Here is a 110,910-nt window from a genome sequence, read left to right on the forward strand (position 1 = left end):
AGCAGAAAGAAAACAAGAAAATCCCCCAAACATTTGAAAACTAAACAACACATTTCTACATGGTTCTTTTCAAAATGGAAGCCTCAAGGAAATTTTTTAAAATGCACTGAATTGAAAGAAAATGAAAATATGTCAGAGTATGGGGTATAGCTAAAGGGAACTTATAACATTAAATGGATACATTAGAAAAGAAATAAAGTCTCAAATCAATATGCTCTCACCTGGATAAAGAAGAGCAGAGTAAATTCAAAGCAAGTGAATGGAAAAAAATTAAAAGTAAGAGCAGGAAATTAATGAAATAAAAAAGAATAATACAGAAATCAGGGGAACAGGAGGAGGGGCAGGATGGCGGAAGAGCAGGGTCCCCAAGTCACTTGTCCCCACCAAATTGCCTAGATAACCTTCAAATCATCCTGAAAATCTACGAATTCGGCCTAAGATTTAAAGAGAGACCAGATGGAACGCTACAGTGAGAAGAGTTTACGCTTCTATCGAGGTAGGAGGACGGGGGGAAAAAGAAATAAAGAAACAAAAGGCCTCCAAGGGGGAGGGACCCCGCGAGGAGCCGGGCTGAGGCCGGGGCGAGTGTCCCCAGGACAGGAGAGCCCCGTCCCGGAGGAGCAGGAGCTGCACCGACCTTCCCGGGGGGAAAGGGGCTCGCAGGGAGGTGGAGCAGGACCCAGGAGGGCGGGGATGCGCTCAGGCTCCCGGGGACAGTAACAGACACCTGCGCCCCGGGAGAGTGCGCCGAGCTCCCTAAGGGCTGCAGCGTGCACGGGGGACCCGGAGCAGCTCGGGGGGCCTCGGGGGTGGCTCCGCGGAGGGGGCTGCCGGGCGGGAGCAGCTCGGGGGGCTCGGGGGCGGCTCCGCGGAGGGGGCTGCGGGGCGGGAGCGCGAATCCACCAGCGCAGGCCCCGGAGCACAGGGCGCCGGGACACAGCCCAGGATCCGGCCTCCCCGGGACAGGCAGAGGCCGGGAGGGCCCAGGACAGCAAGGACAGCTGAGCAGATCAGCGGCCCCGCCCCGGAGCCTCCAGGCCCTGCAGACTGAGAGCTCCGGAGTTACTGGGGGACCCATCTATTTGTTGTCTACAAGAGACTCATTTTAGACAGAAGGACACCTACAGCCTGAAAATAAAAGGTTGGAGAACCATTTACCTTCAAATGGTCCTCAAAAGAAAGCCGGGGTCGCCATCCTCATATCTGATAAACTAAAATTTACCCCGAAGTCTGTAGTGAGAGATGAAGAGGGACACTATATCATACTTGAAGGATCTATCCAACAAGAGGACTTAACAATCCTCAATATATATGCCCCAAATGTGGGAGCTGCCAAATATATCAATCAATTAATAACCAAAGTGAAGAAATACTTAGATAATAATACACTGATACGTGGTGACTTCAATCTAGTGCTTTCTACACTCAATAGGTCTTCTAAGCACAACATCTCCAAAGAAACGAGAGCTTTAAATGATACACTGGACCAGATGGATTTCACAGATACCTACAGAACTTTACATCCAAACTCAACTGAATACACATTCTTCTCAAGCGCACATGGAACTTTCTCCAGAATAGACCACATACTGGGTCACAAATCGGGTCTGAACCGATACCAAAAGATTGGGATCATCCCCTGCATATTCTCAGACCATAATGCCTTGAAATTAGAACTAAGTCACAACAAGAAGTTTGGAAGGACCTCAAACACGTGGAGGTTAAGGACCATCCTGCTAAAAGATGAAAGGATCAACCAGGAAATTAAGGAAGAATTAAAAGATTCATGGAAACTAATGAGAATGAAGATACAACCGTTCAAAATCTTTGGGATGCAGCAAAAGCAGTCCAAAGGGGGAAATACATCGCAATACAAGCATCCATTCAAAAACTGGAAAGAACTCAAATACAAAAGCTAACCTTACACATAAAGGAGCTAGAGAAAAAACAGCAAATAGATCCTACACCCAGCAGAAGAAGAGAGTTAATAATGATTCGAGCAGAACTCAACGAAATCGAAACCAGAAGAACTGTGGAACAGATCAACAGAACCAGGAGTTGGTTCTTTGAAAGAATTAATAAGATAGATAAACAAACCATTAGCCAGCCTTATTAAAAAGAAGAGAGAGGAGACTCAAATTAATAAAATCATGAATGAGAAAGGAGAGATCACTACCTAACACCAAGGATATACAAACGATTTTAAAAACATATTATGAACAGCTATACACCAATAAATTAGGCAATCTAGAAGAAATGGACGCATTCCTGGAAAGCCACAAACTACCAAAACTGGAACAGGAAGAAATAGAAAATCTGAACAGGCCAATAACCAGGGAGAAAGTTGAAGCAGTCATCAAAAACCTCCCAAGACACAAGAGTCCAGGGCCAGATGGCTTCCCATGGGAATTCTATCAAACGTTTAAAGAAGAAACCATACCTATTCTACTAAAGCTGTTTGCAAAGATAGAAAGAGGTGGAGTACTTCCAAATTCGTTCTATGAGGCCAGCATCACCTTAATTCCAAAACCAGAGAAAGACCCCACCAAAAAGGAGAATTACAGACCAATATCCCTGATGAACATGGATGCAAAAATTCTCAACAAGATACTAGCCAATAGGATCCAACAATACATTAAGAAAATTATTCACCATGACCATGTAGGATTTATTCCCTGGACACAAGGCTGGTTCAACACTCATAAAACAAACAATGTGATTCATCATATTAGCAAGAGAAAAACCAAGAACCATATGATCCTCTCATTAGATGCAGAGAAAGCATTTGACAAAATACAGCATCCATTCCTGATCAAAACTCTTCAGAGTGTAGGGATAGAGGGAACATTCCTCAACATCTTAAAAGCCATCTACGAAAAGCCCACAGCAAATATCATTCTCAATGGGGAAGCACTGGGAGCCTTTCCCCTAAGATCAGGAACAAGACAGGGATGTCCACTCTCACCACTGCTATTCAACATAGTACTGGAAGTCCTAGCCTCAGCAATCAGACAACAAAAAGACATTAAAGGCATTCAAATTGGCAAAGAAGAAGTCAAACTCTCCCTCTTCGCCGATGACATGATACTCTACCTACAAAACCCAAAAGCCTCCACCCCAAGATTGCTAGAACTCATACAGCAATTCGGTAGCGTGGCAGGATACAAAATCAATGCCCAGAAGTCAGTGGCATTTCTATACACTAACAATGAGACTGAAGAAAGAGAAATTAAGGAGTCAATCCCATTTACAATTGCACCCAAAAGCATAAGATACCTAGGAATAAACCTCACCAAAGAGGTAAAGGATCTATACCCTAAAAACTATAGAACACTTCTGAAAGAAATTGAGGAAGACATAAAGAGATGGAAAAATATTCCATGCTCATGAATTGACATATTTAAAAATGTGAAAATGTCAATGTTACCCAGGGCAATATACACGTTTAATGCAATCCCTATCAAAATACCATGGACTTTCTTCAGAGAGTTAGAACAAATTATTTTAAGATTTGTGTGGAATCAGAAAAGACCCCGAATAGCCAGGGGAATTTTAAAAAAGAAAGCCATAGCTGGGGGCATCACAATGCCAGATTTCAGGTTGTACTACAAAGCTATGGTCATCAAGACAGTGTGGTACTGGCACAAAAACAGACACATAGATCAGTGGAACAGAATAGAGAATCCAGAAGTGGACCCTGAACTTTATGGGCAACTAATATTCAATAACGGAGGAAAGACTATCCACTGGAAGAAAGACAGTCTCTTCAATAAATGGTGCTGGGAAAATTGGACATCCACATGCAGAAGAATGAAACTAGACCACTCTCTTGCACCATACACAAAGATAAACTCAAAATGGATGAAAGATCTAAATGTGAGACAAGATTCCATCAAAATCCTAGAGAAGAACACAGGCAACACCCTTTTTGAACTCAGCCACAGTAACTTCTTGCAAGATACACCCACGAAAGCAAAGGAAACAAAAGCAAAAATGAACTATTGGGACTTCATCAAGATAAGAAGCTTTTGCACAGCAAAGGATACAGTCAACAAAACTGAAAGACAACCTACAGAATGGGAGAAGATATTTACAAATGACATATCAGATAAAGGGCTAGTTTCCAAGATCTATAAAGAACTTCTTAAACTCAACAGCAAAGAAACAAACAATCCAATCATGAAATGGGCAAAAGACATGAAGAGAAATCTCACAGAGGAAGACATCGACACGGCCAACAAGCACATGAGAAAATGCTCTGCATCACTTGCCATCAGGGAAATACAAATCAAAACCACAATGAGATACCACCTCACACCACTGAGAATGGGGAAAATTAATAAGGCAGGAAACCACAAATGTTGGAGAGGATGCGGAGAAAGGGGAACCCTCTTACACTGTTGGTGGGAATGTGAACTGGTGCAGCCACTCTGGAAAACTGTGTGGAGGTTCCTCAAACAGTTAAAAATATACCTGCCCTACGACCCAGCAATTGCACTGCTGGGGATTTACCCCAAATATTCAGATGCAATGAAACGCCGGGACACCTGCACCCCGATGTTTCTAGCAGCAATGTCCACAATAGCCAAACTGTGGAAGGAGCCTCGGTGTCCATCGAAAGATGAATGGATAAAGAAGATGTGGTCTATGTATACAATGGAATATTCCTCAGCCATTAGAAACGACAAATACCCACCATTTGCTTCAACGTGGATGGAACTGGAGGGTATTAGGCTGAGTGACGTAAGTCAGTCGGAGAAGGACAAACATTATATGGTCTCTCATTTATTTGGGGAATATAAATAATAGTGAAAGGGAATATAAGAGGAGGGAGAAGAAATGTGTGGGAAATATCAGAAAGGGAGACAGAACATAAAGACTCTTAATTCTGGGAAACGAACTAGGGGTGGTGGAAGGGGAGGCGGGAGGGGGTGGGGATGAATGGGTGACGGGCACTGAGGGGGGCACTTGACGGGATGAGCACTGGGTGTTATTCTGTATGTTGGCACATTGAACACCAATAAAAAATAAATTTATTGTAAAAAAAAAAGAAATCAGGGGAACAATGATTTTTTGAAAAGATCAATAAAATTGATAAACCTCTAGCAAGAGGCGATCCCTGGGTGGCTCAGTGGTTTGGCACCTGCCTTTGGCCCAGGGCCCCGATCCTGGAGTCCCGGAATCGAGTCCCACGTCAGGCTCCCGGCATGGAGCCTGCTTCTCCCTCCTCCTGTGTCTCTGCCTCTCTCTCTCTATGTCTATCATAAATAAATAAATAAATAAATAAATAAATAAATAAATAAATCTTTAAAAAAACAACTCTAGCAAGACTTATAAAGAAAGACACAAATTACTGTATCAAGAATGAAATAGGGAATAACACTTCAGATTCTGCACACACTACAAGAAGAATAAGGAAACCAACTCCCCACACATAAATTTGATCTTGGATGAAATGGACCACTTCATCAAAAAAGTACAAACTACCACAGATCATCCAAAATAAAATAGATAATTCTGATAGGCTTATAGCCAAAAAGGAAATTGAATACATGATTTTAAACACTCCCCAAAATCGTATCACTCTAAGATCAAATGAAACCATTTGTAATTTTAAAACCATCTATAATCAAGAGTTATATCAAACATTAAAAGAAGAATTAACACCAATTCTACACAATCTCTTCCAGAAAAATAGAAGAGAATACTTTTAATTCATTTTATAAACCTGATACTATCCTGATATCAAAACCCCAAAGGCTGTACAAAAGAAGAAGGAGAAGGAAGAAAACTACAGACTAATATTACAAAAATCTGCATTTCTATATACCAGTTATGGGTACATGGACACCAAAATTTAAAATACTGTTTATAACTCAAAAATGGAAATACTAGGACATAAATCTAACAAAGCACACATATTACTTGTATGCTGAAAACTATAGAACTCTAATGAAAGAAATCAAGTAAGATCTAAATAAATGGAGAGACATATCATGTTCATGGACTGGAAAATGCAATATATTAAAAGAGCCATTTCTCCTCAAACTAATAAATGGGCTTGGTGCAATTTCTATCAAAATACTAGCAAGATTTTTTGAAGACACAAACAATATTACTTTAAAATTTATGTGGAAAAAATTTATGTGGAAAGACAAAGGAACTATGGTAGCTAAAACAATTTACAAAAAAAGAGCAAAAGGTAAGGAAGAGTCTATACAATTTTAAGATTTATTATGTAAGAATAGTCATCAAGAACTGTCAAATGCAGAAGTATAAATCCATACATCACTACAACCAGAGAACCCAGAAATTAACCTACACAAATACGAATTTTGGCAAGAATGTAAAAGGAATACAATAGAGGAAAGATAACCTTTTCAACAAATGGTACAGGAGCAATTGGACAATCATAGGCAAATGAATGAATGAATGAATGAATATCATGGCCCTCTGTCTCCCTCTCACTTATAAAAATTTAACTGAAAATGGATCATAGACTTAAGAATAAATTTAAAACTGTAAAACTACTTTAAAAACATAAGAGAAAATCTTCAGGATCTGCAGGTAGGCAAGGAGATCTGACACTCGACACAGTAAGTATTATCTACAAAAGGAAAATTCCAGAAGTCAGATTTAATCAAAATTAAAACTTTTTTTTCTATGAAAGATCCTTTTAAAGAGGATGAAAAGAAAAGCTGCATCATCATCAGAAAGGGAGACAGAACATGAAAGACTCCTAACTCTGGGAAATGAACTAGGGGTGGTGGAAGGGGAGTTGGGGGAGGGTGGGGGTGACTGGGTGACGGGCACTGGGGTGGGCTGGGATGAGCACTGGGTGATATTCTATATGTTGGCAAATTGAACACCAATAAAAAATAAATTTATAAAAAATAAAAATAAATTTAAAAAAAGAAAAGCTACAGACTGGGGAAAATGTTTGCAAACCACATATTTGACAGGGGAGTGGTATAATAAAATAAATGAAGAACCCTCAAAATTCAACAATAAAGTTATTGACAACACAGTTAGATCCTGGGCAAAAGACATGAACAGACACTTCACCAAAGAAGATATGCAAATGGCAAATGTACACATAAAAATATGTTCAAGGGCAGCCCCAGTGGCGCAGCGGTTTAGCGCCGCCTGCAGCCCAGGGTGTGATCCTGGAGACCGGGGATCGAGTTCCGCCATCAGGCTCCTGGCATGGATCCTGCTTCTCCCTCTGCCTGTGTCTCTGCCTCTCTCTCTCTCTCTCTCTCTCTCTAAATAAATAAATAAATAAATAAATAAATAAATAAATAAATCTTTAAAAAAAAAAGATGTTCAATATCAGTAGCTATTGGGGAGACAAAAGTTAAAGTCACCACGATCTATTACTACACACCAGTTAGAATAGCTAATACTAAAAAAAGTGACAGCACTAAATGCAGGTGAGGATGCAGAGAAATTGGAGCACTGTTATATCATTGATGGGACTGAGAAATGGCACAGCCACTCTAGAAACAGCTTGGCATAAGAAATTGCAAACTAAATATGAAATGGCCATGCTACCCAGCAGTTATACTATTGACATTTATCCCAGAGAATGGAGAGTTATAGCCACACAAAAGCCTATTATTTGTAATAGTCTAAGGTGGAGCAATCCAAATTCTTTAAATAGATGAATAGTTAAACTATGGTAAATCTTTGCAATATGAAAAAATAAACTACTAATGTACACAATGACTGGAGGAATCTCCAGAGAACGATGCTGAGTGGGGAAAAAAAATCCCCAAAGCTTATATACTGTATATTTCCACTTATATAACATTCTTGAGATAACTATATATATATATATATAACAAATATATAAAAATTGAGAACATATTAGTGGTTACTAAAGATTTTCATGGGTTGGAGGTGAGGTGGCAGGAGGAAAGTGGGTATGTCTATAAAAGGGCACCTAAAGGGATCCTTGATGTGATAGAAATGTTTTGTATTTTGACTGCATCAAGATAAATGTCCTGATTGTGATATTGTACAGTTTTACAAGATGTTGCCATTGGGTAAACTGGGTAAAGTGGGCCATGAGATCTCTCTATATTATTTCTTACAATTGCATTAAATCTTCAATTATCTCAAAATAAAAAACTCTAATTTTTTAAAATAAGAGTGATTTAAGAAAATGTTCCAAATTAATAGTACCCCTAAGATACTGAAGCAAATGCAAAATGATACCTGGGCTAACACACATTACATAATAGACCTCAAAGGAGTTTCAGACACAAATTTTCCCCCAAAAAATTAGATACCAGTAGAAAACCAGTAACCACACACAAAAACATAAACCACATAAGCAAGCATCAGAAGAAACAAATGGCAGAATCAGGCCACAGAATTTCCAGATATTGAATTTAGCAGTTACAGAACATGCAATAAGAGAATTTATTATGCTTAAAGTAATAAAAGAGGGGTTTGAAAACATGATAAAGATAAAATAAGCTACCAAAACTAATTTAGTAAGTTAGGGGGGAAAAGCTAAAATTCAGAGAAATTAAAAATAGAGCTCCTAAATTTAAACTCTTGACAGATTAAGCAAGTCTTTGGCATAGCTGAAAAAAGATTTGGAGAGCTAGAAAATGAATCTGAAAAAATTACTCAGAATGCAGCACAGATATGGGAAAATAAAACAACATGAAAGCAGTATTAAGAACCTACAGAAACTAAAATAAGAAGGTATACTCTAATAGAACTTGAAAAAAGAAAGAATAGGGGCAGCCCGGGTGGCTCAGCGGTTTAGCACCTGCCTTCGGCCCAGGGAGTGATCCTGGAGTCCTGGGATTGAGTCCTGTGCCGGGCTCCTGCGTGGAGCCTGCTTCTCCCTCTGCTTGTGTCTCTGCCTCTCTCTTTCTCTCTCTGTATGTCTCTCAAGAATAAATAAATAAAATCTTTAAAAACAATAAAAAGGAAAGAATAGAGAGGATGAGAATTTTGAAGGGCTACTAGTTAGCATTATCCAGGAATGATCAAAGAAACCAGTCCTCATAATCAGGATTATCAGTGAATCCCAAATAGAAAAATAAAACGAAATAACTTAGAACTTTGTGGTAGAACTACAGAAACCAAAAGACAAAAGGATGATTTTTAAAAAACCTTTAGGGAGAAAATAAAAAAGAATCATGTTTAGGGACCTTGGGTGGCTCAGTTGGTTGGGATCTGACTCTTGGTTTTGACTCAGGTTCTGGGATCTGGAATTGAGCCCCATGCATGGCTCCCCACTCACGAGGAGTCTGTTGGAGATTCTCTCCTTCTCCATCCTTCTCTGCTTCTCCCTCTGCTTGTGCGCACTGTCTCTCTCTTTCTTTTTCTCTCTCTCAAATAAATTAAATAATTAAATTAAATTAAATTATTAAATTAAATTAAATTAAATTAAAAAGAATCATGATTAGATGACTTCCCGACAAGATCAATGGAACCTGACAGCAGACTGTCTTCAAAGTTCTGTCACTTTAAATTGTATAGCTGATGAAAATTGTCTTTAAATTTCTAAAAAGATTCTTAACTCTTAATAAGAGCAATGTGATTAGAACTCTACTGAAATATAACCTCTCACCTATTAACCCAAAGTCTAAAAGTTCAACAACAGATTCTGTATGAGGGACTGTGAAGAACCAAGTACTGTCACACATGTGGGATTGCCTCACATGAAAGGCCAAGTTAGGTAATCTAGCAAAATCCACTAAAACTATAGCTTGCATTTACTCTTTGGCCTAAATATCTCTCTTCTCGGAATGTATTTTTCATAAGCACTTCTACAACTATACGATAATATGTATAAGGTATTCCTTGTAGCAGTATTTTTAATAGCCAAAGATGGAGAAAATCCATATTCCTAATATAAGATACTGCCTCTTATAATATAAATGAAAAATCTACAGGATGAAATACTGTGCAGCTATTTTTTAAAAAAAGAAAGAAGATCTCTATGTATAGATATGGAAATACTTCTAGGATTTTTACCATTAAGTGATGTCAGTAGATAAGAAAGAAGGTTAAATAGGAAAAAAAAAATATATATATATATTATCTGTATATATATATTATCTGTATATATATACAGATAATCATCTGTGCATTTAAAAACCTACAATGATTAAAGTAAAATTAATAAAAATTATGTAATGTGGATGGAACAGAATAGAGGACAATGATTAAAATGAAGTAATATAAATAATTTTTATATTTCATTGCTTGTTTCTTATCGATATATAGATGTTTCATGGTAATCCGCACATGTTAATCCTTTGGCAGTTACCCATAGTACAGTTATTTCTCTTAGTTGTATTTTCACTCTCTTTAGAGTGTACTTGTTGAGTAGAAGTTCTTAATTCTAATGCAGGAGGAAAAAACTAGCTTTCCACATGTGATTTTCACATTTTTGTGTTTGTTTTACAAAGCACAACTCTCTGTAAACATTTAAAACAGATCATTTTAGTCTTACACAAACCCTTTCAAAGAATAAAAAGAGAAATAATATACTTCAACTCATGTTATGAGGTTCATACAACTTTGACAGCTCAAACCAGACAAAAATAGTCCTTTCTCATATTATGAAGGTATATTACAGACCAATATCACTCAAGACATAGCTGCAAAAGTCCAAGTAAAATATTAGCAAACCAAATCTTGCAATGTATAAACAAGGAAATAAATATCTCATGACCAAGTGGGATATATTTCAGGAATCAAATATTGCAGGAACAGTTCAGCATGATAAAATATGCTGATACAATTTTCCAATTAAAAAATAAAGGTAGAAAAAAGCATTTGATCATCTCAATAGATGCAGAAACAATATAATTAAGTATTGTTTTATTATTAAAAACTTAGAAAACTTGAAATAGAAGGAAATATTACGGGGATCCCTGGGTGGCTCAGCGGTTTCGCGCCTGCCTTCGGCCCAGGGCATGATCATGGAGTCCCGGATGGAGTCCTGCATCAGGCTCTCTGAATGGAGCCTGCTTCTCCCTCTGCCTGTCTCTCTCTCTCTCTCTCTCTTTCTCTCTCTCTCTCTCTCTCTGTGTCTCGTGAATAAATGAATAAAATCTTTTTAAAAAAAGGAAATATCACTAACATGATAAAAGAATCTAAACAAAATAACATCAATACTAAATCTTTAGAGTGATCATCACATTTAATGGTGAAATGTTAAAAAGCATTATCTTTAAAATAAGAAACATAGCAAGATGTATACTGTTGGGTGAAAACAGGAAATAAAAAGGAAGGGGAAATAATATAAAAACTGTCTTATCTTCCCACACAGGGAAACTAAAATGCACAGTCTCCCTACTTCTTTTTAAAACAACAGAAAAAAAGGAAAAAGAAAAATATCATTTAGTAAGCGACGTTTTCATATACAGAAAACTTATTTTATCTACTACATAATTAGGATGTAATAAAAGAATATAGCAAGGTTGTCAGATACAAGATCAGTATAAAAACCTTTTAATTTCTATCCACAAAATTTTTATTCACAGATTTTTAAAAAGATTTTATTTATTAATTCATGAGAGACACAGAGAGAGAGGCAGAGACACAGGCAGAGGGAGAAGCAGGCTCCATGCAGGGAGCCTGACGTGGGACTCGATCCTGGGACTCTAGGATCACGCCCTGGGCTGAAGGCAGGCGCTAAACTGCTGAGCCACCCAGGGATCCCTACAGATTTAAATATAACTTGCAGTTTACTTACAATAGCAAATATATAGGAGTTATGAATAATTCTTATAAATACTGTATATTATTCTTATGTATATAATCATAAAACTTCATTTAGATACATCAATAAAGATGTAAATAAAAGGACAGACTTACCGTGTTCTTGAATAAGAAGTCTCATTATAGTAAAGATTTCAAATATCCCCAAGTTTATCATATTCATAGTTTTTAACCTTTACACTATCCCCTAAAGACACTAAGGAAGAAAAAATAATTTTTTTACAAGTAAAGAGATTTATATTAAGTGTCTTTCTGGCTTCTTCATCTGTATCCTAAAAATATTTTGCACTTCACCCAAGTGTAATAATGAGAAGGGGAAAATAGAAGAATACAAGTTTCTTATTTGTTTGGAGACGATATTAAAGTTCGATTGTAATCATATTTAGAAATGGGAAGTAATTATCAGGAGATTATAGTCATCAGGAAATTAATATTGAAAACTATAATAAACCATCTTTATAAGGCTTTGTACTTCTCAAATTACTACCAAATCTACCTTTTTAATTCCTCAAGGTCCTTTTAAAAATCTACTTACTCAATAAATATTTATCGAATTTTGACTACATTTTTTGAGGAGATGGAGATACAGAAATGAGTAAGGCAGTTTAATTCCTTGAATTAGTAGAGTTTAAATTCTAATGGGGGAGGCAAGTTAATTAAGAAGATAGTATTAAATAATGATAACTTTTATAAAGAAAACAAAGCAAGTTAATATAATAGAGAATGACTAGGGGAAAGAGATGTTTTTTAAACTGAATAATCAAAAGAAATGCCTCTAGGAAGTGCCATTTGGGCTGAAATCTGGTAAGAGTAAGGATACCACCTTGTGGAGAACTGCAGGCAGAAGGAGCAGCTAATGCAAATACCTATAAATGGGTGGAACTTTCTAACCAAGGCAGAAAGTGATAGATGAGACCTGCAATGTTGCAAGATGATTGTCATGTAGAGCAGTGGTTCTCAAAGTCTGGTGCATTTGGGTAAGGGTCCACAAGACCCTTTAAGGAGTCAACAAAGACAAAGCTATTTTCATAAGAATACTAAAATGATATTTGCCTCTTCTTTTTTTCTCTTTTGTTGACACTAGTGTTAATAGCTCAAAAGCAGTGGTAGGTAACACTACTGTAACCTCAACACAAATCCCTAAACTACTGGTAGCCATTGTACTCTTCACTTACCACATATCATTTGTATGATTGAGTTGCAAGCTGAACTAGTCACCTTTTTGTGGAAACCATTTTTACTTGAAAGAAAAATTATGTTTTTTTCAGACTTGGGGATTTGGCAGACATTTTCTCAAAAAGTAAATCCAGTGAGCTGGTCACCTCAAGAACACACTGACAGTATTTGTTACAATGATGAAATTTGAGGACACAAGTGATTTCAGACAACTTGGATCAGCTACTATGAGCTTGACATCTTCCTGATACTGAAAGACTTTTTTAAAAAAAGATTTTATTTATTTATTCATGATAGACACAGAGAGAGAGAGAGAGGCAGAGACACAGGCAGAGGGAGAAGCAGGCTCCATGCAGGGAACCCAATGCGGGACTCGATCCGGGTCTCCAGGATCACGCCCTAGGCCAAACGCAGGCACCAAACCAATGAGCCACCCAGGGATTCCCCTGAAAAACTTAAAAAAAAAAAAAGATTTTGTTTATTTATTTGAGAGAGAGCACAATTGGAGGGAAGCAGCAGAGGAAGAGGGAGAAGCCAACTCCCTGCTGAGGAGGGGACCCAATGTGGGCTCAATCCCAGGACTCTGGGATCATGACCTAAGCCAAAGACAGATACTTAACTGACTGATCCATTTAGGCACTCCACTGAAAGACTGATATAACAAATGTGATATTTTGATATTATATAATGAAATGTGTTAACATTTGGAAGATCTGCATAACTGAAGACAATATTTTCCAAATTGACCAGTGCATGATGTGTGCAAGATAGCCCAGTAGATTTTAATATATCAGGGTATGAAAGTTCCTTGGTATGGTTCCAAATTTCAAACTGCAATAAACATTTAAGAAACTAACACTTGTCAGGGGCACCTGGATGGTTCAGTCCGTTGAGTGTCCAACTCTTGGTTTCAGCCTAGGTCATGATCTCAGAGTCATGAAATGGAGTCCTATGTTGGGCTTCATGCTCAGCAGATAGTTGGCTTTAGATTTTCTTTCTCACTCTCCCGTTTTCCCCCCTCATGCTCTCTCTCTCTCTTTCTCAATAAATAAATAAATCTCAAAAAAAAAAAGAAAGAAAGAAAAGAAACTACCACTTGTCAACTTTCAGTATAGAAACAGACTATATGCAAATATCTGAAAAGGCAATTAAAATATTCTTCCCATTTTTTAGCTATGTATCTATGTGAGGCCAGGTTTTCTTCAAGTACTTCAGCCAAAAATAATAAAACAATTGAATGCAGAAGTAGATATAAGAATCCAGCTGTCTAAGACAAAATCAGAGAGGGAGGCAAACCATAAGAGAGACTCAACTGTAGGAAACAAATTGAGGGTTGCTGGAGGGGAGAGGGGTGGCAGGATAGAGTGGGTGATGGGCATTAAGGAGGGCACTTGATATAATGAGCACTGTTATATGCAACTAATGAATCACTATTTACCACATCTTATTTATCCATGTATCTATCAATGGATACTTTGGCTGCATCCATAATTTGGCTAAATTCTAAATTCTTTCTTTGTTATTTGAGTTGGTCTAATTTCCTTGCCCTGCAACTAGCTCCCAACCCCTAGTCTCTGTTAATGAGCTCAGAGGAGAAAGATCTTTGCTTCCGGACGGTGGCAAAATCCATCAAAATTCTGGCTCTATCATTTAGTACATATGTGATCTTGGACCCAGAGAGCTTCCTTCCTCCATAAAATAGAGATAATAAACTCTCCAAAATATGGTTAGGAAGTCAATTAAATAATGCCTATAAACAGGACAGTTGGAATAGCAAATGCCCAGCAGGTGCTCAATGAAAGGCAGATGTTAATTCTTATGGCATTTAAGCTTCCTCTTACCTGCACTTCAGTGACATTTCCATGATTTTTCAGGCTCTTTTCTTCAAGCCCAATGATTTCTATGCTAAACATAGATATGTTATTTGTTTGTTGTCTGCCTCACATATAGAAATCTTTAAGTGGTCACTTATCAACAAAGGAGGCAAAGCTGGTTTGATAAAGTCCAACTCTGTCCCATGCTCAGACCTCCATATTTTCATCCTTTCTTCTCTTTGACTTTCCTGAGCTTCCATCCTAGGTCCTCAACCCTCTTCTTATTTAACATGCTTTTCACATGTTCCAATTTGGGAATTTCTTGCTCTTCATAGTATACCATTTCAGGAACCCTTCAACTTGAACAGGGAGAATTTGAAATTTGTATCTCAAATGCTGTCATCTCTTACTCTCTTTTTATTTTATTTTTATTTTTTTTCTATTCAAAGAAATTATTTTTTTTAGGATTTTATTTATGTGAGAGAGAGCAAGCATGGGGGGAGGGGCAGAGGGAGAAGAAGATGCAGACTCCCCTCCAAGCTCCTTGCAGGACTGGATCCCAGGACCCCGAGTTCATGACCGGAACCAAATGCAGACACTCAACCAACTGAGCCACCCAGGCACCTTGATAGAAGCGTGAACTCTTCTCACCATAGCATTCCAGCTGTTCTCTCTTTAAATCTCAGGCTGAATTCGTAGATTTTCAGGATGATTTGAAGGTTATCTAGGTAATTTGGTGGGGACAGGTGACTTGAAGACTCTACTCTCCCGCCATCTTGCCCCTCCTCTCTCTTACTCTCTTTTTATTTTTTTTTTATTTTTTTATTTTTAAAGATTTTTATTTATTTATTCATGATAGTCACAGAGAGAGAGAGAGAGGCACAGACACAGGCAGAGGGAGAAGCAGGCTCCATGCACCGGGAGCCCGACGTGGGATTCGATCCCGGGTCTCCAGGATCGCGCCCTGGGCCAAAGGCAGGCGCCAAACCGCTGCGCCACCCAGGGATCCCTCTTACTCTCTTTTTAAAGTTAAACTCAAGAGCACCACTACACATCCAGAGTGTCAGTTAGATAGCAATAAATAACCACCATGAAGACTGACACCAGAAACTTGATCTGACTTCCTCCATTTTCTCATGATAAAATCCAAACCTTTTGCATCATTATCATTCCTGCTAATTTCATGTTTATGTTTCAACCTACCCTTAAAGCCTTCTCTCTAAATTTTTGCCAGGAATTCTCACTAGCTCCCATATTCGCATCATCAGTGTGATTATATTTTCTTTCCAGACAAACATACAGCTTTGTACTTTGTTTTGTTGACTCAGTTTCTGGTTCTCTGGTAAACACCTTAAACACTCTTGCTTTTTATTTCACTGGAATGTTGTGGGTGCCAGCAGTAAACGGGCTTGGCTTCTTTCTCACTGTCTATTTTACACCCTTATTATCAGGGTCATTTAATCACTGCCTAGATCTCTGAGAATTTAAAAGCCTATAAAGATGTTTGAGACTTGAAAGAAAAGAATCTTGGCTCTGAAATACAAACATAATAATAATGATAATAGTAACTGTAAAGTTAAAACGTGTATTTAATAAAACTATGAAAGTTCTTACAGGTTTTAAAAGATAAATGGTACATGTGCAATATGGTTCCATTTAATCCATTTAATACACTTGATACGTTGTGTTTTGGGGCAACTAATTTTTGCACTCTTGAAGGATTAAGAAGACTTTTTTCCCCCTTGGTCTTCTTATCACTTTAAATCCAATCCTATTCCATGAGGCATTTGTTCATCCTTCAAATAATTTTGCCAAAATTTAAGCATTTGAAAAATTAATTTTTCCTCATGTATAATACAAAAAGGAATATCTACCACTCTACATTGCAGAACTTCTGTTTCTTTCTTTCAATATATCCTGGTTCACTATAAATATACTTCAGGGAATAAGGAAGTATATCTAAATAAATGTAGTTTAAATTTTTGTTCCTGTGGTAGATTTCTAAATATTTGTTTTGCTGATAATTTCTAAATCACATCTAACCATATCATCATTTCTTGACTACAACTGAAATTTCTTCCCACTAACATTCTTTTCTAATATAGTAAAATTGGCATATGCTTAGATTTTTCAATTAACTTCAATTAAATGCAATTTTAATTGAAGCCAGAGAAGTACCTACTGTGCACAGAAGTGGCACAAAGGAAGGATCAATCAATTCTGCTATTTAGAGAATGGCATTTGGAATAACAACAACTAACAGCTGTTGAGGATGGAGTGTGTGATAAGAACTTTATAATACCATTTTCTAACTTAATTAACCCAAACTTCTCCACACTGGAATCTACAAAGTTCACAGCAACAGGAGTAACTTAATTTTTATTTGTTGCTGTTGTTCCTGTGTTTCTAAAAATTGCTAAGCATGTCTTGCACACTGTCCCAAAGCTGACTTGTGCTGCATACTGCTACAGGCCCACCATGCACGAGGGTTTCCAGTACGTTCTGCCCCCTGGTAGGTGCAATTTGCTGATACATACAAGTCCCCTCTGGGTGCTGATACAACCATGTGGGATCCTCAGAGGGCCAGAGCACTGTGTCAATCTGACCAAGCAGGGAATGGCATCTCTCTCTTTTATGTGATGGAGTCTACTAGAGGGCCTCTAGGAAATGGTATCTGTGACTAAATATTCTACTAAGTGCTTTGTCACACTGTTCTTTCAATTTTTTCATTCTGGGCCTTTTTCTCCCTTGAACTAAAACATGCATTTATGGGCTGGTCCAGAAAGAGATTTGAGAAATATGGCAACTAAGCTCTATGGCTCAATGCTTGGCAGTGTCCCTAGGAATGAATGACCTCCAATGTGGCTCTTGAACACCAGGTAAATGGATATTGTTTGGACAAACCCCACCGATTATCTGGTGCATCTATCCATGTCCAAATTCCAACAAAGTCGCAGCTCAGGCTTATTGGCTAGAAGAGAAATTAAATTTATTTTAGAAATTAGAAAAACAAAGATCAACAAATTTAGATAATTTGCCCAAGTTCATATGCTTGGCAAATAACCAAAACAAGATTCAAAATTCAGCCCCAACTTTGTGGGTTTTTTGATTTTGGTTAACAATATCAGACTAGGGCACCAGGGTGGCTCAGTGGTTGAGTGTCTGCCTTTGGTTCAGGGCATGATCTTGTGGTCCTAGATCGAGAGCCTGCTTCTCCCTCCTCTTATGTCTCTTCCTTTCTCTCCATGTGTGTCTCATGAATAAATAAATAAAATCTTAAAAAAAATAAGAATATTAAACTACTTCCTGGAACTCAGAGAGGCTCTTCTTTATTGTTCTTCTGTTCTTTAAGTGCTTTGCCTGCCTTTCTAACTATCTGCTCAGGAGGCATCAGTAAATAAAACCGGCAATCTCTGTTCGTGAGGAGTTTATACTTCAGGGAACTGGCCACTGTCTTTTTTCCTTCTTTCCCAAGCTGTTATATTAACCCATATAACAATGAGGAAGTAATCCTTTAGACATCTCAGGGAGGAAAAACAAGAGTAATATCTGACATCTCTATAGGAAAACACAGAATTCCTTTTTCAGGATTGAAACATCAGCTCAACAAACCCATCTTCAGCAGCCTAGGTAACGTGTTTTTCTTGTGTTGGTTTGAGGTAAGAGAAGACAAATCAAGCTATTTCCAGAATACAGACAATGTTACACTACTGATTCCAACAGCTACTTCCCCTAATATACAAACACAGCCACCTGGACAGAGGAGCTAATCCAAGAGTCATTAGGAAATCTAACAGATTTCTAGCTACTCCTGGCAAGTATATAACAATCACCTACTCCAGCCTTTCCTGAGCATAGAGGAATACTGTACAAGATGGGCTTGGGAAGGTGGGAGAGGAAGACATTGCTCAAGGATTAAACAGAGTTTCTCTCAGAATGGGGAGGAGGGAACACTTCAGGAAAAGAGTTTAATACGGAAAAGAAACAAACTTGTCAACCTGAAGCATCTCAGGCACTGGTGCTAGCTTTCGATACGTAGCCCTAGTCTGTGATAGTGATTTCAGGTATCATTAGTAGGATCACACTACCTTGTGATCTAGATAAGGTTACTTTGAATCTCATTACCTACTAGTAGAAAGTCTGAAAATCCTCCCCAATATTTCATTAAATACTAAAGTCTTGAGGTATCATGAGCAACTCTGACTTCAGCCTCCTACATCTGCAAATTGTCTAGCCATCTTATTTCTCTTCTTACGTTATCAGTCTGGATGCAGATCCAAGCACCTTTCCATAATCCCCACAAATGAAGCAAGCTGTTTATGGCACACACTTGACTGAAGGTCTGGGAAGAGTCAACCAGTTTTACCAGTTTTACATTCCCACAAGAATACAGGTGTCACAAAGGCAGACATTTGTTCATTCGTGCTCTAGTTCCAATGCTGAAAACGAGAACACTCAATGACTATAGACTGTATGGATAGAGTGAGGCATCTTTTCCTCAAGGAAAATACAAGCAACTTCTCTTTATTTTATACATCTTTGTTCTTAAAAATATTCAGCCCCATCCCCCTAGGCCTTTTTCACTTGGCCATTTCTTTCTACATCGCTTCCACCTCTTGCCATCCTGTTGGCTCCTCTTTCCATCTCTCCTCCTTACTCTCTCCTTTCTGGATTGACCCTAAGGACTTCAGATTTTCCTCATTTTATTATATAAAAGCAATCTGTATTTCCCTATGCCTGACCAAAAAGTTTATATATCCAAAACCACTAGAGTACTCGGCAAAACCTCATAGCTTTTTAGCTACTTGAGTCCATCTGGCATTATGTTATCCTCTGTGAAGAGGACCAGGAAGTATTTGCTTTGCAGGGAAAAAAATCAGTGAAGGTAGGAATCAATAAAAATTATATATTTATGCTTTAAGTGTTTAATTTTAAATCAAAGCATATTCATGTTTATTTCTTCACCAATTGGTTGGTATTAGGCTAGGGAGTCCCCTGATTGGATCTCTGAAACAACTTTTCTAAGTAAACCAAATCCCTGGAGTATTTTCTACAATTTTCAATGTTTACTGTTTGAAGACAAGTGACCAATTCTCTAAGGGCAGATTATTTTTAGGTTTTTTATGTTATTCCCCAGTGTTTTATAGCAGTCTTGCCACAGCAATTTTCTGAGGAATTTGCCTTTAAGATTTCCAACATTTTTCATATGTTTTTTTTTATCAGATTACATAACATTTAATTGAGGTCATAACTTCATAAGTAAATTTGGCGAGTTTGGACACAAACACAAGGGACCCTTGGTAAGCAAACAGCTTCACTCCAGGGAGCAGAAGCATGCGTGACCACTGGCTCCCAGCATTTGGTGTGTATTTCAATTAATCTGGTGAGTCTGTTCAATCATCAGTTAAGAAAGACTTCACTGAGGCCATTTTTCCTCAATAAAGTCAGATCAGAATCTCTAACTTTGTACTTACTAAAAAAAAAAAAAAAAAAAAAAAAGTCATGGTTTAGTCCCCTTAGTTAGTAAAATTCCTTTTGAAAAACTCCTTTTTGTGTCTTTGCTGAGATAACGAGAGAGGAAGCCTTGGGCTTCAATGCAGGGCAGAGATTCAGGGCTCCTCCAGTCCCAAAAGCCAGAAGGACAGCTTAGCAGGAAGCATGCAAGAGACCCAAAGTGTTGCTAGACACAAAAGAGTGGCACTTGCAAGCAGCTTATTCAGTTACCCCTCCCCATGTTGAGTAATTTCTCTTCTTTTCTCCTATCTTTGAGAGGTTTTGTGACCTGTTGAGGAGTGTGTCTTTAACTCTGCCAACCCAAGTGTTTTATTATTTGCTTTTGACCCTTGAAACTCTCCCAGCAAACCTGCCTCCCTTTAATTATGATCTACAGGCTAGTAAGTTTTAGGATCCAGGAAGGGTTGTTATCTTGGGTCTTCACATTTGGAAATCTTTTCCTGGTTACGTGCTATAATCAGAGGATTCCCAGAACTGCATGTACCTTCTGTCTTCATATCTGAAAAGCACCGGGCAGTTATGACCTCATCTATACCCACCCCCCCCCCTTGCTGAATGGCTTTTGTTCACATTTGTAATTTCCATACCTAATTAAACAAAAGTAAAAAGTTTGTTCTTTTCTTCTACTACAGAAAGTGGCAAGAACAACAAATTAAATTAGAAAACCGCTGTTTGAGTCCAGGCTTGGCCACCAAACGTGCAACATATAAAATCATTACCTGTAGCAAAGGTTAATCACCCTGGTGGTGGCCATGTGCCTCTCTGCAGCCTGGTGTTCCGTTCTTCCCGACATCGACTAAGCCTTCAGGGAACACCCACTCCTGACCTCCTGACTTCTATCAATCACTCACTACCATCTACCCCACCCAATAAAATAATCCCAGCACCTTCCTTCTAAATCAGGGTGAAGCTCTTGAAGTCAGAGTATCTTCCATCCTATCCTCCCTCCAAGAGACACCAAGATTGAAACCCTATTCCACATCAACCATCCCATCAACATGGGCCTTTGGTGTCATATCTTCTCCAGCATTTTTCATACCCATATTGATATGCCATGATCAACAAATGCCCCAATACCTTTGATCTCTTCATGGGCTCTTCCCTATACCTCCTGACTATGCTGGGATTAGGAGGGGTGATATCATGGGGATGGGGTACACACAGATGGAAAGGCTCTAGTAATATTTTGTATCCTAAACTATAATGTAGGTACATGAGTGTTTATTTTATTATTATTTTCATTTGTATATATTCATTGCAGATATGACTCTATATGCATTATCTACTTCATAATTCAATCATTTAAATAAGAAACAACTTGTTTATTTGAGGTGAACACCATTTGCCATGATTCTCACCATCCCTTTCTATCAACAACCACTGTTGAATGCAGAAGTCCTGGTTGTTCTCCCTCATTTATTGTTACATGAATAGATCCTCCCATAACCCTACCCTCTTCTGGTTACCACTCTACTTCCTCCTTCTGCCTCTGGTAAGAGAAGCATAACTTTGGGTTGTTTTCAATAACTAAGTAGGTTTCTAGAACCAGCTTATCCTTCAGGTTCCAATCTACTATAAAATGATGAGAATCACAACTACTGTACCATTCAACTTTACTAATCCTTTCTATTAAGGTTTGTTCACTGAGTACCCAAAATGCATTTCTTATTTTACCTAAGATGAACAGTAGAACCAATGAGGCTAAGTCAGGCGAACCAGTGTTACCCCAGGCAATCATTGTCCTATCTCAGGACATGTGAAGACAGACTTCTCATAATCACAGGATCTCTCTCAAGTCATAACCTGAGGAAGTCCATTCCCCTTGTAGGCCCTGCAATCGGGGATGCAACTCCCAGTATCAAGTTATCAGCTGGACTAGAGGACAAATAAAGTTACCCGAAGATTGCTACACTTCAGATTTTGGAAAGTCACCACCACTTGGATTGAATTTATCAACAATTTGCTTATTATAATTGGTGACTTTTACACTGTGAATAGTGTTTCTTCTGGGGAAAAAGTTATGGTGCTAGTTAACACTTATTTTTCAAAACTTTAAGTTTTCCCCTCCAACTTTATTGAGGTATTATTGACAAATAAAAATTGTATGTATTTAAAATTTACAACTTCATGTTTTGATATATGCACACATTGTAAAGTAAGAAGCACCACAATCAAGCTAGTTAACATATCCATCACCACACATAATTTCTATTTTCTTTCATGTGTGTGTGTCTGAGTGTGTGAGAACACTTAAAAGATTTATCCTCTTAGCACATTTCAAGTGCACAATACAATATTGTTAACTATAGTTATGTTGTTATACTTTAGATTTTCAAGACTTGTCATGTTGTATAACTGGAACTTTGCATTCTCTGACCAAGAGCTCCTCATTTGCCTCTCCCCTCAGTCCCTGGCAAATGCTATTCTACTCCCTGCTTCTATGAGTTTGATTACTTTAGGTTCCACATATAAGTGAGTTCATATATTTGTCTTTCTGTGTCTGGCTTATTTCACTCAGCATAATGTCCTCTAAGTTCCTCCATACTGTTGCAGATGGCAGGATCTCCTTCTTTCTCATGGCTAAATAATATTCTATTATGTGTGTCTATATATATAATATATATAATATATAATATATATTATATAATATATATTATACATTTATTTATATATAAATAAATAATGTAATTATATATCAGAATTATAATATAACTATAGATTTAGATAACACATTTTCTTTATCCATTCATGCATTGATGGATGATTTTTGGAGATGATGTGAAGAGTCCAATTTCATCCTTTGCAAGTAGATATCTAGTTTTCTCAACACCACTTATTGAAGACACATCTTTTCTCCATTGTAGGTCCTTGGCACCCTTGTCAATGACCACAGTGTGTGAATTTACTTCTGGGTTGTCTGTTTTGTTCCATTGGTCTATAAGTATGGTCTTACGTGACTCTGTCACAAATATGTGGCAGTACCACACTGTTTTGATTACCAAAGCTTTGTAATATATTTTAAACTCAGGCTGTATGATGCCTCCAGCTTTGTTCTTTCTCAACATTTCTTTAGCTATTCAGAGTTCTTATGTGATTTCATACGAATTTTAGGATTGTTTTCCTATTTCTTTAAAAAATGCCATTGGGATTTTGATAGATATTGCATTTGCATTGAATCTGTAGACCACATTGGGTACCATGGACATTTTCACAATATTATTTCAATTCATGAACATGGGTTGTCTTTCCATTTATCCATGTCTCTGTAATTTCCTTCATCAATGTTTTATAATTTCATTGTATAAGTCTTTCATCTCTTTTATGTTTATTCCTAAATATTTCATTCTTTTAGTTGTTATTATGAGTAGGGTTGTTTCTTAATTTTCTTTTCGGATAATTTCTTGTTTGTGTATAAAAATGCAATTGATTTTTGTATGTTGATTTTGTATTCTGCAACTTTGCTGAATACATTTCTTGGTTCTAATGTTTGGTTTGTTTGGTTTTTCGAGTCTTTAGAGTATTCTAGAAATATGATCATGTCATCTACAGAGATCATTTTACTTCACCCTTTCTTATTTGGATGCTGTATAAAAATAATATGTAGGTAGTTAGGTAGATCGATCGATCGATCGATCGATCAATCTTTACCTTCTGGTTCTTGACACAGAGCTCCTAAATCCTTTGGCATTTCCTGGGTGATAATAATGGCTTTTGTCCTAATGAGGCAATTCTTTGTAGGCCCCTGAACAGCTTCAGGAGGAGGTCGACCACCAGACAGACTGAGCAAAGCCATAATTAGAAGCTTGGAACTTTTTTCCCCAATTTTCATCTTCTGGGAAGGGGAGAGGGACTGGAGATTGAGTAAATGCCCTTGCACTCTGGAGCCTCCATAAAAATCCCCAAACTACAAGATTAGGGGAATGCTTCTTTGGTAAGTACATCTACATGCCAACAAGGTGGTGCAACCCAACTCATCGGGCGGGAGTTTTGTGCTCAGGGCACTTCCAGACCACTCTTGTGTATCTCTTCACCTGGCTGTTCATCTGCATCCTTTATCATACTATTTATTACATTATAAATCAGTAAGTATGTTTCTCTGGGTACTATGGGTTATTCTAGTGAATTATCAAACCCAAGGGAAGTGTTGTGAGAACCTCAATTTATAGCTAGTTGGTCAGGATTACAGGTGATATCTTGAGACTTACAATTGATATCTGAACTTGGAGCATAAGTCTTGTGGGGTTAAGCTCTTAACCTGAGGGTTAAGTGCTATCTCCAGATATATAGTGCTAGGATTGAGTTAAATTGTGGGTCACCCATCTGATATCAGTTTTGCTTGATGTGTGGAAAATCCATACATCTGGTATCAGAAGTGAAGTGAAATATGGGTGTAGTGTGAGAGTAAATGAGAAATAGAAGGGAGTTTTTCTTTTATAGATGCCTTTTCTTTCTTTTTCTTGCCTAATTGCCCTGGCTAGGACTTCCAGTGCTATTTTGAAAAGAAGTGGCAAGAGTGGGCATCCTTACCTTGTTCCAGATCTTCACGTGAAAGCTTTCAGGTTTTACCTATTGGTTATTTTAGCTGTGAGATTTTCACAGATGGCTTTTATTGTGTTGAGGTAAATTTCCTTTCTACCTGTTTTATTGAGAATTTTAATCATGTACTTTTTTTTTTTTTTTTTTTTTTAAGTAAGCTCTACACCCAATGTGGAGCTATGGAATTGCGGGGCTTGAATTCACAGCCCTGAGATCAAGAGTCACATGCTCTGCTGACTGAGCCATCCCCAAAAATTGAACCCCAAGAATTATAATCATGAATTAGTGGACTTTGTCACATGCTTTTTCTAAATTTATTGAGAGGATCATATTGTTTTTCCTTTTGTTTGGTAATCTGGTATGTCACCTTTATTTTAATATATTGAGCTATCCCTGCATCTCAGAGAGGAATTTCACTTGATCATGGTGTATGATCCTTACATGTGCTGTTGAATTTAGTTTGCTAGTATTTTACAAGGATTTTTCATCTATGTTCAACAGGAATATTGGCCTATAATTTTCCTTTTCTTATCTCTTTATCTGATTTTGGTATTAGGATGATGCTGACCTAATAATATGCATTTGGAAGTGTTCCCTCTTTTTTTTTTTTTTTTGTATTTGAAACAGTTTAAATAGGATTGTATTCTTTAAATACTTTGTAGACTTTACCCATAAAGACACCTCGTCCTGGCTTTCTTTGTTGAGGTTTTCAATTACTGATTCAGTCTTCTTATTTGTTATTTGTTTCAGGCTTTTTTTCTTCATTCAGTTTGGTAGGTTGTATGTTTCCAGAAATTTATGCAATTCTTCTAGGTTACCCAGTTTATTAGTGTATAATTGCTTATGATTGTCCCTTATGATTCTTCTTTTTATTTCTGAGACATTCATTGCAATGTTCACTCTTTCACTTCTTATTTTATTTATATGAGTCTTCTTTCCTTAGCTAAGGGCTTGTCAGTTTTACCTTTTCAAAAAATCAATTCCTAGTTCTGTTGATATTCTTATTCCCTACTTGACTTAATTCTCCTCTAATCTTTATTACTTCTTTCTGTCTGCTAACTTTGGGCTTAGTTTGTACTTCTAGTTTCTTGATATATAAAATTAGATTATTTGAGATCTTTCTTAGTGTAAATATTTATTGCTATAAACATCCCCCCTTAACACCACTTCTATTCCACCCCATAAGGTTTGGTATGGATTTGATATTCTTTTTTGTTTGTCTCAAGATATTCCTTGAGTTCTCTTTTGATTTCCACTTTTACCCATGAATTGTTTAAGTGGGTTGTTTCATTTCCACATATTAATGAATTTTCCATTATTTACTTATTCTTTTTTATGTTATTGACATCTAGTTTTATTTCACTGTGGTCAGAAAAAATTCTTGGAATGGTTTAACTATTCTTAAAATTGTTAAGACTTGTTTTGTGATATAACATGATGTATCCTAGTGCACTTGAGAAACATATGTATTCTTCTGCTATTGGATGGAAAGTTCTATATATGTCTGTTAGATCCATTTTATCTGTAATATTGTTCAAATTAGCTGTTTTTTCATAGATTTTTTTTGTCTTGGTGTTCTATCCATTATCGAGGTGCCTTACTGTTATTATATTATCAGTTTGTTAATTGTTGTCAACTTTTTCCTTCACATGTGTTGGTATTTGCTTTATATATGTAAGTGCTCTTGTGTTGAATGCATATGTTTATAATTGTTATAGTTTCCTGTTGAGTTGAATTATGAGTAGAATTATGTAATGTCCTTTGTATAATTTGTTTGTTATAAGTATAGCCCTCTTCTTTCTCTTGGCTATCATTTGCATGGAATATCTTTCCCTATTTCTTCACTTTCAGCCTATCTGTGTCTTTAAATCTAAAGTGAATCTCTTGTACATAGCATGCTGATGAGTATTGTGGGTTTTCAAAATCCTTTCAGCCAGCCACTATATGCCTTTTGATTGCTGAGCTTAATGTATTTACATTTAGAGTAATTATTAAGAGGGGTGCCTTGGTGGCTCAGTCAGTTAAGCATCTGCCTTCAGCTCAGGTCAACATCTCAGGGCCCTGGGCTGGAGCCCTGCATAGGACTCCCAGCTCAGCGGAAGCCTGCTTCTCCCTCTCCCTCTGCCCGTCCCTCCAGCTTGTGCTCTCTCTCTCTCTCTCTTTGCTCTGCTCTCTCTCTCTCTCAAATAAATAAATAAAATCTTTTTAAAAATCAAGTAGTTATAAGAGAGGGAGGCAAACCATAAGATACTCTTAACTATTGATAACAAACTAAGGGTTGATAGAGGGGAGATGGGCAGGGATGGGCTAAATCGGTACTAAAGAGGACACCTGTTGTGATGAACACTGAGTGTTATATGTAAGTGATTGATTACTAAATTCTACTCCTGCAACCAATATTACACTATATGTTAACTAATAGAATTTAAATAAAAACTTGAAACAAACAAAATAAATAATTATTGATATGAGGATTTGTTATTGCATTTTGTTCATTGTTTTCTGTTGTTTTGCTCCCATTTTGTACCTCTCTTCCACTCTTTTTTTCTTCTTTGCTGTTTGATGATTTTCTGTAGTAACTTACTTTTATTTTTTCTTTTTTTGTATTTATTAATTTTAATTTCAAAAAAAATTTTGTGCTTTTACTCTCCTGTCCCTACATTTTGTGTTCTTATAATAGGTGTTTCTTTTTATATCATGTACTCATTAAAAATGGGCAGTTCTGTCAGCTAAAGTTAGCAGTGGTGAAGACTGCAAGCATCCTTGGCACCAAAACCAAAGCAGCAAGGTCTGCAGTAGTCCTGGATGGCAAAGGCTGTCAGCCTTCTCCTGCTCTACTTCTACCACACAGGGAAAGTCCTGGTCAATGAGATCCCTCTTGGAGCTCGGTTCTGGAGTACAGGCACCAAGGCACTGGGGAGGGTGGTGCAGTGGCCCCAGTCTCAAGGAGGGTGCATCAGTAGCTCCTTGTCAAAGGAGACATAGCAGCATGGACCTCAGGCAGCTCTGTCAGCTGGAGTCAGTGTTGGCAAAGACCATAGAGGTCCTTGATGGCAAAAACTGCCTATTTTCATACCGGTGGTAAGGGCTGATGGAGTCTTCTTGCTCTCCTTTCCCCGAAGGGGGAGGTCATGGCTGGGAGGAACCCTCTTGATGTGGAGCAGTGCCAGACTGGAAAACATAATGCTTATGTTTTAAACATAAGCATTATGTTTTCCTATGGCTCCACTTGATTTCTGTTGCTGCAGCTTTTTCATTGTACTCCAAAGCTTTCCCAGGGCTATTTTCATCAGTGGGCAGCTGTTAATTTGTTTTCATGGAGGAATAAAAGCTAGGGCCTCCTAGCCCTCCATCTTGGTGATGTCTTTTACTTTAAAACATAAATTTTGCCTTCAGCGGTCATCAAGTCAAGGATGTAAATAATGACATTTTTGGGTCCAAACTTTCATTTAGAGCCAGGTCATCTTCACAAAACTCCAGGCTAATCCCACATCTGCATGGGCTCCTTAAAATCAATATATCCATAAACAGAACTCGTGATCTTCTTCCTTTAAACCTGATCCTCTTCCAGAATCCTAGAGCTTAGTAAATAGCTTTTTCATCTACCCAACTGAGCATATCAGGGGCCACTCTCGACTCCTTCCTCTTTCTGATAGCCCAAATCCATTAAATATCAAGTCTCATCTATATTACCTGTTAGATATCTCTTGAACCCCTCTCTACTGCCCCTGCCCTCATCCAGGCCTCCTTTACCTCTCATTGGGACCACAGAAACACTGTCCTAATTTGCTCCATGTCCCCACTCTCTCTAGGTCATTCTTTCCATGGTAGCCTAAGAGGTCTTTACAAAATTCATCTGTTCATGTTACTTTCTTGACCTTTAGGGTGAACTTCCAAATCCTTAGTGGCTTATGGGAAACCCTATGGCCTTCTACTCCATTGGCAGCCTTTATTGCCACTAGACTCCTAGCTCTCTCTACTCCAACCATGCTGTGTTTCTTTCAGTTCCTCAAACATCCATGTCACTTCCCACTTCTGGGCCTTTGCACACACTGTGCCCCTGACTACCATACCCTCCTTCTCTTTCCATTCAGCTAACTCCTGTTCATCCTTCAGGGTTTAGCTTAAAGGACACTTTCTCAGGGAAGCTTCCTTGACTTTCTAGAATTGGTTATGTTAATCTGCCATATGTCTCACAGCACTCTGAACTTTTTGTTCACAGTTGATTTTATTCGTAATTATTTATTTAATATGTGTCTTCACCACCAGAATGCATGTCCCATAGAGGTATTAATGTATCCACACAACTTATAGCTGTATACCTAGTGCCTTGCTAACACCCAGGATCTAGTCAAGTCTCAATAAATAGTTGCTGACTGGTGATTGAAACACAGTTCTTCCTAATTAAGGATCCGGTTCCAGATTGCAGGTATAACTTAAACACCAATCGTCCATGATATTTGTGCTTTCCATAAGCCCTACGACCTTTATTTTTCATTTTACAAATCTTTTTATGTATATACTATATTTCTCTCTTCCCCTTTTCCATCTTCCCAGTGATGTGTCACAAATTGATGTATTTTTATTGGGTGAGGCCCAGGTAATCTCCCTGTTTATAACTCTGGCGTTTCTGTGAGCAAACATGCAAAGTGAACTTTGGTTTATCTCCTATCATAATGTAGCTGCTAATTGCTGGCAGGCAGGCTGTGTTCCAGGGTCCACGTGACCAGTGGGGCATGACCAGAAAGGAGCGTGGGGAAGAGTGCACCAAGGGACCCAGCTAGAGGCTGTCTAGCTGGAGTTCCTGCTTCCCTAAAGGCACAGAATAAAACAAGTGAGCACAAGGAGTATGGTTCTGAGGTAAGCAAGGTCCTGAAGATGATACTATTGGGCTTAGCTTTGTGGTCACTGCTCCTCCGTCCAGGGGTGATGTACTGGGCCTCCCAGATCAGTCAGAATTGCAATAATGGCAGTTACGAGATCAGCGTCCTGATGATGAACAACTCAGCCTTCCCAGAGTCCTTGGATAACTTGAAAGAAGCGGTGAATGAGGGAGTGGAAATAGTGAGACAACGTCTGCTTAATGCTGGTAAGAATATGGTCACAGATTTCACCTCCTACCTGTTACCACCTCTGGGGTCAAAGGGTTGCTTAGCAAAGATCTTGAGTTCTTTGCCTGATGATCTACTCTCCTCTAAGGGCTTGTCCCTTTCTATTTCAAGGCAGCAGATACGTAGAAAGATTTAAGTCCTACGGCAATGCGCTCCGTTGATTCACCCTGCTCTTGGAATGACCCCAACCCAGGGAATGCCAGATGTTCACAGTGATAAAGTTCCCCAGACAAAACTGTACAGATGGTCCAGTTTCAAGGAAGCATCATGTTCCTTCTGCAGCTGCTCAGAGGCAATATTTGGTCTGGACCTGAGATTTTGCAGGGTTACTAGTCAAGAAGATGAATTAAGAGAGTTAAATTCATACAGATACTCTTTTTTTCTAAGATTTTTAATCCATCTGTTCACTCTTTACATTTCTGCTATTATAAGACATAATAAAATAAATTTGCAACCAAATTCAGGGTTGCAGTTTTTTTACTGTATCTATTAATTATTAAAATAAACTTTGTAACATGAGATAAAATATATAAAGAGAAAAAAATCACATCTGATAATTTTCAGGCACCTGGATATTTCCAGTGTCTGTTTATATGCCTCTCAGTTTCTTGTTTTTAAGAACATGGTTGGGAGCACTATAGTACAGAAACAGGAACAATTTTCTATCCTTCTGATTTTGTTTCACATTATTCTGCAAGTGACTTTCCTATAGCTGCACAATCTTCATGTGAATCTTCACATCATGTGAGTGGATACATACTATTCCTCAAAGTAGGTATTTTTCCAAACCATCTAATTACTCCCTACTGTATGATTTTCTATTGTTTTTCATTTCTCATGATTCTTTTAAAATACTACAATACAATACTACTATATATTGTATTCATATATATTTTTTTCATTCTTGAGACTTGATCACCAAAAGTATAATTACGGAGTCAATGTCTAAATCATACAACTTAATGTTTATTCATGGTTCTAAAGAAGGTATGTCTTAATATTCTTTATTTAAAATTCTGTGGTAATCAGCTCTTTTCTAGTGCCCAAGCTTCATGGTTTCATTAGGCTCATGGTCTCCTTGCTATGTGGCTAGCACAAGGTATATATATATATGTTTGGTACCTCTGCCAATGACTGTCCATAGAATATAGAATGTATTTAGGCCTCATGGTATACATTTCTGTTCCTAGGATGTTTGTGTTTTAAGAAGTTGTCATAAATAACATAAATTGTCAAATAGTGTAATAACTTTTGCTGTGCAATAGAGATTTCTTTCAATCTTACCTGAGACAAAATCAGTTGTAAATAGATGGATCTGATCTAGATCTATCATGGAAATATAAGACCATTTAATAAAATCTCATTATTTACCAAGACTGTGGCATCACAGAAAGAACTTTTAATTTGAAATCTGAGGACCTAGATTAGAGCCTCTGTCCCAGAGCTTTCTCTCTTTGTGACTCTGGATGAGCAATTTTCCTCTCTGAGCCTTGGTTTCCTTGTTTATTGAATACCTGTCATGTCTAGGTAAGACAGTTAATCTCTTTAGTCATCACAGCTCTGTAAGATTGGCATTATTGACACAGTTTCATGGTGGAGGTTTAATAACTTTGCTGAAGTCATACAGGTTGCCTATTGGAAATGAGATTCCAACCCATATCTGTCTGGTTCCAAAAAGCATATCATATTGTCACTATAAGATCTTTACCCACCATGAACTAACTTTCTCATTAAAATAAGGCAGTGGTTAGACACTGTGGTTAATAGAAGCAGAGATTTGGAATCAGACAGATCTTGGTTCACATTCCAGCTTTTTATCTAACCATTTTCTCACCAGTGACTTGGAGCAAATTACTTAAGTTTTCTGAGCCTCAATTCCCTTACTTTATAAAATCACGATAGGGAATAGTTACCTCCTGTGGATATGGTATGAATTAAATGAGGAAATTCATATAAAATACCTAATACACAGACTGAGACATAGTAAGAATTAAATAAGTAGCAGTTGTTTTATTATTGTCACTGTTGTTTTTTTGTTTGTTTTTTGTCACTGTTGTTTTTTGTTGAGAATGTTAATGTTGTTACTGCTGTGGTGCTCTTCCTGCTGTTACTTGAACAAGTTACCAGGATATAAAATAAACAGTGTACTAGAGTGTTAAGATCTTGATCTCTGGACTCATATAATCTGAATTTGAATTCCTGATCCATCTATCACTGCTTAATTATAAACACTTTATTGAGCTGTTTATTCCAAGTTCCACTCATCTCATTTACAAAATAGAGTTATGAATGGTGAAGTAGTTGAACAGATAAAGTGAGTGGAGAATTCTGTGGAGGATGAAAGAATATACAATGATGCTCAAATTTTTGTATATGGTGATGCATCTTGTTATATGTATGTTCATGTATAGAAAATTCAAGAAGTACAGTTTGTAATGGAAAGATAGATTCATTTTCTAAACATATTGAGCATTATTATTTGGGGGAAATTCTAAGACAATCTATTTAAGGGCTAAATTGAAGAAAATGAAGAGTTCAAATGTAGGTGATGTCCAAATGGAAGAAAACAATATTTTTTTCCTAGTACTTAGGAAATCTCTGTGGATTTTGAAGAATAGATAGAATTTGGTGGAAAGCATGAAGAAAGAGATTCCTTCAACCTAAGGACATCAACATATGGTCCATGGCTAAGCACATCTAGTTCATACCCTTCAAACGATCTCATGTGCCAAGGGGGTCCCATTCCTAGACTCCAGCATGTATACTCAGATTCACTTTGGTCCAACCCCATCCTCAAAGCCCTGGTAGGAGAGAAAGGGTTCTGAGATTACTCTATATTCTATAGTATGCCACTTATCTTCCCAGGACTGAGGTATCATGGTGGGGTAGAGGTGCAGGCAGGATAAAGACAAGGAACAGCACTTGAGGGAACTGTTTATTTTAAAAGTTAAGCTTTGATTTGAAGTCATTACGTTGTCTGAATATTTTTCAGTATTTTCTTGAGAAATCACCTGGGATTTGGGGAGATAAAAGAGAAGAGATTTTCCCCTACCAGATTAAAAGACAAAAGCAAAAACAGTTCACATAACCATAAAATGTTGAGAGGCAGCAGCAGAGTACATACAATACGTTCTACAGAAGTGGCTCTCAAACTTTTTAGTCTCAAGACCTCTTTACACTCCTAAGAATAATTGCAGGCTCTGTAGAATTTTGTTTATATAGTTAAATTTATTGACATTTACTATATTGGAAATTAAGATTGAGAAATGTTTTAAAAATTTGTTTATTGATTAATTTAAAATAACTATAAGCACTTTATCTGTTCACATAAATAAAATTTCTTATTAAAGAAAACCTATATTTCTCAAGCCAAAAAATAAAAATAGGTGAGAAAAATATCAATTTTTATTTTTGTACATCTTTAATGTCAGGCTTAATAGAGAATGGCTGGATTCTCATATCTCCTGCATTTAATCTGTTGTAATAACACAATTAATATTATAAAGCCTCTGGGAAACTACTATATGCTCATGAGAGGAGAGTGGACATAACAAAGAATGTCTTAATGTACTTAGAATAGCTTTGACCTCCACGCCCTCCTGAAAGAGTCTTGAGGTACCTCTGGATTCCATGACCCACACTTTGTGAACTGCTGTTCTACAGCATATCAGTTCTAGAATCAGGTGGTCCTAGATTCAAAACTTCAGCTGTGTAACCCTAAGCAAGATAATCTACCTCTCTAGACCTCCATCTTCTCATTTTTAAGCTAGGAAGATAAAATATTAATTAACCTCATAGGATTCAGGGGAGGATTAAGGATTAAAATAATGCATGCAAAAAATTCATAGCCCAATGCTAAGCGTATAGTAAGAGAGATCATCCAGGTCTGTTCTGTCTATAAATGGATGAGGAACTGGGGCCCCAGAGCTGAAGTCACTTGCCCGAGGTCATACTTAATAGATGTTGGCTCCCCTTCTCCTAGGTCCTGTACAGGATTTATACTTGGGTTTTGTGTGCCTCTCCACCATGGGCTACCTGGACCATAGGATTTTTAAGTGGGTCATCTTCAGTGCCCTTCATGGTGGCAGAAGGGAGCAGAGCTGTCATAGGGATGAAGGAAGAGGACCTATCTTATATATTAACAGCTGCTGGTGTGGCCATCTTCCCAAAGCCCTGTTTTCATCACTCCCTGACTCCTCTTGCTGTTTTCTAAGACCATCTCCAACACTAGTCCCCACATGTACTCTCCTTTTCTTCTGGGACACCCACAGACTGACTCATACTGTTCTCTGGGCTTCATATACCCTATATTCTCCCTATTGTTATGAAAATTAAATAACAAAAAGGGTACAAAGTATTTAGTATTATGGCTGGCACAGGACTACATTCAAGTGTTCATTGTTATTAAATATATCACTGGCCCCACCTCTTCTATTAATTTTCTCTGACTAGTCTTATAAATTGGCCTCTCCTATTTGATTAGACCTATTGCCAACTCTTATTGAGATCCCTTACTGAACAAAGTATCAGAATAAGTGTTCTTTATAAAAGATTTTATTTAGTTGAGAGAGAGCATGAGAGAGAGAGAGATCACAAGCAAGAGGGAGGGGCAGAGGGAGAAGCAGACTCTTGCTGAGCAGGGAGCCCTATGCAGGACTCCATCTCAGGAGCCTGAGATCATGACCTAAGCTGAAGGAAGACTGATGGAGCCCCTGGGGGCTGAGAATAAGTGTTCTTGAATTAACCCTCCCTCCCTGAGAAGAGGCAAGAGGTAAAATGCTCCCTAATTGATAGACACATCTCTGAGGTGGCTGTAGAAGTGCAAAGACTATTTCATTCTCTGTCTTTAAAAATATTTTTATTTGGATGTTCAGAACAATAACTCCTGTTGTTGACAGGCTTTACTCTTTCAAAGGTATTAAAATTATGACATTTAATAATTATTATCTTAATCCCATCTTACATATAAGAGAACCAAGTTAGAGAAATTCAAATGGCTTGTGCAAGAACACACAGAAAGTCACTCATACTGCAACCAGCAGTGTGACTAGCAATGGAAATTTCCAGACTTCCTGTGTAAGGGCTTGGCAGGATGCCTCTGCTTAGGAATCTAAAATTTGTCCTAAATATTTTTTACTGCAGGGAGACAAAATGTAAGAGACAGAGCTTGGTCAAATGGTTGTGCTGTCTTTTTATTCCCTTCCAGAATGTAGTATCTAGCAATACTCAGGGATATTATCATCAATGCTCTTGCCTTCGTCTGAAGATGATCAATTATCCAAAGATCCTGGACTCTGATGGACACAGTTCACTGTGGCTTGGGGGCAGACCACAGGGGGGCAGCATGCATGGTGGCAGCAAACAGAATCAGCACCTTGGGAAAGTGAAAGAACAGATATCATAATGTGTGTATCTTTGCTTTCCTAACACTCTCCAGACATGTAGAAGAAATTTGCTGAGACTACAAGTGTGAAAAGAGGAGAGCCATGAACACAATAAAAATGTTGTCAAACTGGACTGTGGGATGGTTGCACAAATATATATACTTGCTAAAACTCATTGAATCATACACTTAAAATGGATGATGTTTATGGCGGATAAACTATACCTCAATAAAGCTGTTGAGAGAGAAAAAGACAGAGAGAGAAAAGAAGTGATAGGGAGTAATGTAAACTCAGAACTCAAATATTCCCAGGCCTGAAGATGAATATCCATTTTTTCCCTGCATTGACTGGCAAAAAGTAAATCTAATGACTACAAGCTACTGAAACATAACACCTCTGTTCTCTTTTTCCTCATTTCTGGATAACAGGCAAAAATGTAACTGTGAATGCTACCTTTATCTATTCAAATACTGTCATTTATAAATCAAGTGACTGCCGGAGTAGCACCTGTGAAGGCATCGACCTACTCAGGGAAATTTCAGTAAGTAAATGCTGTTTAGGTATCGCTCACACTTCTTGCTCGGCACCTGTCCGTGAACATCTCTTATGTCATCTCTAGTCACAGAGCTGAGTGTTTTGGAGAGAGGATAGTCTGACTTCATTTCCATATATTTCTCAAGTGATGAGGGGCCTCTGGGAATCAGGGAAAGTGGGGAGAAACTTCTATGTTCTATTTGTACACTATCAGTGTTTCACAGGGGAATTATTTTGTTTTAAATTGTCTTCAAAACTTGTTAAAAATGTAAATGTTGGCATTAGCTGGTCTTCTTTTATGTCCCTCAGGAAGTACATGAGATAAGGCCCTAGGCTAGAGATCTCTGTTTTGAGTCATCACCATTATATGTGGTCACAGATTAATTGCTGAAGGGCTGAATCTGCAACCTAAATTTTAAAGTAGTTAACTGTAATGGTAGAGGGTAGAAATGAGAAGGGAAAGATTCTTGCTCCTCCTTACTCCCAACTCCCAAACCCAGTCAAGGCTTTATGGAGTGAAAGAATGTTCCAGGCTCTCTAGAGGCAAGTAACTGTGCAAGAAGCCTTTTTCCCACAAAAACTCAAGACAGGGCTCTTCTAGAAGCAGAGCACTGGGTGTAGAACCATGGTTCAGAAGCTTTGATCAATAGCATCACCCTGACCAGAGGGGTCCGCTCGTGTCAGGAGGAGTGGCTGATTATAGTGATCTGTCTCAAAATTGGGGGAGCCAGGAGTGAGAATGGGGAGTTTATGCTCCCCTTTATGATGCCAGGCATGTACTTTGTCCCTTAACCTCTATAGATGGAGGTAGGCCTTGGTTTTCCAAAGCCAGGGATGGAATGTTCCTAATCACATTCCTCTTGAGAAGTAGTACCAGACACGATCTACAATCACCCACTGTTCACATTGCATTTTGTTCTCTTTAGCTCTGTTTTGTAGCTTTCCTTAAACTGCAACTTGCCCTCTTCCTCCAAAGCACCTCCAAACCTAGTCTTCCCACAATCTGGCCCACAGATACTGCTTGGGTTACAGTTTGTCAGTCCTTCTCCCTGCACCCAGAATCTTCCTCTGGACGAAGAATCTAAGTTCACTTATAGGCCAAATGTCCTTCTTCCACTCGGAGCATCATCACTTTCTCAGAATTCTTTCTCCCTTAGTGCCCGAGGCCCAGCCCAAGGCACTGTATGTTGCTCCTTTCTTGGGAGGCCCCCTTTCTTTCTTTCTTTTTTTAAAAGATTTTATTTATTTATTTATTTATTTATTTATTTATTTATTTATTTATTCATTAGAGACACAGAGAGGGGCAGAGACATAGGCAGAGGGAGAAGCAGGCTCCCTGCAGGGAGACCAATGCAGGACTCCATCCCAGGACCCCGAGATCACAACCTGAGACAAGGCTCAACCACTGAGCCACCCAGGTGGTTGAGCCTTGTCAGGAGGGCCTCTTTCAAACCTTCTGGAGTGCCTTCCCCTCTTGCCCTTCTTTCCTGTCCATTTATTCATTGTTTTCATTTTAGAGATTTGTTTTTCTTGTCTTTCTTGTTTTTTTCCTACAGAACAACAAACGAATGGGCTGTGTCCTCATGGGGCCCTCGTGTACATATTCCACCTTCCAGATGTAGTAAGTAGTTTGGTCTGTTGTTATTCTAATGCCACTGTAAGTTGAAGTCAGGGCATGATATCACTATTTAAACGATTTATCAAATAGCAGTCTAGTCGAGGCAATGCAGTCAGAGGTGTTGGAACCCTTGCATTTTGCTACTTCTCCCTAAGTGTCATTGTCTTATCCAGGTAGCTCTGCCTTTGCTTACTGTGGGGTGAATAACTGTAGCTATTCAGCTCCAGTTACTAACATCTGAGCCTGAGACGCAAGATGGTATAGGTAAAAAGTGAGATTCCTGGCAGGAGACAGGGAAGACAATGAACTTGGATAATTTGAGGAGTTTAATAAAGGAAATCTTCACTAAAGTATGAGCAGAGTGTATGGAAAGACACAGGAAAAGTATAGCACCCAGGGCACTAGCAGGGCTCTGTTCTATTCCTGAGGCCCTAGAAAAAAGGAAAATAGCAAGGTATTTCACAGCACTGATGATTATATAGTTAACATAATAAAGTACCTTCCACAGTGCCCTTATCAGCTTAGGGGAAAAAAAAAAGTTTCCAGGGTGCTTGTGTAGCTCAGTCAGGTTAAGTGACTGCCTTTAGCTCAGGTCATAATCCCAGGAGTCCTGGCATCCAGCCCACTTTAGGCTCCCCGCTCAGCAGGGAGGCTGTTTCTCCCTCTCCTTCTGCCCCTCCCCTGCTCCTTCTCTCTTTTTCTCTTTTCACTCACTCTCTTTCTCAAAATAAATAAATAAATAAATAAAATCTTTAAAAAACAAAATAAGAAATTTGTAAAGTTTCCAATATATTCCACAATAAAAATATTTCTCTGCCTTTGGGAAAATCATCCTCATCCCTTCCATTGATTTCACTCAGTGCAATTCTTATAATTCTCATCACCACAAAACATTTTGTTGTGCCAAATCACATCTTCCCCAAATCAAAATCCCTCTTCCGTGCCTTTTTTTCATCTGTTCAGTCTTCCCCTGAATCAAGGATCACCTTTGTCTAGATAGAGAAAATTATGCTGAAGGTAAAATTAAATTTCTGAAATTTCTATCGCAAAGTGTGCTTCTGACACCTCCTACCAGCTCTACAAACACACTCAGATGTTCAGACCCACTATGTGCCACAGACACATCACAGAAACACTTTCTCAGCTCATCTTCCATATCAAAGTATGGGCAGATACGGACTCTTACTCTTCCTTGTGCTCATTCCCAATTGTCATATTATCTGACCACTTATTGATTTGCTGTAGAATGTGCTCAGAAGGAAAGGAGAAGTAGGAAAATTGATTCACTATTTCTGAGGACCTTCCATGTGCAAAGACACATTTTGGCTTTGTCGCAGTGGAGATCATTAAGTAAAACACAGCCTCTACCTGATGAAATAGAGAAGGTGACGGGAGCACTGGGACCAGTACAAGGCAGAGCGTGATACCCTCCATTGAAGAAACACAGGATGATGTGGGGTGCTCAGAAGGAAGGAGCCCCAACTTGTTGGTAGAGCGAAGCTCAAGAGGGGAAGAGTTTCAAGGAGAAGATAGATAGTCTATAAGTTGAGTGTTAAAGAACAGGTGAAATTTTAAAGGGTAGCAATGAAGGGATAAGCATCCCAACCAGGCAGAGGGAGCATTATGTGTGAAAGCAAAGAAGTAGAGAAGTGTAGAGATTTTTTGCACATCAGTAGTTAACTGGTGTGCAAGAGATGAGCAGGGGAATAATAGAGATAAAACTAGAAAAAATAAGTAGGGCTATATTTGAGAGGTCATGAGTTCCAAGTGAGGGAAGTGTATTTAATTAGATTTGTATCAGAAACAAATAAGATTATGCAAGGAGGTGCCATACAAAGCAGCTCAAGTTTGGGAAGAGTAAGTTCCAACGGTATACAGGATAGGCTGAGCACACAGGAGAGACAGGTGGGGAAAGTCATTGAGGGGCTGAAGAGAAGAGGGCTGAACTAGCATATAAACAGTTGACATGGAAAGGAGGGATAGCCTTTAAAGATACTTAAGGGTAGAATCAATAACATTTGATAACTGTTGGAGTGAGGGATGGAAAGTAGTCAAAAAAAATAACTAAAATAAATAGGGTAATAAGGATAGGAGCAGTTTTGAGAAAAAAATAAAAAATAAATTTGACCATGGACACAGGGAGTCTGAGATGCAAGCAGAACACCTAGTGAAACCCTTCAGTGCAGTACTCAAGATGGAAGGGATGTGTTGCTTTGCTTCCTTTACCAAGTGCACATGAAAAGTCTTCATATGACTCCAAGGACTGGAGATACGGAGGTGAACAAGCCAAATACGACCTCTGTCTTCATGGAGATTGCAGTCTTGTGGAAAAGACAGATAGGAAACACATGCCCACTTCAGGAATCAAGGAAAAGTTCTGAAGGATAAAGAGATATTTAATTCAGGACTCAATGGATCAGTAAGATTCAGCCAGGCAAAGAGGCAAGGGGAACAGCATTTCTGGCTTATGTCCAGGCCCTAATAGAGAAGAAAGTTGACATGTTTCAGGAACCACAAGAAGATTCATGTGTTAAACGGGGAAGGAAAACTGTAAAATTATCAGGTGATGTGTATCTTAAAGTAATCCGTAGAAGAGCCAGAAGTAAGGCAATGCAAAGATGGAAAAGTATGGAGGATATCTTTCAGGCTCCCTGACATCTATGGTAGTTGTGGGGGCCATCGTCTGTTCTCTTAGCCCTACTCCCCCAAAGGCATATGTCCCAGCCTACATGTTATGACAATTCATTTTAGGATAAATCAAAGGAACCACACCACCACATAAACATGAAAATACCCAGAGTATCTTAAAGCTTAACATATGCTCAATAAATGTTGTTCTAAAATTTCCCTGTGTGGGAGGGACACCTATTTAAGTTAGAAACCCACTTGAAGGACCCTATTTCATTCTTACCATTTATAACCAACCACAGGCGGAAACAGGTTAAAGAGGAATCATATTTGTTCTACTTAAGTTAATCCTGACATTGGTTTCTTTCTCATCTTATGGTTAGCCTTGACACAGACTTGAACTATCCCATGATTTCAGCTGGGAGTTTTGGATTGTCATGTGACTACAAAGAGACTTTAACCAGGCTGATGTCTCCAGCTAGGAAGCTGATGTACTTCTTGGTTGACTTTTGGAAGGCCAATAATTTGCCATTCAAAGATTATTCCTGGAAAACTGCATATGTTTTCAAGAATAGCACCGAGTCTGAGGACTGTTTCTGGTAAGCAGGACCACTTATATGCTTCTAGCACTGGCCATGAACTCTCCACCCAAGTATGCAAAAGAGTAATGGTACCACATTTAGGGAAATGCAAGAATCAACCCTAAGACCTCTTCCTAGAAACTTTGGGGTGAACTTAGAAAGCACAATACTCCATTTCACCCAGTAAATAAAATATTCCTGTCAACTCTGAGTTTTTGTACTATAGACTCAAAGGTTTCAACTTATCTGTGATAATGAAGTTTATAGACAGAGCAGCCTTCCTTCTGCTAATAGCAGGAAACCATTATAAGGTACCTGACAAATGTCTACCATTTGTTTATATACACGAAGATTCCCTAAAACTTCTATACTTTTACTAAACTAGATATCCACCATCCAGACTATTGATACCATGGTGTGAACCATCTGTTGTGTTGATAGTGGAAATGAATCTTAGATGAACAAGTTCCAAGACAGATCTGTAAGCAATGAGCAAACAATATGGAAGGCCATGAAGAAACTAAGCTGGTTTCTTAGAGTTTCTCTTTTATCTTCTTTAGGTACCTCAATGCTCTGGAGGCTGGAGTCTCCTATTTTTCTCAGGAACTTAGCTTCAAGGAAATGTTGAGGCGAGATGACCAATTTCAGGATATCTTAATGAACCAGAATAGGAAAAGCAATGGTAAGAAGACATGGAAATAATTTTTTGTCAATTTCTTCCTTACAACTACCACATTTTTATGAGTTGTTTTGACAGATCTATTACCACAAAGCTCTCCTCATTACCTCCATATATCTTGTTCACTCGCGGAGATGCAGAGTTGCATGCAACTCCATCATATTATTCCTCTTATTGATTAAAACTCTATCCTATCAGAGAAAGGAGAAAGATAGTGTTGAATAAACACATTAAACATCATAAAAGTAATGACGAAAACCTAGCTTTTATAAACCAAAATGATATGACTCACCATTGATAAACTGCTTTTTAAGTTGATCTCAGTGCATCTATTATTGGATTTATGACTAATCTTCACACATTCTGAACCCTGGGCCTGTGATGACCAAGAGGATCTATTTACTGATATCTGACTTCAATTAAAATTACAAGGTTAGCAGACCATCTCACTTTCATCTGTCCCCGTATCTCACATGACCAGTGATCTCTCAGCTAACAGGTCAAGTATGGGATAAAATCATCCTTGCTAAGTTATGACGTGATTCGTTTCATTTTCCAATAGTTCTCTTTACAAATAAGATATATCAGGAGCAAAGGAATAACTTGTGGACCTTTCCTACAAAGGGAAGATGCTTGCTCACTAGGAATTCCTAGTATCACTCAAATCATCACCTGCTGGCATTATTAAGCATTTGTCATACTAAGAAACTTCCACGTACGAAACATTGCCAAGATGTGTGTGGGGGGGGAGTATAAATATCCCTTAAAAGAAGTATTCATGTCCCTAAGGTGTTTACAATTCAATTGAACAAATAGTATATAAAAAGATGCAATGAAATGTCCCCCAGCTCCACTTTCTCATAGTCATGCATTTGGGAAATCTGGTGGCAAAGAGGAGTAAAGCTCACAGAATGACATTGGACTCTGCCACTGAAATCCCTAAGACTGAATTCTGAGTTAAAAAGCTATAAACAGGGGATCCCTGGGTGGCTCAGTGCCTGCCTTTGGCCCAGGGCGTGATCCTGAGTCCCAGGATCAAGTCCCACATCGGGCTCCCTGCATGGAGCCTGCTTCTTCTTCTGCCTGTGTCTCTGCCTCTCTCTCTCTCTCTCTCTCTCTCTCTCGTGAATACATAAATAAAATCTTTTAAAAAAAAAGCTACAAACAAAGCTCAAGGGAAGTTGCTTAGGAGCACTACATAAATTCTCAGATTTCCTTGACTATATCTTTTTCAACCACTTTACAATTGGTGAGGTGCAGATCACTTATCAATGAAAACAGTTTTCATAACTACTCCAATCTGGTAAAAGAGAATAAACACTGAATTGATTCATAAAGTTGAAAATAAGAACTCTGCCATCTACTTGTTTTTTAACCTTTTGACATCTTGGCTTCCAGTCTCCTTAAATCAATGAAATTAAGGGAATGGACCAGAGGATTTTAAAATCTCATACAATTTTACTCTGACACTACACCTGTAACGAACGAACAAACAAACAAACAAACAAAAAAAGCAAAAGACAGTAATTGATGAATTGGTGCTAATCTTAAAACATAAATGTATCATGGACCTACTGTTTGTATATAGACTGTTGTGTATTTCCGTCCTTATCTTACCCTCTCTCCTCCAGTGATTGTTACGTGTGGTACACCAAGCACCATCAACTCCCTCAAGGGAGACCGGGCAGTGGCTGAAGACATTGTGATTATTCTAGTGGATCTATTCAAGTAGGTATAATATTGGAAAGTAATATTGGAAAGAACTCTTCTCTTTTCAGAAAGGAAAGATTCCCAGGATTTCCAAAAGATGCATTCTCTTTTCTCTTGCTTTGCAAAGACTTGAATGGGGTTCAGTCATTAAAATATGATAACATTTTAATGAATGTTTTATTCTTTCATCATGCCCTCATTTTCATTTAATTAACTGTGGCCTTAGCAGACATGCATATCTTTGACGTCATTATCATGTCTAAAACAGAAGATTTATGACCCATTAACCCCATATGTCTACTCATCTACAGAGATCCTCGTCTCCAGCCTGATTTTAAGATATTTTTCCAGGCAGTGGTAAATCAACCAATAACCCAAAAACATTATTTTTGAGAACGTGGGCCTTATCTGTGCCTTCTATTGCTAATGGCCTTTGATCCTAGATTATTTTTCCTTTGCCACCTTTGGTAAAGAAGAAAGTTTCAGTTACATGAGTTTGCTTTTCTGCCTTCTGTGATCCAGTCACAGTAGTGATTTTATCCTCTGTAATTCTCTAGAGCTAGAGAGAGAAAATTCTGGAGAATACAAACCATCTTCCTTTCCTTATATTTCAATATTTATTTTTAATTTTTTAAGGGCAGCCCGGTTGGCTCAGTGGTTTAGCACTGCCTTCAGCCCAGGGCATGATCCTGGAGACCCAGGATCGAGCCCCACGTCAGTCTCCCTGCAAGGAGCCTGCTTCTCCCTCTGCCTGTGTCTCTGCCTCTCTTGTTCTCTGTGTCTCTCATGAATAAATAAATAAAATCATAAAATAAAATAAAGGTAATTCCAGGGCTGCATTCCTCGGGGATCCCTGGGTGGCTCAGCGGTTTTGTGCCTGCCTTCCGCCTGGGGCATGATCCTGGAGTCCTGGGCTCGAGTCCCACATCGGGCTCCCTGCATGGAGCCTGCTTCTCCTCTGTCTGTGTCTCTGCCTCTCTCTATTTCTGTGTCTCTCATGAGTAAATAAATAAAATCTTTTTTAAAAAATTGGAATGTAATTAACATACAGTGTTATATTTTACCACTCATCTTCTAATATGATTGGAGACCCTACAAACTGTGTCAAGATGGTATTTGAGTCAGATTGAACTTATAGAAAGTGTCACTGGTGCACCTGTGCCCCTTGCCCCATTGGCTAGATCATATGACCTCACTTATCTGATTGCATCATTAATCATTATACCAGTCTCTACTCAGACTGGATACTGTTAATGTACTACATATTTCCCATATTTACCTAGTCACTTCACCCATACTATACGTACTTGTCATAGTGTTAAGAGGAATGAAACATAGGAACTGCAGGTCTATTTGACTACTAGTTGTTCGTTAAGGTAATCCAATCAATCAATAGCTTTTTAGCTTCAAAATACAGGAAAGAAGACAAAGCTATCAATAGTTCCTTCCTACAACCACATTGACAGCCACTTTCAATAGTTGCTTTGCCCTCTGGAAGGAGTCCTCAATGTAGCCAGGTTGGTGTAATCTTACTTTTAGCAAATCCTCAACCACCTGCCAAAGTGTTGGCATTCCTTTGTCACTGTACTCAAAGGACACCTGGCCATGTTGTGGGAAGATCATGAGATTTATTTGAAAGCTGATACTAAGTGGCTTTCAAATTGTAATTCTGACACTTCTGGTTTATTTGACTTTTGGATATTACTTAGAATCTTGAAATTAAAACTTCTCTTTTGTAAAATGAGAATAAAGATGCCTACTTCATAGGAGTACTTTTAGGATTAGGTATGATACTATAAGAAAAATACTCAGTCTAGTCCTCGGTGCATAGATGTGTTCACCTACTGTTTGAATAGTAAATTATGGCTAACCTAGTTATAACAGTTCAAACATGTTAGATTCTTTGCATATTAAAACACTCAAATGATCTGGAAGCTTGGAAACTATATGATTTGCAGCACAACCTTAGACAGTTTTGAGGATTTAAAATAGACCTACTATCCCCGAGGAGTTGAGGATATGAGATCAATACACTAAAGTCAAGGAGCTTACAGTGTTAGAGAAAATGTTTAGTCTCTTCATACTTATGTTTCGCCATAAATTTAATTTATCAAATTCCTCTGTATCCTATCCCAATATATCTAAACTATTATGAACACCTAAAGAAAAGAAAGTTTCCATATATAAACCAAAGATCAGTAAGCCCTGAAAGCGAGCACTAGCTCACATGTCCAGCTGCAAAAAAAACAAAAACAAAAACAAAAACAAAAACAAAAACAAAAACAAAAACAAAAAAAAACAAAAAAAAAAACCTCCCTCTTAGGGCACCTAGGTGGCTCTGTCAGTTAAGCATCTGCCTTTGGTTCAAGTCATGATCCCAGAGTTCTGGGATTGAGCCTTGCATCATCAGGCTTTCTGCTCAGCAGGGGAGCTTACTTCTCCCTCTCCCTCGGCCCCCTCCCCCAGCTTGTGCTCGCCCTCCCTCCCCCCCTCAAAAAGAGATAATAAAGTCTTTAAAAAAAAAAAACCTTCCTCAAAGACGTATCTGTGTTTTGATCTTCCTGTCCACTTGTGGGTGTAAACCACAGCCCTCTTACTCAACTTAGCATATTAGAAGACAATAAACCTATCTGGGAAAGTAGAAAGTTTTACAGGTTTTGGAAAAAAATGTTTATAACTATTTCAAGGCTGGCATTGTAGCTTGTGGGATTTGTAGAAGCTCCATATGATTTTTAGAAGAACCTAATTTCACTAGGAACTTGTGGTTTTTATTACAGTAACGACTACTTCGTGGACAATGTCACAGCCCCTGACTATATGAAAAATGTCCTTGTCCTCACCTTGCCTCCTGAGTATTCCATCTCCAACAGCTCTTTCTCCAAAGGCACACCACAGGTTAGTTTCATGAGTATGTTCTCTTTCCTTTATTAAGGGTAAGATATTATCATCCTATGCAAGACCCAAATTCTCAAGTAGCAATTGTTTTTTGTTTGTTTGTTTGTTTTACTCCCATTCACTTAACAAATGTAAACTGAGATAAACTCTGTGCAATAGGAAGATTACTGATACTTAAACTCGTACTAGAGGTCACTCTGCTGGGCTCTACACCAACACAACAATGCACACTCTTACACTGGAATGGAAGTGACAATGTGGGAAGATAGGAAGAAGCCCTGCTAATTTGGGGAAGTTGAAACTAAACAATGTAAAAAAAAAAAAAGTGGAGTTTCCTACATCCTAAAGCAACTTTCTGCTGTCACTGATATCAAAATTCTACCTTTAGAGATATAGATTTCTAGGTTAAGATATTGTCTTCTATTATAATTAAGTTGACCATTGTTTAAATTTGTCTAAGAGAGTCCTGCTTTATTCCTCTTACCCAGCATCTCATCTAGTTTAGCATTTATCCCAGAAAAAAAGAACCTATAATTGGACATTAAATCATGGCCACCTTGTTATAATGCAGGGGCCCCCGACTCTATAGCATATTGGGCCTTGTCAGTCCCGCACCTTACTGTGACTAAATTCATCAGATGTATTCTGTCCTCAGAGTTAGTTGAGAGCAGTTCCCTCCTGGGAAGAGGAGGAAAAGAGCAGTACTGAGGACCCTGAACAAACTTGGGATGGCAAGCCACCTGCCAGATCCAAAGAGCTATAAGGGAAGTTGGGTGCCTTGGGAAGTATCACAGTTTTTTCCTAGGTTAGCAGTTCTAAACCCTCCAAAAGACACTGAAGCCAATGAGAGGCATTTTCTTTTTATATATATTTCTAGCAAATATACTTCTGGGTGTAATATTCAGATATCATTTACACAGCTTCTAGGCTTTGGCAGAAGTATGACTCTTCACAGGTAGGAAGTACAAAATGCCCAAGTTGACAGAATTTACTTGGTCTCAGGGGGCATAAGACTTTTAATACAGTCCCAACTCTGTGAAGACCACCATGCAACTGTCGAAAACTGTCTTCAAAGCAAGTTTAATTGTACCACCCAATCAAATCTGTCCCTGGACCATTCAGGGTGCTGAGGGGCAGAGAGTATTTTTACTGTTGTTCTCTTTTATTCTTTGTGAACACATTAAACTATAAGCAACATCTTTTTCTATATAAAAGCACCCAAGAATTGTGAAAATGCTGCATGCTGTTCTTCCTAGTTGAAATGATAGATTTTGCCATCCTGAGAAGAAGATATAATTGCTTTTAGTTCCTTTCCTAAAGGCAGTGTTCCAGGTTTATTGATTCCGAAGGAAAGGCAGAATTTTGATACCAGGTTAATAAAAGACCCCTGGCTCAAGGACGTATTTTCCAAAGGGCTTCTTTAATCCCTAGGGGGATCCCTGGGTGATTTAGAGGTTTAGTGCCTGCCTTCAGCCCAGGGTGTGATCCTGGAGTCCCACATCGGGCTCCCTGCATGGAGCCTGCCCCTCCCTCTGCCTGTGTCTCTGCCTCTCTCTCTCTGTGTCTCTCATGAATAAATAAAATTAAAAAAAAAAAAAACCATACTTCTCCTTACTATCCCTTTACCTTTCCAGCTACTCTGCTGACCCCAAGAATGTTTTGCTCCAGATTCAAAACCAGAATCGCTTTGTGGGAATTCATTTTAAAGTTTTTCTTTCTCATTCAGGCAAAGAATAACTTTGCTCTTGCCTACTTGAATGGAGTCTTGCTCTTTGGACACATGCTGAAGACATTTCTTGAAAACGGAGAAGCTATTACCACCCCCAAATTTGCTCAGGGCTTCAGGAACCTCACTTTTGAAGGTACTGGTTTCCTAGGAGCAAACAACAGCAACAAAACTTAACACTTTCTACAGAAAGCTGAAGAAATTCAGGCTTCGCGGATAGACTTTGGGAAACAAAGAGGGGGTTTGGCAATAGATAGATGAACAGCTAGTTATCTTTGAACTTATTTGAAGGCAAATGCTATTGCCTAAGTTTGGGGGTTACTATTATCAATATCAGTATCCTAGTTTATGCTTTAGGATTTCAGAATCTTTTGATACCAAAGAAAGAGCATATGGCTTGGGCTTTGTACTTATGAACAAGCTCATCACAGGGTGTTTTGGGCAGTGATGTCCTGACTGTGCTTGGAGACTAGCAAGAAGAGAACTCTCTGCCATTTGATTTTGGTACTTCCATATCTCCATCCTATCCTTTAGGGACCTGGGACCCTGTGTTACCTCTCACACAACCAAACCTCTCATAACAATATCATCCCAAAGTTCCCAATACATATTCCTGACTGGGAAGTTTGGTATCTTATTGTAATTTTGATTTACATTTCCCTAATGATTAGCAATATGAAGCATCTTTTCATGTATTTATAGGCATTGGTATATGTTCTTTAGAGAATATCTCTTCAGTCCCTTGCCCCTTTTCAAACTGTTTGGTTTTCTTGTCTGGCTATTTTTTTTAAATTTTTTATTGGTGTTCAATTTACTAACATACAGAATAACCCCCAGTGCCCGTCACCCATTCACTCCCACCCCCCGCCCTCCTCCCCTTCTACCACCCCTAGTTCGTTTCCCAGAGTTAGCAGTCTTTACGTTATGTCTCCCTTTCTGATATTTCCCACACATTTCTTCTCCCTTCCCTTATATTCCCTTTCACTATTATTTATATTCCCCAAATGAATGAGAACATATAATGTTTGTCCTTCTCCGACTGACTTACTTCACTCAGCATAATACCCTCCAGTTCCATCCACGTTGAAGCAAATGGTAGGTATTTGTCATTTCTAATAGCTGAGTAATATTCCATTGTATACATAAACCACATCTTCTTTATCCATTCATCTTTCGTTGGACACCGAGGCTCCTTCCACAGTTTGGCTATCGTGGCCATTGCTGCTATAAACATTGGGGTGCAGGTGTCCCGGCGTTTCACTGCATCTGTATCTTTGGGGTAAATCCCCAATAGTGCAATTGCTGGGTCGTAGGGCAGGTCTATTTTTAACTGTTTGAGGAACCTCCACACAGTTTTCCAGAGTGGCTGCACCAGTTCACATTCCCACCAACAGTGTAAAAGGGTTCCCTTTTCTCCGCATCCCCTCCAACATTTGTTGTTTCCTGCCTTGTTAATTTGCCCCATTCTCACCGGTGTGAGGTGGTATCTCATTGTGGTTTTGATTTGTATTTCCCTGATGGCAAGTGATGCAGAGCATTTTCTCATATGCATGTTGGCCATGTCTATGTCTTCCTCTGTGAGATTTCTCTTCATGTCTTTTGCCCATTTCATGATTGGATTGTTTGTTTCTTTGGTGTTGAGTTTAATAAGTTCTTTATAGATCTTGGAAACTAGCCCTTTATCTGATATGTCATTTGCAAATATCTTCTCCCATTCTGTAGGTTGTCTTTGAGTTTTGTTGACTGTATCCTTTGCTGTGCAAAAGCTTCTTATCTTGATGAAGTCCCAATAGTTCATTTTTGCTTTTGTTTCTTTTGCCTTCGTGGGTGTATCTTGCAAGAAGTTACTGTGGCCGAGTTCAAAAAGGGTGTTGCCTGTGTTCTTCTCTAGGATTTTGATGGAATCTTGTCTCACATTTAGATCTTTCATCCATTTTGAGTTTATCTTTGCTAGGAATAAACCTAACCAAAGATGTAAAGGATCTATACCCTCAAAACTATAGAACACTTCTGAAAGAAATTGAGGAAGACACAAAGAGATGGAAAAATATTCCATGCTCATGGATTGGCAGAATTAATATTGTGAAAATGTCAATGTTACCCAGGGCAATATACACGTTTAATGCAATCCCTATCAAAATACCATGGACTTTCTTCAGAGAGTTAGAACAAATTATTTTAAGATTTGTGTGGAATCAGAAAAGACCCCGAATAGCCAGGGGAATTTTAAAAAAGAAAACCGTATCTGGGGGCATCACAATGCCAGATTTCAGGTTGTACTACAAAGCTGTGGTCATCAAGACAGTGTGGTACTGGCACAAAAACAGACACATAGATCAGTGGAACAGAATAGAGAATCCAGAAATGGACCCTGAACTTTATGGGCAACTAATATTCGATAAAGGAGGAAAGACTATCCATTGGAAGAAAGACAGTCTCTTCAATAAATGGTGCTGGGAAAATTGGACATCAACATGCAGAAGAATGAAACTAGACCACTCTCTTGCACCATACACAAAGATAAACTCAAAATGGTTGTCTGGCTATTAATGCCTAATCAGATATATGATTTGCAAATATTTCTCCTATTTTCCATGTTACCTTTTTATTCTGTTGGTAATGTCTTCATGCACATAGTTTTTAAATCTTCATGAAGCCCAATTTGCCTAATTTTTTTCTTTGGTTGCCTGTACCTTTAATATCATATCCAAGAATTCACTGCCAAATCAAATGTCATGAAGCTTTTGCTCTGTGTTTTCTTCTATAGTTTTATAATTTTAGGCCTTACATTTAGGTCGGTCATAGATGCATTTTGAGCTATGTGGATATCCAATTTTTCCAGTACCATTTGTTAAAGATTGTCTTTTCCCCCAGTGAATAGTCTTGTCAGTTTTAGAAAAATCATTTGATTGTATATGTACAGGTTTATTTCTGGACATCCTATTCTATTACATTTGCTTAAATATCTGACTTTATGTTTTGGTTACTGTTTTGATTACTGTAGCTTTGTACCAAGTTTTGAAATTAAGAAGTAAGTCCTTCAGCTTTGTTCTTCTTTTTTCAAGATTATCTTGGCTATTTAGGATTTTTTGAGATTTCAGTTGAATTTCAAGATGACTTTTCCTATTTCTTCCAAAAAAAAATCATTGAGATTTTGACAGGAATTGCATTAAATAGATAGACCGTGTGGGTAATACAGATTTCTTAAAGATATTAAGTCTTCCAATACATAAACATGGGAGGTTTCCACTTATTTATATCTTCTCTAATTTCTTGCAGAAATGTTTTATAGTTTTTTCTGCACAAGTCTTTCACCTTGGCTAAGTCGATTCTTAAGTATTTTATTCTTTCTGATGCTATCATAAATGGAATTGTATTTTTATTGAAATATAGTTGACACACAATGTTATCTGAGTTTCAGCTATATAACAGAGTGATTCCACAAGTCTGTATTTTATTCTGTGCTTGCCGTGAGTATACTTACCAACTGTCACCATACAATCCTATTGTAGTACCATTGACTATATTCCCTACACCTTTGATTATACATTGACTCTATTTCCTCTACTTTTTACCCCTATGACTTATTCAATCCATAAATGGAGACTTGTAAATGCCACTGGCATAGTGTGGTATCCTATTCTGAATGTTCATTATTATTGTATAGAAATAAAACTGATATTTGAGTGTTGACTTGGTATCACACTACTTTGTTGAACTCTCTTATAAGTTCTAACAGTTTTTTGGCAGAATCTTGAGAATTTTCAACATTGTAAAATCATACCAGCTGTGACTTTTACTTCTTCCTTTCCAATCTGGATACCTCTTATTTTTATCTTGCCTAGGTGCTCTGGCTAGGTATTCCAGTACTATGTCTAATAAAAGTGACAAGGATGGGCATCTTTGCTTTATTCCTGATCTTAGAAGGAAAGCTTTTAGTCTTTCACCATTAAGTATGATGTTTTCTATGGGTTTCTCATAGACAGATTTTATTGTGTCGAAGTAGTTTTCTTCTTTTCCTAGTTCATTGTGTTTTATCAAAAAAGCATATTGAATTTTGTAAAAGGCTTTCTCTTCATCAAATTGATAAGATCATGCATTTTTTCCTTCATTCTTTAATGTGGTATATTATATTTATCAGCTTTTATATGTTGAACTATCTTTGCATTCCAGGAATAAATCTCTCTTGGTTATGGTGTATACTTCTTTTAATATGCTGATAAATTCTGTTTGCCAGCATTTTGTTGAGGACTTTCATATCAGTGTGTAGTTTTCTGAGAGTCATTTTCTGGCTTTGGTATCAGAGTAATTCTGGCCATATAGAATGAATTAGGGAATGTTTCCTCCTTCTCGGGTTTTTTGAAAAGTTTAAGAAGGATTGGTATTAAATATTCTTGGAATGTTTGTAGATGGGAGCTTGGGTAGCATAGTCAGTTGAGCATCCAACTCTTGGTTTTGGCTCAGATTGTGATCTCAGGGTGATTAGATCAAGCCTCTTGTTAGGCTCCACACTCAGCATGGAATCTGTGAAAGTTTCTCTTTCTCCCTCTGCCCACCTCCCTCTCCCATCATGCTCTCTCTCTCTAAAATAAATAAATAAATCTTTTTAAAAAGAAATATTTGTAGAATTGACCAATAAAGCCATCAGATCCAGATTTTCTTTGTGTTTTGGTCAGGAGATTTTTGATTACTGATTCAATCTCCCTAGTAGTTATAGGTCTATTCAGATTTTCTATTTCTTCATGGTTTAATCATAACAAATCTTATGTTTTTAGAAACTTGTCTATTTCATCTTGGTTATCCAATTGTTTTGGTATGGAAATGCTCCTAATAATTTTTTAAATTTCTGTAGAATTGATTATAAAATCTCCACTTTCATTTTTTATTTTAGTAATTTGAGACTTTTTTTTCTTAGTCCACTTCCTTAAAAGTTTGCCAATTTTGTTGCTCTTTTTTGAAAAACCAACTTTCAGTTTCATTGATTTTTTTCTGTTGTTTTTCAGTTCTATATTTCCTTTACCTCTGCTCTAATCTTTATAATTTCCTTCCTTCTGCTAGCTTTAGGTTTAGTTTGTTCTTCTTCTGGTTCCTAGATTTTTGTTTTGGATTTGTTCTTATTTTTTAATGTAAACACTTCTGTAAAGTTCCCTCTTAGCACTGCTTTTGCTGTGTCCCATAAGTTTTGGTATCTTGTGTTTTCATTTTTATTTGTCTCTAGGCTTTTACCAATTTCTCTATGATTCTTCTTTGATCCTCTGGCTGTTTAAGAGTATGCTGTTTAATTTCTACAAACTGGTAAATTTTCCAGTTTTACTTCTGTTATTTAATTTTCATGTTATGGTCAGAGAAGATATTTTGTATATTATCTATTTTTTAAAATCTATTCAGACTTAATCTGTGGCTAACATATGGTATATCCTGGAAAAGGTCTTACGTGCACTTGAGAATAAAGGTCTTATGTGTATTTTGTTGTTGGGTAGAATGTTCTGTATTTGTCTGTTAGATCTAGTTGGTGTATTGTTCAAGTCCTCTGTTTACTTACTTATCTTCCATCTTATTATTTCATCCATTATTTAAAGTAAAGTATTGAAATTTTTAACTATTACTGTAGAACTGTCCATTTCTCTGTTCAATTCTGTCAATTTTTGCTTCATATATTTTGGTAGTCTATTATTAGGTGCATAAATGTTGATAATTATTATATATTCTTGCTGTGTTGAAACTTTCATTAGTATGCAGTGTCCTTTGACTCTTATAAAATTTTTTAATTTAAAGTCTATTTTGGGGGTTTCTGGGTGGTTCAATTGGTTAAGCATCCAACTCTTGTTTCTTAGTTCAGGTTGTGATCTCATGGATTGTGAGATCGAGCCCCACATTGAGCTCCATGATCAGCAGAGAATCTGCTTGAAGACTCACACACACACACACACTTATGGCTTGTGCACGTGTGTGCACTTTCTCTCTCTCACAAATAAATAAAGCTTTTTTAAAAATAAAGCCTATTTTGTCTGGTATTAGTATATGTACCCTGCTGTCTTTCAAGTTCCCATCTGCATAGAATAGTTCAACCTATTTGTGTTTTTTAATCTAAAGTGAGTCTCTTATAGATATTATATAGAATCATTTTTTTTTAAAAATGCAATCTCCTAATCTCTATCTTCTATTGGAGAATTTAATCTATGTTATATTTAAAGTAATTACTGACAGGGGAGATTTACTTTTGTCGTTTTGCTGTTTGTTCTCTATTGCCTTATAGCTTTTTGTCTCATTTTTTGTCTCATTTTGTTTCATCTTCTTTTGTGTGTAATTGGTTTATTTGTAGTCAAACATTTGAATTCCTGTCTTATTTTTTTGTTCATATTCTTTAACTATTTTCTTTGTAGTTACCATGGATATTATAGTTAAAACCCTAAGGTTATTACATTCTAATTTGACTTCACATTAGTTTAACTTTGATATCCAAAAACTCTACTCCTTTAAGACATCCATACCCACCTCTTTCAGACATTGATGTGGCAATACACCTTTATACGTGTGTGTCCAAAAACACAAACTAATGATGTTTTAAGCATTAATCTCTTAAATTATGTCAAAAGCAAAATGTAGAGTTACAAACCACAGTTACAATAATGCTAGTTTTTAGACCATTTTTAAAAACACATTCATCTCTTAAATCCTGTAGAAAACAAGTGGAATTACACATCATTTTTATATTAATGCTAGATGTTATAATTGCCCATATATTCGCCTTTCCTGAGATCTTTATTTCTTCATATGGCTTCAAGTTGTTGTCCAGTGTCCTTTTATTTCAACCTGTAGGATTACCTTAAGCATTTCTTGTGGTGCAAGTTCAGGTGGTTACACTCTCTCAGCTTTTGTTTATCTTGGAATGTCTTACTTTCCTCCTCACTTTTGACAGAAGGATTCATTGGATAAAGAAATCTTGGATGAAAGTTTTTCTTTTGGCATTTTGAATATATCATTCCACTGCCTTCAGACCTCCAAAATTTCTTTTTTTTTTTTTGATCTCCAAAACTTCTAATGAGAAGTCTGCTAAAAATCTTATTGAGTATCTCTTGCATGTGACAAAGCACTTCTCTCTTGCTTTTAAAATTGTTTTTTTTTAATTTTTTTAAAATCCAATTTAATTTAATTAACATATATTGTATTATTAGTTTCAGAGGTAGAAATCAGTGATTCATCAGTTGCATACAACACCCAGTGCTCATTACTTCAAGTGCCCTCCTTTTATTTTCAAGTGCCCTCCTTAATGCCCATCACCTAATTACCCCCATAACCCCATCCAATTCTCCCCCAGCAACCCTGTTCATTCCCTATCGTCAAAAGTCTCTTGTGGTTTGCCTCCTTTTCTATTTTCATCTCATTTTATTTTTCCTTCCCTTCCCCAGTGTTCATCTGTTTTGTTTCTTAAATTCTACATATGACTGAAATCATATGTTATTTGTCTTTCTCTGATTGACTCATTTTTCTTAGCATAATATCTTTTAGTTATGTCCATGTCATTGCAAACGGCAAAATTTAATTCTTTTTAATGTCTGGTTTTGACAGTTTGATTAAAATGTGTCTCAGTATGGCTCTCTTTGAATTTGTTTTATTGGAGTTTATTGAGCTTCTTGGATATTTATTCATGTATTTCATCAAATTTGAGAAGTTTTGGGCATTATTTCCTTAGATATTCTCTCTACTGCTTTCTCTCTTCTTATTTATTCTTCTTCTGGGACCTCCACAATGCATATGGTGGTCTGCTTATGGTGTTACACAGGTCCCTTAGGCTCCGTCCACTTCAATTTTTTTTTCTGTTCCTCAGACTTGATAACTTCCATTGTCCTATCTTCAAGTTCACTGATTCTTTCTTCAGCCTGCTCAGATCTGCCTTTGAATCTTCCTAGTGAATTTTACATTTCAGCTATTGTGTTTTTCAGTGCTAGAATTTCCTCTTGGTTTCCTTTCTAGGTTTTCTCTCTCTTTATTGATATTTCCATTTTGTTCATATATCATTTTTCTGACATTATCTATCTCTTCCTTTAGTTCTTTGAGCACCTTTAGGACAACTGTTTTAAAGCCTTTGTCTATTAGATGCACCATTAGGTATTTTTCCTGGATTGTTTCTGTTGATTTATCTATTTTTTCTTTGGCTACACTTATCTGTTTCTTTGTCTGCTCTGTGATATTTGTTGAAAACTGGATATTTGAATCTAATAATGTGATAATCCTAGAAATCACACCGTAAATGGGGAATTTTTACTAGTTTAGTAAAATTCTTAGCAAAAACTTTTCACTGATAATTAAAAGGACTCAACTGGTGATTACATTTTCATCCTAAATGCAATGCAAACATTTTCCCTTCTAACTAAATACTAAATAGCATCTCTCTTTAAAATATCCATCAGAGATTTCAAGGCCAAGAGCCAATGGGTATTTTCTCTGATTAGTTCATTGAGATAATTTTTCAGTAAAAGAGATCAATTTTAACCTATTTTGTACCCTCTGTAAACACATAACTGTTTTTTTCATCAAAAGTAAAAAATATCCTCCAACTCTTTCTGATTTTGCCCTAGGGCATGCAGGTCCTGTGACTTTGGACGACTGTGGGGATATTGACAACACTATGATGCTTCTGTATACTTCTGTGGATACCAATAAAGTATGTCTGACTTCTTATCAGGAACTTGGGGTGAAGTGATAGCAAAGGAATTAGAGAAGTTGTTTTCAAAATAGGCAAGTTATCTATTTCAGAAACACAATTATGACCTACTTAGGACTGTATTTAAGCATTTTAACCCATACCTTATTTAGAATGTCCACACTCTTTTGACTATATATAAAATACCCACCCAGAATACATTGATATAAAGACCAGACTATTGATGGGATAACAATGAGAGAATGACAGTTCTATCCTAAGGATTATTTATTCATTTCCACAGATAAAAATTTCAATGAAACATTCCCTGTTCTCTCAATCTGAGGTCATGAAAATCATTGTGTAATCTTTCTGACACATATAAACAGTCCTATAGTCTCATGCTTTTATTCACATTCTATATCTCTTTTCTCCTTACCTACCTACAGAGGTTCTTTAAAGAGAGTGGGTCTTAATTCTCTATGCCTCCAGTGCTTAGCTTCTTATATGGCATATAAGTTGATTGATAAGCATTTAATTTAAAAACAAAACATCTGTCTTTATGTCACCCAAAGTTGTGCCCATCACAAACTGTAAAAGCCACTGTTATAGCCAACCAAATGGTCTATAGAAAGTTTTTTTCTTTAATATTTTGTGTCCTGACATAACTAGAAATCTAGGAGAAAAGGTTACTCATTTTTTCATATGATTTTCCCAAGTGATTATTATGATATCTTTAAGCCATATATTCAGTGTATTTTTTAGAGACTTTATTTGTTTGTTTGTTTATTTATTTATTTATTTATTTATTTGAGACACAGAGAAAGGCAGAAACATAGAGAGAGAAGCAGGCTCCTCACAGGGAGCCTGATGCGGGACTTGATCCCCTGACTGGGCATCACACCCTGAGCCAAGGGCAGATGCTCAATCACTGAGTTACCCAGGTGCCTCATGTATTTAGTGTATATATATTGATTCACTTTCTCAAAGATATCTGTAATGGAAAATGTGGAAATCTAGAGGAAGGATTTCAGATTGAGGAAGTTAAACCAGAAATTTGGAGATAGTACCTCAGAAAAGTACTCCACAGTTTTCAGTTACTATATAAACCTTTAATATAATGATATATTTCACATAATTTTCATAGGAATACCTTTTAAAAAGTTTCATCAGTGCTCAAATTATTATAGTAACTACAAAGATAATTATACTCCTCTCTAAATTATTGGTACTTGGAATGGTGCTCTTGGAGAGAAGCAAATATATGTGGTAAGATCCTACATCAGCCTCATAATTGCTCCTCAGTATGAAAAATGTACTATGCACTATTTGGGTAGGAGTTACTGGTATGATCATAAAGTAGTGTATGATCATAAAGAAACAAAAATAATTGACCCACCTGGGGCTTAAGTCTACTTTCAGGCTGTGAACCAATAAATGGAGACTAACTAGCAAGCTCCTGGCTGCTAAATATTACCTTGTTTCACTGAGAATTGTTACTATGAAATTCAAATGTCATTGAGCAGGACAATTTCATCAGAAGTCATTCTAAAATGTCTTTTTCTTTTCATCCTTCTTCTTTTTCATGCCCTGACACAGTACAAGGTTCTCTTGACCTATGACACCCATATAAATAAGACTACCAGAGTGGATAAGAGACCCACATTCATCTGGATGAACCACAAACTCCCTAATGATATTCCAGGCCAGGGTAAGATGTCCTTTAGTGAATTTTGTTTCCCTGAAGTTGCTTTTCAGGTAAGATAAGTACATTCTGTGGTTTATGCAATTAGCCTGTGTTTTCATTTGTTTTGTTTGTTGCCTGAATTTGCCAGGTTGTAAAATGTGGACTTTACTTCCCTGCCCAGTGAACGATATTACAGTTCTGATTAAATGCTGAAGATACCTCTATTCTAATTTAGCTATACCTATCTTTAATATGTGTCTTACCTGACCACTGAGAAAAACTATCCTATAGAAAACTAGGTTTGACAATTGGCAACATGAACATAGAGAGATGTATTCTTAATGCCATGTATTCCATTTTATTGCAATAAATTCAAAATATGCATATTTCAGCAAGGAACACAAGATGCCATCAGCCATCAGTTATTAGTGAGTCAAAAGTCTCCTCCATTTCCTCATAGGATACATACTTGGGTTATATGATGGCTACTCACCTACTTACAATGAAGTCCTATCATGTTATGGAAAGCCCTAACATGACCAGGCCTTCACTCATGCAACTTCTGATGCAACCATATAGCATTGGCCATCACTGGACAGGGCCAGCCAAGTATCTCCTGAGCAACAAGGTCTCAAGACAATCTGGCTTAGCCAAGGCTTACAACAATGAATAGTAAGTTATTCCACATTATTAATCTATATCTAGAGAAAAAAGTTTAAATTTGAACAAATATTTATGCCCAAAGATGCAAAAAAAGTGGAAGTGACATTAATAAAATTATTTAGCAAATGATGATATAATCCCTAAATGGAGGATCATAAGCCAATTAAAATAATTATTTACAAAGAATCTTAAATGATGTAGGAAAACTCATGAGGTAAATTAAGAGGAAAATAAACAGCTTTTTTATTTAATGAGATTCTAACTTTGTAAAACAATATTAGAAATAGATTGTAAAGAAATATGCTAAAATGTTAACAGTGGTAGCTGCCTCTGAGTAATGATAGTAGGAGTGGGTTTTTTTGTTTAATTGGGGTTTTGTTTTGTTGCTATTTTATATTTTTTCTTAATTTTTTCCATAATGACTCTGTATTAATTTTATTTTAGTGGGTTTTTTTGTTTAATTGGGGTTTTGTTTTGTTGCTATTTTATATTTTTTCTTAATTTTTTCCATAATGACTCTGTAATAATTTACCATTTTTAAATATTAAAATATAAACTAGAAATATTTCTTTCCTTGCACTTCTATCACCAAAAACTGAGGTTGATATGACTTAAAAAGTTCTGGTTTGATGGACTTGCTTATATTAAAGCTCCTACTATGCTTTCAGTCCACTTACATTCCATAGGTCAAATATGGTTTAAAAATTATCCCATCTTTAAAAAAAAAAAGTGGGGGGACGCCTGGGTGGCTTAGCGGTTGAGCGTCTGCCTTTGGCTCAGGGTGTGACCCCGATCCCAGGATCGAATCCCATATCGGGCTCCCTGTGAGGAGCCTGCTTCTCCCTCTGTCTAATGTCTCTGCCTCTTTCTGTGTGTCTCTCATGAATAAATAAATAAATCTTAAAAAAAATAAAAAATGATCCCTGTGTTTTTACTCAATAACCATCAGCAGGTGACTAAAGCAGAGAGGGAAGTGGGAAGTGAAGTTCCCATTCTTCTAAACAATAAGAAATCTTGAACTGATTTCAGATTTACTGCTATTATTGCTTTTTAAATTTGATTTCTTTTCATTAGCAAGCTTTTTAAAGATTATCTCTAGAACCATCTGCAAGTTTTCTAGGTTTAAACCAAATTTACTTTTGAAATATACCTGTTTTCTCATGTATTTCTGTAACTCTCTACTTTTTTTTGTAACTTTTTGAATTACATTTTTTTCTTTTCCCTTAATTATAGCGCTTAGTGACAATGTTACTTTGCGTCTTTAATATATTTCTTTAAGAGTTTTTAGTTATTTTTATGCAATAAGAGTACTGTGCTTTGTAAAATGCTCAACTTCTCAAAAAGTAATTTTTGAGAGAGCTCTCATTATTTACCCAAAAGAGATCACATTAAATATTTATATTATATTATTCATATTACAGGGACGTTGTTATCATTCCGAGCAACTTCACTTCATCCTCATTTAATCAGAGAATTCAGTTAGCCAGAGCTTTTCATTACTCAACTGTTACTACATGTATTTTTTTAAGATTTTACTTATTTAATCATGAGAGACACACAGAGAGAAGCAGAGACATAGGCAGAGGGAGAAGCAGGGTCCCTGAGGGGAGCCTGATGTGGAACTCGATCCTGGACCCCAGGATCACAACCTGAGCTGAAGGCAGACACCCAATGGCTGAGCCACCCAGGCGTCCTTCAACTGTTACTACACTTAATTGTAACCTTTATAAATTAACTCAATTTTTCAGATAGCATACAAATAAGATATTCATATGGTCTTTTATCTGGGGACACAATTGCCCTCTAAGTAACAGAATGTTTCATCTGGAGATACCATCATCACTGTCCATTCATTCTACAAAGATTTACTGAATTTTAGGCAGTGTTCTAAGCACCTGGGACACAGCAATGGACAATGCACATTTGTTTCTGCTTTTATCCACACCATCATCATCTGCCTCCTGGGTTACAATAACATCCACCTGACTTCCTGCTTCAGGCCTGCTGTTCACCTCCAGTCCAACCAACATTGTCACCAGAATGAAAACATGGATCCAGTTATATTACACTATTCCTAACACTCACTTGGCAGTTCCACTTTACTCCAGTAACATCCAAATCACTTATTTTTTATTTAATTTATTTATTCATTAGAGAGGGAGCAGGGAGCCTGATGTGGGACTCGATCCCAGGACCCCAGGATCATGCTCTGAGCCAAAGGCAAATGCTCAACCTCCTGAGCCACCCAGGCATCTCCCCAAATGACTTATTATAGTACAAAATGCCTATGATCTTCCTACCTCTCCAGCCTTATCTTTCTTCTTACCTGAAATCCCTTCCCCATTCCTTCAATTTCCACCCACTTCCTTAAAAAAGAAAGAGGGAGGGTCTTGCAAATTCATGCCCCCGTGTCCTTAGTGATGATACTACCTCTGATGAAAATGTATCACTCCCCCATATGACTGGTAAACACCCACTCATCTTCAACATTTAACTTGGATTTCATTTTTCTTAACATCCCAAAAGGCTACTGATCTTGCCTACGTCCCACCAGACTTCTAGCATAGAATTTATATCATATTAAGATTTTATTTATTTAATCATGAGATTCACACAGAGAGGGGCAGAGACATAGGCAGAGGGAGAAGCACGGTCCCTGAGGGGAGCCTGATGTGGGATTCGATCCCAGGACCCCAGGATCATGCCCTGGGCCGAAGGCAGGCGCTAAACTGCTGAGCCGCCAGGGATCCCCAAATCTATTCTTTTTTTAATTTAAATTCACTTAGTCAACAGAGTACGTAATTAGTTTCAGATATAGAGTTCAATAATTCATCAGTTGCATATAACACATCTTATGTGTTAATGCCCATCATCCATTTATCCCATCTCCCCCCCCACCTCCCCTCCAGCAACCCTCAGTTGGTTTCCTATAGTTAAGAGTCTCTCAAAAAATAAAAATAAAATAAAATAAAGAGTCTCTCATGGTTTGTCTCTCTGATGTCTTCCATTTCAGTTTTCCCTCCCTTCCCCTATGATCCCTCTGTGCTGTTTCCTATGTTCCACATGAGTGAAACCATATGATAATTATCTTTCCCTGATGCACTTATTTCCCTTAGCATAATACCCTCCAGTTCCATCTATGTCGATGTAAATCGTAAGATTTCATCCTTTATGATGGCTGAGGAATATTCATCTATATACCACATCTCCTTTATCCATTCATCTGTTGATGGACATCTGGGCTCTCTCCACAGTTTGGTTATTGAGGACATTGCTGCTATAAACATTGGGGTGCAGGTGCTCCTTCAGCTCACTACATTTGTATCTTTGGGGTAAACACCTAGTAATGTAATTGCTGGGTTGTAGGGTAACTTTATTTTTAACTTCTTGAGGAACCTCCACTGTTTTCCAGAGTGGCTGTACCAGCTTGCATTTCCACCAACAGAGGCATCCTTCCCAACGTTTGTTGTTTCCTGACTTGTTAATTTTAGTCATTCTGACTTGTATGAGGTGGTATCTCATTGTGGGTTTGGGTCTATTCTTTATTCACATCTGCCCAACACAGTGCCAAGGAAGGAAGGAAGGAAGGAAGGAAGGAAGGAAGGAAGGAAGGAAGGAAGGAAAATATGAGATAACTCTAAATCCGTTTCTACTCAGCACTAATCCACACTGTGTTAACTTTAGTCAATTTACTTCTCTGAGTGTGAGTTTCTTCCTTCTTCAAATCAGGAGATTTGTTAACTGATTCCAAGATTTTTTCCAACTATTATATGATATGAACTCATTCTACCATCACTACAAATCTAATAAGTAGTATGTATAACCACAGCAGCCACCAGAAGGCAGCAGAAGCTTAACCTTTGAACCAATGTAATATTGTGACTTGATTAACTCAAGCAAAACCAAAAAGTATGTTGAATTAACAACTGCTATACTTAAATAGTATACAGTATATTTAAATATCATAAATATACTTAGTGCAGTGAGATGTGCATGCTGGGGGGGGCAGATAGGAATTGAGATGCGGGAGGACCCAGCAGCCAGAAGGTTCCCTAATCCCTCCAGTTCATGCTCTAATCTAAGGGATGTTTAATTCCAGTACACTGATGAGTAGAGTCAATAAACAGAATTGTATTTCTCATATCGACTTTGAGAGTGATGGTAATGGCAAGGGTGGTGGGGTGATAGGAGTGATGTTCACAGTAATAAACAGGATTCACACATTTGGATATGTCCATGCAAACCCAAGTACTAATCTATTTCTGCCCTGATGAGAAGAGAAATCTAGAGCTCACATTTTCACTGTTACCAGTTTCCCCATAGAAGAAAACAAGATAACAAACAGAGGCAAAGTCCTATGTTAGCAAAGCATAAATTGCTCAAAGTCATCCCCTATAGAAAGCCTGGAGACATTTTTCGTGAAGGGAATTCATACATATAATTTTAAAATCCAATAGTAAAAATATTCATAATGGAACGTGAGTGTGCCTGATCCCGTCTCTGTCAGTTCTGATCTCTCAGTCACTCTGCCTTTAGTTTGCTGCATATTTCTAAATAATATCCATATATTTCTTGATTTATAAGTTTTGGATGTTATCTGTTTATTTCTTGTATTGAAAGAAGATTTAGTTCATCTTCACCAGCCCTACTTTTTTCTAGCCTTTTCTCAATATAGTCCTATCTTTTTGTCAATACATTTATTGGGTGCTTTTGTAATTTTAATTAACATGCATAAGTTTCTAGTATTGTTCTACCAACTACATTGGAAATTTCCTGGGGCACCTGGGTGGCTCAATTGGTTAAGTGTATGCTTCCGGTTCAGGTCATGATCTCCGGGTCCTGGGATCGAGCCCTACGTTGGGCTCTCTGCTAAGCAGAGAGTCTGTTTCTCCCTCTTCCTCTGCACCTTGCCACCTCTGACTCATTCTCTCTCTCTCTTTCTCTTTAAAATCTTAAAACAAAACAATAAGCTCTTTGCTTCCCAGCTGGGTAAGATGAATATGTTACTGTCTCTATCCTTCCTACCACCTCATTTCTACCTCCCAGATTCTCCTTCATTTTTCTTTAATTTTTCATAGCTGATAATATTTATTTGGTAGCCATATGAAGCCCTGTGTTATTTACCCACAAGTTATTCTCTAAGTTGTAAATTAATAAACATTTTCATCATTATTATTTACAAAAGTGAAATAGCACTCTATTGCTTAGAATGCATTCCAGGTTCCTTCCTGAACTCACCAACTTCCTATTCTAATAGGAATCCATTGTGGCATATACAAACCATGACTTTCTTGTACAGTTCTATGATTGTGGTTGTCCTTCTCAGGCTAGGTTTGTTCCTCTGCATATTCAGTTTCTGTTTCAATGCTTCCTTAGGCTGATCTACATTTTCCTGAATTCCAGTTACCCCTCTGCGAGTCCCTTAAATCCCTCCATCTTTCCAAATCCACCTACATACTTGTACTTTAATAAATAAAATCACTTACATCTTTCATTGACTTCCCTCAATGACCTGGCAGCACTTGGAAAAGACCATCAGGCAACACCATCATTTAATATTCCACAGCGACTGACTTTTCCTCGGATTTTTGCTTGGTATTAAAAAATAGTTGACTCTGGGGCACCTGAGTGGCTTAGTTGGTTGATTGACCAACTCTTGATTTGGGCTCAGGTCATGATCTCAGGGTTGTGAGGTCGAGCCCTGCGACCGGCTCCACGCTCAGCAAGTGGAGTCTGCTCATCTTTCTCCCTCCTTCCACTTGCATTTTCTTTCTTTCTCTCTCGATCTCTCTCTCTCAAATAAATAAATTACTTAAATCTTTTTTTAAATAGTTGGCTCTTTCTTCCTCTGTGAATTATCCTTAGTTATATTGGTTTCAAGGACATCAGATGGGTTTCCCACCAAAATTATTTATGTACTTAGGTTCTTGTAATAGTTGGTGATTCCCATAAGAAATGTAGCATGCAGACTATAGCTGAAATTAAACCACTTCCCCTGGCACATTCCAGGTAGTTTTCTTCAGAGACCACAGATACTGGACCTATATTACCAATGAAGAGATTAATAAAAGATAAATGTTTTCAAAAGGTCTCTCCTTTTCCCTTCTTCAAATTAGATTATACAACTAGAATCTCTGAAATGTTTTATCTTCTTTTCAAAGATCCTTACTAATGCATTTTTCACTGTCTGTTCTGCCACAGGCCCTCAAATCCTGTTGATTGCAGTCTTCACCCTCACAGGAGCTGTGGTTCTTCTTCTGCTCATTGCTCTTCTGGTGCTGAGGTACCTACCACCACCTTTGTCTTGCTGTGCTCATCATCCAGAGAGCAGGGAGGGGAGAAGGAGAAGTCTGATGTTATCAATGATAATGTACATTCACAAGAAGTTCTTTAGATAGATCTAAGATCATGATGGCATTCTGCATCAAATACTACATCAAGGGTAGAATAGTATTGAGTGGACCAATTGGAAACAACTGAGCTCATATCTATCTCAGTTCTGTGACTGACTAGTTGTGTGGTTTTAGTGTATTATTACATGCTGCTTAATTTCAGTATCCTCTTCCAAACTGTCCTGAGAACTTGAAATAAAGTGTATATAGTGAGTACCATATAATAGGCATCCTACAGGTAGAAACAGCTATTCTGCTGTTTTATTGGTATTTTCTAGGAAATTTCAAAGTCTCTATGTTATATAGCGTTCAGGCTGGAAAAGTCTTTAGAAATCATCTACTTCAAACCTCCCATTTTAGCATGGGGAAAGAGACCCAGAAAACCAAATGGCTTGTCTGAAGTCACATCACCAGGTAGTTGTATGGACAAAACTAGCACTCAAGTCTTCTGACCATCAGTTTCATGGTTGTTCTACTCAGTTTGGACAGATAAAGTGCCCAGTACAATGTTAGAGACATAACTATATGTCTATACTCAGAAATATTTGTTGAATATATAAATGAATGAGAGAATACCATACTACCCTAATCTGTGTATGTTAAACACATACAACCTGACATTCTATTATATTGTCAGGATCACCCTCATTTCCTAACTGAACCAGACAACAATTTTTGTATCCCTTTGTATCACACACTTTGATCTGTATAGCACTTTCCTTTCTCATGAGAGAGTCCAGTTTGTTGTATGTCAGTTAAAGGTTTCTACAGGAAAGAAGTAGATTGTTCTGTTCAGTCTGAAGGCAGAACTTGACTCCTGTGACTCTTTGTTACCCCAAATTTGAGCTATATGTACACATATACAGTGTATGATAGCCATTTAGTTGAAGGTAACCAGAAACCAAAATTTGAGGAGAATAAAGCCAGTCAACAGCAAGGCCACAGATGTGGCTGTTGTCCTTCAGAAACCAAGTCCACCTTAAGATAGGGTGAAATCACAAGGTAAGAGACCATAACAGGTAGAGACAGGCAGAGACAGGCTTCTCAATGGCCAGAGCGACAGTGTGTCTGCAAGGAAACCTGGTAGACAGATGTTATTGTTATAGCTTTCTATTACAACTGCCTACACAAGAAAAGTAGTGAGTGATTTATGGTATCTTGTGATTCAATATGATTCATTTTGAATGGCACTTGCCTCTGTTGTGTCCCAAGAGTCTTTTGGAAGGCAGAGAGGAAAGCCTATAAGGCTACAGGCCTTCTTTGCCCCTGGTTTTAGGATCATAATCATTGGTCAATAATATGATATTTTAGGGATCCCTGGGTGGCTCAGCGGTTTGGCACCTGCCTTTGGCCCGGAGTGTGATCCTGGAGTCCCGGGATCGAGTCCTGCGTTGGGCTCCGGGTATGGAGCCTGCTTCTCCCTCCTCCTGTGTCTCTGCCTCTCTCTCTCTCTCTCTCTCAATCTCTCTCTCTCTCTCTCTGTCTGTCTATGATAAATAAATAAATAAATCTAAAAAATAATATGATATTTTATTTAATACAGGAATAGTCAGAGTTAGATGCAAGCATAGGAAGAAAAACAGTCATTTCTGCTTAGACGACATTAAGAAAGGCATCACAAATGACCTAAGAAGTTTGTCAAATAACCACAAGCAAAGATAAACTCAAGAAAAAATAGGTCAATGGAAACATTCAGATTCTAGAACTAGATACAGCAAGCATGAGAATTTGAAATATGCTAGAGGTGACATTTACAAGTCAATTGGGAAATGATGGTGGCACACTAGGCTTGCAGCATGGAAAAAATGAAATTAAAATCCTACCTGAAATCATACATAAATATAGAGTTCATTCTATATGGACAACAAATGGAATAAAGACTTAAATGTGAAATTCAAACTTCAAAACTTAGAAGAAATTAGTAGAAAAGGACTTTATTATCTCAAGTAGGAATATACTTCTCAGTTAATATAAAAAAATAAGTCATAGAAGAAACTAAATAAATGTGGCCATAACAAAAATGAAATGTTCTATACAACAAAGTTAAAATAAGCAATGAACTAGAAGAGAGTATTTGCAACTCAAAAGGACAAAAGATCTGTTTTACAGAATATAAAAGGAACTCATATAAATTATGACATATCGGCAAAACTATGAATGAATATATAACTATATATTCTATAAAATAGCTTGAAAGTATTTGAAAAGATATTGGATCTCTCTGTAATAAAAAGAAGAAACACAAAACAATAACTAAACACGATTTCACATACATCATAATGATAAAAAAAAAAGTTTAATAATACCAAATGTTAAGTATGGAAGAAATGAGAATTTTCATGTTGGGGAGGTTTAAGTGGTATAACCATTTTGGGAAGAGCTTGGTAGTACCTGTAAATTTTTAAGTGTTTCCTGTAACCCAAGAATTCTGCTTTATCTGTACTATCTGGAGGAAACACAAAAAAATTGACATTTTGAATGCCAAAATACCATGTTGCATTTTCTCTGTGCTTTTCTATTTTCTTTATATACATATTTCTTAAAGCCACAAATGCATAAGTAGAACTGGCTTGTTTAGGAATCTGGTGTATTCTCTGGTGGCTTAAAATTTAATATATTTTCTTTTCAAAACTATCCATTTTAAATTGTCTGTTTTTTCCTTACTCTTTCCATGTCATCAGTTGAAATTCTCTATAATAGTGAAGGGCTGCCTTAGTGAAGAACCTGAAAAAATGACATGGAAAGAAAGAAAGAAGAGAAAGAAAGGAAAAGATAAACAACCATCAGAAATCCTTAAAGCTGACCTAATGGTCAGCATTCATCAGTCTGGAAAACATGGAGTCACACCATTGGGCTAACATCTCTCACCACATACCTACCTGAGAATATCAGGGTTCTAAATTTCTCTTAGTGTTCAGAAGCTAAATGACATGAGTGTTAATAAAAATGTATTGACTGGTTCTATTCCTTTCACAGAAAATATAAAAAAGAATATGAACTTCGTCAGAAAAAATGGTCCCACATTCCTCCTGAAAATATCTTTCCTCTGGAGACCAATGAGACCAACCATATTAGCCTAAAGGTAAGGCAAACGTCACCTGTTGAAGAATGCTAGAGCTGATGCAACTTTCCAGGTATTTGACAAGACAGGTAGCATGGTTAAGAAATGGGCAGAGCAGGGATCATTTGCTTGAGAGTCTAAGACAGACATTTTCTAATTCTCTGCTTCCCATCTTTCCATTGATCCTACAGTGCCCTAAATGTCAGCTAGTTGATCAATGAACACTCCAATGGAGGCTGAGATTTGGTGCGTTACTCATTCTTTGCCTCTGACCCAGAAGGGAAATGCATATGGTGTGCATTTGTCATGAAAGCGGTGTATAAATGTGTGGAGCATTTAAGCTTACCTAAGCCTTGGCTACGACTCTGCCCATCCTAAGGATGTATGGCTTATCTTGCTCATTTCTGAAGAAAGAAGCCTCTGCTGACATTTGCATGCATTCTCCCTTAGCCAGGACATATAACGGCAGCCAGTAATAATCACTCCCCTTCAGGAGCCAAATCATCTAATCTGCAGTGCTCCTCACAAGGAATTCATGAGTTAAACTTTATCATAATTTTACTGATGAGAAAACCAAAGGATGTGGGGTTAGGGAACAGTGCAGGGTCATGCACAGCTTATGAGTAGGATTACTGCAAATAAGAAGAGCTGATACTTACTGAGCACTTCTCATGTGCCCGATGCATTGACCCGTTCCATCTTACCCCTAGCTCTGTGAGGTAACAGAGACTAGAACTTCAGGAACATGGCCAGTTTGAACCTAGTCTGTCTAACTGTGAAGTCTAGGATCCTAAAGCCTAGCACTCACTATATTCTTAAGAGTTTTTATACCAAAGAACACTAATAGAAGAGGGAGACCCAGAACCTCCACATGAAGGGATTATTGGGGTTCCTCAGCCTAGGGCCAAGTGAATAGGCTAGTGTGACTAGAGATGCCTCCCTGCCTAAAATCAGCAAAAGTAAAATTGCAGCCTGGGTCAGGTTTGTCGTTAGAGCCACGCTACCAGCTCTTGCGACTCCACCCAATTCCTGCATGTCGCACTCTAAGAGCTAGGATCCCCTCACCCTGTACTAGGGCTAGGTCTCCTTTGCCTCCAGTAATGCTCCTGCTCTAAATGACCCTCCTGTTTAACTGGGAATCTCACACATAAAACTGCTATTTGCAAAGACCACTCTATTTCAGGCAAGTGTCAGGATAAAATCCATCTTCTAGTAATTCACAGAAAGGTGCAAATGACCATAAGACTATTGGACTTCCTAAGGAAGAATGTTTGGACCTAAATGACTAATTGGCAGTACCCCAGGAAGGAGAGAGGACTCCTTCGCTCATCTCTAGAAGGAGTGAGTTCTCCTCCACCTCTGGTATGACACCAGGACGGGTTCCCATGTGGCTCACCTCTACACACATCCAGCCATGCCTCCGCTCCTCACAAACCTCCTCTACTACCTCAAATCCCACATTTCATATTCATTCTTTTTGATGAAGCCTAAAATAGTGTGTCTCTGCTTTCTTGAAATGTAAATATCCCTAGAAATGTAACCTATCCATCCTTCAACAGATAATATAGGCTGTTTACACATTATTTCATCAGATTAGCCACTCACCTGGCTAAGAAGTAAGTCTTTGGGACAATAGGCTTAAAGGAGGGGCTGTAGAGGTGATTTGGGGCATGGGGAGTCACAGTCACTCTGAGTTTCAAGGAGTCTGGGAAACAGTGGCAGGAACTGGGTATAAGGAGAGGTCTTCAGTGCTCCAATGGAGCAGGAAGAAAGCAAGGAGGTTAGCCACGGTCAGCCAGAGAGGGAGATGCTGCACCAGCCAGAGGGGGAGATGCTGCACCACCAGACAACAAGTAGTTCAAGTCTCAGATAGGAGCTGAAGGCAGAGAGATAAGGAAGCAAGCCCAAGGGACAGGATGAGAAAGAGTAGATCCCCGTACTAGAACAGAAAGGGGCAGAAGACCAAAGCAACCAGACAAGAAGAGAAATCAGGAAGGTCAGAGGGATGAGTAACAGATGAAAAAGATGATGAAGATGCAGATAACTCTTTTGAGGATAAAACACTTAAATTTGTGAGAAAATTTCACAAACTTTATGCATTTGATGCCCAGTATCTCTGTCAGTCAGAATTTCCCAGATAAAGTCCTGAGGTTCAAATGTTTAATGACCTGATTGAGGGCTCAGTAAAAAGAGAGACAAGGCAACAAGCTCAGATTTTGGCATGCCTGTATGTGACATTTAATGTCATTTAATCTGTATGTAGCCCATTTGTAAAATGAGAAGAGGGATAGAAGACACCTGACATTTATTAATCCACATAGTGCCAGGCATCATGCTTGGAATTCGATATAGTTTATTTTGCTCACATTTCAAAAGGTCCTATGAGGTAAGTTTTAACCAATATTATAATACATCACAGGTTTTTATCAGAACCAAATTAAAAGATGCAATAGTTCTCAATCTTTTTTCTGCCTTGAGACCATAACCCTGGCAGACCAAGAGCCATATGTAGCCTGCAGGGATGTGTATGTGTATGTATGTGCGAGTGTGTTGTGTTTCATTCAATATTTAACATCTTTTAAAATTAATTGCCAAATATAAACATTTGGAATGGCATAGGAAAATCCATATTACCAGCTTCTTTTGACAAATCAGATGATCTGGCAACTCTAAGCTGAACCCAGAGCTAGTGGGGCTGCCCCCTTAGAAACCCCACCCAGTGTCTTCACTTGCATTGCTAATCAGATCCTGAGGGGCGAGCTTGCAGCTCTAGAGCATAACAGGATTCCCTTGGAACACCTGTCTCTAGCTACAATGATTTCCAGCAAATGGGCCAGGAGAGAAGGAGGCAAAAGACATGCCTGGCTGATTTAGGCCATAGGAAGGGAGGAAGAGGGAGGAAGACCCAGAGGTAAGCATGAGAGGTTAGAAATCTGGAAAGAAGACCCTGGTGGAGAGAGAAGGTGAGTAGTGGTGGGGAAATACAAACCAATTGTCACAGTTTAGCCAGGAGCCTGCCCAGCATGCTGTGAGCCAACAGATATAACCCACCTGGCAGAGCGTCTCTGCGTTCGGCAGTAGATGGGACTCAATAGGAACTTTCTCTAATAATTAGCCTTTTCTTGTGCCAGATCGATGACGACAAGAGACGAGATACAATTCAGAGACTCCGACAATGCAAATACGACAAAAAGGTGACTTGTCTCCTCTGCCTCTTTGAACTCTCATTCGGGCCATGTTACAAGCCTTCTGCTCATCGTGGCCCTGGCTCTTGATGTTGACAGTGCAATGGTGCGGGCTGACCTGGGGCTGTTCTTGGAACTTTTCACAGGGATGGACAGAGGGTTATAAAACTCACAATCCTGGACATTGAAGGACAAATAGAATTTGTAAGAGGGGTAGCGGATAGGAAGGAAAAGGAGAAATAAAATAATTTGGAACAGTCCAAACTACCCAAGTATTATATTGTGGCTCACTGCAGTGGGAATACGACAATCCCGTATGGGGGTTTTGTATCTTCTTTCCTCCCTGGGCCTTCCCTTTTCATTTAGTCATTTTTCAAGAAACATTCAAACCTGAGCCTATGCCAGGCACTAGGTACCCAGGGTATAAATACCAATAAAAATAAAATAGTTTCACTCTTCTTGAGAACTTTACAGTATACAAGGAAGATAGACACACAACAAATTAAATAATTTATAATATGCATATAAGTGGTCATGCTACAGCATTCTCTCCTTAATTCAAATGATCTTTGCAGCGAGTGATTCTAAAGGATCTCAAGCACAATGATGGGAATTTCACCGAGAAACAGAAGATAGAATTGAACAAGGTATGTGTCTCTTACTTGAAATCCTTACATGAGAAATAGCTTCACTCCATTTTCCCTCAGCACTGAAGTCCCTAGTGGAGCCATATTTTATTGGGGATGGAGACCAAAAAAGCCCTCAGACCAAGAAGTGGGTGACTATACTTCTGTTTGTTGAGAATTCTACAAACGGGGGTTGAAGAGTGATGTTAGAACAAATCAGAAATCTCTTAGCATATCCTTGAAAATGGCCCTGATATTATTTGAGTGCAGTCAAAGGTTCATTTTCCAGTCTCCTTGCTGATAAAAGAAAAACTGTCAAGGAAGATGTAATGTCAGTAAGAAATGTACTGACATTTCAATGTATCAAGAACAATACATCTTCCCCAAGACCTAAAGCATGACATGTTTTATGAGCGTATTAATTTTTACTGTGGCACTTCTTTCTGCCTGACTTGCTTTATAAATAAACATGTTTTCTTAGTTGCTTCAGATTGACTATTACAACTTAACCAAGTTCTACGGCACAGTGAAGCTTGATACCATGATCTTTGGGGTGATCGAATACTGCGAGAGAGGATCCCTCCGGGTAAGGAAACATGATCATTTCCAATGTCCTAACTGGCCACCGTATGGGAAAAAAATACTTAGTAGAAATTTTAAGTGTTTATCCAGTAAAAGATCAGAGAATTATCCGGAAAAATTTGTGGATCCATATGCTTACCAACTAGATCACTTAGATTTTGTCAGTCTTATTACATCTCTACAAAAAGAAAAAAAAAAGAAAAAGCCAAAAACAGTCAGGAAGTCAAAGTATAGAATTGAAAAACCAGAGAACAGATGTGGAAAGTGAGTGATTACCTCTAATTTCATTTCATTTTACTTGCATACTTACTTTAGTATTAAGAAAATAATCGTCATTATGATAGCACCAAATAAGCATTAGAGAGTTGTCCATGAGTCCTGGTTCTGCTACATTTTAAATTCCTACCCTTTTCTCTTTTGGGAGAAATTGAGGATGGCCGAAGAGTTGCCAGATGCGGTCAGGCATTTTGGTTGAGCAAGTTCGAAGCAGAAAGAGAAAGTAAGACAGGGCTGAGCCAAGTTCTTGGAAAGAACAAAGCTTTAAGCTAGGAATATCAAATCACTGGGTAGTTCAGAAGGGCAGGTATATATAAGAACCATTTACATACAAGAAAGAAAGTCTGTTTCAAGCAGAAACAGGACTAGAATGGGGAAATGAGCAGGAGCAGGAAGGAATCCAGGATACTTGCATCGAACAGCATTGAAATATTTGCACCTCACCTTGAGCACTTTCTGGGCATATGTTTTTTTTTTTTTTTTTCTGGGCATATGTTTTGAGAGCTTTTCACCTTTTACATACCTTTGGGTAGAGTGACCATATAATTTATCAGGATACTTTGAGAAGGAAAGGGATACTATAACAATTATATTGGAACAACAGATATAATTTACAACTGGATCCAAGAAAAATGAATGTATGGTCACTGCCTTTGGGCTACTTTAGGACCTAGTTCCTTAATTTCCTTAAAAATAACCTCAATGCCCTTCCTCTAACAAAGCCAAAGTACTAAGATTGGGGGCAGCAGCAATTTCAAAGAAGTCCAAATATTCATAATACAATAAAATTTTAAAATAATAAAAAATTTAAATTAACTTCTTAGAATTTTTTTAAATAAGTTTCAATTTAAAAAAGAGAATAGTAGCTTTCAAAATATATAGCATACACTCAAATCTATCCTCAAGGAAAAAAATAATAGCCCTAAATGTTATTTTCAATTAAAAAATAATCTAAGTATTCAATGCAAAATTTAGAAGAATAACTATGGCCGAAGGAAAGGAAACTTATAAAGTTAAATTGTTATTAAAAAGATAGGATTTTAAAATGCATTCATGAGGCTTTTTTAATATAAAACATAAAAGCTTTGACATTGGCCCCAACAAATTCTTAATAGACACATCTCCAGGGGTAAGGGAAACAAAAACAAAAGTAAACTATTGGGACTTCATCAAAATAAAAAGTTTCAGCACAGTGAAGGAAACAAGGAGCAAAACTGAAAGGCAACCTACAGAATAGGAGAAGATATTTGCAAATGACATATCAGATAAAGGGCTAGTATCCAAAATCTATAAAGAACGTAGAAACCTCAACACCCAAAAGCAAATAATCCAGCTAAAAAATGGGTTAAAAACTGGGTGGCTCAGTGGTTGAGCATCTGCCTTGGGCTTGGGTTGTGATCCCAGGATCCTGAGGTTGAGTCCCCCATCAGGCTCTCTTCAGGGAGCTGATTTCTCCCTCTGCCTATGTCTCTGACTCTCTCGTGTCTCTCATGAATAAATAAATAAAATCTTTTTTAAAAACCTACAATGAGCTATCACCTCACACCAGTCAGAATGGTTAAAATGAACGACAGAAAAAACAACAGGGGCTGGCAAGGATACAGGGAAAGGGGAATCCTCTTACACTATTGGTGGGAATGCAAACTGAGGCAGCCACTCTGGAAAACAGTATGAAAGTTCCTCAAAAAGTTAAAAATAAAACTACCCTATGATCCATCGATTGCAGTACTAGGTATTTACCCAAAGGATACAAAAATACTAATTTGAAGAGATATATGCACCCTGATGTTTATAGCAGCATTACTAACAATAGCCAAATTATGGAAAAAGCCCAAATGTCCATTGACAGATGAATGGATAAAAAAGGTTTGGTACACACATGCACACACACACACACACACACACACACTGGAATATTACTCAGCCATTAAAAAGAATGAAATCTGTCATTTGCAATGACATAGATGGAACTACAGATTATTATGCTAAGTGAAATAAGTCAGTCAGAGAAAGACAAATACCATGATTTCAATCATATGTGGAATTTAAAAAACAAAACAAATGAACGTGGAAGGGACAAAAAAAAAGAGAGGAAAACCAGGAAACAGACTCTGAACTGTAGAGAACCAACTGATGGTTATCAAATGGGAGGTGGGTAGGGAATGGGTTAAACGGGTAATGGGGATTACGGAGGGTACATGTTTTGATGAACACTGGGTATTGTATGTAAATGTTGAATCAGTAAATTCCACACCTGAAACTAACATTATACTGTATGTTAACTAGCTGGAATTTAAATAAAAACTTGGAAGGAAAAAAAAATCATAAAAACCTCATACTTCTAATTAAAATTTTTAAAACAAAAATACACAGAAGTGGGAATAAAAAAGAAAGCTCTGAAAAATGTATTTTCAGTTGTGAAAGAATATTTTATGATTATTAAATTATAAAATATTAAAAGGAAAAATTTCAGAACCAATATAGTCATGAAAATTTGACTCAAAAAGTAAAAACTTAAATAGGACAATAATAATGCAAGAAATTATAATTTCCATTATAGAGAATGGCAGATTCAGTTTAATTCTTTAAAACTTCAAAAAATAATTCTCATTATCTACATAAATACTATTCGAATGTTAAATGAAAAATGAGCATCTTCTAAATTAATTTAATATTCAACAAGGCTAGCATAAAGTTGAGACTGAAATATAATTAAAGACTAACCACATTTATAAAATTAGATGAAAAAATTATAAATAAAATACTAGTAGCTCTAAGCCAGTTGTATATAAAAGGCATAATATAATCAGATATGGTTAATTCTGTGAAAGGAAAAAAATATTACTATAATGCATCATATCAAAAAGTCATAGAAAATTCATATGATCATTTTAATTGGTGTTGAAAAGTATCATTTAAATTGATGCTTATATAAAATAAATACAGTTTCCTAATAACAATTTGGGGCCTCTCAAAATTACAGAGCTTCTTTGATCTACAATGAGTTACATCCCCATAAAGCCATCATAAGTTGAAAATATCTTAAGTCAAAAGTGCATTTAGTACATCTAACCTACCAAACAGCCCAGCTTAGCCTGGCCCATGTTAAATATACTCAGAACATTTACGTTAGACTACAATTGGGAAAATCTTCTAACACAAAGCCTATTTATAACAAAGGGTTGAATATCTCATATAATATACTGACACTGTACTGAGAAACAAAAAACAGGATGGTTTTAAGTGTACTGGTTGTTTGCCCTTGTGAACGAGTGCCTGACTGGGGGCTGAGGCTCACTGCCTAGCATCATGAACTGCCAGCCCGGGAAAAGATCCAGATTCAAAATTCGAAATATTATCTCTACCAAATACATATCACTTTCACTTTCATGCCATTGTAAAGTAAAAAAACTTATAAGCTGGACCATCATAAGTCAGGCAGGGACCATCTATAGAAATGTTTTTCATATGAGAGCTAGACCAAATCTGATTAATTTGATTTCAGTGACATGAAATTTTAGAATACCAATTAACAGGGCCTACTCTAAGGGTTTCACATGGCTTTTTAATCCCTAAAATGCTCAATGTAGATAGTGTTTTGGCTCTCTGCCCTAAGGTAGGAAACCTCTATTATCAGAGTGGTCCTGGGCCCCCTTTCTGGCATTGCTTACCCATGTTGGAAGCAAACCACTCCTTTGTGTCTTGAATCGCAAAGCAAAGGCTGTGCCAGTGCAAACTTTATAGCGCTCTCCCTGACATAATCCCTTTAGGCTCCAATCCATGGTAAATCCCATTGGAACCTACTTTTGTAAGGAAACAAATGAACAAATTTTTCCCCAAATAAAAACAGTATGCTTCTCATCTTATAAATATACAAAAATGTTGGCTAACCTTATTAGGAACAATTGATTCATTTATGCAACAAATATTTATGAGCCATCTATATATGCCAGACAGTGTTCTAGATATTGCAGATAATGACAAAAACTATCATGGTTTACATTTTTATAGGAAGAAGAGATAATAAATAAAAATATAAAACATGCCAGGTGCTAAGGGAAAGAATTACTTTAGAGTCCGTCTGTTCATAATTTCCCTCTCTTAACCTGGCCTGGTACCCACAGCCAAGCGAGCCTTATGTGAAATGATTGGTGACTTTGGATCCTTCTTTGGAAATCATGATTGCAGAGCCTGAGTTAAAACCAAAGGTCAAATGGGGCTTTTTCCCAAAACAGGAAACTATTGTTAGGTTGTTACAGTTTTACTATGAAGAATAATAATTAACGGGCAGCCCAGGTGGCTCAGGGCAGCCCGGGTGGCTCAGCAGTTTAGCACCGCCTTCAGCCCAGGGCATGATTCTGGAGACCCGGAATCGAGTCCCACATCAGGCTCCTTGCATGGAGCCTGCTTCTCCCTCTGCCTGTGTCTCTGCCTCTCTCTCTTTCTCTCTCTCTCTCTCTCTGTGTGTATCTCTCATGAATAAATAAATAAAATCTTTAAAAAAAAAAGAATGATTACTAGCTTAGCTAAAACCCTGTATCTTGATAAAACCATCATCATATTAAAATGGTGAATTCAAAATTCTAGGTGATACAATTCATACAAAATATAAGAACTTGCTCTTTTGGACAGAGGACTTGGTAAACGTAAAGCAAACAGGGCTGTAAGTCAATGGATGCAACTGATCATAAAACGTAAACCTAAGGAAGGGATTCCCCAATAGCAAATTTTGGTTTAAACACACAAGTGTAATTTCTTTTGTTTTTCTAAGATTTTATTTATGAGAAAGAGAGAGAGAGAAGGAGAAAAAGGAGAAGGAGGAACAGAGGGAGAAGCAGACTCCCTGCTAAGCAGGGAGCCCAATGCAGGCTTGATCCCAGGACCCTGGAATCATGACCTGAGCTGAAGGCAGTTAACTGACTGAGCTACACAGGCACTTCCCACACTAGTGTAATTTCAATGAACTGGAATCTGCAGCCCAGCCACCTGTGAATCAGGCTGACAGCTCATGCTCCAGGCAGGTGTCTGCTCATTCCTTTACCCCTGGCTGGTGGAAGAACCGGGATTTGAGGGACTATGGGCATCTCCTGTGCATTTTTTTGCAGTGAGAGCCCCCTGATATTTCATAGGAAGGAAAAGAAATGCATGTTCAGGAAAACCAGGACAACAGAGTGTCATTTTGTTTCTGAGCCCTAGGACCTGTCATTAGATCACTATTGGCCTGTAATCATCTCTCCATAGTATCCCTCCTCGCAACAACTTCTTCCTTTTCTTTTTCTACTGTTCAGGAAGTTTTAAATGACACCATTTCCTACCCTGATGGTACATTCATGGATTGGGAGTTTAAGATCTCGGTCTTGTATGACATTGCTAAGGTAAGAGACCTGCAAACACAAAAGGCATTTATGAAAATTAAACATTGGAAAACAGATCTAGCAGGCTTTCAACTTCTCTGAGCATTGGTTTCTTCATCTGTAAAATGATAATAAAAATAGTGCCTGTTCAGAGGGTTGTTGTGAGGATTTTGTAAATAATGCATGTGCTTCATATGATGCTTGGTACAAATAAATGTTCGATATACAAACTTCATTATTATATTTTCTCTATGCTGAGTATGGGGCACACATTTTTGTAGACTTGCTGGAAAGCAAAATCATATTAACTGCAGGCAAGACAACCATCTTCAACTTTTTACAAGAAAAGATATGGCAGGCAACCCTCTGGCGCGAGGCAATAATGAATTTGAACATGTATATTCCCAGATAGGATATGAAAAGGAAGTGGATACCAGTGACCAGGACCTCATTCAATAATGAAGAAAAGTCAGTTCCAAGATTGAGCTGTTTGATACAGTCTCAAATCACCTGAAAGTCATCTAGGATTAGAATCGGTTTTATAAAAATTACGGGATTATACTATATGTTGGCAAATCGAACTCCAATAAAAAATATACAAAAAAATAAATAAAATAAAATCCAGACTCAAAAAAAAAACCTTGCTGTTCTGGGCAGGTAAAGAAAAAAAAATAAAAAGTAAAAATAAAAAATATTACAGGATACCTACCTTCTTTGCCACTTTTTACTGCTCTGATCCGGGCTGAAAACCAATTTCTGCAATGACACCTCTGGCCATCAGAGGGAAGCATAGCAGCCCAAAAACTGGTGGCGGGGGTGGAGGCCTGGGGGTGGGGGCTTCCCTTTTCATAACTGAAGGAAACATTCTCTTTCAAAAGAGAACAAGACCAATTATATTTTAGGAAATAACAAGCCTAGCTCCTCCTTTCAGAAAAGCAAGCCTGTATTGTTCATATTTTTTAAGTGAGACCGAAGACCAGAGATATACCCAAGATCACAGATGGGATAAGTGGTCAGCAGAAACACTTAAATTAGGATCACACTTTGTTTCATATTAGATATAATTATTTAAGATAATTAATTACCTTTTAAGATGCAATGTCAAGGCAAATATTATTTTAGGGCATTCACAATATTTTTAAAGTAAAATTAATGGAATTAAATTTAAAGCCTGATAGTGTGATTGATTCTATCTGCATGCTGAAATGGTTTCAAAATGTCATTTCTTTCTTAAAAACAATCAAGCAGCTGAAGAGTATCATATCTCTTTGTTTCCCTGTCATCGGAAAAAATTACAGGGCATGTCATACCTACACTCCAGTAAGACGGAAGTTCATGGCCGCCTGAAATCCACCAACTGTGTGGTGGACAGTAGGATGGTGGTGAAGATCACTGACTTTGGCTGCAATTCCATTTTGCCTCCAAAAAAAGGTCTGTAATTAAATGAAATTTTTTGTGGTTTCCCACTTTTAAAAAAAGAAAAATTCTTACTAGCCCATGAAAAGTAGTCAGGGAGTGGTGATGCTGATCAGAAAATAAACACCAGGAGCCACCAGAGGAAACAGCTGGCTCATTCGCCAGCACTTCACCCTTGTCAGTTTTCAACAAATACTTCTTGAAGGGAACAAACCTCCTCTGTGGCTTTCTATCATCTGTGTATTTTTTTTTATATCAGTGAGGAAATTGTGAAGAACTTTCTGGCTGTGGAAGCAGAACTGGGTAAAAAAGACAAGGTTAGAGTCATACGAGACCTTATAAATCATCTGCTTCAACCCTCTTCCTTTATAGAAGACAGAACTGAGGCTCTGAGAGGCTAAGAGATTTGCCTAGAAAGATAGGATACAAGGCAGAAGACCTATTTCCAAACTCTCATTCATTTATCTGTGATAATAAGAAATTATAATGATAAGAGGAAAAAACCCTCTTATTAGTAAAATATATTCTGGGTAGTGATAAGAATGAAAAAGTAACACAAAGAAGAGTGATTTGCAATGTATAAAGGGCTTTTCAGGTTGAATGTTTATCCATTTTTCATTATAACTGAGGGTCAAAGAGCCTCAGAAATCTAGCACTCATATATAATGCCTCAAAATACCATCTAGATCCAAAACTAAGTTCCATTTCTAATTCTACTTTGTAATCCTTCAGTTTTCCCATAGTAAAAGAAAAATCATGGGGCGCCTGGGTGGATCGGTTTGGTTCAGCATCCAACTCTTGATTTTAGCTCAGGTCTTGATCTCAGGGGGGGCAGTTTCAGCTCCCTGTTGGGCTCCACAATGGGCATGGAGCCCACTTAAATAAGTAAAAATGAATTTAAATAAAACAAATAAATAAAAGACACATGATAATTCTGCCCCTACTTCTTCAGTCACATCAAGCATAAAATGACTTTGGACTCAATCCAATAAGTGCTTGATGAGTATCTGCTACATGTCAAGCATAGTTCCTCATGTGATGAAACAAATATCTTTCATTAGTTGATTCACCACGACACAAAATTAGATGAATTGTCAATCAAATGCTATCCTCTTGAACATCACTCAGTTATATATACCCATCTGTGCTGCTGGTTACCCAAAATTTTAGCATGCATAGATCTACTTACCTTTTCTACTACCCCAAACCATTAGGATCAATCATATATGAATCACAAGTCACATAAATTACTAAGACATGAATTCAAAAAGGTAATGAACATTTAGATGGCAAACCAAACAAGGAAAACGTGCCTCAGCATAAGCATACTGCTGTATCTCACAACATGAATCTATAGATTTTTTTTTTCATTGAAACTGCTAAAGACAGAAATCTCAGAAAGTTTAGAAGGAGCTAGGTGACACTAGAAAATTTACATGAAAAAAAAAGAAAATTTACATGAGATGAAGGAAAATTATTTGTATGCCCTTATGGCTACTAAATAAGATACATGATAGGGTTCAAAACCCAAGTGCCTGTACGAACCAAACAGAGCACAGGAGCACTTCACTTTGTGTGAAGTGGACTACACAGAAAGCATTAGTGAGTAGCAGGCACAGAGCAAAACTGTGAGCAAATTGTATGCATTACTTTTTAAAGAATAGTGTAGGAACCCAAGAAAACACATCTGTGAGCAATAGCAGATTTAGAGGATGCCAGTATGTTCCACCTGCAAAATATCAGTGATTGACTCTATTTAAATGTGTTTAAACATATATACATATACATTAAATGTAATATATTTTACATCGCATAAAATACATACCTGTATTTTATAATAAAAAATATAAATGTATACATAATACATAAAATATGTAATAAAATATACTTATATTTTAATATATTGATATATAAAATTTGTATGTAATCCATACATTTTTTATTTATGAAAATTTTTGTAGATTTATGCAATATGTCCCCAAAGCTATTAAACCCTCAGCCTTTTTTATTCTACTACACTCATTCTACAAATATTTCCTGAGCACTTTCCATACACCAGGTGCTATTCTAGGTAGGCTCGAGGGTTTTCAGCACTATGAAAGTTTTAGGGAAGATGTTGCCAAGTGACCTCACCCAAATCCTGGCATTACATAGTCAGCTTAAAAAGCAAGTGTGTATTCTCCCCCTGTCACCAGCATTCGCATAAACTCCTCAAAAGCTTGGGACATACAAATTCAAGGCCACTCATATTCAGGGTGCATGGTATAGAGCCTTAAAGAACAAAAGCAGGTTGGAGACCTATGGGCCACTCATCTCCCTCGACTTTGCAATCCCAATGCTGAATGCGCAGACCTGTGGACAGCCCCAGAGCACCTCCGCCAAGCCAACATCTCCCAGAAAGGAGATGTTTACAGCTACGGGATCATTGCCCAGGAGATCATCCTGCGGAGAGAAACCTTCTACACATTGAGCTGTCGGGACCAGAATGGTAAGAGTTGGACTCATTCATCCACCCTCTCATCTCTGTGATCCCAGCTCAGTCCCCTTGTCAGCAAAAGTATTGGCATGTCTGCACTGCACGTGCCACAGGGATATTGGAGGGGTTGACAGTATCAATGGTATAATGCTCTGAAAACATAACATGCCAGGTATTGTCACTGGCAGCATTATTGTCAGTTAAAGATTCTTCCCTTACAATACACCTCCCCTTCCCTTCTGATTCTAATATAAGGTGTGTGTCTGTTTAACACTTGAACTAGACCAGCACTGTAGTGGGACATTTATGTTGTAGTTCTTACTGAGAGAAGATCTGTAGTTTTTGTCACATGTCCTCTAAGGGGGGGGAAATGCTTCCTTCCATTCATCCAATCCTTGCTTACTGAGCAATTATTATGTCCCAGGTCTCAGCTCTCTGGAGTTGAGGGTGGGTGTCTAAGGGATGTAGGGAGTGTGGGCTAGGGTCTTCAAGGAAGCATACCAAAGGTAGTGGTATCCGAGTTACGTTTTAAAGGCTCAGTAACCTTAACTTAAGCTAACCTCCCAGGTGTAAGTGGGTATAAGACCCCTTCACCTAGTGGCACATTCATCCTGTTGAGTGCTGGCCTCGGCTCTGCAACATTTTCACTGGGCGCCCATCCAGGGAGGGTGAACCAATTCAGGGCCTGGCTGCCACTGAAATATCTTCCTGCTGCATCCTTTCTTGTAATTTGAATTATTCTCATTCCATCAGAGAAGATATTCAGAGTGGAGAATGCGAACGGAGTAAAACCCTTCCGCCCAGATCTATTCCTAGAAACGGCAGAGGAAAAAGAACTGGAAGTGAGTGCATCTCCCTACATGAGTTTCTGTGTTGCTGTAACAAATTACCAGCAATTTGGTGGATTTAAAACAACAGAAATTTATTGCCTTACAGTTCTGGAGGCCAGAAATCTGAAATAAGTTGTCAGCACGGTCACAATTCCTCCAGAAGCTCTAAGGGAGAATCCATTCCTTGCTTCTTCCAGGGGCTTCTGGTGGCTACTGACATTCCTTGGCTTGTGACTACAACACTCTGCCTCCATCTCTGCCTCCATGCTTACATTCTTGTTTCCTCTTCGGTCTAATCCCGCTCCACCTCACCACTGTATAAGGATTCATGTGACTGTGTTGGGACTACCAAGATACTCCACAATAATGTTTCTATTTTAAGGTCCTTTACTTTTTCACATCTGCAAAAAACCATTAGTCCAAATAAGGTAACATTCATAGGCTCCAGACGCCAGAACGTGGACATTTTCTTTGGGTGCCATTATCAGCCTGCCACACTCCCTGTGTCCTTTTCCACCTCACCCAACATAAGAAAGAGCTGGCTCCTGAAGTATATATCACATTCTCAATATTTAGGTCCTAAAAGATCAAGGTGTCCATGTGATACATTTATTAGACTTATAAATAGTATCTACTGATTTAAAAATGAATGTGTCAGCATCTAGAAACAATACAGAAATGTATAGGACACATTCAAAGACCCCCAGTGGATGCCTGACACCATGGATTATACAGAGCCCTATATATACTAGATTTTCTTTCCTGTAATTACATACCTATGATAAAGTTTAATTTATAAATTAGGCACAGCAAGAGACTGACAACAATAACTAATAATAAATTAGAACAATTGTAACAATATACTATAATAGAAGGCATGTGATTGTGGTCTCTCTGTCTCTCAAAAATATCCTTTAATACTGTCTTCACCCTTCTTGTGTTGACATGAGAGGATAAAATGCCCCTGTGGTGAAACAAAGCTAAGTGAATGACACCCCACGCATTGTGGGGTGTTGTTAGGTTACTATTGACCCCTGTAGGTCAGAAAGAGGATCGTCTGATTCTGAACCGTGGTTGACTCAGACAAGAAGGGACTATTGGAAATCAGAATCTCCTGGGGAGGGGACTGGGCATAAGAAACCGGAAACCTCCTCAGGTGATTCCACTGGTAGCGGTGGTTGGAAATCCTTGTGGGAGAGTCTCCCCTTAGAGTTACTGTCTCATACCCACTGACCCCAATGATTTATTGTCCTCTGCAACAGAAACCCTGCAAACTTCCATAAAGCATTTTGTCTCTCTTAGCAAGCCAGTCTTGTCCAAATCACTATCACATTTTTCACTAATTTAGGACATGTGTCTGTTTAACACCTGAACTAGAGCACTCTAGTGGGACAACATGCATTTTGTAGTTCTTACTGAAAGAAGATCTATAGTTTTGTCACGTGTCCTCTCAGGAGGGAAATGCTTCCTTCCATTCATTCTGTTAAAAGGATGTGGCAAGGTGGTGCAGGTGGCAGGGCAGAGACAGACTGAGGGGGAACCCAGCAATCTCATCCTCATCGTCGGAGTTGAGTTGTTTTCAAAATATTCCCTGCCTCGAATATAAATAATAGTGAAAGGGAATATAGGGGAAGGGAGAAGAAATGTGTGGGAAATATCAGAAAGGGAGACAGAACATAAAGACTCCTAACTCTGGGAAACGAACAAGGGGTGGTGGAAGGGGAGGAGGGCGGGGGGTGGGGGTGAGTGGGTGACGGGCACTGAGGGGGACACTTGACGGGATGAGCACTGGGTGTTATTCTGTATGTTGGTAAATTGAACACCAATAAAAATTATTTTATTAAAAAAAATATTCCCTGCCTCAACTATTCCCATGGAGGGAAGACAGTAAGATTGGATACTGCCCCTTTCGCTAATCCACCCCTTCTTTCTTTCAGGTCTATCTACTCGTAAAAAACTGCTGGGAGGAAGATCCGGAGAAGAGACCAGATTTCAAGAAAATTGAGTCTACACTGGCCAAGATATTTGGGTATTGCTGAAACTTTTACTTTTCCTCACTAATTACAGATTTTTCTAATAATATTTGAAATTCAATGGTACTTCAGAATGGAATGCCTGTTCTAATGAAAAACTCCCAGACTGCAACATCTGTCTCGAAAAAATTACAAGGAGATAGAGCCCAACAGATTATTTTCTCAGGGAATAATCACTTGAAAACTTAAATACTCAAAGACAACACTTGCCTGATTAAAAAATAAATTCTGATTTATCATAAATATGTCTGTTGAAAATATAGTTCCCTGGGGCAACTGAGTCACTCAGTCGGTTAAGTGCCAGCCTTCAACCTCAGGTCATGATCCCAGGTTTTGGGATAGAACCCCACTTCCCCATCTGGCTCCCTGCTCAATGGGGAGTCTGTTCTCCTTCCCCCTCTGCCTCTTCCCACACTTGTACACTCATGCGCTCGCTCTCTCATAAATAAAATCTTTATATATATATATATATATATAAAGATTATATATATTTATATATAAAATATATATAAAACTATAAAACTATATATATATGAACTATATATATATATATATATATGTATAGTTCCCTGACCCTTCTGCAGATAACTAGGATTTAGAAGTCTAGCATGAGTCCTATGAATCTGCAAAGCTACTGGATAATTCTTACAATCAAGAAGTTTTTAAAATCTTAAATTTAGCAACTTTGGCCCTAGATACTTAAGACTTGTGCCATGAATCAGATTATAATTCAGTGTCCAAAAAAAGCCACACACACACACACACACACACACATAAAAAAAAAAGCAAAACAAGCAAAACAAAAAAGCACACAATTACCCAGTAAGGTTGAACTGTATATTTTCCATGTTTCAGTTACATACAGTGCAGTAAGAAAAATAACCGTGAACTAAGAGTTAAGAGATCCAATCTCAAAACCAAGATCTAGCAATAGCTTGCTGTGGGACATTGGGCAAAATGCTTACCCTAACTGGATGTCAATTTTCTTTTTAGTAAAACTGGATTTAAATGGGATGATTTCTGCAATTCCTTCCGGCTCTAATTTTCCATAGTTCTCATTAAGTCAAAGATTCAGATACTTAATGAGCCTAAAAGCCCAGGGCTGAGATGAGGTCAAGTGAAATCACGAAAGTGTGGTCATTGATTGGTACATCTAATCTGTCATTTGTGTGAAAGGAGCAGAAAATAATAAACGATGTAATTCTTGCCCATTTTTCATTCCTTCACAGACCTTTTACTAAGATCAGATGAAACTGTATGTGTGACAGATGAAAATGTAAACTCATGAAGATAAACTGGGCCTCCGATACTTAGCCTTTTATAGGGTGGTTCTCAAACTTGCCTGCACTGAGATCACCTGGGGGTCAGCGGGGGAGATGTTGAAAAGACCAGTGCCAGAATCCTGCCCCAGAGTCTGATGTAATTGCTCTGGGGTGCAGGCTGGCATCAGGAGTTTTAGTAGCTCCTCGGGTGATTAAAATATGCAGTCAAGGTTGAGAAAACTGTTTTAATTGAATCAATTTATCACAAAAGGAGATAATCTATCTTCATTCCTTACACCTGCTCCCTCACCCAACCAGATTCTATGCTAGTGTCTTCAAGTAAGAACCCCCTGGGGAACTTGTTAAAAAACACTGTTTCATAATCCCAAGTTTAGTGGTTTCTAGTTATTTCGGTCTGCAGTTGGACTCAGAAATGTATCGAATGTTTAACAAACATCCCTCCCCACCCCAGGGCATTATGACAGAGGCCATCTTCTTGAGCTCGGAAGTGGTAATTTATAATTGCTGTTGCAATAATAAATGGTAGGATTTATTCAACCCCTTCAATGGCACCATAGACATTATAATCATTATCTCGATCCTGAACGACCCTACGGGCACTCAGTATACCCCTGACCAAGTTCTGCACCAAGGCTTGCCCTGCCTCTCAGTGTTGCAGAAAGCTGGTATCTTGTCTAAGTCTCCTCGGCCTAACAAATCATCCAGAATTAGGTTTTTTGCTTTAGGAGCTCAGCTCTCTGTTCTAAGGAGATAATAGGAGGCTCAGCTTTGCTTTTCTTCGTCCTTCCCTTCTCCTTGCATTTATCACTGCTAGAGCCTTAAAAAAAAAAAAAGTTTCTCCCTCTATTGTAAATTATTAAAATTTCAGGAAACAGGAATAAGCAAACAAGAAAGAAAAGACATCACCTCTTTGTTAGATGACTATCAGTTTTCAAAAATTAAAAATAATTTCTGCCATTGCACCAACTTTTTTATTTAACAATATAGAGGTAGGGTCTTTCTGTATATTTAACTATTCTAATTTGAATTTAATGATACATTAATTTTCCATTGCATCATAATATTTTAATTATGTTTCGTTACACATTTGGGTTATTTTTTAATGGTTGCTATTACAAAGAATGCTGTGACCTTTTTTGTAGTTACTTTTCAGCACATTCATGTTGCTTCCTTTAGATAGATCTAGAAGCAATGCTGGTGGACTGATCAGTGTGTGTACTTTTCACATTTCTGACACATTTTGCCAGGTCATAGCATATGTTTTTCCTCCTTACCTCCATTGATTAACATTGTTCTAACATTTTGTTTTCTTTTAAAAAAAATCTTATTTATTTGTATTGGATTTTTCCTGAGGTTATGTTTTTTAATGTGTGTTGGTCGTTTTTATTATTTTCTCCTTTTTTAAAAATGTTTTTCTTTAATTAACAGTTGCATATTTTCCACTGTTTTACTGGATGTTTATGTTTTAAAAAACAAAACAAAACATGTAACCATTCTTTATCTATTGCCACCTACAGCCTATTTCATGACCAAAAAAGTGAAAGTTATATGGATACCTTGATCCGACGTCTACAGCTGTATTCTCGAAATCTGGAACACCTGGTGGAGGAAAGGACCCAGCTGTATAAGGCAGAAAGGGACAGAGCCGACAGACTTAATTTTATGTTGCTTCCAAGGTAAGGCAGTTCCTCCTGCTGGGTGGTTTCACACAATTCCACAGCTGTGCCTTGTTCCTTCTAGCTGAGAGCATCAGCATTTTTGTCCAGTATTGTTTTTTTTTTCCTTTGTATCTATAGAGGATTATTCCCTTTTGCACATTCTTCAACAGATTATTGAGTTAAAAAAGTACCTTGCTAAGGCTTAGTCTGGTTTGTACTTTAAATATCTAGAGAAAAAAAGGTTATTTTCAAGTGGCTGTGTCGTGCCCTCAGAGGAGCACAGGGAATAGAGTTAGAGTGACCAGGTTTCTGACACCTCTTTGCCTGCCACTTTTACTAAGTCTGTGATCTTAGGCGAATCACTGTCTCTCCTTAATCTCAAAATGGAGATTAAAGTTTTCCTATAGAATCTATGAGCAACAACGCACTTGCAGGCACTAAATGCTCATTCCTTTCCTTTCTCTTTCTACCTCAAAGTAGAAGCCAAATTACAAGAAGTAGGAGCAGTTGTTAGTGGAGGAGGTGGGGACCACATATCAGATGCCTCATCACAGAGGCATCTATGGGCTGACCTCTGTTTTGTGAAATAGTATCACAACCATGACATAAGAGAAAAGAAGTAAGGTTGAAATCTTCAAACAGTGTAAAGTTTTCTGAGTGTTGGTACTCAGAAAATAACTAAGCAATGTTAAGAGAACCAAGAAATGAAAATGTGAAGAGTTAGAAACCTGCCACAAGTGAGCAGTCAGGTTCTCCTGTCATTAAAGTGGAATAAGGTGTTCTATGAGATGAAGGCTAAGCTAGGTAGTCTAGCCTTGAGTAAAATCATAGAAGCTGAGGTCAGCTAGGCCTGACAAAAAAACATAGTTCCACCACCAACTTGCACAAGTTACCTACATGATCCAAGCCTCAGTTTCTCATCTACCTCAGACACCAGCCCTAAGAATTTCCTGAAATAATGCTTAGGATATGTAGTACTCAGCACAGAGTCTGCTATATCCATGGTTATTATTATTATACATAGTAGCTATGACATTAATGTATAACTTGTGTTCATTGTTTTATTTTGAACCCATGCTTTATTTACAATATGAGCTCTACATTAATAAGGAATGATTTGAGACCGGGTGAGCGGTCTTCTAAATAGAAAGGCAGTTTCTTTTTGACAAACCTGAGTGAAGAGGTAGGAGTGACACACATGCTCTGTTCAGTCACCCATGCCTGAAGGGAGCCTCCAGCAGAATCTGTGTGTCCTCAGAGTGCTGAGGAACAGCCCGGGAATGGTATCCTGGAAATAGGCTGGAGCCCTTAATATTCCCATCAGAGATGGCAATTTCACTCAGAGCTTCATAAATGCTAGTTATATGATGCATAATACTTTGCCTGGCCTTTAATGTTGACAAAAACAACATCCAGATAATCTGACTGCCTTCTCCGGGTGTCATCATCAGTGGTTTTAACCAATAATCTTGCTCAAACAATTCAAAACAGCTCATAAGTTCCTCAGATTTTTCTTACCCTTGGTGTAATGTGCCACTTCGACACTAGATGGTAGATGTCTTGTGTGTTTTAATTACTGAGTCTTATTGACAAACTATTCTGTTGGTTTCAGGTGTGCAACATGGTGATTTGATGATTCTAAACATTACTCAGTGTTCACCACAATAAGTTTAGTTACCATCTGTCACAATACAATGTTATTACAACAGTATATATGCTGTTGCTCTACTTTTCATCTCCATGGGTAGATGTTTTTATTGTATTGCCAAAGGTTATATAACACAATACACCATGCCTCCGGTTCAACTCACTTTGATAATTCATGTAAAAAGTATTTATATTTTTAAAGGAAAACTAAACCATACACCAACAGTAACTACAAGAATCAAAAGGAATATTTATGGCAAAATTGCAAATAAACTAAGACTGCAATGTAGGAACCAGATATTAAACATTTATTTAAACAGTGCCCCTTGGGCTTTGAAACATTAATGTTGAAGTTTTTTCTCCTTGTGGGAAGCCTTTCCAAAACATCTACTGTGTTTGCTAATCTATCTATGTCAGCAACAACCTGTTACCAAAGCTTGCCATGTGAAGTCACAGCTCTTCATTTATCTACCAACATTAATTTCACTCTCTGGGTAATGCATTAGTTTCTAAGCTCATATGACTTTTAGACATAAGCAGTAATAGGAACAGTAAAGATGGTAAAATATCCAATTTTATCATTACATTTATGTATCCTTCTAAAAATTTGCACCCTTATACTGGACAGGTCAAGAACCACCATCCCAGAAGTGCCCCCTGAGAATCCAACCAGCCACATCAAAGGGGTGTTTCTCAAAGGTCCCAGGCTTTGTTATTGCACCAATTGAAAAGACTTACCTCAATGCTTTGAAGGTTGTATGTCCTTGTGGTTGACGAACTGTTTTCTGGGAGAATGGCAGACATTCCTTCTCTGATACAAATAGCATACCTCCAGATCTTCCTCATCTTCATGAATATCCAAGGTCTGGGTTGTGGAGGAGATACCATGCAATAAAAAGACCAAAAGGTGGGATGTTGCTGAGTACTGGCTCTTCCCTTAGTGGCAGTGGGACCTTGTGAAAGTCATACTTTCTTTTTAAGCCTCAGTGTTCTCAATGATCTCTAAGGCACCCTCCCAGTGGCCATGTTCTGATTCTAGTGGTTCATACTTAGGTTCTTTACAGAAGGATTCCAAGAGCAGACAGGGAGCATCTAGCCCCATGTTGGTCCCACCTATTTTCTCAGTGAAAAAACGACTTGGCACATCAAGGAAGTATGGTGTGAATTCCTTCTTGTGGTTCTCTCTAATTCTAAGTTTGATGTACTACTCCTTCTGTCTCTGCAACAAAGATACTATAAGTTGCTTTTATTTGACTTCTGCAGTTTTACCATAATTTTAACTTGTTTACATGGTGACTAATTTTGCTTTTTAAAGGACCCACGTCTGGTTCAAGAATATATCAAATAAATCCCTGTTCAGAATTTTTCAAAGTTGATTTTTAAGTGCATTGTTCCTTTATATTGATATCCAACAATACCATGTAAAATATGCTTAGGAGGCAAAACTGTTGGCTCTGATGAAAAAAGTCAGATCTGACAGCTGTAGTAATTCAAGCTCTTGCATTAATGACACACTCTCCTCAGGATGAGGAGCTATATCTGGATGTAGAGCTATATCTAGAAGGAGTTGACTATCAATAGAGTGGTAAAATGTGGGCAAGTGTATATATATACAAAGGGGTTATGTAGGCACTAGAATTATATGTACATGTGTGTTGGGGTTAATAATCATGTACTAAGTTAATGCTAAATCTGCATATATTCCTATGAGTTCAAATGCATGGATCATATGTGTATGTATGTAATATATTCCTATGGTCAGTATGTGCAACCAATCTTTGCTTCCTAGTCACCCCATTCAGTGGAAATCCCAAATTCTAGAATTTCTTGTGGGTAGTTACTACTATCTTAAAGATGTATGCAAGATAAGAAAAATAATTACTAAGTTGAAGACATTTTTTTCCCCTTTCTCATCTAGGCTAGTGGTAAAGTCTCTGAAGGAGAAAGGCATTGTAGAGCCTGAATTATATGAGGAAGTTACAATCTACTTCAGTGACATTGTAGGTTTCACCACCATCTGCAAATACAGCACCCCCATGGAAGTGGTGGACATGCTCAATGACATCTATAAGAGTTTTGACCACATTCTTGATCACCATGATGTGTACAAGGTAACCACTTCACCTAACAGGCTGAAATGATTGTACAGCCCCTGGTCAGCAGAGCCAAAGTTGGTTGGTTCCTATTATTACTCAGATCTTGACCTTTCTAATTTAAGATTTAATGAATTTGTGGTTGAAACTGAGCTCAACCTGGGAAAATGAAGGGAAGTAAAAGAATAACAAGGCTCAGAAATCAAAATTGCCCATGTGACTTTTGAGAAGCAGTACGAAAGAAACAACATAAAGTTCATCAGGAATGAATTCTGGATACTAAATTTATAGAAAATGGCATAATCTCAAATCATTGAAATTGAAAAAAAAAAAAAAAAGGACAGTGTGTAGACTGATTGCAAAGGAAGCAGAGAAGACACCAGAGTTATAAGAAGTAGAATAGTGATCTATTGCTGAAATAGTGAGCACAATTCAAAGAAGATTAAAGAAGAACAGGGAAAACATGCTGTAACTTCAGAACTAGGTCTGTGACCTGACTAGAGTGCTGACCAGTTTTGGGCTAATAATGTCTGGGTCAAAAAAAATAATAATAATAATGTCTGGGTCAGAAAAGTAAAGGAGAATTGAATTCCCACGTTTTCATGTTGGAAAAGCTGCAGAGCCTATGAAGCAAGTGACTTAGAATTAGAGCCCTTCGTTTGAATCCCAACTGGTCCTACCTGTGTGACCTCATTTAATATATTTAACTTTGTCAAGTTTCAGTTTGCCTATCTGTAAAATGGGAAGATAACAGCACCTAACTCGGTGAGTTATTATGAAGGCTATTTAGATAAATAATATGCCTGAAATACAGTTTGCTCAAATAAAGTTTAGAGGTCACTCATGTAACAGTCTGTCATAATGGTTATTACCCACAGAGAAGATGTTCCTTTTAGGTTTGTCCTAGCCCCATCTTCACTCTGTGTAGGTCAGAAAGCCATATGAACAATAGTTCTTGTTGGATAGGAAATGGCTAATGCATTTTAGAGATGGTTGGCAAAGAAAAGTTAACTATTCAACAAATGTGAACTATATGATTATGAACATAAAATTAAAAGAGATGTCATTTATCAAAGAATAATGTTTATGGGATACTGTTTTTTTTTTTTAAGATTTTATTTATTCATGGGAGACACAGAGAGAGGCAGAGACATAGGCAGAGGGAGAAGCAGGCTCCCTGCAGGGAGCCCAATGAGGGACTCAATCCCAGGACCGGGATCACACCCTGAACCAAAGGCAGATGCTCAACCACTGAGCCACCCAGGTGCCCCATGTTTATGGGATACTGTTGACACACATTTACTTGTTACAAGAAAAGTGTTTGGAATCACTACGCTATAAGAATGTGAATTACATCTTGGAGGAGCCTACAATTATTTTTTGTCAAATAGGATATAATATTAAAAAATGTTAAGTGCTAAAGGTGACTTTTCTGGTAATTACAGGTGTTCCTAAAATTATATACAATCATTCAGACTATGTAAATATTACAGAATTGTTATGACATCTAGATGATTTCTATGATTATGAAGTACTTTCATATGGTCAAAATCTTTCATAGCTGTTTTATCATTCATTTAACTAGATATAAAACCATGAAGAAATTAGCATAGACCTGGTCTTGAGCTAGTCCCAGAAAAAGTATGGGGCTATGCTCACACTGAGTTCTCAAAAGCTTTTGTTTTGATATGCAGTCAACTATTTGTTTTTAATTTCCTCTGCCTTTGAAGGGGTAGGACCACTAATAAGCAACTATTTCCACAGGTGGAAACCATTGGCGATGCCTACATGGTGGCCAGTGGTTTACCCAAGAGGAATGGCAACAGGCATGCAATAGACATTGCCAAGATGGCCTTGGACATCCTTAGTTTCATGGGGACGTTTGAGCTGGAGCATCTTCCTGGTCTCCCAATATGGATTCGCATTGGAGTTCACTCTGGTATGGAGTTAAGCACTGTAGTATATGGGAACCATATGAACCTCTATGCACCAACTAAATCAGAAAGGATAAAGGGTCTTTGGATGTGATCAATTTTCCCATAAAGTTTATTCTTGAATCTGTCTGTCAAATATCCTGACATAATTAGACCCAATCCCAAACCCTTATAAGGTCCCATTACATATACTGACATAATTGGACCCTCCTTTGAGAATTCTAGGGAACAACAGCTTTTATAGTACCTTTGACTCCTGGAATGATAAACACTAACCATGGACTAAAATGACAGCCTCCAGACTTCCTCCTGTTTTTTTTTTTTAAAGATTTTTATTTATTCATTAGAGACACACACAGAGAGAGAGAGAGAGGCAGAGACACAGGCAGAGGGAGAAGCAGGCTCCATGCAGGGAACCCGATGCTTCGATCCCAGGTCTCCAGGATCACATCCTGGGCCAAAGGCAGGCGCTAAAATGCTGAGCCACCCTCAGCGGTTTAAATCCCCATATTTACCATTTCATTTATTTCCCTCCCATTCCTTCCCTCTGCCCCATTGTCAACTTATGTAGATGCTTTTCCACCACATTAGTATAGCATCTTTCATGGATTGGATTATCCACAGGGGGAAAAAATAGCTGTTAATATTACTATAATGAAAGGGCATTTATGTCCTCCCCACCCCCCTCTGTGGTACAGAAAGTACATGGATCACTTCAAAGACCATGAAAGATACTCAGTCTAGAATGAAGAGATTTGAAAAGGTGAACTACAAATGTTATGGAAAAATTAAATTGGAGAGGAACTCAGAAGTCATCTGGATTAATCCTTTATAGGGAACAACTTATTTTTATACATTCCAAGACAAGTAATAATATAGCTACTTTTAGAATAATCCCAAAATTCCTTGAAAGCTCACTGTTTTTAAAATATGTATCATTATTAGACAATCTTTCCTTGTGTTAAATTAAATTACATCTCTCTATACTTTTTCGTCATTGCTCTTTCTTCTGCCCTCCAAGGCTCACAGAAGACTCAAAACATAGAAAATCCAAGATCACTCCAGGCTTTGTGCAAGGACCAGACAACTGCACTTGCAAGTCATCCTATATCCACAATTCCTAGCAGAAAGGCTGACAGTAAACATTTATTGATTTAGTAATAACCCAGGGTAGTTGCAAAAGTAACAATAAATAGAAGTTAAAAATTCCTGCCACATTCATTCTTCTCCAATCACATCCATAGCCATAGATCATAGATGTTTTCATATACACATGAGGGGACTTCTCGGGCATTTCCTTAGCCAGCAATAGCATGCTCTCCCTTTTCTGGCCCATCACAGATTGCCAGACCTGGAGGGAGAGACAGCAGCATGGCTGGATGAGCCAAGTCAGGGAAGACAGAGTTCTGGGTCCTGGTCCCATCTTTTCCTCCTGTGGCCAACTCAAGCCTGAACTGACTGCCAGGGCCCCACGTGTCACCACATTGGGCTGAAATGAGAATAGATTATAAGGAACACATATCTGGGGGGCTTGGCCCTCTAAAATTAAGAGGTTGCAGTTAAATACTGATAGTTGAAAACAAGACTAGATATCTGCAGGATTTTTCTGCTAACCAGACCTTCCCAGCTTCACTCCAGTTTTGAAGAGTCACCTGTCATTAGAGATAGCAGACCACAGGCACAGATCAGAGATCTTCTGACTCAGTGGCTACTACTACTGCTCCTTCCCTTCTGTAGATTACTTCTGCTTTTGTTTGGTGTTTCTTGTTGTTGTTGCTGTTGTTTGGCTATTTGTGTTGTTTTGCATTGAACCTAGCAAAGAAGGGCTCAGCACTCAAAGGAAGATCCAGTATTTTGATTTTTTCCCCCAATGTTCATAATCACACAGAATCTATAGGATAAATCCGCAGCTCAAATAGATCACAACCCAATAAGCCAACTAGAAAATCAATAGTTACCTTTATCCAAGACCAGTTTTGGAATTTCTGAGTTAATCATTAATGTCTACAATCTGTAACTCCTTGTGTTCAGTGATTCCACACAAACACTTGATTTCAACAACCCTTCTTCCCTACCTAATATGGTGCTGTGTCCAGTCTTTGGTTTCTGTGTTCTTGTGAGAATGTCCTTGTGCAACAGGCTTTTCCATCCCACCGCATCCATATGGTATATGAAGTGCCCAGGGATAATTATGCCAAGTCCTCATCTTCTGGGTCTTCCATTATTGTGTCATCAGTCTGAGAAATGCTACTTTGAGTAATTTTTTTTTTTTAAAGACAGAATTTGGTTACTGAGCCTATGAGTGTGCCACGGGCTCCACCAGTTCAGGGTTGTGTGTGTGGTGTGGCACAGTAAGCAAACAGTGGGAGAGTCTTCATCCTTCCTGAGAACCTTCTATTGAAAATACTAAAAAGGATTTCCCACCTTTGCAGGCTGGATCTCTGGATACCTTCTTGTTTTGTGCAAATGTACTTTTCTGTGCTATAGCAAGATACTTTCTAGAAGCTTGTCTTGCTATAACAATGCTTTCCTCCTTGAATACATCCATTTAACAAAAGTCACAGCTCATTTTTCACAGTCAGCCAGTTCTACATAAAATGAAGGATTCAGCACTGTGACTCTGAACAAAGACTTAACTCCATCTTAACTGCACACTGATTTCTGCTGCCTTCACTTCCTGCTTTCTGTGTATTTCAGGTCCCTGTGCTGCAGGAGTTGTGGGGATCAAGATGCCTCGTTATTGCCTATTTGGAGATACTGTCAATACAGCCTCTAGGATGGAATCCACTGGCCTCCGTAAGAAAGGAGATTGCTTTTCTTAGGATAAGATGTCTTCCAGCAGAGAGGAATTGTAAAATAAAATGCACAATAAGGAGCTACAAAGTGCTAGTGAGATGAAGAATGACCTTTCACATTGACTGGACATGAGTCTATGTCAATCCAGTCCTTACTACATTTGCTTTTGTTGTTGCCATTTACTGAGAATCATTGTATTCTTCCTTTTTAGCTCAATAGCAGACTATTTGTTTTGGTTCCTTTGCAATGCATTCAGGCATGCTCTCTCTACCTGGAATAGTCATGAAATTTAGGTTAGATCCTTGCAAGTTAAAGAAAAATTCAGTGGACCAGATATGGAGCTTATACTGGTTCGCTTTCCTATTCTTCTTTTATTTCCTTTTTTCCCCCTCTTTTATTTTCCTGAGAATTGGTTTTAGTAAAGAAAAATATAAGTATTTATTATATGCAGAAGTCTATATTGCATTTGCCTGACAGGCACTATGAACTACATGAACATTGTGGCACTGTGAGCTTTATGAACATTGGTGACAGTGATAGTAACGGAAATCTACATAAGAAAGCAAGCAAGCTTTGGTAGGTCTGGGTGGGGCTTACAAAAACACAGGTGGCGGAGTGGTATTTTGGCAGTCTACTGACAACCTGATACTGGTTTGTACTAGAAAGTCACAGTATAAAGGAAAGGACAGATTTGGATTACAATTATAACAATACATACAATCACTATCTCTATAAGCTGGGGGAAAGTTACTTCATCCTTCTAGGCATCAGAAAGTTGAAGAAATAAATTAAGGATGGGGTACCTATATTGCTAGGAGGTTCTCTGGAAGGAGTTGATGTGATGTATATTAAGCATTTCGTAATCCTCTGATACGTGGCAGGCATACAATATAGGATTGCCATTATTCTTACTATTGTCATTGTGGCACCCACAGTAGGAAAGGTAGTGTTCCAGTGGTGGACCATGAATGGGAATGACTTCACCAACTGTTTGTCAGAAGGATAACAGTATCCCTAAAAGAGTAAAACTAAAGAAAATTGTGACCCTGTAACTATCTCCTGAATCTCCACCTTGCTACCAACACTTAAGCTACTTATTAGAACTTTCATAACAGGGACCCAAAACCAAATTCCAACTGTCAAAATCTAAAACATGGCACAGGGGCCACCACTCTGTGCTGGAGAGAGAATCTATGGAACACAACCCAGGGAGCCCCTTCACTCAGGACCCCAAAAAGCAATGCCAGCCCCTCTTTAATCCCATGTGTAATACTATTTATCTCACTGATTGTGTTTTTAAGTGTCCTTTCACTAAAATATCTCAGCTGTCAAGGTCACCTGTAACAAATTTTCTGAATCAAATGGAAACAAATGCGTTTGCATAATAGACTTCAAAGTGGATGAGATTTTCATTGATCTATTTTGCATTTCCAGCCTTGAGAATTCATGTGAGTGGCTCCACAATAGCCATCCTGAAGAGAACTGAATGCCAGTTCCTGTACGAAGTGAGAGGGGAAACATACCTAAAGGTAAGGGATCCACAGAGAGAGGACCCAGGAAAAGCACTCACTTGTGGGTCACCTTCTTGGAAACTGGACATCATCTCATGGTCAATAATGTCGAGAAGCATAAAGATCAGGAATCCTTTTCTGCACTTCCTGCCACGACCACGCATTATCCCCTGTAGGAGAAGCCACCACCAAAGAATGTGAACTCAGAACCTTTTTAATATTTTTTTTATTTTTTTTTAATTTTTATTTATTTATGATAGTCACACAGAGAGAGAGAGAGAGAGAGGCAGAGACACAGGCAGAGGGAGAAGCAGGCTCCATGCACCGGGAGCCCAACGTGGGATTCGATCCCGGGTCTCCAGGATCGCGCCCTGGGCCAAAGGCAGGCGCTAAACCTCTGCGCCACCCAGGGATCCCCCCTTTTTAATATTTTGAACTAGGACCAGTATGTTATAAAATGCCACCACCATTTCTTACATATACATCCAAGATTTGTCTCCAAGTCCTCCTGCAAAACCAAGAGCTAACATCTGGGACAGGATTTATTTGTTTATTTGAGAAAGAGATGTTTGTTTGTTTGTTTGAAAGAGAGCGCCCAGGGGAGGAGCAGAGGGAGAAGGAAAGAGAGATTCCTTCTCTCTGTAGAGAGTACTGTGGAGCCCAATGCAGGGCTTGATCCCACAACGCTGGGGTCCTGACCTGCGTCAAAACCAAGAGTTCAACACTCAACCAACTGCGCCACCCAGGCACCCCAGGACTTATTTAACTTAAGTCAAAACCCCCATCTTCTCACTCACTTCCTTGCTCTCATTTCAACACATTGTTTCTCCCTAAAACCACCTCTCTAGGGGGTGCTTTATCATTCTGAAGCTCTGGACCTGCGAACAGCCAGCTGTGGCCCTAGACTTCTGACTTAGCACGTCTGGACTCTCCACCAGCCCTGCTGAGAAAAATGCTCTATAGATATTTTTAATGAGGATTCTAAGTGATCAGGATGCACGCCAAAGATGGAGAATGACCAGTCTCTCCCCTCCATGCTAGTCCTCACATTCAGAACAGCTGCCCTCCAGAGTCACCAGATGTCTCCAGTTGGCACTTCGGCTGCTTTTCAAAGGTCATTTCAGTCTTTTCACAACTGGTCTGAAGCCAACTATCTACTATAAGATGATCTGTCTCCAGGAGCCACAGTGCTTCTGGCCTTTACACTGTGACTGCAACTTGGAAAAGCCTCCTTTCATGAAGAAGTGCCCTAATATCACACTCCCTTTTTGAGTGCTCCATAAATACACTTTCTACATGGAGCATCCCCCCGCAAAGTAGAAGTGGTATTTGGATTACTACAGCTCAAACAGAGCCAGCAAACTACCAGTGTCAAAGATGTGTGATTTTTAGGGATGCTTGGGTGGATCTGTTGGTTGAGCATCTGACTCTTGGTTTCAGCTCAGGTCATGATCTCAGGGTTATGGGATTGAGTCGAGTTGGGCTCCACGCTCAGTGTAGTCTGCTTGGGACTCTCTCTCCCTCTCCCTCTGCCTCTCCCTACCATGTGTACTTTCTCTCTCTCTCTCTAATAAATAAACCTTTAAAGATGTGTGATTTTTAAATATATAACCACCCCATCTCCTTTTCAAATACAAGCTTTAGCAAAAACGGGATTTCCAGTAAGTTTCCATTCACTCTATAGCCTCCAGGTGGGCTCAGAAAATGCCATTTCATAAGTGTTTCTTAGGATGTACACGTGTTTATAATTACATGCTGAAGGTGGAGAAACTATGGCAAAAGTTTTGTGGCAAAATTTTGTCGCAAAAAAGGGCTGGAAGAAAAAGTGGGTGATAAAAAACCAGTTGGACTTCTTGGCATAACAGGATTGGACACGGAGTTTCTTCTTTAATTTAAGAGTTCTTATGGTGTTGCCATAGTGACACTTAGAAATGTCTTTTGGGAAAAAAGAGAACTCTACTTTGGAAAAAATAAAAAACATGTCTGGGGAATGAGAGACTTGTTTTTAAAAAGGCACTTGGAAAGAAAGATCTGTCTAGAATGAATGCAAATCACATCAGGAACATGTGCTGTACTGAAAAGTGGGCCCTGATGAGAAACATGGAAGTGAAATATCTCTTGGGAACGCTATCAGCATGATTGGGCTGGAACTGACCTGCTTCACTGGCCTCTACGGCTCATACCTTTCTTATCTTCCTAGGGAAGAGGAACTGAGACTACCTACTGGCTGACGGGAGTGAAGGGCCAGGAGTACAACCTGCCAACCCCGCCTACTGTGTAAGCTGTTCTGTGTGGCGGGATGGACAGGGGAATGGAAGCCTTGGCTCTGTTGGTTGTGCTACCTACAGCCAATTGAATGGTTGGAAGTGCTTCACCAGAGGCAATGACATAATTGAATACAAGGCCATTGACTATACACATGAGAAGTGTAGAAACCTCCCTTCTCTGGCTGCCAGAAACTGGGTGTTCCAGGCACGCTCAGATCGGAGGAGAGGAGACAGCTCACCTCCTGCATGTCTGATTCAGACAAGAGTAGAGCATGCTGGTGGCAAGGAGGCCCCTTACATCTCTAGCCCTGCCAGCAGCTCTCTACTAGGCCACCCAATGGAAACAGGACCTGCACCAGCCCCAGGACTGTGGTTCTGGGTTTTCGCATGGAGTCTATGTTCTCCCAGAGATGAGGAAGGCAAGGTTTCATGTTTAACAAATAGGTTTCAGTTCCCCTAACAGTGACTGAAATGGTACTCAGTTGCACACTTGGTTGTTGCAATCAACTGCATGACTGTTACGGTGGCTTTTGCTATGGTAGAGAGACCCTGTCTTGCAGACTCCTAGATGCTGGACCCAGATCAGTGGCAAGGCTGTAGAGAAGCCAAAACAAGCCAGATCTTCCCCAGGCCACGGGGAGCTTGGCCCTTATTGGAGCACCCGTGTCCATTCCAAACTCTTGAAACAGTCCATCCCTTCTGAGGCCTCCCCAGACAAGATCCACACTCCAGAATGTGTGGGACCAAGTCCTCAGGGTTGTGTTGCAGGAGCCTTGCATTGTCCTGGCTTCTTTTGCCCTCCCTGCCATGGCATGTGTAAACCTAACCATGTTTCCAAATCCAAGCAGCATGTTGTTGTTCCACTTTGAAATTGAAATATAATTTTCCACTTGAAATGGGTCCTGCTTTTCCTTTTTTTATTTTAAGATTTTATTTATTTGCTCATGAGAGACACACAGAAAGAGGCAGAGACATAGGCAGAGGGAGAAGCAGGCTCCCCAAGGGGAGCCCGATACAGGACTCGATCCCAGGATCACGCCCTGAGCCAAAGGCAGACGCTCAACTGCTGAGCCATCCAGGCATCCTGGGTCCTGCTTTTTCTACAAATGCACAGAGCAGGGATGACGGCTCTTATAAGCTCATCAGAAGTGAAGCATGTTCTGTATCCTCTGGACTTCCAGTGTTTAGCACAGAATTAGCATTCAATAAGTATCTGGTAAACTGACTTAATCATCCTAGAGGAATATTCTGTGTGAATCGCTGAGATGTTCATTTTCCCTCCCACTCTCTTTCCAGGGAGAATCAGCAGCGCTTGCAAGCTGAATTTTCTGACATGCTCGCCAACTCTTTACAGAAAAGACAGGCCGCAGGGATAAGAAGCCGAAAACCAACACGGGTGGCCAGCTACAAAAAAGGCACTCTGGAATACCTGCAGCTGAACACAACAGACAACGAGAACCCTCAAGCGAATTAAGCACAGCTGTACTTAGGCAGCGGCCTCGAGGGTCCCGGAGACCTCAAAGCAACAGAAGACTTAGATGCACTCTGCTTCGCCTCGGCTGCCTTGGCTGGAACATAGACTTGCTTCTGTGAATCAGATGTGCACTCTCAGTGCCAAAATTACCTTTTACTCTGGAATCTGATCCATACGGTGGCTCCAGAGACCTTCCACCTGTGAGTGAAAGAAGAGGAATGGATGGACTATCTCTAAGTTGGAGAGATTGTATTCTTATTTTACTTATTTTGTTTTTGTTTGGTTTGGTTTACTGGCTCTTTTTCTTTCTGTCTTCATTAGAGTTTTTAAATTGTCACGTCTACTTTAAACACCTTATCTGTTAAATTATATTTAACTCATAATTTTGCAGAAAACATGCTATATGTTAGGCAGGAATAAAAGTTAAAACTTTATTGGGTCTGGTTACGTGTTTCCACCCACTCCACCCATTTTCCTGAAATGCGCCGGCCACTGTCTAGTGCTTGCACGAAAACAGATGACATTCTCCAGCACTGAGGCCCAGCAAAGCCAGCATTGCTGTTCAGAGCTAAGACCTTCCATGTTCGCTATCACCTGCTACGCACACAGGGATTGTATGTCTAGCCTTCTACCATGGGAGGCAGGGCCTACATCTGTCTCTAGTCTGAGATAAAGGTCACATCTTATTTACCGATTAAAGATGAAGTACTTTAAACTCTGTAAATATCCCCTTTCCGCCATTTGGAGCCCTCTTCTCTGGCCCCCTCCTTATGGCACACCGGCATGACTCATTTGCTTGAAATCTCTGGGGAAATGACAAAGGGCAGCTGGTGTGGAGGAGATTAGAATCAGAAAGACAAGAACAAGTATCTAACATTTCTGTCACTAACCTTCTGAACCAACTGCTTCAACCACATTACTCTTCCCCCCTAACCACCCCCCTCCGCCTCTACCACAAAAACCACTCCAGAGATCAGGAAGCAAGTTATCCATCACCCAGAAAAGTGTAAAATCAAAATAATACAATAAATTCTCTCCTGATTTATCGGTTTAGCCCTTACTGTGCAACAAGAGTCCTTACCTGGAATCTAGAGGTTTGTAATGTATCTACGCCTCAGCATTTCCACCTCAGTGGCTTCACAATTCCAAAGAAATAAGCTTAAAAAGCAATAATTATTTTCATACATGCAAGGTAGCTCAGAAAGTGTGTGACCCATGAATTCTATGTGTGAAAAAAAGTACAAGAGGAAGTACTCTGTAAAAACAAGGAATAAATTCAGGAGGAATACAGGAAATCCTAGAATCAATTTTTTTATACCTTTGATACATACTGTCTTGAAACAAGATCTGAATTTAAAATATTGAAGTGATAATACAACTAAATCAATTAACTATGCATTTTGTCTGTTTAGTACCCGATATCCAGTATCCAAAAAGTAATTAGGGTTTAAATGAGAAAGGCAATTTTACCTTATTCTCTTTTTTTTTTAAATCCCCTAGAAAACAGTGAAAATAACAAATTATAGAGGCAAATACCCAAGATTTTTAACTTCAATTTCAATTAAAGGTGAGTGATTTTTAAATACATAACATATAGATGCATACCTGTTCAAAACTGATATCTGTGACAAAATAAAGGAGAAACCTTGAGCCAGCTCTTACTCCCTCAGACCTCAAGCAGGAAAGAGATTTCTCTAAAGTTAATAAATATCACATCCTAAAGGCTGGTCTGCTGATCTATGGATTAGGTGACCAGATCTAGGGCATGATCAAGCAGGAAATGACCTTGTAAATATTTTTGAAAGCCTCAAAAAAAAAAAAAAAAAAAGAAAAAGAAAAAGAAAGCCTCAGAATAACAGAGAAAATAGAAACTATGTTGACATAAGGTCTTCAACATAATATCCCATTGGAAGGAGATGTCAGAAGTAAAGCAGAGAAAGAAGGGAGAGAAGGCAATAATTTCCAAAGCAATTTTAAAGGGCTCAGCCAGGAGTTACATTAGACACTCAATGGAACCACTCAATGCAGCTCAATAGAAATATGTCAGCCTCATATATATTTCTTAGCTTTTTATTTTGAAAAAATAACAGATTCATAGGAAGTGGCAAAAAAGAGTACAAGAGGGCCTCTGGTTCAGACAAGATGACATAGACTCATTTGTCTCTGATCATCCCCTCTCAGTACAACTGTAAATCCATGATAAAATGGAAGACACAAGCAAAGGAGAACCGAGGAGGATGGGAAGAGGAAAACAGACTAGTTAGGAACCCCAAGACTGATAAAACAACATTGCAATAGGGTGAGAAATTGGAAATAGGAAAGGAAATAGGAAATAAGAAAGAATTGATGTACCCGAATGTAGCACTAAAGAAATTCTGCAAACTAGCCAAAGAGAAAAAGCAGTAAATAAATCAAAACAAAGCTATTAGGAACTGTGGGACAATACCCAGTGGCCTCCAATATGTAAATAGAATCCTAAAGCTAGAACAATGTGGAAGAAACATTTGAAACATCCCTCCACTCAACAAAAGAAGGCAAGCCAGATTCAGCATTTTTCAACTTTTAACCAGTCAACAAAACTGCTTTATAACTTGATCAAAATAAGCTGTCCATACTTGAATGATCTATTTATGGTTTTTTTATTTTATGCTATTAATCTATGCATTTATCCCTCCTCCCATGCCACATAGTCTTGATTATTTTTTTTTTTTTAATTTATGATAGTCACACAGAGAGAGAGAGGCAGAGACACAGGCAGAGGGAGAAGCAGGCTCCATGCACCGGGAGCCCGACGTGGGATTCGATTCCGGGTCTCCAGGGATCGCGCCCTGGGCCAAAGGCAGGCGCCAAACCAATGCGCCACCCAGGGATCCCCCCATAGTCTTGATTATTGTAGCTTAAATCTTAAATCTTAAAATCAAGTGGAATGCTTCATCCCACTTTATCTTTCTTTTGCAAAATTGTTTCAGCTACTATAGTTCTTTTTTTTTTCCTTTCCATATAAATTTCAGAATAAGCTTATATACAACTCTAATAAAATTTGCCAGATTTTTTTATATCACCTGCATCAAACCAATATGTCAATTTGGGGAAAATTGACATCTTGGTTATGTTGAGTCTTCCAGTCTATGAACATGATATATTTTGCCATTTATTTAGATCTCCTCTTACATATGCAATTTAAATGACCTAATAGCCACATTTTAAAAAGAAACAGGTAACTTACTTAAATATTTAATTAAACCAATATATTCAAAGTGCTATCATCTCTGCATTAAATCAACATAGAATTATTAATTAGATATTTTTCATTTTTTGTGATAAGTCTTGGAAAGTATATTTTACAGTTACAGAACATCGCAATTCAAACTAGTCATATTTAGAGTGCTTAATAGTTACATATCATTAGTCATAGTCACCACTTTAGAATGCCAAAAACAGGAACATTCTTTTTCAGGGAAAGGAAAGGAGATTATAGATTAAGAGAGCAAGAGGATTTATTCACTTTCTCAAGAGACACCCAGATACACACATGACATAGGTGTTGAAACTATTTAATAGGGAATTTTTGACAACTATATTAGTTACAGCCAGCTTCTCTTCTGAAACTATGCAAACCAAAAGACAATAAAATGACATCTTTAAAGTAATGAAGAAACGTAGAATTCAATACCTAGCCAAAAACAAAATTCAAAAGTAAATATAAAACCACAATTTACATGTGTTTCTAAAAAAAAAAAAAGTGAGAATTTGTTGCCAGTACATATACTCTACAATGCATATTAAATGCATATGGTACCAGATAGAAACTTGGATCTTCAAAAAGAAATGAAGAGTACTGGAAACATATACAAGTAAAATAATTTTTTCCAATTTTAAATGTTTTTAAAACCACTCTGTGTTTACCTTCCTGTTTTCAGTTTCCTGTTAGACAACTTAGATTTAGAAAAATTGCAGCTTTAATTTTGATTTGCTTTTTGACTTTCCACCAAAGGAGATATGTAAATGCAAAAAGTATATGAAAAGATGTAAAACATCATTAGTCATTAGTAAAAGGTAACTAAAGTTACAATGAGATAACACTACATACTATTAAAGTGGCTAAAATAAAAAATCTGGCAATATCAAGTGTAGACAAGGATGCAGAACAAATGAAACTCTCACACATCATTGGCAACAATGTAAAATGGTACAGAAACTTTAGAAAATAGTTTGGCAGGTTTTATAAAGTTAAACATTTACCACAGGTCCACAGGTCCAACAGTCCACTCCTAATTTGTAATTATACAAATGAAATGAAACTACCTTCACACAAATACATGTTTATGAATGTTTATATTAGCTTTATTCATAAGTACCAAAACTGGAAATAACCAAGATTTTTTCAATAGGTGGATTGATAAAGGAACTATGGAAAAAAAAAAAAAGGAACTATGGAAAAGCCACTTGATGAAATACTACGCAGCAATAAAAAATAATGAACTACTGTTTCACATGACAAAATAGATGAATCTTACATGCAACTTCCTTAATTGAAAGAAGCCAGACCCAAAAGACTCTGTATTGTATGATTTCATTCATATGACACATTAACATCATCTCTACCCCATGATAAGATGCACTGAGTGGGTCTCATCACACACGGTATTCTCCCCTAAAACATAACCTCAACCTGATCATGAGAAAACATCAGACAAATAGACAAATTCAAATCGAGGGACATTCTACAAAATATATAATCTGTTCTAGAAAGAAAGAGGAAAGGGTGAAGCCCTAAGAAAATTAGCTTATAAGAAATTCTTTCTTAGGTTGAAGGACTCAGAAATGGCATTTATTGGAAGTGATAGTGGTGACCGTGACAGGCACTGATACATTAGTAATAGGAGGAAGCAAGAGAACAAGGCGATGTTGTAGGTGAGCTGACTTTCCATCTGCCTTCCTAGGAAGTCAGATAATAATTGAGTTGCTAAGGAACAAGAGTACAGGCATCCCCATTTTCCGAAAGTTTGAGTTAATTCCACTTGCTTTTACAAAAGACTTCCTATATTCACACCTGTTTTCACCAACCAAAGGAAATTCAAAAAGGATTTTCACTCTTAAGAAAAAAGCTGTTATTGTACTAAAGCATTCCTGTCTGAGAGTACCATATCGCTTTAGATTTGTGACTGAAAAAAAGAACAATAACAAAAGTAGTGTGGGAAATTGCTCCTTTTGTGCTGGAGTGCCACGAATTTTTGTTCAGCCAGCAGATAGGCCAGATGTTAGAACACGTGTTCTGAAAATGACCCTGTCCCATTATATGATGATAAGTTAGCCATTCCAGAAAGATAAGAATGTCCAGTCTAGAATTCATGAAAAATGATTTTGTATCTGCAGTCACAGCACACTGTTTTTACGTTTGCTAAAAATGCCATTATCTTTCTTCCCTACTTTTAAAGAATATAAGGCTTTATGCATGTGCTTACTTATATCATCCAATGCAATCCCAGTTAAAATACATTTATCCTGTACCTTTAAATAGTAGCAATTTAACCTTGTGGAGATCATTTCAATATTAAATTGTTTGGGGACGCCTAGTGTCTCCTTTCAGCTCAGGACGTGATCCCAGGGTCCAGGGATCAAGTCCCAAAACGGGGTCCCTGTAAGGAGCCTGCTTCTCCCTCTACCTATGTCTCTGCCTCTTTCTCTGTGTCTCTCATGAATAAATAAATAAAATCTTTAAAAAAAATCAAATTGTTTGATGTATTAACCCAACCCCAGGGTAGATAGAGTTCATGGCCGAGAAACCAGTGACATGCTCCTATCTTGTTTGGCATGACTCACAATTTACATGTGTTACCAAAAACATGAGTTATCACTTTTAGTTCTATATTTCTTTGAAAATGAATAAATCAGATCTCGTGATTTGTGAGCAAATGGATGTTCTTTGAGAGTAGGAATTGTGCAAAAGCCTTCTGCAGCTTCTAAAGAGACCCTAGACTACCCAGTCACCTGTTCACCTCAGGAATGAAAGCAGTGTAGAGCAGAGTTTCTCATGTAATGGACTCTTTTGTTTTTTCATTTCAAATCGATCTCAGAATGATACTTCTATAGAACAGAAAAATCACACACTTGAATATTGGGGCAATGTCCTGCTGCCATCAAAGTTTCTAAACACTCTCAATCTTGTACTTTATGGGAACTGGTGACAGTGTTAGCAGACCAGAATCAGTGTGCAGAGCCTCTGAGCATTAGTACACAGGATCACACACCCAGAAATGCACATCTCTGTCTCTGCTTTGCTACAAGTGAAGCAAAGAGCCAAGCTTGGGCCAGTTGCTTAACCTCACTGGGTTGCTGTGAGGACCAAAGAAGTTTTTAGAGATAAGACCTTTGTAAACAGAGGAGAACTATATTCAGAGTAGTTATTGTTCTTAACCTCTTCAACCCTCAGTTTCAATCTGACTTAGAGAAAGTTGAATGAGGTGGTCATTAGAGGGTTATTGGAAAGAGAACTGGTTCCAGACTCAGGTTCAGCCGCTCATTGCTTGAAAAACAACAGTTGAGAGACAAGTGAGGGTAGGAAAGGAATGATTGCTTCATTCAGGAAGCCGGGAACCTGGGGACGTGGTGGACAAATGTCTCAGAGACCATCTTCCTTCCCTGTCCAGGTGAAGCCAGAGAGTTTTAAAGGAGAAGGTGTGGGGAGGAAAAGAGGTGAGGAGGTGCCCAGGTGATTAATCCCATGACAGCATGACCCTGAACAGACTTGCTAGCATCATTTTCTAGTGTCATCAGGCCTTGATTTCTGGGAAAGTTTGGTCCCTCACTCAAGGCCAGCCTTCTATAAACTTCAAGGATAGTGAGTTCAGCTAGACTTAGGTCAGCAAGCAAGGGGCTTGAAGCAAGTTAGCCCCTGAGACTGCTTGGAGTGCTATTACAGCAGTACTTTAAACTTGAATGATTCTGTCTGCTGACACACTTGTTCAAATAAAGAAAGAGAGTGGACCGTGGGTCCCTACAGTGTAGCACTAATAGGCTTCCGAGGAACAGGGCACAGAGGGGAGGGTGCCTGGCCCGGCCTGTCTCATCATCTGTGGCTGCTCTCCCTGAGGCCTGTGGTGACTGAAAGGAAGACAGCAGAACAAAGGATACTATTGGACATGTACAGGTCCCACTTGGAGGAGAAAGTGAGTACCAACCAGCAAGTTGGGCACATGACTCACCCTTTCCATGGGAGCAAGGAGCCTCACATCTCCCCACCCAAGCTTTTGAGTGATGCCTTTCAGCTCCCCACCCCAGGAGAAATTTCCTGCCTTGTTGCCTGTAAACCTCTTCCCCACTTAGAAGAGCCTCTTGACCAGTCACGTTCTCAGTTACAGGGAAGAAAATCTACTCAAGCTAGTGAAAAAGAAAGGAGCTTATCAGGAGGCTTCCTCAGTCTCTGGAAAAGCACGAGAAATGGGTTTACAGGCCACAAAACCAGGAGACTACAGGAATGATACACCTGGATTGTCACAACAGACACCTGTTTCAGCAAAACACCACAGTGCCCTGTTGTCCGGCACCTAAGCCATTAAGGACTGTTTGTCCAGTTGCCCTGACAGACCAGATGCCCCTGCCACGTGCACATCAAAACGATGTCTCTCCAAACATGGCTGGTCTTCACTTTTCACAAGTTCTCCAAGATTATCTGCTTCATTTTCCTGTGTATGTGCCAGAGGCCACCACCAACTGGTCTGGGAGCATCCCAGTGAGAAGGGAGCTGTAGCATTTCTAAGAAAAATGAGCAAAAACAGAAAACTAAACCCAAACAGAAAACCCATTCCGTGGCTGATATATAGGAGGCAACCAATAACACAGGTCGATGACTTCACTGCTGGTAATGATCATGACTTTGCTTGTGCTGATTCCACTGCGTAGGAATCTGTCAGCAAAAATTCCTGAAATGCTAATTTGGTCAGAAGTAAGGGAGGGCTTTATTGCCACACTAGTTTTCCAATGTGGGGAGATGCAGCCTTTGGCTACAAACCAAAGAGTAGTACTCTCCAGAGGGGAAGGTTTAGGCTCAGGGTTAAATAGGCAAAACCCACAAATTCTGCGCCCTCTCTCCAGATTGTCGGACTCAGGTGCCAAACTTCAGGGCACAGTGACAGGCAGGATACAGCCTGCTATTTCTGGTCCCAGTTTCAGGATGTGGCAGTCCCTGAGGAGTGTGATAAGACATGCTGCAGGGGTCTTTACGGGGATTTTGCTGAATTTTGTGAAATCTGTCACCATAGGCTGTGCTGACTGGTTTCGTTCCTCACCGTCATTCAGTCTGATTAAAATTCTAGTTTTTCTCTCTTGACATGAGGGAACCCCTCTTGTCTGTTAGCTGTTGCTATCTAATTAGTGGGGTCTTCTGCTCTCACATCTCTCCCACATGCTTCACTTACACTTTGAGATTCACCTCAGACACTACCTCCTCTTGTAGGACCCCTCGACCTTCCCCTTTGCTTCCATGTTTTGGGGTTCAGGGCAGTCCAGGCCAGAATATGTCACGTGGGCATATTATTTTGAATGAAAATTACTTGAGAAATAGCCAGTGCAAGAAGAAAATTACTTGAGAAATAGCTAGTGCAAGAAGGAAAATTACTTGAGAAATAGCCAGTGCAAGAAGGACTCCCCCTTCTCTGTCCCCTTGAAAATAGGAAATAAATTTCTCCTGAGAAAGGCATCCTCCCTGCCCCAGGAGGTAGAAAGAGAGACATTTTTATCATCAGAGATAGGGAATTCAGGGTGGAGAAGTCTCCCTAAACACTCTGCTTAGTTTCCCTATGGGCACTGGAAGAGGACTTCTGGCCAAGGCCTAGGTAAGAGGCCTGGGAATGAAGGCCCCAGGGCTGGACTGATAGTAGGCAGAGAGCAGGACCTCCCTCCAGAGGCTGCGGCACGGGGGCCGGGCACCGAGGCTGGCATGGAGAGGGCAGCTTTCTGTGGGAGCCGGTGCCACGGCCTCCGGTCAGGCCTGAAAAAGGCCACACCTGTGTGTTTCACCAAGACCCGACCTCCTCAATATTAAAAGCCAAAACGCAGAAAGAATGCACTAGAAAGGGCAGCAATGCTACCTGCCTGGTTTTCCGAGGGAGGCATGGAGAGCTGACATCCCTCCAGGGGCAGATTCCTAAGAGTCCAAACCTTGGGATCAGCTAACATGAAGCAGGAATGCACACTCTTCTAGTAAATCAGTAAACTGTGATCTAGTAGTTATCTATACCCTGAAAAAATTGGTGCAGTTCTTTTGTTAAAAGCAATAAAACAAAAATCAACATGGGAGTTTTGTCTTCCCCACATGTGATGTGTATATGATGTCTTTTCTGACACCAACAGCCAATCCT

At 38.4% G+C, this 110,910-nt stretch overlaps 1 protein-coding gene and 1 long non-coding RNA gene across 3 annotated transcripts; one reads left to right on the forward strand and one right to left on the reverse strand.

The window, feature by feature from the left end:
* The first annotated feature begins 29,513 nt into the window (after nucleotides 1-29,513).
* GUCY2C (guanylate cyclase 2C) lies at nucleotides 29,514-101,985 on the forward strand. Of its 2 annotated transcripts, none has more exons than XM_077870996.1 (27): nucleotides 29,514-29,657; nucleotides 35,721-35,833; nucleotides 37,383-37,447; nucleotides 40,456-40,671; nucleotides 41,214-41,335; nucleotides 42,964-43,060; nucleotides 45,820-45,937; nucleotides 47,664-47,799; nucleotides 56,243-56,328; nucleotides 57,907-58,018; nucleotides 64,859-64,940; nucleotides 68,026-68,131; nucleotides 71,242-71,304; nucleotides 71,871-71,942; nucleotides 72,403-72,507; nucleotides 78,068-78,154; nucleotides 79,432-79,564; nucleotides 81,900-82,037; nucleotides 82,779-82,867; nucleotides 84,793-84,884; nucleotides 87,689-87,847; nucleotides 91,395-91,587; nucleotides 93,334-93,508; nucleotides 96,201-96,299; nucleotides 97,734-97,828; nucleotides 100,011-100,087; nucleotides 101,374-101,985. In XM_077870996.1, exons 3-27 carry the CDS (start codon nucleotides 37,395-37,397, stop codon nucleotides 101,549-101,551), a joined length of 2,883 nt encoding a protein of 960 aa, XP_077727122.1. In that variant the 5' UTR covers nucleotides 29,514-29,657; nucleotides 35,721-35,833; nucleotides 37,383-37,394; the 3' UTR covers nucleotides 101,552-101,985. The 2 variants fall into 2 exon arrangements, with proteins under 2 accessions (XP_077727122.1, XP_077727121.1); XM_077870995.1 differs by having other exon boundaries at nucleotides 29,519-29,886.
* Nucleotides 35,080-103,351, reverse strand: LOC144297187 (uncharacterized). Its single transcript, XR_013364266.1, has 9 exons — nucleotides 102,243-103,351; nucleotides 101,702-101,749; nucleotides 97,870-97,980; nucleotides 90,215-90,341; nucleotides 87,728-87,770; nucleotides 82,620-82,837; nucleotides 41,440-41,523; nucleotides 41,218-41,306; nucleotides 35,080-35,282 (listed from the first exon to the last, which is right to left on the reverse strand). It is a non-coding gene; the product is annotated as an uncharacterized LOC144297187 (long non-coding RNA).
* Nucleotides 103,352-110,910: the final 7,559 nt, after the last annotated feature.

The sequence above is a fragment of the Canis aureus genome, chromosome 25, assembly GCF_053574225.1.
Source record: "Canis aureus isolate CA01 chromosome 25, VMU_Caureus_v.1.0, whole genome shotgun sequence".
NCBI lineage: Eukaryota > Metazoa > Chordata > Mammalia > Carnivora > Canidae > Canis > Canis aureus.

Bases quoted from the DNA above. Each gene is read 5' to 3' on its own strand.
- GUCY2C (XM_077870995.1), top strand. From the start codon at position 29,676: ATGATACTATTGGGCTTAGCTTTGTGGTCACTGCTCCTCCGTCCAGGG. The intron at 47,800-56,242 runs GTACTGGTTTCC...ATTTTGCCCTAG, and splicing joins CAGGAACCTCACTTTTGAAG to GGCATGCAGGTCCTGTGACT. The intron at 68,132-71,241 runs GTAAGGCAAACG...TTCTTGTGCCAG, and splicing joins CCAACCATATTAGCCTAAAG to ATCGATGACGACAAGAGACG.